The sequence below is a fragment of the Malania oleifera genome, chromosome 4 (genome assembly GCF_029873635.1).
Source record: "Malania oleifera isolate guangnan ecotype guangnan chromosome 4, ASM2987363v1, whole genome shotgun sequence".
Taxonomy (NCBI): Eukaryota; Viridiplantae; Streptophyta; class Magnoliopsida; order Santalales; family Ximeniaceae; genus Malania; species Malania oleifera.
The window spans coordinates 116,617,764-116,761,942 of NC_080420.1; the positions used below are offsets into that span (position 1 = coordinate 116,617,764).

The 144,179-nt window shown below is 38.5% G+C and overlaps 5 protein-coding genes across 6 annotated transcripts; 4 read left to right on the top strand and 1 right to left on the bottom strand.

The window, feature by feature from the left end:
- Nucleotides 1-31,748: 31,748 nt before the first annotated feature.
- LOC131154234 (probable histone H2A.5) lies at nucleotides 31,749-32,932 on the top strand. The gene is made up of 2 exons (XM_058106872.1): nucleotides 31,749-32,044; nucleotides 32,546-32,932. Exons 1-2 carry the CDS (start codon nucleotides 31,829-31,831, stop codon nucleotides 32,783-32,785), a joined length of 456 nt encoding a protein of 151 aa, XP_057962855.1. The 5' UTR covers nucleotides 31,749-31,828; the 3' UTR covers nucleotides 32,786-32,932.
- A 777-nt stretch (nucleotides 32,933-33,709) lies between these two features.
- LOC131154235 (putative protease Do-like 14) lies at nucleotides 33,710-78,718 on the top strand. 2 transcript variants are annotated; one of them, XM_058106873.1, is made up of 11 exons: nucleotides 33,710-33,938; nucleotides 34,141-34,240; nucleotides 36,853-36,945; nucleotides 37,041-37,220; nucleotides 37,314-37,441; nucleotides 38,261-38,472; nucleotides 38,751-38,832; nucleotides 38,981-39,123; nucleotides 40,606-40,726; nucleotides 77,353-77,445; nucleotides 78,353-78,718. In XM_058106873.1, exons 1-11 carry the CDS (start codon nucleotides 33,924-33,926, stop codon nucleotides 78,467-78,469), a joined length of 1,284 nt encoding a protein of 427 aa, XP_057962856.1. In that variant the 5' UTR covers nucleotides 33,710-33,923; the 3' UTR covers nucleotides 78,470-78,718. The 2 variants fall into 2 exon arrangements, with proteins under 2 accessions (XP_057962856.1, XP_057962857.1); XM_058106874.1 differs by adding an exon at nucleotides 36,229-36,453 and having other exon boundaries at nucleotides 33,788-34,240.
- Nucleotides 78,719-81,694: 2,976 nt separating this feature from the next.
- Nucleotides 81,695-95,412, bottom strand: LOC131154236 (autophagy-related protein 18a-like). The gene is made up of 4 exons (XM_058106876.1): nucleotides 94,420-95,412; nucleotides 89,140-89,347; nucleotides 88,086-88,212; nucleotides 81,695-82,022 (listed from the first exon to the last, which is right to left on the bottom strand). Exons 1-4 carry the CDS (start codon nucleotides 95,305-95,307, stop codon nucleotides 81,932-81,934), a joined length of 1,314 nt encoding a protein of 437 aa, XP_057962859.1. The 5' UTR covers nucleotides 95,308-95,412; the 3' UTR covers nucleotides 81,695-81,931.
- Nucleotides 95,413-136,601: 41,189 nt separating this feature from the next.
- Nucleotides 136,602-138,447, top strand: LOC131153951 (uncharacterized). Its single transcript, XM_058106396.1, has 3 exons — nucleotides 136,602-136,942; nucleotides 137,073-137,921; nucleotides 138,009-138,447. Exons 1-3 carry the CDS (start codon nucleotides 136,602-136,604, stop codon nucleotides 138,445-138,447), a joined length of 1,629 nt encoding a protein of 542 aa, XP_057962379.1.
- A 790-nt stretch (nucleotides 138,448-139,237) lies between these two features.
- LOC131153952 (uncharacterized) lies at nucleotides 139,238-141,233 on the top strand. Its single transcript, XM_058106397.1, has 2 exons — nucleotides 139,238-139,556; nucleotides 141,085-141,233. The coding sequence occupies exons 1-2, from the start codon at nucleotides 139,238-139,240 to the stop codon at nucleotides 141,231-141,233; spliced, it is 468 nt and encodes a 155-aa protein (XP_057962380.1).
- Nucleotides 141,234-144,179: the final 2,946 nt, after the last annotated feature.

Here is a 144,179-nt window from a genome sequence, read left to right on the forward strand (position 1 = left end):
ACGGTCAAGCGGCAAACCAAGCAATTCTTCTAGAAAGACATCTAGAAACTCCCTCACTACTGGTATGTCATCGTGTTTCAACTCTTCTTTTGGAAATTATTTTATGTATGTGACATACCCTTGGCAACCGCCCTGCAGCAGTCTCCTCACTTGAATGGCCGACACCAACTGTGGTGTGGCACGTACACGTGAACCCACAAATCTATACTCTTGTTCGTCCGGGGGTCAGAAAATTACTTCTTTCTAGTGACAATCTATACTGGCGTGATGAGTAGCTAGCCAGTCCATGCCCAGTATCACATCAAACCCTTGCATATTTAAGACCACAAAATCGGCTAGCAGCACTCTCTCTTGAATACTCATTGGAAAATTTCGAAACACCTTCTTGCATTTTACCACAGATCCCATCAGCGTACCCACAGATAATTCTACATCTAATAGCTGTGCCTCTACCCCAGTTATTTTGACATACCCCGTCGATATAAAAGAGTGAGTAGCACCTGTATCAAACAAAACAACAATTTTATATGGCAAAGCAGTAAGAGTACCTGTGACCACGTCTCCAACCGTCTTGGCGTCTTCCGGCGTCAATGCATAAACCCTCGCCGGTGCGGTATTTCTCTACTGACCTCCACAGGGCGCCTGGTATCCTCCCCAAAATGGTCTAGGAGTCGGTACATAACTCGGTGGCATCTGACAAGATCGAGCTATATGACCAGGCCTCCCACAGCGATAACAAACATTCTCCCCCAATCGGCACTCACCAGGATGTCTTCGTCAGCATCTAGGACAAATGACAGGAAGCTGTCCACCCTGAAATCCACCATGCTCTACCATCTGTCTCTGGTCTCCGCCAGATCTACCTCCTCTCCAAGGGCCTCGACTGGAACCCACCTGAAAACTCGAGGGCGCAATCCTCTTCCTCTGACTTTATGTCTCAGTCTCCCTGAGTAGACTCTCCTCTGCTATAGTAGCCCTGTCAACCAACTCTGCAAAATCCTGGATCCTCAATACCGCCACCTGCCTATAAATATCCTGCTCAAGTTTCTCTCGAACATTCTGGCTTTCTTCACTTTATCGGGGACAATATATGGGCAGAAACGCGAGAGCTTAATAAATCTCGCTGCATACTGCTGGACTGTCATCGACCCTTAGGACAGACTCAGAAACTCCTATACTCGAGCCTCTCTGACTGAGGCAAGATAGTATCTATCGAAGAACATCTCCCTAAATCGAGTCTAGGTCATCGACATTAGTATAGCCCTCTGCTCCTCCAATAGCCCGGTAGCTGTCCACCATCTCTCGGCCTCCCCCACAAGTCTATATGCAGCATATAAGACCCTCTGCTCATTGGTGCAGTGAAGTACTGTTAGAATCTTCTCTACCTCCTGCACCCAGGGTCAGCCACTCCAGAAAAGGTTGGCGAATTCATCTTCATAAATTTCTCTATAGTACATGAAATTAGGAATAGCTTCCTAGAGGGGGGTGAATTGGCTTTTAAAAAAATTCTTTTAATTCCTTTTTAGAATTTTTAAACCTATTTTATTTCTTTTAACCAATTCGTGACTTGTTTGTTTAATTTGTTAAGCACTCAAGAACTTAGTTTCTTTATTGAATCCTTAACCATACAAACATCCAATCATTCAACCACCTTTTTAGAATTCTTAAACCTATTTTATTTCTTTTAACCAATTCGTGACTTGTTTGTTTAATTTTTTAAGCACTCAAGAACTTAGTTTCTTTATTGAATCCTTAACCATACAAACATCCAATCATTCAACCAAACCAATCAACTATAATTAGAAAGAAAACAACCAAACCAATACACAACACTTATGTAATATAAAAACTCAAGATGGTTGTTTGTTTATATTAGCCAAATTTGAACCAAGCCTTGTATAAATGAATTTGCTTCTTCAATATGATGTGCAATATAAAATTCAATCACTCTTTCCAAATATTTAGAATTCAGATAAACTCTTAGTTAATTTCTCTTTGGGATGTTTAACCAAGTAACGTACTCCCGTATGATTTCTACAAGATATGGTTTAACCAACATACTCCTTTTTGGTTTTTGCAACCCAAATCAAAATTAAACTTTAAGTTGACTTGATTTCCAAATATTTGTAATATATTTGATTTTCAATTTAAACCATCCACGCAATTTAAATATGTACTGAAAATAAAGAGTAGAGAATGAGAGAGTGAGACGAAGATTTTTACGAGGTTCGACTTATACCCAGCCTACGTCCTCGCCTTTGGTAAACCACCAAAGGATTCACTAAACCTATTCCTTTAATGGGCGGAACAAACCTTTACAACACTCATTGGTTAAGGCTAGAGTTCACCTTCTCCAAACGATATCCCCTCGTCCGGTCACTCCTTAATTAGGTTAGAGCCCGCCTCTCTAAGTAATATCCCTTTGCTTAGCCAACGATCCAAACAACCCTTGGAATCATCAATCTACAAGATAAACATTAAATAAATGCGTACAGAGAACTTACTCCTCAAAGAGCTGGTTAGTACACCAATTACAGCACAACTAATATAGTTCAAAGTAAATCACAATATGGAAATTAACTTGAAGCTCAATGAAGTATATCACCAATTAATTCTTTCAACAATTGAAAGATTTAGAATTTGTAGCATAATTTTGGTGGAAGAAGATCAACAAAATCTCAGTTGAATTCGTGCACAATATGTGAGCTTGAGAGCAAGAAAGAGCCTTGAGAATTTGAGAGCATATTGAGAGAGACTTTGAATTTTTTTTTTCAGAATTTGAATTCTTGGTTGTGTTGATTCAATGATCTTTGAGACTTATTTATAGACTTTAAAAAGTGTATAACTTTATCCCCAAGTGAGTTGAAGTATTCCCCAAGTTTCCATAATTTTTGAGCCCCAAACAACCCCATTTAAAAAATTTGACCGTTATGAAAAAATTCATAACAGCCGCGTGATAGATGACTGTCTGATTACGGGTCAAAACTGCGTAATTGAGCGTGTTAACCCGGGCTTTACGGCTTATATTTTTAATTAAAATGTCCAATTAAGTCTAATATTTTAATAAAGTGTCGAATTTAGTATTCTTGAGTTTCATTGCACAATTTATGAATTTTTGATAATTTTTTGTCGCAGGAAAAATCCCAGGAAACAAAACCGACACCTGTTCGTATTTCATGCATAACTTTTCCATCCGAGTTCCGATTGAGACGATTCAAATTTCTGGAGAAAGAGGAAAGGATCATCTACAACTTTCGTGTTTTGAGTTTTGTGAGATACGAGCCCCAGAAGAGCAGAATTTGCGATGAACAGATAGCAAATAAAATGAAAAAAATAAAATATATATATATATATATATATATGAAAGGGAATTTGATGTGACCCGGCCATGCATGGCCGGGTCGGGTTGGCAAAATTTGGGTAGGGTTTTTTTTTTTCTTTTCTTTTTAAACTTCCCCAGCGCTGCTTCTAAGGAAGCTGGACGGCTCCTCTGTTCTCCTCTCCTCTCCTCTCTTCATTCCTCATCTTCTTCTTCTTCTTCTATTATTTTAGTTTTTTTTTCTTGTCTTGCTCTCCCCCTCTTCTCCCCAACCTTTCTTCATGTTTTTTTTTCCAGCCAACCAGCCGTGAGCCAGCAGCCACGACCCCCCCCCCTGCGGCACCATTCTTCTCTTTCCCCTGTTTTATCCTTTCCCGTCCCTTTGGCCTCCTCTCCAGCAGGTACACAGCAGAACACAGTAGCGCTGAAACTCCTCAGGCTCCCTCTGCTGCAACTCCTACCCGCAGCCCCCTCTGCAACTTCATCACTGCCAGCCGAGCACACCCCCTGCCCAGCTCCTCTGCAAGCCCAAAGTCCCTCCTGCACGGCTGTTCACTTCATACCAGCATCTCCAGCGGCAGCAGACTCCACGGCTGTCCACAGAGTTACAAACGGCCAGCTGTGACTCCTCCCTCTGTTTTTCTTTTTTCTCTTTTCCTTCTCTATCTCTCTCTCCCTTTGTTTTTTTCTTTTATGTCTTCTTTTATTATTAAAGTGGTTATGATCAATGTTTTTATTTAGTGAAGTTAATTGAAAAAAAAAATTGATTTTGAATGTTATTGTATTTCAATTATTTATTTGAATTCTCAAGTAATATTAGCAGTGAATTTTATTCATTTTAAATTAATTATTTTTATTCGTAATTTTTGCTAAAGGTTCGGTTTTTATTGTCTACGTATGTGTTTCATTGAGTTTTTATTAGTGCGTGGTTTAATTTCGTGTTCAAAGTTAGTGTCTTTAGTTAGCGTGAATTCTGATACTTACTTGATTAGACGTAGGATTTCCATTTTTTTTATTGCAAGCATGAGTGGCTAAGTTCGGTAACTCGGGGTGTGGGTCGATGTCGTTTGCGTTCCATGGTTTATTAGTTATCCTATGATATCATTGTTAAACTTTTATTTAGTTAAAACCGAAAATTGAAGGGATCGTTGATAAATCGCTAGCTCTTGCTTCTTGTTTTGTTGTTGACGTTAGGCACATCAAAACCTTGATTTAATCTAGGATTTTCATCAACTAATTTACACGACATTCGGTTGGTGCGTAATAAGAGTTTTTTTTTATTTTCTTCCGTTTGGATGTGGCCAATTTACTCCATCTTTAGTGACAAAATTTCATCTTATTAATGCCTTGATTGGATTAACAAGAAGAGGAGTAAGGCCTAGGAAATTAGTAAATGGTGGAAGCAAGCAGACATTGACCCGTAACCCGAGTGTTTGGTAAAACTGTTTTAGTTAATTTGTTTAGTTTTGGTTGCGTTATTAGATTTATATTTTTGCAAAATTGATAAAATTTCAGTTTCATTTTGATAGTTTACTCAAGCATCTCCCACTTTGTTTACTGTTTTCAAAATCATAAAATACCAAAAATATTTTCAAACCCTATTTTTCAGCAACAGGATTTCACTAAACTTGTATAAATACTTTGATACTCAGTGGTCCCTGTGGAATACGATCCTGGACTCATCCTTGATACAACTTGACACTTCTGCACTTGGAAGCATAACTCAGAACGAGTCACTGTCCATTTTGGGCAGTCATCTTTCCAGTTAAAACAAAGGGATAGAAAGGTGGCAGTCATCTGTCCAAATCCACACAGATGTCTCAAAGTGCACTGGCAATCGACTGTCCAGTTCTTGACAGTCGTCTGACAAGTTGTCAACTTCAAGTATCCTTCAATATTTTGGTCATCACTTTTTTTGTATAACTCCAAATTTGACATTATTGGTGTCAAATGAAATATAAGATAAAATAATAAAACTTTCATGTTGAACACATTTTAAAATAAAGAATTTTTTATGGATAAAAATGCACATCAATGCAGATGTAGAAAAATTGACAGCATTTAAGAAATCCTCTTTTTGGTGCTTTTCATTCAAAAACTAATTCTAACCTTTTTAAAAACAAATTTTGACCTTATAAAAATATTTTCCAAGTATGTTCAAAGGTATCTAGGTCCAAGACATTAACTTAAAAGTTTCATGCATCCATATTGAAATTCTTTGAAGTACTTACATGAAATTTCCTAGACTTTTTCAATTCTTGAATTCCTCAGCCTTTATACTTGTTTCATCTTTCTTTGAGCTTTCATCAATTTAATCCTCATGCTCTCATGATCTTCAAGCTTTATCTTTAAATCCATTTTTGAATCCCTGCTTTAAGCTTCATATTGAATTCCTTCTTTGAAGTACAAGCTTTCATCAATTTTTTAACGCTCTATCCTTGAGTCCTGAAAATACAACACTTAAACAAAGCATATTAAGTTCTACTTGGTTGTTAGTATTAAAATAAGATGTTAAGCCTTGTAAGACCAACAGTACATCCCCTGAACTGGAGATGTACCTCCCTGCTCTCTAGAGCTCTGCGCAATCTCAGTTATAACTTGTTGAGCCACATTATGTAGCACAGCATCTGAATCTCCACCTCCTACGCCAAAAGGACCCACTCCATCATCACCATTGGCGTGAGCACTTCTGCCTCCTGAGTCCATCCTGCAAATATAGAGAACACCGTTTCAGAATCCTATTCCCCATACAAACCCAACTTATTCAACTAAAACTCCAAATTCTCTATTAACTATCCCTCCTGATCCTAATCCCAAAATCCAATCCTGCCACCCAAACACATGACTCGTCGATAGTTTACTATGGCTTTCCTGAAATCGTCACTCTAGGAAAAACACAGAACCCACCACCAAATCCTGTATCCAGATCACAGAACAAAACTTCAAATTCTTTTTCCTATATTCCGGTATTGTTTTCTGCTGCACTCTAAAGTCTACAGAACCTAACAACTTAGGCTCTGATACCAAAATGTAATGTCCTCAAAATTTACATCATTTATATATATATATATATATATATATATATAATCATACCTATGCAGCGGAAACATAAGTCATACAACCATATTTACTATACAATACCAGAATTTAGTTTATACAGACTATAGCCATAAAACATTTCCCCCTAGTATCATCTACCCCAAAAATACAAAACTCTGTCACAACTCACCCTACAACCAGGGTAATTAAGAAATCTCTATCTGCGAGCCTGATCTGCTCGCCTAACTGGCTCACCTGAAAAATTGTAACGTAATGGGGTGAGTCGATGCTTAGTAAGTGGAAATATGCTATTGCTAAAGTGTGGTGACTAAGTTAGGTACACTTTAATATAACATCTGAACTGTAATAAAATGATAAATCTGTAAAGCATATCTTACATTTTTCACAGTTTAAGACATAACTATATCATTTGAGTTTTCTACTTTTCATACTACTAATATCATACTGTATACATATACATAACTGTGCTTTATCCTTGAAACTCTGTATGTCATGATTTGACCTCTCATGACAGGGTGGTGCGGCTCGTAAGTGGGATTTAGCCTAGTCGGCCCTCCAGGTAAGTCACTATACTCTACACTATCTTAGCCCAGCCAAACTGCATCCACTCCTAAGCTCGGGACTGACTGCTACCTCGTCAAACTGGCCCCCTCAACCCAACGTACCGGGGAGTTGCATCCTCTCCGAGCACAGTTTGACGATACCCACACACTATCTGAGATATGTGGTTGCACTCTATCTGTATTAGCAATGATACCGTGCTCTGTATTCTATATCTGTATCTATCTGTAATCTTTTCACAGGGATCTGATACTATATATATATACATATATACTCTTTTAATGTTTTCATCATATTTTCAAAGTAACCATAACACTATAACTCTATACTGTAATATATGTATAACTGTAGTATCTTGATGCTTCTCTGTATAATATGTCTATAACATCTGTCTGTATACTCTAAGTGTTATAGCATTTAGGAAAACATGGCATACTGTAAATATTGTATAAACTAATCTATATAACTATAATGTACTGATTCTGAATAAACTATAATATAATAATCTGAATAAACTTCTGTATATGTATATGTTGGCCTTACAAGGCTTAAAATCTTGTTTTCTTGTTTTGATGCGAACAAACAAGTGAAATTTAATATATTTGTGTGAGTAATGATATTTCAGGGCTCATATATGAGAAATTAAGGTCAAAGTGCTCACAAAGATCAAATGAAGTTTAAAAAGAAGAAAGCATGGATTTAAAGATGATATATTAAACCTTGAAGAATATGAGGACATGAATGAGTTGTTGAAAGCCAAGGAATATTAAAGTCAAAAGAGCCAAAGAAAGGTAAAGTGAGAAAGCTCAAAGAATATGGAATCTTGAATAAAAGATGGACTCAATCCCAGGACAAAGCATGAAGACTCAAGAACCTAGAATGTTAATGTCTTAGAAGTCTCATGTAAGTGCTTTAATGTTTAAAATATCGTTTCAAATATTTTGAAACTCTTAGGTTAACTTCTTGGACCTAGATACCTTTTAAAATACCTGGAAAATATTTTTATAAGGTTAAAAATTATTTTAACAAGGTTAGAATCATTTTTGGAATAAAAAGCACCAAAAAGAGTTTTTCCAAATGCTGTCAGTTTTTATACATTCGCATTGAGGTGAATTTTTATCTATCAAAAACTCCTTATTTTAAAATGTGTTCAACATTAAAGTTGTAGGATTTTCTCTTAGTTTTTTTTTTTTTTTTGACACCAAGAACACCTAATTTGGAGTTATACAGAAAAATTTATGGCCAAAACACTGATGCGAGGTCACTGCTGTCAAACATCTGAACACTATTCACGGGAGGCACTTCAGCTGTTTGAACAACACACAGAACCACTTCAGACGTCTAAACTTGACACCTCAGACGTCTAAAGATTTTCTAAAAAAATAAATAGAGAGGCAGTAGCTGTTCGGAGGTCTGAACCCGGCACTTCATACATCTAAACTTGACACCTCAGACGTCTAAACCCTACTTCAGACATCTGACCCTGTGTTTAGGTCATTTTTTAAGGGGCTTCAGGAACTTCAGATGACTGAACTCGAATCTTTAGACATCTGAACACTGTTCAACGAGAAATTTTTTTAAATTCTAATATTTTAAAATATAGTCGTTTGAGCTCCAAACTTTCTAAAAACTTGGGAAACTCTCTAAGGAAACTTTTGCAACATGGAAACAAGTTTGAAAGCCTATAAATACATGGTTTTTCAAATCAAAATACATCCAAGAATTGAAAAATCTATTTGTAAAGCTAAAAGCACTCTTGTTCTTCCAAAGCTCTCTTGTTCACTCATTGCAAAACTCTTTTGCTAAGATATTCTGAAGTGTTGATCCTTCTTCCCTTGAATTCCTACTGCTAATCCTTTTCTAAGAAGAATATTGGTGAATTCTACACTTGAGCTTCATTGTATTTCTTATTGATATTTTACATTGAAGTATATAGTGCTGAAATTGTACTAACTTGTTCTTTAAGATAGTATACTTGTATACAAATCTTATCTTGTTTTCTTGTAGTTCTTTGACATTTCAAGGATTGCTTGGATCGTTGGCTAAGCAAGGGGATATTGCTTAGAGAGGCGGTCCCTATCTTAAAAGAGTGACCGAACGAGGGGACATCATTTGGAGAGGCGGGCTCTAGCCTAGTGAAGGAGTATTTGAGCGTGGGGTATCACTTGTAAAGGTTTTGTTCCACCCGTTAATGGAACAAGTTTAGTGAATCCTTTGGTGGTTTGCCAAAGGCGAGGATGTAGGCTGGGTATAAGTCGAACCTCGTAAAAATCCCCGTCTCACTCTCTCTTTCCCTATTCTTTATTTTCAGTTCATATACAATTGCGTGAATGATTTAAATATCTAAATTATACATACTACACATATTTGGAAATCAAGTAAACTTAAAGTCCAATTTTAATTTGGGTTGCGAAAACCGAAAGAGAGCACATTGGTTACACCATATCTTGCGGAAACCATACGGGAGTACGTTACTTGGTTAACACCCCAAAGATAAATTTACCAAGAGTTTATTTGAATTCTAAATATTTGGAAAGAGTGATTGGATTTATTTATACGGGGCCTTACATCAACAAGCATAAATTATAATTCATCTACAGGGCTTACAAATTCATAATCACAGGGCTTATATAAAGAAACAAACTATCTCAAGATCTTATATTACCAAAGTGTTGAATACTTTATATCTTGGTTTGGTTGTTTGTTGTTTAACTTGTACTTGGAAAATAAATTGATTGTTTGGTTTGAAGATTATGTTTAATTGATTGGATAAAAGAACAAAGTTCTTGATTGATTAAAGAATTAAAAAAACAAGTCAAGAATTGGTTAAAAGAAATAAAAGAAGTTTAAGGAATTCTAAAAAGGAATCAAAAGAAATTTTTAGAATCCGATTCACCCCCTTCTTGGGAAGTTATTCCTAATTTCAGTATATTAATCTGAATAAACATCCATAATAAACTGTTCTGAAATATACTATGATATACATCATTCTTTATCTATAAATATTGTATAGTATAATATGCTGTAAAAAGCTATATAGGTTCTATATCAAATAAATATCTACTCAGGCCACACAAGCTTTGAAAACTCATATTCTATAAATGCTGGATAATAAACTGGTATATATAAAATCTCAGCTAATATTGTAAAACTCCTAACATAGCATATTTCCCTTACCTAGTTTCTAAAAAGCCCTCGCTACACTCTGGCACTACACCCGCAGGGTTCTCCACTCAATACTTTGAGAATGACATCCCTCATAACAAAACTTCAGTATTTTCCTGCATACAACATTTCTTATAACTGCAGGGAAAGCATATTCTGAATAAAACACCTTACCCTGAATTTGGGATGAATTTCAAACCACTTTTACCGATGATCCGCTCCAGTAGACTTGCAAAGAACCTTCCTAGGAGCATCCTGGTGACTTCATATTGTCGATCTGGCAAGAGACGAGGTCAGGATTGAAGAGAGAAGGGGAGAGGAGCGTAGAGAGAGAAATAGAGGTTTCCTACGCAAAATTCGCGTAAAAATCCGGGTTTATAAGTACTTATAGGCTCAGATTCATCAATGAGACACATCATCTCGTTGACGAGTCCTGTAGAAAGTTCGTCGATGAACCTACACCCCTCGTCGATGAGTTTTAGACCACCTAAGAACCCCTCTCGGTATCTTCTCGTATACGAGACGTGACCTCGTCGACGAGGTCCTCTTGAACCTTCGTGGACGAAACCCCTGTGTTTGTCGATGAATTCCTGTTTAATTTCTTGGGTTGTTACAATTATGGTATGATAAGTTTCTAGATTCGGGACCTTTATTTTTCAGAATTTCTAGATGGTGCACATTCACATATTAGATTAAAAGATTTGGTTATTAATAATGTTGACCTCATTGGTCATACCCTGTTTTAATTATGAAAAATACTTTGGTATTTAATGTTTATCAAGTTTGTGTGCAGGCTTATATTAACAAGATCATTTGATGGCACGTAAAGACTTGAAGACTAAAGACCCAAAAATATTTATTTTGTGTTGTAATTCATATCATGTTTAATTTGGGTCTATAATAGTAAAATAGGATTGGTCTGTAATAATTGATGTGTATCATGCATGTAGAAATTACAAGCTCAAAGGCCTTAGAACAACCCTAGGTCCGTACACATCATTGAAAATCAAATGACCTTAGACAAGATTTCGATCGACCGACGTCAGGGTTTTTAGACTAAGATAAAATGCCTAAAACTTTAGATGAACCTTAGGTTCCCACACTTAAGTGCACAAAGTCTTGACATAGTTCTCATATTATCAGGGAAAATTTTAAAGCAAAGAAAAGGACCTTAGGTTAAAATATAAAACCATTCGGGCGACCGAACCTAGCAGTTCAAATTGTCTCGGTCAACCGAACCATGGACGGATCAAAAGTTGACCTGAGTTCGGCACACCGAACCAAAATACATGTATCTTCCACGGACGACCGAACCTGTGTCTGGGTCTTTCCCACCAAATCGGGCACCCGAACCTACAGTATGTTTTACCCTCGAGCGACTAAATATGTGAGTTCGGTAAACCAAACTTGTGACCGGGTGACCAAGCATCGAACGATTAGAAAATCACCTGGGTCGGCCAACCGAACCTTAACTCGGGCACCCGAACTTCGAAAAATAACTTTTTTTCATTGAGTCTATTCAGGCGACCGAACCTTAAGTCGGGCACCCGAAACTCTCGGGTTGGCAAATTTTTAACCGAAATAATTTGGGGTAAAAAGGGGGTTAATTTCTTAAACATAATCAAAACAATTTAATAATTCACCTAGTGTCCCCCAATTGTCATAATTTGTGCCTTGCCTATATATATGAGTTCATTTGCACAAATTATGAGAGATTAGCAAATAGGATTAAGCCAAAACTCTCTCAAATTTCCAAATCCTATTTTGTTCATACTAATCCCACACACTCTCATACACCTATTTCTTTGATCATCCAAGCTTTGTGAGAGTGCCCTGAGTATTCATGCTCCACTTCATTTTACTTAATACTCTCATTTGTGTTGTTTGTTGATTGATTTTGATATTGAGAGTTAAGCATAAGTTTTCCCACTGATTTAATCTAATAAATTTTGTGTGGGGAAAACTTAAGAGCTTGTGGGTCTTTGCATTCATATTGCAAGACACCTAAGACTTTTATTTTGTCGTGCAAAAATATTTTTACAAGCTTTTTCAAGCATCTCTTGTGCTAAGTATTCTGAGAAAATATTTTTGAGATTGTTTGATTACTCTTACTAACATCTTTGAAACCCTAAGTTGATATTGAGATATATTGTTTATACAAAGTTTCAAAGAAAAGCTTGTTGATACTCTTGTGCATGATTGAGCATAAAAATTATATTGAGTGTTGATTGCACACATATACACCCTTGAGCTTATAATTCCTACATTATTGGTGTGCATTGATTAGTGCTTGTATTGAATCGGTACATAGTATGCTTAACTAAGAAGCATTTATGTGTACGTAAATTTTCATACATTTGTTGTATTTCAGGCGTGGACTTGAAGAGAGAGACTAGCCTTGTTGAATAATCCCGGATTGGCTTAGACCCAGTTAGAAAAGCTAGGTGCACCATCTTAGTAAGGTGTAGGTTGAGGTCAACCCCATGAATTGACCTAATTATAACCGGTGTCGTTCCACCCGTTAAGTAAGCATTAGTAGAATCCTCGGGCTTGCGTGCTAGAAGCGGGGATGAAGGCACAGCTAGCCGAACCTCGGTAACATACCGTGTGTGCATTTTATTTTTCCGTAATTTATGTGCCGCACATGTATGTTATATTGTGAATGCTACGCATGATTTAATTTTCGCACGTTTTATTTATCTGTGCATTTGGAACTATATAGATAGACCCTAGGTTGTGGATATACTGTTGGATTAGCTAAACCTATGAATAAATTTTAAATACCCAATTCACCCCACTCTTGGGAATACACCAAGGCTATCAAATAATGTGTGGGATATGAAAAATTTGCAAAGGATTATAGATTTTAATAAAGCGGAAAAAGTGATGGAAAGAGTTGGAAAACTTAGAAACTCTTCGGACATCCTGCTATGGCTCCCAGAAAAGAATGGTTGCTTTAATACAAAGTAGGCATTAGATGTTATCGGAGTTAGAGCTCTAAAGAAAATTGCAATCTGTATGTAGAAGGCTGCTTTTGAGTGCTTAAACGTTGATGAAAAGGTGAGAAGGGTGGGGGTATCACTTGCTTCGGCATGTGATTGTTGTGAGATGAGGCAATTAAAAGATGTGGAGCATGTTTTGAATAAAGGAGATCTTGCTGTTGATGTATGGAGGAAGGTTTTAGTGGAGGTAGGTGCACCTTTTCTTAGGCACCAAAACTGGAAAGAATGAGTCCAAATGTGGTTTAATAGCACTTCCCGATACTCTCAATTGGGAACGTTGATGGGTTTGATTCCTTATTTAGTAGTTTGGAGGTTGTGGAAAAGGAGATGTGTGGCTAGAATGGAGGGAAAATTGGAGAGTAGTACAAATGTGTGGCTGTCCATTAAGAATTGGGCGGGGGTTTTGAGTAAGAACATGATAGTTATAGATCATTTAAATGATGCTGATATTCGGATATTGCAGAATCTAGAAGTGCAAATTGTGAATAAAAAGAATAAAGCTATGCAAGGTGTTATATGGATAAAACTGAGGCAAGGGAAGTTGAAACTAAATTTAGATGGAGTGGCTTGGGGAACCCAAGGCTGGCGGGTGGTGGTGGCATCCTTAGAGACTGTACAGGTTCTTTTATTTTTTATTTTTTAAAATATTTTGGTTCTTATTCTAATAATGAAGCTGAATTGAGAGCAGTGATGGAAGGAATAAAGCTTTGCAAACAATTGGGTCATACCAGTATTGATATTGAATGTGATTTGAATATTGTAATAAATTGGATAAGATCTAGTAAATGCTCTTTATGGTATTTGTGGGATTTTTGGGAGCAGCTTATTGGTTTTTTGGAAGGAGTAGGTTTTTATATAAATCATTTGTATAGAGAAGGGAATAAAGTGGCAGATGCTTTGGCTCAACAAGGTGCCATGGGGAGGAATAGTTTGTTTACAAATAATAGTCAACTTCCTAGAGCTATCAAAAGTTTGTATAGATAGGATAAGATGAGTACAACTTATATGGGGTATGTTTAGTTGGTTTCCTTTTGGTATTGGTATAGGTTTGTTTTCTTCTTTTGTTTGGTTTGATGCATAGGGTGTTTTATTGGTTATTATGTAAGTCTCAAGTGTCGTTTTATTTCCACAGTATTCCTCCGCCATAAGTGAGGATTATTAATAAACTTGGAACAGGGCTGCTATGTGGGTGGCTTTCGGCTCTTTCCCAAAAAAAAAATATTTGCTTTAAAAAGAAAGAACACTTAATATGTAACGCCCTGAACCCTTAAACCCAATCTGCTGCATTATATCCGATAAAATCCTGATAATCCATAAATCAACATCATGTACGCAGCGGAAAACATAAATATAATCTCCACAAATATAATACCAGAGTTCACTATTCCTATCCATAATCCAAATTAACTATTCACCACCTGTAATCACATATCTACATGTCTCCAAAACATAATCCCCAAATACCAGTATTCTCAACCATCCATAACTCAGAAGACTTAAAACATAGAACATAAAACATAAATTTATACATCTCAAAATTAACATAAAAATATACCATTTTCTCTTTCTATTTCCCAAAAATGCTATAAAACCTTGAGCTCTCTAAGCTCGATTTCGAGGAAATCCTTAAAAAGATAAATTCATATTCGGGTGAGACACATCTCAGTAAGGGAAGAAACAATATATTAAAATAGTGTGTGACTAACATGAGTTTATATATTAACGTAATATTTAACATTTGAAAATCATTAACATAATTTCTAAAATCATTTTCTGAACCTAATCAATCACATGCAAAATATTTAACCCGCGAGATTATCCAATGATAGGGGTGATTACCCGCCCATACAAGTAGCACCTATAACGACCCAAAAAATAATGGTATTTAAATAATAAAGAGAGAGAGAAATGGAATCAGTAACAAAAGGAGGCAATAGACTTCATCGACGAACACGGATTGCATTTTGGAGAATATAATTTCAAGAAATTTCTAGGCTTCGTCAACGAGAAAATACCGAGAGACGGATTTAGGCTACTCTGAATTTTATCGACGAAGGGTAAGGTTCGTCGACTACTGAAGGACTCGTCGACGAGGTGACGTGTCTCGTCGACGAATTTGGCCCTATAAATAGTGCAAACTCAGATTTTTATTCCAATTCAACGCAAATTTCTCTCCCCTCTCTCTCTCTCCTACGGTCCCTCTCACTTCTCTCTTTGATTTCGGCCCCATCAATCATCGGATCGACGATCCGAAGCCACCACGACGCTCCTAGCAAAGTTCTCTGCAAGTTTGCTAGGGTGGATCGTTGGTGGGATCGAGTTGGAATTTATTCCAAATCTAGGGTGAGGTCTTTTATTCAGTTTTTGGCTTCTTGTTAGTTGTAAGAAAGGATGTAGGCTAAGAAATATTGATATTTTGTTCTGGGATTTATGATTTTCAGAGTGTTGAGTGGAGAACCCTGCGGGTGTTGGACCTATTATAGTAGGGGATTTTTAGTATGAAACAGGTAAGGGAATATGCTATGCTAGGTTATATGAATATGTTTTCAGTATGAAATTATAAATGTTCCACCAAAGTATTGTTTACAGCAGAGATTTATACAGTTTATCAAATGTGATTAATATGTTCTAAAATTACTGTGTGGCTTGAGAATATAGATATAGTATAGAAACATGTTTTACAGTATTTTTCAGAGATTTGTTTTACAGAATATATAGACAATGAATGTATTTTACAGCAATTACATAAATACCATGATTATATAGCTTTACAGTACCATGACATACAGATTCATAGTTAATTACAAAAACACAGTTGATATAGAGATACAGTTTTTCACTGCATCATGGTTTATAAAATTATTACAGAATCATGGTAAAACAGATAGTTGTATATAGAGGTGTATAATATAGTATCAGACCCTGTTGGACCATACAGTTACAGAGCACGGTACCGTAGCTACATACAGTTTATAGAGTGCAACCACCTATTTAGATAATACGTGGTATAAATGTCGATCGCATAAAGCCCACGAGTGGATAGGCTCCCCATCAGATATGGGTTGAGGAGGGCTGATCATACTATGGAGTATAATGATTTATTCCTGGTTGGCCAGCCAGGGTAAATCCCGCCTACGGGCCGCACAACCCTGTCATGAGGGGTTAAATCATGATACCTAGTTATCCACAGGGAAGTTTACAGTTATTATTATGTTTATAAAGCTTTACAGAAACAGAAAATATATATACATATATTAGCAGTATTTTGAATAGAAACCCAAAGTACAGAAATGTTAAGCAATGGGTAAAAGATGAAGACTATATTTCTAGTATTGTTCTTTATAGATTTAGTGATACATGACTATATAGTAATAGATTTTCTCAGTATTGTAACTCAATTGCCACATACTAGTAATATCATATTTCGTCTTACTGAACTTTGGCTCATCCTAGTGTTGAATTTTTTTTCAGGTGAGCCAGTTGGACGAGCGGACCAGGCTCGCAGATAGAGAGGTCACAGTACTACCCTGTCAGAGAGAGTGAGTATATTTTTGAGAGTATTTTTGTATAGCCCTCACTGGTTGAGGATATTGGGGGGGACAGTCAAATATGTGTATTTTGGGAAACCTATTAGCACTCTAGTACTGTATATAATTATATATGGATATGTTTATTTGATTTCCGCTTCTTACTGCTTAAGTTAATGATTGAGTTCAATCTAGTATGGTATCAGAGCATGTTAAATGCCATAGTATAAAAAATAAAAATAAAAACCCAATTAAATAGTAGGTCGTTACAGCACTCCTCTGCTCTAATACATTTGGCAACCCGAAGGTCACTACTGAAGCATATCAGGGCACTCACCTTACTCAGTAAGTCCTCAAATATTAGATTGATCTCGTACTCACACAGTTCAAACAATGGTTTACCAGCAAAGGTCCCAAGGATAGGGAAATCAACCCGTCCATACAAGTAGGTTCTTTATGTCCTAGTGTGTTATGCAGCCTGCTGCTACATCTGGTACTACTAGCGCACTCGCATTTCTCAACAAGGCCTCGGGCGAAGAGTATGCTCTGCCCTAGTTGTAATATGTTCTATTAGCATAAATACTTCTAATATCATAATACATTATTTTTTCTGTCATTATTCAACCATTCATCTATGTTCATGATCATAACTTTAACATTTCACTTCATTTCACTTTAAGTGACTCTTTTCCATTTTACATTATTCACATTTCACACTTCATTTTCGTTTCATTCATTTCCATTTTCATTTCATTTCATTACATACCTAGCATCTTTCAACTATTTTACCTAGCATCTTTCAGTTATTTTACCCAGCACATTTCAACTGTTTTACTCAGCATTTTTCAATTATTTTACCCAGCATTTTTCAGTTGTTTTACCTAACACCTTTCAGCTGTTTTACTCAGCATTTTTCAGTTGTTTTACCCAACATCTTCTAGTTGTTTTACCCAACATTTTTCAGTTGTCATACATTTACATGGTTGCATTAACATACACAAGCAACATGATTCATATTATATTTCGTTCTTAATGCTTTACTTACTTAGCATACATCTCATACATTTAACATATATTTGCACAGAATTTACATTTACTCATGCCACACAATTTTGCAATAAAATTCATACATTGCTTGTAAAATAATCGAACCAACATTTAATGTTTATATGCTGAAAATACCTTTCATTTGTTACATAATTATCCTGAAAAATATTTTCCACTTACATCAGTTCATTTTCACATATACATATCTAATAAACAACCCTAAACTTGGAAAAACATAATTTAAATGGTTGGCATTTTAAACCCATACCGAAACAAGGACAGGTTAGGTTACTATTTCACCCCTGGGTCCCATTACCGGGTTCAGAGCGTGACAATAGGGACATAAGTTCCAAAATTGTTCCAAGTTTTGTAAATCAACTAGGGGTCGCTAATTATCATACATTGACACCATGTCTTGGCTAATTAACGTGGGCGAGAGTGTCCGACTCTATATCTGAGGGTGTGAAATATCACCTATTCCTTCCTGCTGGTCACCGATGGGTGTGACCTACACTATACTGGCAACGATATTGCTGTGAGGCTTCGATTATTGCAGGGTATTGGGTGCTTTAATGTGACAACACTGACCGTATGTTTGGTATTGTATGTACTGGAATAGATTTGTGAAAAATACTGGAACTGTATTGAACTGTATTGTACTATATTATGTTGTGTTATGTTTTACGCTGAAATAACACTTGTATGCCACACACTGATATAACCTGCTTTCTTCCTTACTGAGAGGTGTCTCACCCCGAATATACAAATGCTTTTCAGGTCTTTTGGGTAGCCAAAACTAACATCCTAGCGTCTGGAAGCGTGAGTGTCGGTTAGCTACGTTTAGTACCTGTGTAGGTACGAGTTTGTAACCAGGTTGGCAGTGTTGGGTTTTGTAGACACCCAAAGTATGTATTGTACTTTGGGATGTATATTTCCAGTTATGTATAAACTTTGGTATGGTATGATGTATAGTATGATGTATGTATGGAAAGAATATTTCTGCTACGTATTTGATGTGTACGGACATGTATGTAATTGTGTATAGGGTGTACATGTACCCCACGGGGTCATACCCTCATTTAGAATAGTATTGTGACGACATTGCACTTGGGGAGAAATAAACAAAGGAAATTTATCAAGTCTTCATCGACGAACACAAGGGATTCGTCGACGAGGGTACAAGAGGGCCTCGTCGATGAAGACGAATTTCGTCAACGAGAAGATACCGAGAGAGGATTTTGGGAAGTCTGAAACTTATCGATGAAGGTGCATGTTCGTCGATGAACTTTCTACAGGACTTGTTGACGAGGTGATGTGTCCCGTCGACGAATCCAGCCCTATAAATAACCCAAAATCTGGATTTAAATGTAAAAATTAAGAAATCTCTCACTCACTCACTCACTCTCTCTCTCTCTCTCTCTTTCTCTCTCTCTCTCTCTCTCTCTATTCAGTTTCTCTCCCTTCTCTCCTTGATTTCGGCTTCATCGCTAGCCGGATCGACTATCTGAGGCCACCACGACGCTCCTAGGTAAGGCTTTTTATGCCAAATTTGGGCTTACTGTAGTTATAGGAAATGATATTCACGTGAAAATACCAAAGTTTAGTTCTGCGAGTTATTGTTTTCAGGGAGTTGAACGGGGAACCCTGCGAGTGCAAGACTAGAAATTTTAGGGGGTTTCTTTTAGTGTCAGGTAAGAGAATAAACTAAAGCAAAGATTTTCCACGCGTATTATTATTATTATTCATCTGTAAATTAATTTTCAAGAAAGCATTCATGATATTTGAATATTATTGAGAAATGTATGTTTTTGGGAAAATACTACTATCATACGGGAAATGTGATTTTAGAATGAAATGTACGAAATTACTCAACTTTGTGTGGTATGAATGTTATTTTTCATGAAAAGTAATGATATGAAAAATTTTATTAATAAAGCATGTTTTTAGGAGTTATGAAAAGATACAGTATATTATGATGATTTTGGTAAGTACGTGATAATTGATTTATTTTCAAAATGATATGAATGAAATGATTTCGGCGCGAGACTGTATATATATGAAATGATTTCGGCGCGAGGTTGTATTTATGAAATGTTCAGCGCGAGGCCCTATATATGGAATGATTTCGGCGCGAGGCAATATTTATGAAATGTTTGGCGCGAGGCCATATTTACGAAATTATGAAAAATGCTATAATATCATGTATTATATGTTATCAAAACCCGGATGTTAGTTTAGTTCAATTTCAGGAGCTCGGTACCGTAACTTATACATCAGATATCTATGTTCAGATTGGTGCTAACCACCCCACGAGAGGGTGACAGATGGATAGTTGATGTGGCTTTTAGTATAGAGTGTAGACGTCCACCTAGCAGTCCGGAGCAAGATGTGATGGGCCTATCGTACTTACAGACATTTTTGACTCGGTAGTGGTCGGTCAGCCATTGTCGGGTCTCACTTTCGGGCTGCATAACTCGTCATGGGGGGTAATACATGACATCAGCTAGCTATTCATCCTGAGTATGTTTTTAGTATTAGTAGCTATACCAGACAATTGTGATTAGTATGATGTACTATAGATATGAAAGTAGTATACGTTTTTTTTGCGATTATTAAATGATGAATGTTTTCTGGTAGGAAGTTTGTACTGTATATTTATATTATCATTAAATGTTCATGTTGTCACACAACTTTATTTAGTTTATTTTCCCTTACCGAGAAGTGTCTCACTCCCGAACATTAAATGATTTTAAGGAATCCCAGAAAGATCGGCAGAGCGTGGCCGCCGTTGAGTTTATTGAGATACCCTACTAGGAGGGTAAGATTTCGTACTAGGATCAGTATTATTTTGTTGTAAGATCCTAGTTGTATTTGGAATGTTATGGGAGATTGGAAATATATATATATATATATATATATATATATGTTATTTTGGTATAAGTAGACTCTAGTATTATGTTTTATGGTTGGATGGTTGTAATTTTATACTTACTGCTACTTAGGTTTCCGCTGTTTATGACTGGTCTATCCCCCCGTTGCCCACGGGTTGGGTTAATCATATATTTAAATATGTTTATTAGTAGATAAGTTAAGCAGGTCGTTACAAATATCATATATGTTGATATAAAGACAGGTTAAGTTACTAAAATCGCACTTGGGACCCATCCGCGAGTTCGAGGCATTACATGTAATGATCTAGAAAATTAATATGCAAGGAAGTGTAAACAAAATTTAAAAATTTATAAAAAAACTTTAAAAATTAATGAAATTAAAAAATAATAATATAATAATAATTAATTAACTAAATTTTAAAATTAAAATTAATTAATTAAAAATTATTAATAATATAATATATATTAAAATTATATATATATATATATATATATATTCACAAGAACTTTTAGGAAGTCTTGCTGAATTAATTAAAATTTAAAATTTAAAATAATTAAATAATTAATAATTATTAATAATATAATATATATATTCACAGGAACTTTCAGGAAGTCCTACTGAATTAATTAAAATCAGGAACCCACCCCCCTTTTACGTCTCTGCGCATCTCTCATGTCTCTCTCTCCCTCATCTCTTCTCTCCCACTTTCCTCAATTTATTCTCCAATATTCTCCTGATCAAAAATTAGAAAATATCATTGGACTCCATTCTCCGCTGCCAACATTTCTACCATAGCAGATTTGTCGTGGGAGCGACATAGGCATATCTCTTGGGGTAAGGTCAATTCTCACTTTTACCTCAATTTTTCTTAAATTTTAAGTCCAATTAACGAATGAAAATGACCAGGAGATTCGTGGGGAGATTCTCTACAATCTAACCGGAATGAGTTTTCGAGTTGGAGCTTTAGGGCACCAATCCTAAATTGGGGTAAGTTTAATAATTTAGGCTTTTATATGCTATTTAGGGTATTCAGAATCTAGGGGGATTTTAGTGAAAGTTACTTTGAGGATTGTGATGAATAATGTGGCAAAGTTTGAATTTTAGGATTTTAGGGGTTTTGAACACCGTGGGGTGTAAGTTGGGGTTTTATCGGGCTTTTCAAAAATCAGGTAAAAGGATTAAGTTAAGTTAGTAATTTTATGGAAATTGAATCAATTTAATTGTTATGTTTGAATATACATATATATATATGTATTTGTTTTTATTTATTTAAGAATTTAAAGGTTATTTTGAAAATCAATTGTTCGAAATGGATTTTACAAACTTAGAATATATGGTATGGTATTTTTGAATAAATGAACGGTGTAAAGCTTGTTTGTTTATATGGTTATGTTAAAATGTGGAAAACGTGTGGCAAATGATTTAATTGGTATGAATTATTGTACATCTGGATTTGAGATTTTGAAATACTAAACTGTTTGTGAAATACTGGAATTGTTTGCAAAATACTGAAAATGCTTGTGAATAATGCAGAAATTTGATATGATGGTCGAGGGCCGGGGTTTTGTTTAAACGGCTGTGAGCTGAATTTTATTTGTGGGCGGGGGCCGGGTTTTTGGAATAACAGGAAATATATGTGAATTGATGTTTTAAATGGTGATTTCTATTATTTGAATTGCATGATATGCTTTAGGAACCCTCAGGACCAGTGTATTGTGAGCACGGTACTATTGCTAGGGATTTGTTATGTGGTCGTGTGTGCCCACACTTGTGCTGAGAGGTGTTGGGTGGCCTTGTTCGATTTGCCTATGCGAGGTGAATGTACCCCCCTAGGTGAGGGCAATCGGACCAATAGTTGGAGGTGCATATACCCGCAGAGTATGTTAGCGGAGAGTACATATGACTTGTAACGACTCGAAGATTAATGGTATTTAAATAATAAAAGAAAGGGAAATGGAAACAGGAACAGAAGGAGATAGTCGACGACATTGCATTTTGGATGGCATAATTCCAAGGAATTTTTCAGCTCCTTGTTGACGAACACAAGGGACTCATCGACGAGGGTATAGGAGGAGCTTGTCGATGAGGACAGGATTCATCGACGAGAAGATACCGAGAGAGAATTTGTGGAAACCCGAAATTTGTCGACGAGGGTTGAAGTTCGTCGACGAACTTTCTACAGGACTCGTCGACGAGATGACGTGGCTCGTCGACGAATCCCGCGGGATTAATAGGGTTAAACGTGATTTTTCAGTCATTTTCCTGCTCCGAATCTCTCTCTCTCTCTCTCCTCGTATGGTTTCTCCTCCTTCTCACTAAGATTTTGGGCCATATTTTCGCTGGTTTGATGATCTGAAGCCACCACGACGCTCCTAGAAAAGTTCTCTGCAAGTCTGCAGGAACGGATCGTCAATGGGGGTGAGTTGGAAACCATTCCAAATCCAAGGTAAGGCTTTCTACTCGGTATTTGGTTATTTGACAGTTGTGGAAATGTTATACGCATAGAAATACTGAACTTTAGTTATGGGGAATGTTGTTTCCAGAGTGTTGAGTTAGGAACTCTGCGGGTGCGGGACAGATTTTCTTAAGGGTTTTTCAAGAATCAGGTAAGGGGATAAACTAAGTTAGTATTTTATAAAAAATATGTATATTGTTATAGCATTTGATTTCAGGAAAATAAATATATTTATATATGATTTATATTTGGGAAAATACTGTTGAAAATGATGGTATGTTGAATATGCGAAAAACCTATTAGTGTGGCATGAGTAAAAATTGTTATGAAATACTGTTTTCTAGGAATGTGTTAATGATACGAATTTTTATGATGGAAAACCAGCATATAGGCCAAGATTTTGATATATTTGCCGGCGTACGGGCCGAGCTATGTGTATGATTTGCCAAGGTACGGGCTGTGCTATGGATATGTTTATCGGTGTACGGGCCGAGCTATGGAAATGATTTGCCAGCATACAAGCTATGCTATGATTTGCCGGCGTACGGGTCGAGCTATGGTAAAATGTGAAATACTGGCGTACGGGCCTATGATTTTCATGATATACATATATATGCAGAATGCTATGATTGATTTGATAATTAATGATATGAAATATCCATGTGTCACTGTTTCAATATATGTTATATGATATCAGAACTTGGTTGGCTTGGTCTAGGCTAGCACTTGCACGGTACCGTTGCTATGTCTCCATGGTCATCATGATCATGATATCTGTGTTAACGCCTCTGTACGGAGTGGTGTGAGATTGGATGATCGATGTGGTTTTTAAGAAGTGTGTGAGCACCCCTGGTGTACGGACCAGTTCTGGCAGACCCATCAAACTTACAGACTGTACTTTTAACTTGGCATTGGTCGGCCAACCAATGTCACGTCCCGTCTTCGGGCCACACAACGCAGTCATGTGGGGGTAATACATGACAACAACTAGCTAACCTACCAGGAATGTTTTTATATTATATTCTATGAGATGAAATATGATTATGAAAATGCAGTATGTTTTGCCATGTTATGATGATATATATGTTTTCCCAGATATGACATAATAGTTGTTAAATATGTTTCTATATGATATATGTATAACACAGAATACTCATGTTGCTACACAATAATATTAGTTTATTTCCCTTACTGAGAGGTGTCTCACCTCAAAATTTTATAAACTTTTCAGGAGCCCCTGATAGGAAAGCGAGAAAAGCCCCGTTGATCTTGAGCTGTTTGTCTGCCCTCTTTGAGGGTAAGTTTTAGTAGGGACAGTTGGATTTTGTGGGAAATGTCCCTAGATTTTGTTTTTGGGATGTATATACTGAAATACAGTGGATATAGTGACTCTGGTATTTATTGTAATGTGATGGATGTTTTCGTATTTATAATATTATGATTGTCTATTTCCTGCTACTTAGGCTTCCGTTATGTGTTCTAATGTATCCCTGGTACCCACGGGTCCAGGTGGATTATGATCTGCTGAATTGAGGGATTGTAATTTTGTAATATGAAAAAAAAAAGTTGTAATTAAGTAGGTAGTCACATGACTATTGTCTGGGTGGATCCCCCAGGACAATAGTCCACCCTTCGGGCCACACAACCCGTGTCATGGGGGAAGTAAATGATGTGTTTGTCACAAGGAATGTCTTATATGCATATCTATTAATTTATGTGAATACAAATAATTAATAAGACAATTTTGAGGACTTGCTGAAAAATGTGAGTGCCCTAATAGCAGTAATGGTATTAGAGTAGAGGGAAGCTACTTGTATGAGCATGTAATCTTCCCTATCTTCGGCTAATTGTGTGAGTGAGTGTAAAATAAGAATGATTTCATAAATATGTTTATCTACTTAGTGAACTGGTTATTTTTTGTACACTAAATGCATGCTGGCCACACACTGACATTAACTTAATCTTTCCCTTACTGGGCTATGTCTCACCCCTACTTTACAAACTATCTTTTCAATAAATCCTAGAGATCGGGTTTAGCAAGCTAAAAGAACTGGGCTAGTGGTTTAAATTTATGTAGGTGTTATGTATGGACAGAGATTTTATTTTTGTAAAGTTTTATGGGATGTAATTATGTGAAAATAGAGATATTTGTATATAAAGATAGTTATAACTCTGGTAATATAATTTAAGGATATTTGTATTTTATTTTTGTTGCATATATATGTGTTTCATATATGAGGAATAAGGTACCAGGTACACAGACGTCGCTAAAGTAGCACCCCGGGCCCACGTGGCTGGTCGGGGCGTTACAACACCAACATATCCCCAACCCAAAACACTTACCCTGAATATCACAATACTAAGATCTCCTCTACTTCATAGCTCGCTTTGCTGATTTGTCTAGATTTCCTGAAATGTTTGAATTCTAGGGTGAGACACCTCTCAGTAAGATGAGATAGATTATTGTCAGTGTGTGGTAACATGAGTTCTGGTGTGTTATAAACATATACTGTGAGTAATTAACTGTAACTAAACTAACTATAACTAATAAATCATGTAAATTTGTACTCATAATTATAAAAATTTGATAGAATTATATTTTTCAATATATGCCTGCTGAGTCATAATAAATTTGTATATACATGTAAATCATTTGCTATATCTACATAATTTTGAAATTTTTCCTTAGATGGAAGGCTAAGTCATGAATTAACCTCGCATGATTCGGGTTGTGCGGCTCAAAAGCTGGACTTAACTCTGGTTGACCTACTAGACTAAGTCAAACTATGTATATATCTGTAGCTGTAACTGTATGCTCGATTGCCTACCTAGCTAGTCCGGACTCCAGGGGGTAACTCTACTCTTCTATGGCTAACCATCCACCTACACCATATCTAATAAGTGGTAGCGGTGGTTCGTTAATAAAAGAATCCAAATAAAATTATCAGTTTATGAATTTCGAGGACGAAATTCTTTTAAGGAGGGAAAGATGTAGTAACCTGGAAAAAAAATTAATTCATTAATTAATTAAATATTATTAAATTAATTAATTAAATAAACAAATAAAATGAATAGTATGGGAAAAAAAAAACTAATTGAATATATATATATATATTAGTTAGTAAAACTTTTTGAAGAAGCTTCTTCATCCAAATTGAATTTGATTTTCTACATGCGCCTCAAAGTCTCTCAGCTTTCTGTGAGCTTTCTCTTTCCTCACGTCTCTCCACTCTATTTCTCTCCTCATTTTCTTGGCAAATACTCGACCGATCGAGAAATGAAAAATACTGTTGGGTTCCATTCTCCGCCATTGTCAATTTAACCGAAGTAGATTTTTCGTAGGAGTGTTGTAGGCACCACTCATGAGATAAGGTAAACCCACTTTTTCTCCTCAATTTCTCTCAAATCTTTAGTCTAATTGACCATCAGACGCCATTTCTAGGGCCTAGCGTCGATCCTCGTCAATTTAATCAGAGCGGATTTTTGAATTGGATTTTCTAGGCACCACTCTAAGGTTAGGGTAAGATTTAGGAAATTAAGCAAATTTGATGATTTTGGTAGTTTAGTTATTTTGGGGCCTAGGAAATATTAAAATAGTATTTTACCCGAGATTGAGTTGATTAAACTAGGATTATGAATTAATGGTTCGTGTGAGTACCGCAGGCATGGTGTTGGGTTCCCTACAGGCGTAACTTCAGGAAATCACGTAAGGGGAATAGATTAAGCCAGTTTTTTTTTTTGTAAATTCTACCAATTAAAATGGAAATTATATGTGTATGTATATGATTATCATGCAAGTTTTGAAAGCCGATCGTTTAAACTGAGGTTTTTGAACCTAGGGTTGTGTTAATAGCTATTATTTTCGAAAATGAACCGATTAAAATAAAAAAAAATGTTACAAGATTTAAGTAATGGATTCTCTGGATAATTTTACTAGTTGAAATGATTGGTCAGAATTGTTTTACATTTTATAAAAATTGGTCAAGGTGAGTATGGTTAATTATCTCCGTTTGGCTTATTAACGCTTATTTTGAGTATATGATAAATTGTGAAGATAATTTAACCAATATTTTCAGTAAAGCAGATAATCAACATGGATTGACTTATTATTTCAGTAATTATATAAATATGTGTATTATTCAAATCGCGTGGCATAAGGAAAAATGAAAATACTGTGTTGAGTTATGAAATATGTATAACATATGGAAATATTGAAATGTGTTGGGATTATACTGTATTTGAAATTGTTTATTCATAGCAGAATATTAATGTTAAATTGCAATGTATGGTTTGAGAACTTCGGTGGGCCATAGTACGCACGGTACTGTTGCGAGAGTTATGAAGGGCTTAGCGCAACCACACGTCTTAGAGAGAGTGTTGGTATTGAATAGTCGATTGAGCTATGAAGAGTAGTGTTCCCCCTGAAGTCTATACTAGCATGGGAAAGCCAATCGAACTAGCAAACTAAAGAGTTGCGAATTAATTTAACTCTAGTGAGCCGACTAGGGTTAAGTCTAGCCTACGGGTCGAACAACCCGTCATGGGGGGAAGCATGTCAGTTTTTATCCATCTAGTAGTGAGTTATAAATTCATATTTGTAGATTTAAGTAGGGTATAATAGAACAATGCATGTAAATACAGAAAGTGTATGTAAATACATAATATATGAAGACAAATGATGCGAAATGCGAAAACATAGTATGTGATAAGAGAACAGAGTAGAGTATATGAAAACAGAGCATATGAAGAGCTGGGTAATATATGAAAGATGGAGATTATGAAGAGTTGGGTTTTACAGAGATAACAACATACAAAGTAAAGTAACAACGTATTAAATGTATTAAATATAGTAGTATTATATGTATTTTGGGTGAAGTAAACTCTCCGCCCGAGGGCTTGTTGAGAAAGGTGAGTACCCTGGTAATTACAGTCTGGTACCAAAGTAGTGAGAAGTTACATGTATGGGCATGTAATATTCCCTATTCTCGGAGACTTCGCTTATAAACATAACCCCAAGAGCTTACTGAGTAAGTTGGGTGCCTTGATAGTTGTAATGGTATTACAGTTGAGGGAAGGTACATGTATAGGTGTGTAATCTTCCCTATCCTCGGGAACTTTCACTTATAAATAATTGCGTGTGTGTGTGTGTGTGAGAGAGAGAGAGAGAGAGAGAGAGAGTATGGGCTAAGAGTGATTTTATAGTTGTGGTTAATTAACAATTAATGATATTTTGTATACACTAAACTCATGATAGCCACACACTGTTATTAATCTATTCCTTCTTACTGAGATGTGTCTCACCCATTATACAATTCATCTTTTTCAAGACCTCCACATGATCAAGCTTAGCAAGCTTGGGGTTGGATTTGTTGGCATAAGATTTTTGTGAGAGGGTACAAATCTTGGATGTATTTTTGGGTTTATGATTTTAGTTTTTCGAGATGTATATATGGATACTAGATGTTGAGAAATTTTTGGGATGTTTATATAGAGCTCTAGTATATTATTGAGGATGTTTATTTATTTTTTTTCGTTACGTGATTGAGGTTATGATATCAAACACAGGTGATAAGATCACATCACATCCCGAGCCCCACTTGGTGGGTTTGGGGTGTGACAAAGGTAAACTCCAGCTTAATTACAGGGTTGAGCCCAACTTGTTTCCCTTACGGGGTAGAAACTCCTCAATTTAATTTTCGGGTTAAACCCAACCGGTCACACTTACGGGCTTGAGACTCCCTAGTTCAATTAACTGGCAGAACCCAACCGGTAAAATAAAAATAAATTTTTTTGTACAAAATACATGCTTCTAAATACAAGCAGAGATGTACAATTTTAAGCTCAATATAAACACTTTAATATGATATGCAATAATACTCATTAGAGAAATAGTGTTTTCTCAAAACAATATTTTCAATATTTGAGAAATAATGTGTATGATAAAATACTCAAAGATATGACCCTATTCAAATTTTATCCCAAAAATATATTTTAATACAAGTATAGGAGAACCTAGGGTTTTGCTCTTCTAATAATTTTTGCACAAATAACATATATATATATATATATAAATGAGAAATATGTTCTCCAACAAAGATTTTTGAAAATAAAAGTGTTTGGAAAATCTGGAGTTTAAGTTCAAGATAATATTTATGCAATAAATAATTTCTCCCAATAATTATCATGAAAATAATCGGGAGAAACCCAAGCAATACTCTCAAAAATTACTACTAAGTGAGAGTATATGCATGCGAGATGATAAAATAAGTGTCCAAATAAAAATACTCTCTTCAAAGATGATTTTTGAAATAAACGAATGAGAGTTGGAGAGATTTAATTGAAAAGAAAAAAATTGCCCCAAAGAAATGATTTTAACAATAAAAATTGGTTTGGGGAAACTTTAGTTAGCAAATGTTTAGAGAGAATTTTAAAGTTAATCAAAATTGTTAATCTATAGTAATGAAGGGGTATATATAGATTTTTCAAGAAAATATGACCATTAGGGACACATTGGGGATTTTATAAATATTTAATTAAATTTTAATCCCCCATTACCACGGTAAAAGCATGACTACCCGAGAGGTTCAATCGCCCGACGCCTAGGGTCGGTCGCCCGAACACTCACAAAGGCACACAAACAAATTTCCCGTTCGGTCGACCGTGGCCAATGACCGTTCGGCTAAGCTAGGCGATTTTCTAGGCTTTTGTGGTTTCGGTTGCCCGGTGAGGTGTTCGGTTTGTCAGTCTTTCAAGTTCGGTCGATCGAGTCATTTTTGAACTATGAGTTCGGTCGCCCAGAGACAATAGAAAAGTCAAGTTCCATGGTTCGGTCGATCGAGAAAGATATGTTCATTTTATGGTCGGTCACCGGTGGCATGGTCAATAAGTTGACTTTTTGTTCAATAGTGGGTTTGGTCGACCGAGGGCTATAACACATAAAACGGTCGGTTGCCTGAGGCTTTTAATTAAGCCTAAAAACCCAATGTCGGTCGACCGAAGTCTGCTCTAAGGTCTGTCTATGGCCTATCAGAGCATTAAGTCATATCATGCAGGATGCATGCATTTATTACAAACCAAAAATATAAAAATTAAATGTAATACAACAAGAAATAAATATCTTATTCTTTTTGCTCTTTTCTTCATGGAATACATCAAATTGTATGTAGGCTTTAAGTTCTGTCTTGACTTCCATTTCTCCTGTATCTTATGTATGTGCTGACATGTAAGCCTGTTCACATACTAAATGCACACATAAGATACAAGTACTTTGTCAGCATCAAAATAGGTATTTGATTCAAAAAGTCAACACTTTATTACATCATCATAAGTTTTTAGACAATATCCTATTACATAGAAGATACTCTATTGAATAGGAACATTAGGATGAAATTCATAACATTTGTAGAAAATTATAAAAGAATGGAGAAAAGAGGGAGGTGATCAGATATATATTAGAAAATGAGAGAAAAAGATAATAGATGATTAAGCAAAGATAAAAGAAGAAATAAAAGAGGGAGAGAGAGTGATAAAATGGTATTGGGCTAACTGTATTAATAAATTTAATTGATTGAAAGGTCCCATTATAACAGAAAGTGTGTATACTTATACTACTTCTAGGTTAAACTTGCATCAATTATAAGATTACAACTCATAAATTCAGTATATCAATTATAATCATAAAAGCGAAAAATTTCTAAATATTAATTATGATAATAAATTTGACTTATTTTTAGATTTTAAAGTGCCTTTTACTACAATTTACAAAACTCTCTTGCCATATGACCATGCTCGATGCTTGATGGCTAGGTGACATTTTTGCCCAAGGACCGAGCAATATTCTTGTCATTGAGTGATTGTGTTTTCATGTCTCGATGATGCACTTATGACCCTTCTAGTGGGGTAAGGCCCTATCTTAGTATTCCATGCGTACGATTATTTGACCCTCACGTTGCATTTGTAAGGGTATACAAGGATTGCACAAAGAATATTCCAACTCCTTAATTATCGTGATAGGAGGTATCTTGTCCCAAAAATTAAAGCGAAACAAATTCTAAAAATGGGTGCAACACGCCGACTTTTCCCAAAGGTCATATATTTTAGTAGTACTCTATCCGAACCCAATTTATTATAACGTTCTAGTAGTATCTAATGCATTATTGTTGGCACTATTTTACTCAAAATTTATTAGTAGGAGAAACACTAAACATTTTTTTTATAGGATTTAAGATAATGTTATCGGCACTCGGAAAAATACTACTAATACTTCACACATTTATTTTTTAATATTTAAATGATAATTTTAGTCCTTAATTTTCGCTTTTATCTCTTAATTTTTTTGTTTGCAAGTGAAAACTGAAAAAATAAAAAAAGGAATATATTTGTCATTTTATTGTACACGTAAAAATAATTAGCCCGATAATTTTTAAAGTGGGAATAACATTTTTCTTCTCATATTCGTATTTGTTTATTTTTAATTAATTTTTTATTTGGAAAACCGAAAACACCGGGCCTTCAAAATTGACGGATACCGCCAGATTTGCGATTCGCAAATTCCTTCCTCTCTGACCTAGAGAGAATCCCATTGGTTCAACCTTCCAGGGGCGGACTGCCAGCGTGTCAATCTCCCACCGTCGGATCGACAGCCCTACTCTCCGGAAAAGCCCTCTCTACGCACACTCTTCGCGCCCACCCTTATGTATAAATTACGCACGCCACCCACTACACCTCAAAGCGCTAAATTTAAACCCAATTCGAAAAGTCTCCCTCCCTCCAAAACGCGAGTTTCGGTGTTTCCTGGCCGATGGAATCTGCAAAGACAACGTCGACAACGGCGAAGGGCGCCGGTGGCAGGAGAGGCGGAAACAGGAAGAAGGCGGTGTCGAAGTCGGTGAAGGCTGGTCTGCAGTTCCCGGTAGGAAGGATCGCTCGGTTCCTCAAAAAGGGTCGCTATGCGCAGAGAACGGGCTCCGGCGCTCCCATCTACCTCGCCGCTGTTCTCGAGTACCTCGCTGCCGAGGTTTGTGGTTGATCCCCGCTGTTTCATCTGTTTTCAAGCTTCATTCTTTTTTCTAGTGCTTTGGATCGCCACATTCTCTTGTTCTTTTCGTCTGCTATATTCGTGCAAATTTTCAGTAAACGCCTTTCTACTAAAAAAAAAAAAAAATTTAAATCTGCTTCTTCGTATCCATTCTCATTGCGTTACAGTGATTATTTTGATGAACATTTATCTCCGATTGTGCTATTCTAGGACGATGAAGTTAGTTTAGGTTTTTTTTTTTTGGTTTGGATATCTCCCTCTGTATCCCTTCCTGACTTATTACATTTTACTAAATTTTTCTACAAATTAGTAGTCTTTGGATCACTCTCTTTCCCCAAAGATTTTGGCACTTGGAGGGCATTATTTCAAAATTTTTGATCATTTTACTCTAGTTTATTGGCTGATTGGATGTCATTTTCTCTCAGTTTGAAGTATTTTACAACTGAGTATTTTGTTTTTTATTTGTCTTGGTTGAAATAGGTGCTGGAGTTGGCCGGAAATGCTGCGAGAGACAACAAGAAGAACCGGATCAACCCAAGGCACGTTCAATTGGCGGTGAGGAATGATGACGAGCTGGGAAAACTCCTTCACGGAGTAACCATCGCCAGTGGCGGTGTCCTTCCCAACATAAACCCTGTTTTGTTGCCCAAGAAATCAGCAGCCGCAGAATCAGCGGCTTCCGAGAAGACCTCTCAATCCAAATCCCCCAAGAAAAAATAAATTTTTTTTTTTTTCCCTTTGTGGGTACTCTCGTTTTACACCGCTGCCCTCTGTTTATGCTTTGTAGGATCTGGTCCCCCCCCCTCCCCTCACTGGGCATAAAAAATGTTGATCCACTAATGTAATAGACTTCTTATTTTCTGTTAATTCTATTTGTTTTTCCGGAACTGTTTTTGATTTGGGTTGTCTGCGTCAAGCAGAGCTGCATGTGTTTAGATACTGTTTCCTCTGCGTCGGGGCCATTGGCTAATTTGCAACCGAGAAAAAAATGGAGATAATCCTACCAGAAAGGGAAAAAAATTGCACTTGCATGGCTGTATCTTTAGTTATGTGCTTATATTAATATTGTAAAGAGGCATAATCAAATGGTTTAGCTTAAAATTTGTGCATTTGGAAACTTGATGCACTTTTAATTTTTAATTTTTTAATTCAACTATATAGATTTTAATCGAGGTTTGCAATTGAAGTTCACAAATGTGGGACAAAATGTAATTTTGAAGATATCTTTTTGTTTTGGGATTGCTGGTTTTCCAACAGAGGCTTTGGCACAGAATTTGTGTGAGGTTGGGCTCTGAGCGGGGGCTAGAGATGCGGGGATGGCAGGGCCATGACAAATTTGAATGTTGGTAATTTAAGAAACTGGTAGGCTTTTGTGGCCATACGTGGAGCCTTCAATGAATTTTTACTTGAACCCCATCACAAAAAAATAAAAAAATAAAATAGATTAATGAATTTATGTGAATTGTGTACGATTTTTTATTGTATCATCAAATAAAAATTATCTTATAATTTTAACATTTGACTGCATATTTTAAAATATTCTTATAATCATATAATTATATTGCGAGAATAGATGGGGTTTTGCCTTTTGTCTCCTTATTAGGTTTAATTTAAGTAATATGTGAAGCTTCATGTAAAAGGCTCGAGTGTTTTGTAGGCGTCTCAGTTATATCTGACTTTTACTGAATAGGCCCTTCTTTAGTACGAGTCCCCAACTTCACCCTCGTCTTCGCGTTTACTGTTTTAGGCTCGAAACTTGCGTTGGGAGCCTAGGGTTTATTGCTGCTGGGGTTTTGGGTCGTCGATAACAGAAAGCTAGTAGAGCCAAGCCAGCGTCGACGCTTTCTAGCTTCTACCCATGAGACATTTCCTGGTAAGGGAACGTTTTTGAGTTTTTGTTCTGCTACCTTTCTCAGATGTCGCCTTCACGGCTGTTGAAGCAAATTGGAAGTACTAAATGCAAATTTTCGTTCCAGAAGCAAGAAAAGTGCTTTTGAACTTGTAGAAGACGATTGCTTTCTTATTTTCCCATCTCGATCAATTGTTTTAGAGATTGATTCGATGTTCCTTGGCAGAGAAAGTTTGGAGTATCTAACGGAGATCCTCTCATTCGGGCTGTAGCTTTGGCTGCTGCTGGATCGGGGGTCTTGTACTTCAAGAGCGACAAGGGTTCTAGTGAGTTCCCAGTGTTCTTCACAGATGGAAATGTCCTTTTCTTTATGCCTTGTTTGGTTTCTGAGATAGTTTTGGAATGAAAAGAAAATAAAGCTTTGAGGGTCTTATGCTTTATTTGGGTAATTTCATGGATGGCCACTCAATTTTGACCTAGTTTCAAATTGGTCTGTGAACTTTAATTAATAACATATTACACATTTGTCATTCAATGTACAACGACCATGAATGGTGACACTGACAGGATGCGCTCTGCTGGTATTCTCAGCCTGATTTTTTTGTCCCACCCACACTCATTTACCACTTCATCAAGTCCACTCTTCCTCCCGGCATCTTACCCTTCTTTTGATTTAGAGACAAAACAACCCTTCATCCGTAATGAATTGAAACAATTGGAAAATCCAAATGAACATTTCCTCTTCATCTGTAACCTCTCGTGTATTTCAGTTGACGCTATTGCCAGCAGCCTTGTGGATTTGTTTAAGAAACGGAGCCAGGACTGAATGCAACAAATTATGCACAATACAGAATATGTTAGACCTGAATGAAAATTATATCCATTTGGATCCTGCACAAATTTTCAATGGTTCTTTGTTCCAAACTCTCCCCGAGCACTGTTCTTCAGGGATTCAACACACTTGGAATTGATGTATTGTATTCTCATGTTTCAGGAATGAATAATTTCTGTTCTGTTGAGAGATGTTGAATCTTTCTAACATATCAACTGCAAAATCAACCCCTTCTAAGATTTCTAGGGTGCCCTGTGAATACCTCCACAAACTGAGGGCACAAACTGTCGGACTAGCAACACCAGCTGAAATCTGCCACAATCAGGAAAGCTATGGTCTTACAGATTTGCAGAAGTTTGGAAATAATTCAAGAACAAGAGTTTAAAATTGATTGTAAAGTTAAAGCATAGCAAGTCAGGGGAAAGTAGGTGGCAATGCTAATAAATTAATTAGAACTCGTACTAATCCCGAATGTTATTAACAACAGCATAAATATTTGTGAGTAATTTGTGAATTTTCACTTGACGAAAATGAAGTTATAATGGACCATTTACGATGTGGAAGAACTTGTTATGATGCAAAAAACAATAGCTAGAAAGATATTGCTGGCACATGTGTTAGATACAAACAATGTCAGGAGGCATGGCTCACCTTTGCACGTCAAACATTCTGTGTAGACCAGAAGAATGACTTCAATAACTTGGAATGGGCTGCAAGAGGCACTAGAATTACTGAAGCATACTGTTTTTGAGAGTATAAGGTAGTATCCTCTTTAATGCCAAATGTGCTGTTATTAGTGTTAAATATTTTTTAACTCTAGAGCGCTCTTCATCTTGAACATACACCAAACAAATAAATAAATACATAAGTTAAAAACAAGGGAGAAGCATACTTTTTCCAAGTGCTTGTATATGATTCTGCTTTCAAAATTTGATCACGGAAATAGCAGCTGACAAAATATGAGAAGGAAGCATAGGGCTTGAGTCCAATCAGTTGCAGCTTTACTGGTAAAGATCACATGTCCATGTTGAGGCGTTTGCTGCATTTCAAAGAAGAAAGACCAAAGAGCTACCTAAGATCATTAAATTGCTGTTGTTCATCAGCTTTCTGTGGTAGTGTCGTGGACATGTATTCTCTCTTTCCTTTTCTGAAATAATTTAACAATCTGTTACCAAGCTTATTTGATCCTTCCATTCTTAACTGGTGTCACCTCCGACATCTCAAACACATACATTTCCAATTTTATCTTTTATATTTTACTGCTTTTCCATGGGATATTAGTTATAGTAGCTGCATTCATTACTCCTTTGGCTTTTGGTTTCTTGTATGACATTTCATAAAAATCATGTTACTTCAGCATGGGTTGATGCCGGGACATTTAGAGCTGATGATGCCTTTTCTAGTTTGCCTGCCTATGCTGCAAGTTCAGCAATAAAAGGTCAATATCACGGCCTAAACAAGGTCCCTTGTCAAAATGGATAGTGTAACAGGTTCATGATACTGGCCGAGGTCCTCTGTAGTGTTCGACAAGTATGGTTTCCAGATGTCAGGTTTCAATATGCAAGATTCCATAATCCTCAGTATAACAAGCTGACGGATTTGGTGAGAACTGAGAAGGGGTTGTGTCTCCAACTAGAGCAAAGAAAGGGTAAGATACTACCTTCATCAGAAAAAAGAGACGGGGAGGGAGGAGGAAGAGATCATTCTGTAAGTCACCATGGCCATTGCATATTGGGTAACATTGAAACAATTTGTAAAGTTTAGTACTTAATATGTTGCAGAGTGAAGCTCAATGACTAATTTAAAACTATGCTAAAGTTGAGGGACCATTCATCAAATTTACGTTGCTTTATGTTCATAATGAAATAGTCCAGTCAATATATTTCAAATTATGTGCCTTTATTATGTGTTGAGCAGAGGATTTTGTCTTCTAAAGTTTGAATCATGACACAAAATTTCTCTTCTCCTCCCCCCCCCCTCCCCCGGGTGAATTTTCATTGTGACTTAATGCCTAATGGTACATGACTATTTTCAATTTCTGAATAGATTTTATAACTATGGATTCAAATTGAATTTTAAAAGTGACATTATCGGTGTCAATTCCAGCACCATTTGAAGATTCATGGATACTACCATGGCGAAGCATGCAAGGGATGATTCCTTTTCCTTCATTTGATTCGTGGAACTGTTCCCTATCGGGTTTGACTTTTTCTTTTCTCCAAATGAGATTTGTCAGTAACATATGATATATTTTATCTCTCATTTATAGATTCAATCCATATTTGTAATTGTAGGAAATCTTCCGTTATTTTTTTCTAGAGTTGCCTCTAGCCCACCAGCCAATATAAAGAAGGAAGCTTCAGGGGAGGTTGGAGATGGTTCAAAATGTTGTTCTGGGTGCTTGGGCAGGAATACTATTGCCACTGCAGCAGCTAGGGTTGGTCCTGCTGTTGTTAATCTATCAGTTCCCCAGGGTAGGTCTGATAAATGTTTTAGTTTGCAAATTTTTTGGGCTATGTTGCTGGAAACTTGAATGTATGGTGGTCCGTAAACTTTGAGTTTTGTAGGTTTTAGTGGATTGACTTTGGGAAAGAGTATAGGCTCTGGAACCATCATTGATTCTGATGGTACCATCCTAACTTGTGCTCATGTTGTGGTTGATTTCCAAGGCATGAATGCTTCATCCAAGGGGAAGGTTAGTGGTTAAAAGCTGATCATTTATCGATTGTCATATTTAAAGAATTGAACCAATGCAAACTGATTCTTCAAATTATATGCAGGTTGACATATGGTATTTCTCTACTATAATGGTTCTCTACTATAATAGTTCCATTCTAAATTTGGCTGCATAAGCAAGTAATTAGATGGTGGTGCAAATTATTGTATTTTAGAAACCTTCAAAATTAAGACAGCTTTTTTTATTAGAAAATGCTTGTAAATAACAGGGCAGACAGTTCCCAATGTGAAGTGTTCTGTACCCTGGGTTGGGCTATGCTATCAATTTTGTTTTGGATGTTAGTGCGGGTGTTAATTGATTTATTGAAGTAAACAACAAGGGATTAAATCCCAAGGTTCTTCTGTAGTGAAGTTATGCTTATGAAGATTGTATATGTGGATGAGATCATGGTTGTTTAATTCTTTTGTCTGTTTGAGAGAGAGAAAAGGGGGTGGGCAGTGTCATGCATTAATATACTCCTTCAATAATGAAAAAAAAATTAAAATAGGTTGTTTATCATTAAAAAAGTTCAATCTCAAGCTTTTAAACAATAATTAACCCCAAGAAATCTTACTTGAGAACGACACATTATTTTTGTTAATAACTTAATGGCATATAGTAATGGTTTAACAATGCATATAGTAATGGTTTAACAATCTTTATTTCATTATTAGGGTTTGTGTGGGCCTGATTCTTTTTAAGAGTTCTAATTGGCGGAGTTTCTATAACTGGACTTATAGACTGAATTTAATGGTTTTGGTAGTTTTAATTTGATTTTCGAATGATTACTTTTTGCAGGTTGATGTGACCCTGCAAGATGGCCGGACATTTGAGGGTACGGTGGTTAATGCTGATCTACAGTCTGATATTGCGATTGTAAAGATCAGATCTAGAACTCCACTTCCAACAGCAAAGTTGGGCTCTTCAAGCAAGCTTCGGCCAGGCGATTGGGTGATAGCTATGGGTTGCCCCCTTTCACTTCAAAATACGATTACAGCGGGTGTTGTTAGGTATACAGAGTAAATTAAGAATACCTAGAATTCGCTCTTAGTTTGAGCTATTTTCTAATGAAATTGAATAAGATTTTCTTGATCATTTTTTTTTATTTTTTATTTTTTATTTAGAGAAAGTTGAGTAAAATTTCAAAATTTAACCATTTCTTGCATTTGTTCAGCAACCTGTTTTCTTATTGTCCTGCCATGGTGGAAATACAGTCAGGCATATTACACATGCTAAGCTAATGAAAGTTTTTGTAATGTTTGTGTTGCTATCCCTGTTGGGATTCTAGTTGTGTTGACCGCAAAAGCAGTGATTTGGGCCTTGGAGGAATGCGGAGGGAGTATTTACAAACAGATTGTGCAATCAATGCGGTAATGTGACTTTTGTTACACTTCCTATTGGGATTTTGAGATGGAAGATTAGCAAGATTGAGACAGCTATTAAGAGTTGTATCCTGCTACTTGTGTGTGTTTTTGTGTGATTTCATCTCACTTTCTCACTTTTGGTTACATTGAGCAGGGGAATTCTGGGGGACCTCTTGCTAATATTGATGGAGAAGTTGTTGGTGTCAACATTATGAAAGTATTGGCTGCTGATGGATTGAGTTTTGCTGTACCAATTGACTCAGTTTCAAAAATTATAGAGCACTTCAGAAAAAATGGGTAGGTTTCTTACTTTTTTTTGCAGCTACTTTTAACTGTTGAATTGATCAGTCATTGAGTTTTGGGTAGTGTGATTGGATCTCTCTTTCTCCCTTATGAAAGTTCTTTTTCATTTCCTCATCAAGCTTTAAATATTCCTGTCTCTCTTAAATTTGTCTCTCATCATAGGTATGAGTTTTAAATGTTGGGAGCTTATGTTTGCTACTCATGTTAGGATTAGTAGTTCCCAGAACCTTGGACTTATTCTTTTTTATTTTCTGGCTTTTATCTTAAACTTTTATTTTTACCCGTATGGCCACTGATAATGCATAGTTACATGAAGTTTGTGTGGGGAAGCGTTCAGATGTAGAACAGTAGAAGAGTCAAAGGTCATAATTTTCTTGGTAGTGTAAATTATACAACAAATTGCAAAAAATAAGAAATGCAATCTAACAGAAAGGGTTTAATCATAAAAACTTCCTAACTTTTCTTCTACAATTATAGACTAACTTTGAGTAGAAACCAAAAGAAAAAAAACCAGCAAACTATTCAAAGGTATGAGTTAAATCCATTCTATTGCTTATACGATCATAATATGCATTAGTGAACATTTTTATAGGTTTTTTTGGTGCGGAAAAACTCAAATATTAAAAATAAAATTTTGTAGCAGAAGTGAGTAATTAGGGGGAAAAAAAAACTAATTATGAACCAGCCTAAACAATAAGTCCTCATGTAATCAAGATTCTCTTCTGGAATGAAATTTGTTGGTTTGAAGCTCAATTTATAATATATGGAAGAACCTTTGATGGAGAGAATGGAAGATTTTTTGAAGGAAAAGTGTGTGTATGCTTTTTAAAAGTGTGTATATATAAGCCCTTAAAATAAAACACGGCTGCGATACTACAAGCAATTTCTCAATAATAGTTGCTATAGCGAAAAGGATAATTGAGGTAGTTTTTGTTAAAAGAAAATCAAGAGTTCACTTCACATAGAACATTTTAGTAATTAATCTTTGTCCAAGTAATAAAATTCATCATATATCAGGTAGGAGGCGCATTGCCAGAAAAACATTGGACTGTTACTTTTTTGAGTTTGGAATATAATTAGACTTTCAATCTAACAATTTTTGGTATTAGTAGTAAATAGACATAATTATTGTTTAATATAGTGAACATGATACGTGGGCTTTTTTACACTGTGTCATACTTAGCTCGTTGAGCTGCAACATGGAATTTTTTTTTATTGATTTTGAAAAAATACCCCATACTGTTATTTGTTTAATTATTTGTTGTAGCAAACATGGCGGAAAGTAGCATTTTGATGTTATGGTTTGTCATGCCAACCACCCTTGAAATAATTCTCAATTGTTAGCTCTTTCCCTCTTCTCTGTTTGGTGTCGTATGGAGTAAAATATTTACATACATGGCAATTTCATTCCCTAAGAAGCATTGTGAAACATTTTTGTATTAAAGAGTACATGTCATGGATTTTAATGGTGTGCAGGAGGGTTGTTCGACCTTGGCTGGGATTGAGAATGATTGATCTTAATGACATGATTATTGCTCAGCTTAAAGAAAGAGATGCCACATTTCCTAATGTCCATAAAGGTGTTGTTGTACCTAAGGTATGAGTCGTATGGCTACTTATTTGGGTCCCCACTCCACCCCCTGGGTCCTCTCTTTTTATCTCTTTTTGCCTTTCTTTTGTTGCCTGGAATCTATCACTTGGCAATGTGTTGGGGAAAATTATATTTACATTGACTATGACTTTGTTGTGATGCTCACTTTTAGAATTTAGGAAATTATGGATCTAAGTGATTTGGTCCTGTGCAGGTGGTAATTTACTGACACATAAAACTATTAATGATTAAAAACACATTCAGAAAGGACTTGTAAGCCATAATGATTAAAAACTATTTTTGGATTAATGTTAGGTTGATAGCCAGGTACCTAACTTATTTATGATCAAGTTGGATTTGGGTCACTTGAAATAAATTTGTCGAGGAAAATGGTAATCAAATTCAATAGATTTGCTGATGATGCGTAACCACAAAATCTGATAGAATCAGATTCCCTTTGAAGTTCATTTCTCAACTCTTCATTAATGCAAAGGTAGGTCTTTTCAAAGCAACAGGCGGCAAAAAAAACACATGCAAATTCATTATTTATTTATCCTGTAATGGATAACACACACAGGGACCTGCTATTCTCATTATATATGGCTAGGGTCTGAATGAATTAGATTAATTTCAAGTAATTTCAAATTTTCAATGCTAAATATAGGACAAGCTAATTGTTATTGAAATCTGAAGAACTAACTCCCATAAGCTACCCAAATATTGATGATCTGCAGATTGATTAGTTTTTTCTTTTTGTTCAATTCAGGTCTAGGTTCAATTATATTGAACTACTATTGGGTGGAAGTCTCTGAATGATGTTCAAGTTTGCAAATTGCCTATAACAGGAGTGATGTAGAATAATTTGGAACACTGCCTTTATGAATGCTACCGGTGTTGCTGTTCCTAGCAAAAATTAGAGTCTTGAGTTACATTTGTAAATAATTTCATGGAAAAAAAAACTATGAAGCTTAGGGGTCAAGCATAGATTGTAGATAATGGGCTTCTACAAGAGCCCCATTGAGGCAAATACAGCACTTCAGAGGCCTTTCAAAGATGAAGAAATGAAAAAAAAGTGTTTGAGATGAGTTGGGTGAAAGCTCCTGGTCCTCATGGTTTATGATGGCTTTCTTACAAGATAGTTGGAGTGACATTTTGAGGTGTTATTTTGAGGAATAGGCTGGTGGGTAATAGCAATGCTTTAAAAGGTGAAGGTGCATAGCAAGGCATTTAGCTTTTATATGAGGCCAGGTGTAAGCCTTAATGCGTTGAGGTATAAGCCCTTTTGAGAATTTTAATTTTTCGATAAAAATATGTAAAAAAAATTACATATATTTTAAAAATGAAGAAAAAAGTAACAAAATTGCAAATAAAATTAACAAACTAAAATATTTGTAGACTTTTGGGCCATTCAAAAGTACTGACTTAAATTCATTAAGTAAATCATGCTGAGAGAGAGTTATGACATTACAAACTTCAAATTACTTTCAAGATCTAAGATGCAGCTCTCAATTACTTTGGAAAGGTTGAGGTTCAAGGCTTCTAGAGATAAACTCATATTAGGACATTCCTTTCATATAAACAATTTTCTAATCAAATCTTAGTTGATATTCACACGCTCAAAATGCAGAAGTGTCAATTTAAAAGGCACAAAAGGCATGCCTTATGCAAATGCTAAAGCCTCATTGTGTAATGCATTCACGTTTTTGGGGTCTGGAATTTTAGACTACGCTTACAAGCAAACCTCGATGAGCCTTTTTAAACACTGGGTAATAGTGTGAAGTCTACTGTTTTAGCTCTAATTCCTGAAAAAGGAGATGTCAATGAGGGCGAGGGACTTCAGACTTATTAGTTTGGTCACTAGTCTCTACAAGATCTTTTCAAAGGTCTTATATATAAATGGAGAGATGTTTTCTGTGATAGATTGTATCATTAAAGACATACAAATCTTAGATGTTGTGTTGGTGGCTAATGTGATGGTTGAGTGTGGTAGGACAGTAATAACATAATCAGAGAGAGAATTGGGTGAGAGAAACAGAAGAATGAAGAAGGGTAAGAAGAATTAAATTATTGCAGGGCAGAACAGGGGGTTTAGAAACAGAATTGGGAGAAAGAGACAGAAGGAAGAGAATAGAACAAATAGGACAAAACAGAGAGCCGAAAGGAAGAAGGAAAGGGAGATGAAGAAGGGAGGAGGAAGAAGAAAATGTGAGGAGATAGAAAGAGAGAATAGACACGAGGGAGAGTGAGAGAGGCTGCTGTGAAAGAGAGATTAATGCGAAAATCAATTAATCATTCTTAAATTTACATCATAAGCCTATATTTATAGGCAAGTAAGAAACCCTAAAGATAAAACTATTAAGAAGTACAAAATAAACCCAAAACAATAAAAAATTACAAACTTACAAGCCTCAACTTCTCACAATCAGATTCAGTTTATTTTCAGTGATGATTGTTGCAGTCCAGAATCTCTCAAGCCTGCAAATGTGAGCATCACATAAGTCTCGGCAACCACTCATTATCATAAAATTTTAATATAGACACCAATGGAAGACAAAAGACATTCTTGCTCAATGATAAAATAAAGACTACTTATATTATTCAAGTAAGAGAACACTACACAAGCCATAACACAAGTAATTTGATATTCATTTACAAATCCCTAGAGAATACATGTAAAGCCATCTCTCTCCCCCATTACATTGTCATCCCCTAACATTATCCCCCACTCATTCTATCGACGACCTCGTTGATTTGTTGTAAGTCTTCAATCTTCAGGTTCTGCTGTTGTTGTCTTGAAGTTAATGAATTCTTGGATCTTCTGTGTGAGATGCTGGAAGTCTTCTGTCTTGCCACCACCGTTCTCCTGACCAAGTGTTGTTATTGATGACCTTCATCATTGCCGACTCTATTTGCAAGGATCTTCACTATGTCTCTGGCTACTACCTTCATTTACGGAAGGGTTGAGCTCCTGCACTTCTCTCTGTGCTGATCTTCTTCGTTGACACGGGGCTCTCCAAGAACCAAGTCTCCAGCTTCAAAATGTCATATAGTCACGTAGGCTTTGTGAGTTTGTAGGCTTTCAAGCAAATGTCCATCCTCACAAATCTGGCTGTTTATCTGTCACCATCTCAACAAGACATGATTAGTTGCAACTTATTTCACAAAAATTACTGCAAAAGTAATACATCTAATAGGAAATATAATTTCACAAAAAGTTGCAAGTATTTTTCCCCCCATTCCACTTGCTACTTGGGCTCTTGAGGACTCCCCAAAAGCCTTCGGGTGCCCACCATACACTTCTTTTCTTCCAAATCAGTGTTCAAGATTTCTGTTCCCTCTTGGAATGTTTTCAAGGCATTCAAGGCCTTCTGCTTAGGGCATTCTGCTACAGGATGGGGCCCCATGCACAGAAAACAAGCAAGTGGCGGTCAATGCACCCCATTCCTTGCATCTTTGTCATTCCACTCTCTCGTTGTTCGGGGTCCCTTATCACTCAAGAAGCTATTAGATCCCTTGTTGCTCCCCCTGCCTGAATTTCTATACACCCGGGAAGATCTTTGTTCATGATTGTTAGATGTTGGGTATTTCCTTTTCTAAGAACTGTTTGAGTAGTCGTTTAATTGTCCACCTGTTGCAAGGGTCCGGCTTGAGAAATCCTCCAATCGTTCAGTTGCTGCGAGAGTTGAGGGAAGGTCACAAATCCCTTGCCTTCGCAGCTCATTCTTCAGCCATGTTTTGAGTCCTTGAAGGAAATGGAAGACTGTCAGAATTTGCCATATCCTTGATGTCGAGCATTAGGGTCTAGAACTCTCATACATAACTCCCTATTGAGCCTGTCTGCTGTAATTCATATACCTTGCAACGCGCGATGTACTCTGTATTTCCTGGGTAAAATTGTTCTTTCAAGGCATGTTTCAACTCTTCCCAAGTATTGACGATATACCGGTTGTTTTGCATGTCTTTACATTTGGTTCTCCACCATAACTTAGCATCCTCAGTAAGATACACCATTGCAATGTTAACTCGGTGTTCCTCTAGGTCAATCCTCGAGCACTTAAAGTAGTGTTCCAGATCGAAGACGAAGTTGTCTAACTCCTTTGCATCTCGGGCGCCCCCAAAACATTTAGGATCTGGCACCTTAATTCGAGTTCCCCCACAAGTATTGGTTATTGGCCTTCGAGATATTTGGGCCACTGCATTTAGCTTAGTACTCACCTCTTGTAAGTCATTCTGAAATTGATCCGTTAGGTTTTGAAGCTTACCCACCTCCTTCAAATCCTCTTTCATGGTGCTAATAGATTCTTTGACATTATTTGCAAGCACATAAAAATCATCAGTTAATTCCCGTAGGGAGGCCTCAAGTTCTATTGGCTCTCCCCCTTGGGATGTAAGGAATGGCATTATGCCCTCAATGTGTTTCAGCCTATTCTTGAAGGCTTCCAATTGTTCAATGTTCCTCTGGAAGACCTCAAGATCTATTGGTCTTTTCTCCAAGGATTTTATACGTGGAATGAATTTCTCAAGTTCCACAATTCTCATCTCAAGCTTAGATACACTATAGAGGTTTCCTTTTGTATTCTCTCAGGCGGCCTCAAGCTCTATTGGCACTCCTCTCCCTTTTTGACAATTCTGTCACGAACGCTTGGAGTTTGAAGAATTGCATCTCCAAGGTTTCAAGATTTGTCACTCTTACCGCTAGCGCCTCAACGCGCTTTGTCTTTGCAGACTACGTAGTTTTCATCTTGCCGTTTATGCTGCTCACACACACCGTGCTCTGATACCAACTGTCACGGACCCCAAATTAAACTCAATTAAGGGGGTCGTGCAGCACTCATCGAGGCTCTCCCCCAACAGAGTCGGCCAATAATCACCCATTCAAGCCTGCAAATGTGAGCATCACATAGGTCTTGACAACCACTCATCGTCATGAAATATTAATATATCAGGAAGGCAAGAGACATTCATGCTCGATGATAAAATAAAGACTACTTATTTTATTCAAGTAAGAGAACACCATACAAGCCATAACACAAGTGATTTGATATTCATTTACAAATCCCTGGAGAATACATGTAAAGCCATCACTCTCCGCCATTAAATCCCCATTACATTGTCACCTCCTAACATCCTGCATTAAAGAGGTAGTTACTCATGCATTATGAGGGGGTTGCAACTTCATGATACCTTATATTAATGGGGAGGTTACTTTTTCATTATAAGACGGAGTTACACCTCCTTAATGTATTATATTGATGGGACATGGCTGTAGTGGATTGTGTTTGTTAAAGCTTGATATACATTGTTGGCCCACAATCTAACAACTTAACTTTTAAGGTAAACTAGTGTAGGCCATGAGCCAAATGAATTGGATAATGCCACCTTTATGTCCAGGCATTCCTTCTTGGAGCCCATGAGCACATTTTTATCCTGATGAAAGTATTTGAGTATAAAAGCCAAATGAACATGTGCCACATGCAATGCATGTGTGCCAACCAAAGCCAATGAATTGGACAATGCCACCTTTATGCCTAGGTGTTCCTTCTTGGAGCCCATGAGCACATTTGTATCTGGATGAAAATATTTGAGCATCAGATATCATCCATACAATATCAAAGATAAGTAGTGTCAAAAGGTCTACCATGTATCTAGTAGAACACCCAATAACAACTAATATAACAATTTTTTTAGGAATATAGATGGAGAATTATAAATATTATCCTGAAATGATGATGTTTATATAAACTCCTTGCGTTGATATCATATTTTTTATCATGTCACAAGAGAAAAAAGCTTACCATGCCCCGGTTTGGGTTTTCAAGATTGACATTTGAATGCACTCATCATGTCTCTATTTTCCACATTTAGGGAGGTAAAAAAAAAAGAAAGAATAAATTGCAATAGAAATATAAATAGGAATTGTTTATGATACAAATAGTAATCATAGATATATTTCCTATTGGGTTTTTTATAAACGTAGCCTGGATGCATATGTCCATAAAAGAAAAGAAAAACTATCAAGTTATGTAATATGTATATGGCAAATTTGTGAACAAAGGAGGCAGTGAGAATGGCAATTATTTGCAAATTTTCATACATAAAAAAGGGTTCTGATAGGAAGGAACATTGTTTATTAAAATCTGATGGTTTATTAAATTTGAAGAGCTCAATTCAACGCACAAACACTATTCATTCGAATTTAATCAAACTTAGAATTCCTTTTACTTAAGAAAAATAGCGAGAAAAAAAAAAAAAAAAAAACAATCTCAACACTCACCATTTAAGGGCATGTAGCCACATTTCTTCAAGAACTATTGTCTAGGCTTGAGATGCAAAGAACTAAGTTCTCCATTGAATTTACACATTAAGCACTATTGAAATTTTTATTAAAATGAATGACCTAACTTGAAGATTGGTTTCTCCTTCTATCAATAATACAATCAAAACTTTCTAATGACCATAATTCCCTTAGCAACTCTCACTAATAACATACTAACACACTTAATAATTATACTAAAAGACTAAAATAACTTGTAACACTCCCCCTTAAGCTAGAGCATGAATATCATATGCTCCTAGCTTACTACAAATAAATTTAACGCGACACAAACACCTCCCAAAATTTTGGTAAACAAATCCGCAAGCTGCATATCAAACTTCATGTTAGTGGTAGTAATGAACTTCGGCACAAATTTCTCTCGAACAAAGTAACAATCAACTTCAATGTGTTTCGTTCGCTTATGAAAGTTTGGGCTAGAGGTAGTATGAAGAGCAGCTTGATTATCATACATCAACTCCATAGACTGAGAATATGGAAAACCCAATTCTTCCAATTGGTTCTTCAACCAAAAAAGTTCACAAGTAGTGTAAGTCATAGCTCTATACTCTGATTTAGCACTGACCACCATAGTTTGTTTGCTCTTCCCAGAAACCAAATTACCACCAATCAAGATATAGTACCTGGTTGTGGATCATCAGTAAGAAGATGACCTGATCCAATCTGCATCTGTATATCCTTGAATGTGAGAGTGAACTTGATCTTGATATAAAAGACCTCTCCTTGATGTGAATTACTGCGCCCTAGTGACTTGTTCTTTGAGAATCTAGAAATTGAGTCACAACACTTGTTGTAAAAGATATGTTCGACTAATTGACTGTGAGATAATTCAACTTTCCAACAAGTCTCCGGTCTTGTCCAAGATTAGGTAACAAATCAATTATATCCAACACTAACTTGCTGTGGGGATCCATGGATGTATCAACCAGTTTGGATCCCAACGGTCCAATTTCATCCAACATATCAAGAACATACTTCTTTTGTGATAAAACAATTTTCATGCAAGACCTAGATACTTCTATAAAACTATTTGAACAGTCCCAAATCTTTGGTTTGAAACTTAGCTTGTAGAAAATGTTTAAGACTCTGAATACCTTTATCATCATCACGTGTAATAACAATATCATCCACATACACAACAAGAAGGATCCTAACTGATGAAGTATGACAATAAAACACAGAGTGATCCATTGCACATTGTTGAAGACCATGCTACAACATTGAATTGACCAAACCATGCTTTGGAAAACTATTAAACCATATGGTGCCTTCATGAGCCGACACATTAAGTCTGACACCCCTTCGAGCAATAAACCTAGGTGGTTGCTCCATATAGACCTCTTCCTCAAGATGACCATGCAAGAAGGCATTTTTTACATGATGCAAGGCCAGTGATAAGTGGTAGCCAAGGAGATGAGCAGATGTACTGATTTAAATTTTCATTCAGAGAAAAGGTATGGCAATAATCCAAACCATACACCTGAGTATACCCTTTAGCAACAAGACATGTCTTCAAACGAGCCATAGAACCATCAGGATTAACTTTCTCAATGTATACCCAGCGACAACCAACCACAGGCTTGTCAGGAGGAAGAGATACCAAGTCCCAAATACCAATGTTCTATAAAGCATCCATCTCTTCAACCATGACATTCCTCCACCTAGAGTGGGCTAAGGCTTCCGAAATAGATTTAGGAAGGGCAATGGATGATAGAATAGTAAAAAACAATAATAGGAGGGTGATAAGAAGTCATTGCAAACATAATTGGAATTGGGATGTTGTGTACATGTGCGTTTACTTTTTCGAATAGCAATGGGAGGATCAACATCGTGGGAAATATGGTCATCAAACGAGGGGAAAAAAAAGCGTGGTAATAGAAGTTAGAGGGGACTCTCTTCCTTGCAGCCGCTATCAAGAATACACCTGCAAATTAGGGTGATTGTGACGATGAAAACCACATGGAAACATTGGTAGTTGATTCGGCAAAGTAAGGGACTCATTGAGATTAGAAGCACTCAGGGTCTGAGTGTAGGAAGGTGTAGACTCAAGAAAGTAACATTTGTAGAAACAAAGAAGCAATGCAATGTAGGACTATAACAACGATATCCCTTTTGAGTATATGAGCAGCCCAGAAAGACACATTTTGTAGCACGAGGATCCAACTTATCCACCTTAGGAGTTAGCTAATTAACAAAGGACACACACTTGAATATACGAGGTAGAGAGAATTGAGGTGAATTAGGAAAGAGAATGGAGCAAGGAATTGTACCACTAAGAATGAAGGATGACATTCTATTGATAAGATAGGAAACAGTAAGTACAACATTATTCCAAAGCACTTTACGTACATGCATTTGATAAAGTAAAGTGCGAGTGATTTCAAGGATATTTCTGTTTTTCCTCTCTGCCACCCCATTTTGTTGAGGAGTGTGGGCATAGGATGATTGATGAACAACATCAAATTAAGTCATATAAGTAGTGAATTGATTGCTGATATACTCTTTAGCATAATCATTCTGAAGTATTCGAACTGGAAAACCAAATTGAGTCTTATATCATAATAAAAGGCACAAAATATATGAAATAACTTAGAGCAATCTTCTATTAAATATAGACAAGTCATCCTTGAATGATGATCCACAAAGGTTACACAGTAAGGACTGGAAATCCAACTTGGACACAAGTTTACCAGGACTCCAAACATCAAAATGGACTAACATGAAAGGGCTTGCAGCTTGTTTATTGACTCGGGAAGAGAAAGGGACACAACGATGCTTTCTCGATTGGCAAGAATCACAATCAAGACCAGACACAATATTCAAACCAGGAACTAGATGTTTCAACTTTTTCAATGAAGGATGACCAAGGGGACAATGAATTTGGAGAGGTGTGGCTACTATAGTGTAGGCAGTAAAAGGAGATAGCGGCTCAAAGTGATAAAGTTTACCAGCTTCAAACCCTCTTCCTCGTCTTCCTTGTCTTTAAATCTTGAATAGCCATATAATTAGGGAAGAATGTTACTGAACAAATTATTACATTTTAATGACAATAATACCCTTACTAACTCTCACTAATTAACACACTATCACTCTCAATAATAATAATACTAAAAGACATATGTAATATCATATGCTTCCAGCTTGTTACAAATGAATTTAACACGAGCACCCCCCAACACTTTGGTAAACAAATCAGCAAGCTGCATGTCCGACTTCACATAAGCGGTTGTAAAGAGCTTCTGCACAAGTTTCTTTCGAACAAAGTGGCAATCAACTTCAATGTGAACCGTGCGCTCAAGAAAGACCGGGTTGGAGGCAATATGAAAAACAACTTGATTATCGCACGTCAACTTCATAGGCTTAAAAACTCCGCCTGTGATGCACTTAATATCCTAATTTTTTCACACACAGTCGGTCCCAAGCCCGGGTAAGGAGGGTTGCGTTAGGTAGCTGACAGCCATCGTAAAATTTGTTAGATAACTATGATATGAATCCTTATCAAAAAATGAGAGAGGGTGGGCTAGGTCGTCGCCTCGAAGCGATGTGTCGTGTTGGCACCCGTGTACGGTGTTAAATATGCTAGGGTTCTTGCATCATTCTGGACGTAGGCAGGTAAAGACGTTAGTTTAAGAAACTAGGATTAGATTAGCAACTTGGAATATAGGGATACTTACCGGTAAAAGTATGGAAATTGTGGACACAATGATCAGAAGAAGAATTAATATAATTTGCCTTCAAGAAACTAAGTGGGTTGGGGAGAAAGCTAGAGAAATTGATAAAGCAGGATTTAAGCTTTGGTACATTGGAAAAGAAAAACATAAGAATGGAGTAAGAATTATTATAGAAAAAAACTTAAAAGATATCGTTGTTGATGTAAAAGAGTAGGGGATAGAATTATAAAAATCAAAATGGTATTAGGACAAGAGATAATAGATATCATTAGTGCTTATACTCCTCAAGTCGGCTTAGCAGAAAATCTTAAGAGACAATTTTGGGAAGATATGGATAGTATTATACAAGGCATACTAGGGATTGAGAAAATATTTATAGGAGGAGATCTGAATGGACACGTTGGAAGGGATAATAAAAATTATGAGAGGATACATAGGATATGAATATGGAGACAAAAATGAGCAAGGGGAGATGATATTAGACTTCGCTCTGTCATATGATTTTAGTATAATGAATACTTGCTTTAAGAAGAGAGAAGAACACTTAATAACCTTTAAAAGTGGACAAAATAGAAGTCAAATAGATTTTTTTTTTTTTTAACTAGGAGGGTAGATTGTTTATCATGCAATGATTGTAAAGTTATTCCAGGTGAAATTCTAACCACACAACATAGAGTCTTAGTGTTAGATATATGTATTAAAAAATGGAAGAAAAAAGATAAAATAAACTAGTGTAAGAGAACTAGGTGGTGGAACCTAAAAGGAGAAAATATAATAAAATTTAATGATAAAATGATCAAAATGGGGATTGGACTATAGAGGATGGGATAGATACAAATACTCTTTGGAGTAGATTAGTTAGCACTATTGAAAAGATAGCGAAAGAGATTTTAGGTGAATCAAGGGGAAGATTCTCGAATAGCAAAGAAAGTTGGTAGTGGGATAAAGATGTACAAAAAGCCGTAAAGACAAAAAAAAAATATGGTATAAAATGTGGCAAAAATGTAGAAACAGGGATAACCTTGAAAAGTATAAGGAGGCGAGAAAAGATGCAAAAAAAGGCCATTAGTGAAGCTAAATACAGACCATTTAATATTTTGTATGATAGATTAGATACAAAAGAAGGGGAAAGAGATATATTTAAACTTGCTAAAGCTAGAGAAAGGAAGAGTTAGGACTTAGGAAATGTAAAATGTGTAAAAAGTGAGGATGATATTGTCTTGGTTAAGGACGAAGACATTAAAGAAAGATGACGAAGTTACTTTAGTAAGTTGTTTAATGAAAACCAAATAGAAAGCTTAAACTTAGAATTGTCAAATGAGGAAAAGATTAAAATATGTGATTTATTCGCAAAATTAGAGTTAACAAAGTTAAGTTTGCACTAAAAAAGATGAAAAATGGGAAAACTATAGGACCAGATAAAATCCCATTTGAAGTTTGGAAATGTTTAGGTGATAATGGAATTATATGGTTAACTAATTTATTTAATACAATTATAAAAACTAAGAAAATACCAGTTGAATGGAGGAAAAGCATTTTAATACTTATATACAAAAATAAAGGAGATATTCAAAATTGGAATAACTATCGTGGAATTAAACTTATGAGTCATACGATGAAATTACGGGAAAGGGTAGTTGAACAAAGATTAAGGTGAGAAACCAAGGTCTCAGAAAATCAATTTGGTTTTATGCCTGGGAGATCTAGCATAGAAGCTATATATCTTTTAAGAAGATTAATGGAAAAGTTTAGGGAAAAGAAGAGGGACTTGCATATGATATTTATTGACCTTGAGAAAGCATATGATAGGATACCTAGGAAAGTTTTATGGTGGATTTTAGAAAAAAGGGTGTATGTAGTAGATATACTGACGTCATTGAGGATATGTACAAAGGAATAATGACTAGTGTAAGGACTATAGATGGAGAAACTAGAGAATTTCCAATCACCATAGGTGTACATCAAGGATCGGCTTTGAGTCATTATCTTTTTTCTTTAGTGATGAACCAATTGACTAAAAAGTGTTCAAAAAGAGGCTCCATGGTGTATGTTGTTTGTAGATGATATTGTATTAATTGACGAAACTAGGAACGGAGTAGAGGCTGAGTTAGAATTATGGAGAATTATGGAGAGAAGCTTTGTAATCTTAGAGGCTTTAGGACAAGTAGAAATAAGACAAAATATATGAAATGTAATTTTAGTAATGATAGGAGGAATATTGGAGACAATGTTAAACTTGATGATGAAGAAATAAATAGCACTTGTAGATTTCGATACCTTGGATCTATTATGTAAGCTGAAGGAGAAATTGAAGATGATGTAATGCATATAGTTAAAGCAGGTTTGGTAAAATGGAGAAGTGCTTCAAGTGTGCTCTGTGATTGTAGAATACCCTTAAATTTAAAAGGGAAGTTTTATAGGACAACTATAAGACCAGATATGCTATATGGATCAGAATGTTGGTTGACGAAGAAACAAAATATCCAAAAAGTAAAAGTTGCCGAGATGGGAATGCTTAGATGGATGAGTGGTATAACATTGAAAGATAAATTAAGGAATGACCATATTCGCGGTAAGTTAGGTGTAGTTCCTTTAGAAGATAAGGGAGGGAAGACTCAGTTGGTATGAACACTTGCAACGTAGGCCACATAGTGCGCTAGTGAGGAATAGTGAGTTAGTTATTGTGGTGGGTAGAAGGAGTAGGGGTAGACCTAAAATATCTTGGGAGGAGATAGTGAGTAAGGATTTAATATCTCTGAATCTGTTAAAAAAAATGGTCCATGATCGCATAAATTAGGGAAAAAGGATTCATATAGCCGACCCTACCTAGTGGGACTTAAGGGTTGGTTTTGTTGTAACTTCATAGGCTTAAAAAAAAGGGGCAGTTGACCTTGCTATGACAGTTTGTTTCTTACTTTTCCAAGAAACCAAATTACCACCATCCAAGATATAATATCTGGTGGTGGATTTCCGATCAGAAGGCGATCCAATCCAATCTACATTTGTATATCCATGGATATAAGTGTGACCCTGATCACGATATAAAAGACCTCTCCTAGGTGCACCTTTGAGATATCTCATGATGTGAATTATTGCGTTCCAATGACTTGTCCTCGGAGAATCTAGAAATTAACTCACAACACTTGTTGCAAAAGATATACCTAGCCGAGTAACTGTGAGATAATTCAACTTTCCAACAAATCTCCGGTATTTTGTAGGATTAGGTAGCAAATTACTCATATCCAACATTAACTTGCTATTAGCATCCATGGGTGTATCAATTGGTTTAGATCCCAACAAGTCAGTTTCATCCAACAGATCAAGAACATACTTCCTCTGTGATACAATAGTTCCGATACGAGATCTAGATACTTCTACACCCAAGAAATGTTTCAATGGTCCCAAATCTTTAGTCTGAAACTTAGTCTATAAAAAAAGTTTGAGACTTTGAATACCTTTATCATCATCACTTGTATTAGCAATATTATCCACATAAACAACAAGAAGGATCCTACGCGATGAAGTATGGTGATAAAACACAAAATGATCCATAGCACACCGTCGAAGACCAAACTTAAGTACTACAACACTGAAACGACCAAATCATGTATTGGGAGACTATTTTAAACCATATAAAGCCTTCTTGAGCTGACACGCTAAGCCTGACTCCCCTTGAGCAACAAACCCAAATGGTTGCTCCATATAAACCTCCTCATCAATGTCACCATGCAAGAAGGAATTTTTCACATCTAGTTGATGCAGAGGCCAGTGATAAGTTGTAGCCAAGGAGATGAAGAGACATATTGATGTAAGTTCGGCAATTAGAGAAAAAGTATCTGAGTAATCCAGACCATACACTTGAGTGTATCCCTTACTAACAAGACGGGCCTTTAGACTAGCCATGGAACCATTAGGGTTGACTTTCACAGTGTAAATCTAGCGACAACCAATCACACACTTGTTAGGAGGAAGAGGTACCAAGTCCTAAGTACCATTGTCATGTAAAGCATTCATCTCTTCAACCATAGCATCCCTTCATCCAGAATGGGCTAAAGCTTCCGAAACAAATTTAAGAAGGGTAATAGATGATAGAGCAGTAGCAAAACAATAATAAGAGGGTGATAAGGAGTCATAAGAAACATAGTTGGAAATGGGGTGTTGAGTACATATGTGTTTACCTTTTTGAACAGCAATATGAGGATCAACATCATGGAAAGTATGATCATCAGATGAGGAAACCGAAGGCGTGGTTGTAGAAGCTAAAGAGGACTCTCCTCCTAGGATGATCAAGACGATGAGAAGGACTCGAAATACATGGAGACTCAGATGCTTGGTTGGGCAAGGACAACAATGTAGAATCTAGAAGATCATGCAAAGGAAGAGACTCATTGGGCTAAAAAATGCTCAGTGACTGGGTGTAGTAAGGTGCGGACTCAAAGAAGGTAACATTGGTAGAAACAAAGAAGCAATGTGGCACAGGACTATAACAACATTATCCCTTTTGAGTAAATGAGTAGCCTAGAAAGACACATTTTATAGCATGAGGATCCAACTTATCCACCTCTAGAGTTAGTTGATGAACGAAGGACACACTCAAATATATGAGGAGGAAGCGAAAATAAAGGTGAATTAGGAAAGAGAATGGAGTAGGAAATTTTGTCACTAAGAATAGAGAATGACATTTTGTTGATCAGATAACAAGAAGTAAGTATAGCAGGACTCCAAAACACTTTAGGTACATGCAGTTGATAAAATAAGGTGAGAATGATTTCAAGATGAAGTTTATTTTTTTGCTTTGCAACCCCATTTTGTTAAGGAGTGTGGGCACAAGATGATTGATGAACAATATCAAACTAAGTCATATAAGTAGTGAATTATGCATTGAAAAACTCTTCAGCATTATCACTTCAAAGTATTCAAACTGGCAAACCAAATTGAGTATTTATTTCAGAATGAACGGCACAAAATACATGAAATTACTTAGAATGATCTTTTATTAAATATAACCAAGTCATTCTTGAATAGTCAACCACAAAGGTTACAAAGTACCGGAAGCCCAACTTGGACATAACCCTACTAGGACCCCAGACATCTAAATGAACTAACATAAAAGGGCTTGCGGCTTGTTTATTGACTTGGTAAGCAAAAGAAACATGATGGTGCTTTCCCAACTGACAAAATTCATAATTGAGACTAGACACAGGAATCAAACTAGGAACATGACATTTCAACTTTTCCAATGAAGGATGACCTAGGTGACAATGAATTTGAAAAGGTGTGGCAGAAGCAGTGCAAGTGGTAGAAGGAGATAGCGGTTCAAAGTGATAAGAGTCCACCAGCTTCACGCTGTTCACCAATCGTCTTCCTTGTTTTCAAATCCTAAATAATCATAGAATTTGGGAAGAATGTCACTGAACAATTCATGGATTTAGTAATTTTTCTAAAGGACATAAGGTTGAAAGGAAATTTAGTAATATATAAAAATGAAAGAAATAGAAGAAGCGGGATTTGAGCAAAAGACTGGTCTAACAGCTTGATAATATAGCCTAAATAAGGAATAAGGGCATGGCAAAGGAAAAAAGAAGAAAAATGTGGCCGGAACTTCACTCACGCGCTGGTGCGTGGGGTTGGCCCTACTGGAATTTGGCAGGTGCATGAGGGCGCGTGGGGTGTCCTCCTACAATGGGGTTTTGTGGGGTGGTTCATCAAAGGGGGGGGGGGGGTTTGTTTATGGGTATATGGTTGGATTTATGAAATAATATGGGATGGAGGGGCATCTAGAAAGAACAATTGCGGGAATGGTGTTTTTCGGCGATGGTTGAGGGGAATAAGGTTTAGGTTGGATCATGCTCTGATACCATGTTATGATTTGATTAAAATGAATGACCTAACTTGAAGATACGTCTCTTCCTCTATTTATACTACAAATTAATACATTCTAATGACAATAATACCCTTAATAACTCTCACTAATTAACATACTAACACACTCAATAATAATAACACTAAAAGACATATATAACCTCTAACAGTAGTCTTGCTAACAGACATAAGATTGAAAGGAAATTTGGGAATATACAAAATTGAAGGAAGAGAAATAGAAGAAGTGGGATTTACAATCCCAATTCCCTTAAAGATAGTGGTGGATCCATCAACAAGAGGAACGCAAGTAAATTTGCAGGATACTGAATAATAGAGAATAAATTAGGTACCGGTGATTTGATTAGTGGCGGCGGAGTTATCACCAATGACTAGGATGAGAAATACTGGATGAGAGGCATGCTGTGGGATTACTTGTTTGGGCAAGAGATGCAATTGGAAGAGAAGCTTGTTGTGACATTTGATATTGCTAGAACTTGGAATACTTTTCCTTTGACATAGATATAGTATGTTGCTCCCCACTTGGCCCCAAAGGTGTGGAGTCAGTGGTGGCTGCATGGGCACGCGTATAGGTCTACCATTGAGATCCCAACACTGCTCAATAGTATGATTACCTCATCCACAATGAGCACACTTGCATGGAGTGACTCTAGCTTATCTATCTTTACCACCACGACCGCTCGAACCACCTCGATAACTTCTGTGGTTGTTTGGTAGAAAACTAGAATTACCATGTGTGGCAAAGGTTGGCCTCTCAAATCCAGATGCAAGAGCATGAGAATGTGTGCTAAAGGAAGCACGAAGGATGTGAGAACAAACATCGACATAGGACCTCTAAAATGTGAAGAATTGTCTTTGCTCCCTCTGCTTCTTTGTCTCATGAACTCTGGTAGTTATAGGTTGCATGACGTTGAGCTCCTCATGAATACGTTTCATCTCTTCAAAACAATTTGCAATGCGCCTATCTCCCTGTTGTGACTGAAAGTACTCTTAGGATAAATCATACATACATGTAATGTTACTATAGTATAGAAGCTTGGCAAAATCCCAAATCTCTTTGCATGTATCTAGATGTGTGCACATCCATGCAATCTAGAGCTTCATAAAATTCCACAAGAGGGAAATAATTAAGGCATCTTCCTATATTAACACTTCTTCTCTCTTCTCATAGGAAGGATTAGATTGGAGCACGTGGTCAAATTTTCCTAATCTTGCTAAATAAATCTGAACAACCTTAGACCATTGAACATGATTATTTCCATCCAACTTTTTAGTTGTTATCTGTGGCAGCGATGAATGAAACATGTTTTTGGGATTCATAGACTCCATCCCAACACCCACAAACCAGCAACCACACCAATGTCAAACAAGAACAATCAAAACTTTTTGGGACAACCACAAATGATGTGAAGCACCAAAACAACCACAAACGAGGTGAATCACCTATAAATTGATATAGCACTGCCTTAATCAACTTATGAACAGTGCCTCTACTCCAAGAAACTCACAAAAAAAAAGTCGTTAGGAGCACTGAACAACAACTAATGGATTACCATGAGTGCATGGTCGAAAAAGGTTGGATCTTTGAACAAAAAACATGCCTAACAACTTGATAATATGCTTAAGAAAGGAGTCATAACACGGTGGAGGAAAAACTTAGAAAAAAGTGGCTAGAATCTCTCTCACACGCTGGTGTGTGGGGTTGGGACTGTCGGCAGTCAGCCAGCACGTGGCAGCGCGTTGGGAGCTCTTTGGCAATGAGATTTTGTAGGGTTCGGTTTTAGAGGGTTCTGTTTTTGGCTATGTGAAATAATGAAGGATTGATGTGGTTCTAAGACAGGCAGTGACGGGAGGATGTTTTTTGGCAATGGCTGAGTGTGATAGGGTTTAGGTTGTGGATCATGCTATGATACGATGTTGAGATTTTGATTAAATGAATGTATCCTTACTTGAAGATAGGTCTCTCCCTCTATTTATTATACAAATCAAATACATTTTAATGACCATAATACCCTTACTAACTCTCGCTAATTAACACACTAACAGTCTAACACACTTGATAATAATACTAAAAGACTAAATAACCTTTAACAAGCATAAACCCCAATTGCATTAGATATACAGTGCAACCATAAGGACTAGCAGATCATTTAGAAATGAACTACTTCAATTCACAGAAAGAAAATGAGAATGTGATATGAGAGATTATAAAAAGGGAATCTAAGAAGCAAGATAAAAAAGAATCACAAAAAAAAAAAAAAAAAAATAGAACAAAACAAACAAAACAAAAACAAAAGAAGGCAAAAGATTAGAAGGAACACCTTGTGTTGTGCCTGCCTTAGGTGGTACATCTGCCAATCTCGAGGACTATGATGGTGAGTGAGTCGATGGCAGCCATTACAATTGGTAGTCAGCAGTGGTAGATGTAGGCTTAGGCGAGGACAATAAGCATGTGACAACTAGGGTTCTGGCGAACAATTTGTGAAGTTACTCACAAAATTTATTCCAATCTCTTGATTTAGATCTAGGTTGAGGGAAGGGTCAATGAAGCTTTGTACAAACCATAAGTTCTATGTTGTAATAGATGATATTGAGGAGAAGAACCGATTAGGTTCTAGGGTAGAGAGAAAGGGAGAGAGGAAGAGAGAGGGATGAGAGAAAGGGAGACGCTCTGTCTCGACGCTTGGGTTGCTTGAGAACAACTTTGGAATTATAATTTAAATGAAAGAGTGTTTTAAGGATATTTTTGTCTACGATGGCAAAATTTCCTTTGCTTTTTTAAGAGTAATTTTAATCAGTTGGTTCTAGTCTCGTTGCCCATGTTTACTTTGTGGTGTTTAAAAAATTGTTGTATTCCTTGTAATGGGAGTTGTTTATCATTTGTTTTTTCTCTTGACATATTATTCAGTTGTATGTGAGTGTTAAAGCTTTTAGGTAAAGTGGTATGTGAGTGTTTAAAAAATTGTTGTATTCCTTGTAATGGGAGTTGTTTATCATTTGTTTTTTCTCTTGACATACATCGTTGGCCTACAACCTAGCAGCTTAAGCTTTTAGGTAAAGTGGTAATGAATGTCTTTTAGTGTCCCTTACTAATTCACAAGACAATGGTTAATTTTGCTTCCCACCCACCTTCCCCCTTTTTTTTTTCCTATGCCTAAAAGAGATTTTGGTTTTAGGAGTGGATTTCTTGGTTTTTCTTGTATAATGTTGTCAAGTTATTCTCTTAGGCTAAGTTGAATTTCTCTTGGACAACCATTTTGTGAAGGTTATAAGGAGAGCTTATCTGGCTTATTGGACTTGGCTTTTTAGCCAAGCTTATTTAGTGTGTTGGACTGGGCCATTCTATTAGGCTTTGTGAGATGGGCTTATTTGGCCTATTAAATTTATTTGCTTTTTAAGCTTTTGTGGGTCAATCTAGCCTGTTGGATTTGGCCCTTTTTCTTAGTTTTGTCAAGTAGGTCTATCTGGCGTATTGGACTTGTTTATTCTCCCAAGATTCGTCAAGTGGGCCTATTTGGACTATAATTATTTTTCATTTGGCCATTCTGCTAAGTTTTGTACATGGGTTGATCTAGCTCATTGGACTTAGCACTTCTACCAAGCTTCCTTAGGTGGGATGATCTAGCCTGTTTGAATTGACAATTTTGCCATGCGGCGCTAGATGGGCCTATCCAACTTGTTGGACTTGACCAATTTGTCAAGTGGGTCTATTGTCTTATTTCACTATGCCATTCTGTCTAGTGGGCTTATTTGGCCTTTATGATTTCTTTGGAACTATCTAGGCCTTATGACTTCTCTAGGTTAGAAGGGTTGTGGAGATAACAACTTAATGCTTTCAATGCTTCCCAAATCACTATATTTAATAATCAAAGTTAGCCTAGTTCCTACCCCAACAAGGAAATCTACCAAAATAAATTTCATCTTGGTAACTAGAGGTGGCTTATTTTCGCTCCCAACAAGGAAATATTTTCAAATTGATTGGTCTAACCACTCTTGGAATCATCCTCACTAATCAAACTATTCGTTTTTATGATCAAATCAATAAGCCTTAAGTGTCATGGACCGCCAATTTCCACTCAATTAACGGGCCGTGTAGCACTTGTCAAGGCTCTCCCTCGACAGAGTCAACCAACAACTACACATTCAATCCGGCTGTCATGAACACTCGAGAGGTTTTCGAAGCCATCATAGGCATGAAATATCAGTTCCAACAATAATGACTTCATGAAGACAAACGACTTTCATACTCAATGACATGTGGAACTAGTTGTTATATTCAATCAACAAGACAACCACACTAGCCATCATCTGAGTTATTGAACATCCAGTATAAAAATCCATGGCGAGGGCAAGTGAAGACATCTCTCCTCCCCATTTAACCGAGGTCACATTGTCAACCCCTAACATTATCCCCCACTCACTCTATCGACGATGTCGTCGATGTATTTGTAAAAAGACTTCACACTCTTGTTGTTGACGACCTTCGTCATTGACTACATGTCTACCAGGTTATACTCTACTTATTTAGTCTTGACTTTATACGACTCATCCACGGTATGAAGGAATAATGAATACTCACTTGCAAAGAGCTGAAAAGGGACACAGACTCATCCACTATGTGAGATTACGACGACTACTAACTTGCAAAGAGTTGAAAAGATAAATGAGTCATCCACTGTGTGAGCTAACTATGACTACTAACTGGTAAAAGAGAGCTAAAAAGGGATTCGACTCCTCGACGATGTGGGATAATGATGACAACTTACAAGTAAGGATCTGAAATAGAATACAACTCATCGACTATGCAAGGTAACTACAACAATTGACAGGTAAAGAACCTAAAAGATATACGACTCATCCATTCCAGTTGGTTGTCTTTTGGGTATTGAAATCTACCGAAACTCTCATTGTTGCATCCTTCAAGTCGTCAGAGGCTTGCAATTATCTATCTTAACTTGGTTAGAGCGTGCAACGTTCACCCTGCCTACCCCTTTTCGCGTGTTTGACGTGTCACCCTGCCTACTTTCCTAGGTACTTGGTGGGAACCATTATCCTATCTCTACCATACCATCCAAAGCATGCATCATTTTACCCTGCCAGCCCTTTTGCGCTTGGTGTGACACCCTACCTACTTACCTAGGCACTTGGTGTGAACCATTACCCTTTCTCTACTATGTTGACTTACAGAGCGTGCAACGTTCACATTGCTTTTCCTTCTGCACTTTTGTGTGGCACCTTGCCTACTTTCCTGGGTACTTGGTGTGAACCATTACCTTCTCTCTGTAGTCTTACTGGAAGTCCTCTGCTCACTTACCCATCAAATTGTCGTGGATTCTTTTCCCATCCTTTGTACGTGCAATATAGCAACGATCTCAATTAACTTCCATTGGGCGGTCTCAAGCTTTATTGGCGCAAACCCATGGGATTCTGGATTGCATCCGACCTCGATGTCTTTTAGCCTATTCAAGGCTTCCGACAACTCAATATTCTCTCTGACAGACCTCAAGCTCTATTGGCTCTACCCTTTGGGACCATGAATGGCATTAGACCCTCGATATGTTTTAGCCTACTCAAGGCTTCCAATAACTCTATTCTCTGGAAAACCTTAAGCTCTATTGGCAATACCCCTTTGGGATCACGGATGGCATCACGCTGGCGATGTAATTCAGCCTATTCACAACGACAACTCAATACTCTGTGCCATACCTCAAGCTTTATTGGTCTGCTTCCCGTTGGGAGGCCTCAAGCTCTATTGGCACTACCCCTTTGGGATCATGGATGGCATCACACCCTCAACGAGTGTCCGATTTGCTCAATCCTCCTTTCTAATACCGCAAGCTCTGTTTGTCTTTCACCTTCACAAGATGGGAGATGGCATCATGCCCTCATTGTATTTCAACCTATTCTCGAGGCTTTCAACTACTCCATACCAGGGATTTTTATACATGGAGTGACTTACTCAAGTTCCACAATTATATTTTCAAAATCAATTTTCACTTTGGCGGCCTCAAATTCTATTGGCACACCTTTCTTTTGAGTCATCCCTCGCTTTACATGCCTCCACATTGTTCTGTTTTACAAAATTTAAATTCTCATTTTGCAACTCATAGTGTTCATGCCCACCGGGCCGGGTTCATGCACACCGTGCTCTGATAGCAACTATCATGGACTGCCAATTTCCACTCAATTGACGGGAGTCTCTCCCTCGACAGAGTCAACCAACAACTACACATTCAATCCGGCTGTCGTGAACACTCGAGAGGTTTTCGAAGCCATCATAGACATGAAATATCAGTTCCAACAATAATAAGTTCATGAAGACAAGCGACCTTCATACTCAATGACATGTGGAACTAGTTGTTATATTCAATCAACAAGACAATCACACAAGCCATCATCCGAGTTATTCAACATTCAGTATAAAAATCCCCAGCGAGGGCAAGTGAAGACATCTCTCCTCCCCATTTAATTGAGGTCACACTGTCAACCCCTAACATTTAGCATCTTTTTTGATCTGTTTGACTTGTTTGCTTTTGGTTACTTTGACATCATGTTGGCCCGTGAGCCTTGACTAGCAACAATGAAACCAAGGTCGTAGTTTGCAAGGAGCAAGATCATAGGCACTCCTGCACATTAGTGGCCTTCTTTTTTGGATATAAGAAGACAATATTATTTAAACCAAGAACCAGAGTGCATAACTTAGGGGACCAGGGTCCTCCCTAGAAAACAAGAACAGTAGAAAATCTATAATACAACAAATAAAAACAAAATGAGCACTACCCTCCAGTCTTTTATGAGATTGGACAGCGATAGTCCCCAAAAGAAACCTAAGGAGTGCACCCAAAAGGAGGTGAGAAATTTCATCTCTCCCATATTGAAGTCATGAGCTAGTTGACCAATCTTTAAAAATCCTAGTATTCCTCTCAATTCCCAAGGTCCAAAGGATAGCGAAAACGGCCACACTTCAAAGAGTTCTACCATTTCTATTGTTTCCAATAACCCCTAAAATTAACCAAAAGTTACAGTCCCACCTTTCTTGGAGCCGCCCACTCTTCCCCTGCCAATGAAAAAAGGACATTTGGAAGATGTAATGTCGCCTTGCAATGCATGAAGAGATGGGCATTTGTTTCGTTGTTTATCACAACGCATAATGCACATATTAGGACTGAGAGCCTTCTTGTGCCTTCTCCTCTGAAGCAAATTATGCATGCTAATCTCTTCTAGAATCACGATTTGGACAAAACCCAAATCTTCCTAGGCACTTTAACCCTCCAAAGAATGTGTGGTTCCAAGGAAAAAAGGTTAGGAGTTTCAAAAGTTGAGAGAAAAGATTAGAGGTTAGGGCCTTTCCTCGTGGACCCCCCCCCCCCCCCCAAAAAAAAAAAAGAAATTTAGCTTAGTTGAAGAGATCAACAACATTTTTTTTTTTTTTTTGCAAAGTACACACCTCTATTGTTCTATTGACATAAAAAATTGACCATTTGATCCTCTTGTCCACAACTCGTTGTCAATTACTTGCAATCAATGGGAAAAAAAGGCTTGGGAGACTCCCATGGCCTCCAAGGGGCCTTCTCTGATGCTTAAGTCAGTGTAAGAAATGAGCAAATAGAATGAGTATGACCATGATCAATATTGCTTACCTTTCTTCCCCATGTGCTACTCTTTTATAGGCTTACTTGAAGGGGTTAAATGCCCTACATTAATAGGAGAGTTACCGATAATGAGGAGGTTACACCTTAATGCCTTATATTTATGGAGAGATTACTCATCCATAATGGATTTTATTAAATTATATTTATGAGTTTAGGGATGCCCTTTGGGATCCCTTATGCAAAATGGTCCATGGCCTTGAAAATTCACAAGGGATCCCAAATGGCATCCCCAAACTCAAACAAAATTTACCAGAGCCCATTATGGAGGTGTAACTCCCTTATAATGCATGGGTAAACCCTTATTAGTATAGGACATTTAACCCCTTGGAGTAAGCCTATAAAAGGTAGTGCAGGGAGAAAGGAAGGTAGCAATATTGATCATGGCCATACTCATCCAATTCCTTCATTTTTTTGCATTGATTTAAGAATCAAAAAAGGCCATTGGGGTCTCCCAAGCTTTCTTTTCCCCTAGTTGCAAGTGATAGCCAACGAGCCTTGAATGTGAGGATCGAGGGGCTAGTTTTGATGTCAGCTTAATGGTGTGTTAGGTTGATGTGCTTCCCGTAGAAATCGTGGTGATCTTTCAACTGAATTGGATTTAAAAATTTGGGGGGGGGGGTGTTAGTCAATACCTAAAGGGCCATTATTGTTCTTGCTTATGGAATCATGATTACATTCGTTCAAGATTGGTGCAATGGTTTCGTGAAGAAAGTTCCATCCTCTTCATACATCTTTGAAAAGATGCAAAGATGGAACTCCTATCCATTTGCAACAATGGAAAAAGAAATGTTTATTAAGAGCTTTAGGGTGGAGATCGAAATGTTAACTACATAGTAAGTTGAAATCTAGTCCATGTACAATTATGGGATTGTGAAGCATGTCCATGAGGACGAGAACGAAATATAGAGAAGGTTCAACAAGCTAGATAAGGCAAACAACCAAGTGAAACAAACTAGATAAAAATGGCCAAGTTGAACATACTAGATAAGTTCACTTGGCTGATGGCCAAGTCCAATAGGGCCATATAGGCCCATTCTGTGAAGCTTAGAAGAATGGTCAAGTCAAATAAGCCAAATAGGCCAACCTAGCTAAGCTTGGTAGACTGGCGAAGTCAACAAATTAGATTGGCCCACTTGAGGAAGCTTGTTAGAATGGCCAATTCTAAAAGACTAGATAGACTTACATGGTCTACTTGATGAAACTTGACCGAATTGCCAAGTCAAAAGGCTAGATAGGTCGACCTTGTGAGTGATGAGGCTAAATAGAATGGCCAAGTCTAACAAGCTAGATAGGCTCACTTAACAAGGCTTGGCAGAATGACCAATTTCAATAGGCTAGGTGTTAGGGAGTGACAATGTAATGGGGAAAAGGGGAGAGAGATACTGCTATAATTGTATTCTCCAGGGATTTGGAATGAATATATGATTATCTATGTTATCGTTTGTATGATTATTCTCTTGTAGTTGAATAATACAAGTAGTCCTTTTCATTGAGGTGTTTTGTTGCCTTGGATTGTGATGTCTATGATTGTTATAGTCTTATTCGGTGTATAAGAATATATTGCTCGTGTCATATCCTATTGTTCCTTGGTTTTCTTGAGTATTGAGACTCACCAGGTGCTCGTGATTGCAGGCTTGAACATGTGAGACTTGGCTAACTTGTCGAGGGAGATCTCTCAACGAGTGCCACACAACCCTTACTTGAGTCCCATTTTGGGGGTTTGTGACAGTTGGTATCAGAGCACAATGTGTGCGAGAACCATGAGTGGTAATATGAGAAACAAATCAAAAAAAGTGGAGCGCATTGAGGTGCTTGAGACGAAACTTGTAACCCTGGAGAAAACGTGCGGTGAACTCCAAGGGTTGGTGGCAACATTGATAAAAGAGAAAAGCGTGCCAACAGAGCTTGAGGCCGCTGAAGAAAACCCTAGAGAAAATCTCTATGGGGTATCAAAAGTTGTAGAGAGACTTGAGGAACTTGAAAAATTCATTCCACGTGTGAAATCCCTGGAGAAACGGCCAATAGAGCTTGAGGCCTTCCAGAAGAGTATCGAGCAGTTGGAAGCCTTTGAGAGTAGGCTGGAACATATTGAGGGCATATTGCCATCTCTTTCGTCCCAACGGGGAGAGCCAATAGAGCTTGAGGCCTCCTTACGGGAGCTAACGGATAATTTTGATTTCCTTGCAGAAGATGTTAAGGAGTCCATTACTACTTTGAAAGAAGATTTGAAGGAGATGGGTAATGTCCAAAGTGCGGTGGTCCAAGTCCAGAGGGATTCAAAAGAGATCACTGTGAAAGTGAATGCAGTGGCACAGATAGCCCGAAGGCCGGTTGCAGATCCCATTGAGAGTTTTCGATTGAAGGTACCGGAACCTAAAAGTTTTGGGGGTACGGGAGATGCCAAGGAGCTGGATAATTTCTTCTTTGATATGGAGCACTACTTCACGTGCTCAGGAGTGGATCTAGAAGTGGACCGGGTAAATCTGGCAACGATATACCTGGTAGGGGATGCAAAAGTGTGGTGGAGAACTAAATGGAATGATATTCAGCACAATAGATGTGTTATCAACACATGGGAGGGGTTGAAACAGGCGTTGAAGACTCAATTCTATCCCGAAAATGTGGAGTACATAGCAAAGTGCAAAGTAATGGGATTGCAACAGACTGGTTCAATAAGGAGCTATGTAGGAGAATACCAAGCCTTGATGTTGGACATTATAGACATGACTGAATCAGACAAACTAATTCATTTTCTTCGGGGTTTGAAGACATGGCCAAGGAATGAATTGCGTCGACAGGGTGCCGGTGATCTCTCTTTTGCCCTCGCTGCTGCCGAACGGTTGGATGATTTTTCAGATAATTCTGGGAAGTGAAATTTCCCTACGTCTGCCAATAATGATTCCAGGCCCAGTAAAGTGTATAAACCCACAAATGAGAGAAGGGATAGGGAGACAAATAGTTTTTGGAAAGATAAAAGAGCGTCCATGGTTAAGGAGTGGAGGGGTGGACGAACGGGGGGTGGAGAGCGTCGACCGATCTCTTGTTTTCTTTGCATGGGACCACATCGAGTGGCGGAGTGCCCTGATCGTAAGGCTTTGAATGCTATAAAGGCCCTTCGAGGGGAAATTGAAACCCCGACAACAACCCTAGAAGAACAACCGAATATGGTGGGAGCATTGAGATTTTTGGGGGCATTAGAGCGTCAAGTAATTAACAAGTTTCAAGAGAAGGGACTAATGTATGTTGATCTACTTTTGAATGGAAAGAAAATCAAGGCCATGATTGATACAGGGGCCATCCATAATTTCATTGCTGATTCTGAAGCTTAACGGTTAGAATTGCAAGTAGATAAGGATGTGGGCAAGTTGAAAGCAGTGAATTCTCAAGCGTTAACCACGGTGGGGGTGGCACCTAAAGTGGCATGCCAAATGGGATCATGGTCTGGGACAATTGATTTCACTGTGGCACCCCCTGACGACTTTGATGTGGTATTGGGGATGGATTTTCTTAAAGTGACGCGCTCAATGCTGATCCCAGTTGCGGATTGTCTTGTGATAATGGGAAGTGCACTTTGTGCGGTCCCCGCAGCCTAGAACAATTTTGATGAGAGGAAGTTGCTTTTAGCCCTCCAATTCAAAAAAGGAGTAAAGAGGGGAGAATCTTCTTTCATGGTTCTACCGATAGTCTCAGAAGATGCAGAGGTAGGGAAATACCCACTTGAGATTAAGGAAGTTTTAGAAGAGTTTAAGGAGGTGATCTCGGAACAACTACTGAGGATTTTACCATCTCGACGACAGATTGACCACGAAATTGAACTTTTTCTAGGAGTAAAGCCACCAGCACGTGCCCCTTATCGAATGGCGCCGCTGGAGTTAGCTCAACTTAGAAGGCAATTGAATGATCTTATTGCAGCAGGGTTCATCCGTCCTTCAAAAGCACCTTTTGGGACCCCAGTGTTATTTCAGAAGAAACAAGATGTTAGTTTGCGCTTGTGTGTAGATTATCGAACTCTTAATAAGGTGACGGTGCGCAACAAGTATCCCATTCCACTGATTGCTGATATTTTTGACTAGTTAAGTACAGTTAGATATTTCACGAAACTGGACTTGAGGTCGGGATATCATCAAGTGTGCATTGTTGAGGGAGATGAACCGAAGACCACTTGTGTCACTCGGTATGGAGCATTTGAATTCCTTGTCATGCCTTTTGGACTAATAAATGCACCCGCTACCTTTTGTTCTCTAATGAATCAGGTTTTTCGGGACTACCTTGATCAGTTTGTGGTTGTTTACCTTGATGACATAATGGTTTTCAGCGCATTCTTAGAAGAACATAAAGATCATCTTCGGAAGGTTTTTCAAAAACTCAAAGAAAATAAGTTATATGTAAAAGGGGAGAAGTGTGCCTTCGCTCAAAAGCGTATTAAGTTCTTGGGGCATATTATTGAGGAGGGCCATATATGGATGGATTCAGCTAAAGTACGAACCATCAATGAGTGGCGAGCACCTTCATCTGTTAGAGAACTGCGATCTTTCTTGGGTCTAGCCAACTACTATCGAAAGTTTATAGAGGGGTATTCCAGAAGAGTTGTATTGTTAACAAATTTACTGAAGAAGGGGGTACCATGGGGGTGGACAGAAGAGTGCCAATTAGCATTTGTTGAATTAAAGGAAAAGATTGTAGGAGATCCTGTGCTAATCCTTCCTGATGTGACAAAGCCGTTTCAAGTACAAGCAGATGCCTCAGACTTTGCATTAGGGGGAGTTCTCTTACAGGAAGGGCATCTAGTTGCTTTTGAAAGTAGAAAATTATCGGGTGCCGAACGGAACTATACAGCACAGGAAAAGGAGCTTCTCGCGGTGGTACACTGTCTTCGGGTGTGGAGGCACTATCTCTTGGGGTCCAAATTTGTGGTAAAAATCGATAATGTGGCAGTTACTCACTTTTTGTCACAGCCTGGACTAACGTCAAAACAAGCCTGTTGGCAGGAGAAGCTAGCTGAATTTAATTTTGATTTGGAATATAAAGTAGGGAAGATGAATGAAGTGGCCGATGCTTTAAGTAGAAAAACCGAATTGGCAGCATTGAAACTCATCAGTCATCTATCAATTAGTAGGGTGGCGTTATCTTTGAAGAATCTTATCAGGGAACATTTAAGTACAGAACAGCAGGCGCAGTCCCTGAGCACACTAATAGAAGAAGGGAAGACTCGACAATTTTGGGTAGAAGATGGACTGATTATGACTAAAAACAGGAGAGTCTATGTGCCCAAAGCTGGAAACTTAAGGAAAACCTTACTAAAAGAGTGCCATGATACGTTGTGGGCTGGTCATCTAGGATGGCGAAGAACTCAGGCATTGATTACATAGGGGTACTATTGGCCGAATATGCAAGATGATGTGATGAGTTATACCAAAACTTGCTTGATCTGTTAACAAGACAAGGTAGAAAGAAAGAAGACCTCAGGTTTATTAGAGCCATTGCTAGTTCCTGCCAGGCCATGAGAGAGTGTCTCTTTGGACTTCGTTTCCTTGTTGTCAAAAGTAGAGGAGTATGACACAATTTTGGTGATGATTGATCAGTTCTCAAAGTATGCTACTTTCGTACCAGTCTCGAAGCCATGTTCAGCAGAGAAGACAGCTTAACTATTCTTCAAGCATGTGGTGAAATATTGGGGTGTTCCAGAAAGCCTAATCAGTGATAGGGATGCTAGATTCACGGGGAGATTTTGGGATGAACTCTTTCGCTTGATGGGTTCAAACCTTAATCTGTCCACCAGCTATCACCCACAGCCAGATGGTCAGACCGAGTGTTTTAATGGGATGCTGGAAGAATACTTGCAACATTTCATTAACTCCAATCAGAAGAATTGGGTTACTTTACTGGATACGGCACAATTTTGTTTTAACTCCATGAAATCTTCTGCGACTAATAAAAGCCCTTTTGAGATCGTGACAGGTCAACAACCGACTCTCCCGCACACTCTAGGTGGTCCATACAAAAGAAATTGCCCAAAAGCATACCAATTCACAAAAAATTGGTTGCAAAACATCGAAGTCACTCGAGCTTAGTTAGAAAAAGCATCGAAGCGTATGAAGAAATGGGCTGACAAAGGGAGACGACCACAACAATTTGAAGCTGGAGATCTGGTTCTTGTAGAAGTGCCGCCGGAGAGATTTGGCTTCCTTCGCGGCAAGGATAAAAGGCTGTTACGCCGTTACGAGGGTCCAATTAGAGTGATCGAGAAGGTGGGACATGCATCTTATCGGCTTGAGCAACCCGAGTGGATGAAAAGCCACAGACATCCCGTCCATCCAGTATTTCATGTCAGCAATTTAAAGCCATTCCACATAGATGAAGCAGATCCGCACCGACAAAACAATTTCCAGAAGGCAGCCTGTCAACAAAGAAGTCCAGGAGATCATTGCAGACAGAGTCGTCAATGCGGAAGGTCGTCAACAATAGCAATTTCTGGTTCAGTGGTTGGGGCTGGGGGAAGAAGAGAATAGTTGGGAAAATGCAGAAAACCTTCAGCATGCCATACAGAAGATTGAAGATTTCAGAAATTTGAAGACAATGACATCAACTTTGACATCAGAAGAGTAAGATGGCCTTCTATAACACATCGACGAGGATGTTGATAAAATGAGTGGGGGAGGATGTTAGGGAGTGACAATGTAATGGGGAAAAGGGGAGAGAGATACTGCTATAATTGTATTCTCCAGGGATTTGGAATGAATATATGATCATCTATGTTATCTTTTGTATGATTATTCTCTTGTAGTTGAATAATACAAGTAGTCCTTTTCATTGTGGTGTTTTGTTGCCTTGGATTGTGATGTCTCTGATTGTTATAGCCTTATTCAGTGTATAAGAATATATTGCTCGTGTGATATCCTATTGTTCCTTGGTTTTCTTGAGTATTGAGACTCACCAGGTGCTCGTGATTGCAGGCTTGAACGTGTGAGACTTGGCTGACTTGTCGAGGGAGATCTCTCAACGAGTGCCACACGGCCTTTACTTGAGTCCCATTTTGGGGGTCCGTGACACTAGGCAGAATGGCCAAGTCAAGCAAGGCTAGGCCTACTTGATGAAGCTTGGCTGAATGGCAAAATCTAATCGGCCAAATAGGTCCACTATTTAACCTTGGGAGGATGGCCAAGAAAGAGAAATTCAGGTCAGCCTAAGAGACTGGCCTTACAGCATGATGAAAAAAAGACAACCAAGAAATCTATTCTTGAAACTTAAAGTCCCTTTAGGTTGAGGATTTTTTTTTGGGGGGTGGGGGGGGGGGGGGGGGGGGGGTGTTGGGGCATGTGATGAGGAGGGAAAAATGGACCATTGTCTTGCAAATTAGTGCACAATTTACTCATAGTAGTCGCCGCCGGGGGGGGTGGGGGGGGGGGGGTGTTGTTTGTTGGGGCATGTGATGAGGGAAAAATTGACCATTGTCTTGCAAATTCCACAATTTACTCATAGTAGTCAAAAGCACTGCTGAAGCGCGCCTAGGCACAGTGGGGCGACGAGGCCTAGAGCCTCATTCCTGTTGAGGCGAGGCAACATTGAAGAGGCGCAGGCAGGCGTGCTGAAGCACACTGATGCGCCAGGCGCAGTGAGTCGCGCCTTGAAATTTTTGAAGTTAATAAAGAAAATGTAGCCATAACGAGCCCTATCCCTCTTCCAGCAATCCAGCCTTTGACTTGAACCTACCCTACTGCTCTAGCCCTTCGTCTTTGAGCCTTCAATTTGAACCAGCAGGATTCATCTTCAACCCTTCGAACCCGCACGAAACCAGCCAGAACCCTTCTTCTTTGACCTTTTGAAGCTGCACGACACCAGCAGAAGCCCTTCGTTCTGTTTGTCTTCGAGCCTTCAAACCAGCACAAGCCCTTCGTCTTTGAGGCTGCACGACACCAGCAGAAGCCCTTCGTCAGTTTGTCTTCGAGCCTTCAAACCAGCAGGAGCCCTTCGTCTTTGAGGTTTGAGCCTTAGTGAGTCGTCAGTTCATCTGCTTCAAAGTTCAAACTAGCAAGTCATCTTCTTCTTCTTCAGTTCTTCTTCTTCTTCTTCTTCTTCCTTCAGTTCTTCTTCAGTTCTTCTGCTGCCTGCTGCTTCTTCTTATAATAATATATGTAATTAGTTATGTATGCAAGTTTATAACTAATATAGAACATTTTTTACTGAATTTGGCAGCTGTTTTTTAATTTTTTTGAAATCTTTTATTGTACTCTTTTCTTTTAATGTTGAATTATGTTGATGCTTTTGGGCCTTTGGCCTGGCAATTTCATTAAATTTCCAATTCTGATATTGAATATTTTGGCATTTTAAATTCTAATATTACTATTAATGTGTTCAGATATCAATTACTCACCAAATAGCCATTGTACACAATTTTAATAATTGATGAGGCACACTCCTTTGTCTTGCACCTCGGCTCCAAGTACCCTTTGCACTTCGGTGCGCCTGGTGCCTTTGACTACTATGAAGTTATTGCTCCCCCCTTTAAATTGTGATTTAGCTCATACAAGGCGTTATGGAAGTGTAACCCCTTCATATTGCACGCATAACTCCGCTATTAATCTAAGGCTTCTAACTCGTTGGATTAAGCCTATTGAAGGGTATTGTGGGGGCACAGAAAGGTAATGATCATAGCCATACTCATCATATTTCCTCATTTATTTCTTTGGCTTAAGCATTGGAGAAGGTTCCTACTTCCTAGAGGTCACTAGAGCTGTCCTAAGCTTTCTTTACTCTCGGTTGCTGGTGACCATCAACGAGCTGTGAACGTGAGGATTGAGGGTCGATTCTTGATGTCAACTTTGACTAGTGAAATCAAGATAACATTCAATAATGTTTCTATATTTATTATGTAGAGCGATCAAGCTGAACTATAAGAATCATCTAAAACATCTGCAATATTTTGGGGTCAGAATATGTGAATTTATATGTTTTTAACTAGTACCTAATGAAAAAAAACCTCATGATCTATTGCAGGCTATGTAATGTTTGCTACAGCGGTGATTCTTAGACCATGTGTAGTACCTGCATGTGAATATGAATTCATGTTTTTGCGTAAAACCATCAAAATTATATTTTTAACAGCTAAATTATTAGTTAGCAAAGTTTTGATACATTATTTAATGATAGTAATAATACGGTATTGCAATGAATACATTAACAAATAAAATAAATAAATTCATGTGTGCATGCAGGTTTACACCACGAACTTTACCATTAAAACCATAGAGTTAGTGAATTTAAGTCTTTAAGGGACAATGACACAGGGATGCAAATTAATTTTCAGCACTAACAGGGGAATGCTATCCCTTGCAAGGCCATTTAGAAGATGAGGGACCCCTTGGTGCCCTTCGATTCTTGCTTGTCATAAAAAAGGACTCCTGCTAAAGGTTGCCTTTTTATTTTTTTCTCTTTTTCCTTTCTTGGTTCTTCTTGGGGAAGGATTTTAACACTTGATAAATTATAGAAGAGAGGTATAATGGTGGTGAACGGGATATTCTCTTTGTAAAACTGAGATTTTAGCACTACGTTGTCTTTTTGTTTGCTGCAAGGGCAAGTTGTCAGGCCTTTGGGATACTGCTCTATCTTTGATGAGTTGTCACTGGGTGGCGGCAGGTTCTGTTTTGGAAGAATTGTGGGCCTGGATGGGCATTAAAACAGAGAAGGAAAGAAAGAAGATTTTTGTCTTTTAGGATTGATCCTTATAATTATTTGTTGGATGATTTGGAGGGAAAGTAATCATAGAGATTTTGAAAGAATAGAAATATATCTTATTATTATTGTTGATGGATGAAAGCTATCTATTTTTGGTTTAATGGGCAACATGTTTTTGCCCACGCTGCCATTGATTTGTTGACAATATTTCTTTGTAATTTGGCTTCTGGATTTGAGTTGCCCTTGTCCACTTGGTTGCCTTAGGTTTTACTTGGCCGTTTCTTATCAAGGAAAAGTATGTGTATCTATTCCCACATCTCTTAAAAAAATAACATGACATTTTTCAGTTTAAATTTAAATTTGTTGTTTGTCAGTTGTTTTACTGACATATTGATTCAAAATCAATAAAATAAAAAGGTAGAGGTTGCAGCTATAGGATGTTATTTGTATTTTAGACACTTGTCAAGTGCCAAGTATCGAATGCTTTAATATTTAAATCTATCTATTAAAATATTTGTATTTGAGGGTGTGAACCTTGACTTCATGGTTAGGGTGTTTCACTCAAACCTGAAAGTGAGACTCTGCCCCCTTGCTCTTCCTGACTTCTGATGGCATGGGAGCCTTGTTCCTTGGTGTTACATTTAGTGAAGCTTTTGTATTTCCTTTCGCTCCCATTTGAATTTGTACTGCTTGTTTACCGATATAAAACCTCTATTTAATATTTCAAAATTTTTACATGCAGGACAAATAGTTTTATGTGAACGTAGATGACAACACTCTTGTACACAACATCATATAACTGATAGCTTCATGCATGCAAGAACATCTTTCAATTCAAAACTATTAGAATCAGAAATATAACACGCTGACAGACATGACTATCCAGCTTCAGTGAGAAGCTCACTGAAATTTTAGCATGATTTCAGCCTTATGCGACTTCTTGTTTACATAACCATTATTTATCCTTTGTACTGTAACAATTAATACTAGTTTTCTAGGGATAATCTCTTCCTAGTAACTTCTTTAGCCATTAATCCTTTTAAGTAGTGATAACACTTGGGTATGGTTTGATTCCTTTATTGAATGGTTCTGCTGAGTTATTCTTGGCCTAACGTGCAGGAAGATAATCATATGATCAGAAATCAACTGTTCGACACATTCATGCTTCAATCTATTGTATTTAGAACTGTTCTAGCGTATGTTATACTTTGATGAGCCATGATTTTTTTCCAAGCTCTATAACCAACAATTGCTTTGCTGGTCTGCTATGTTCTACACAAGTATTGAGTTGATTACAAATTGAGCTTGATATTAAGGAAATTTTGAGATGAGAATGTGATATGAAAAGTATAAAAGTTGTGATATGTGCATTATTTGAACAATTTTCTAGGACATAAAAAACAACAACAAAAAAACTAAGCCTTAGTCTCACTAGGTGGGGTCAGCTATATGAATCATTTTCCGCCAATTTATGCAATCATGGACCATTTCTTTTGGTAGATTCAAGGATATTAAATCCTTACTCACTATCTCCTTCCAAGTTATTTTAGGTCTATCCTGACCCCTTCTATTGTCCTCCGCAGTAACTAAGTCACTCTTCTTCATAGGTGCACTATATGGCTTACGTTGCAAGTGTCCATACCATTTGAGTCGTCCCTCCCTTATCTTATCTTCTATAGGAGTTACACCTAACTTACCACGAATATGTTCATTCCTTAATTTATCTTTTAATGTTATACCACTCATCCATCTAAGCATTCTCATCTCAATAATTTTTACTTTTTGGATATTATGTTTCATCATCTCCTAACATTCCGATCCATATAGCATAGCTGGTCTAATAGCTGTCCTATAAAACTTTCCTTTCAATTTTAAAGGTATTCTATGATCGCAAAGCACACTTGAAGCATTTCTCCATTTTACCCAACCTGCTTTAACTCTATACATTACATCATCTTGAATTTCTCCTTCAGCGTGCATAATAGATCCAAGGTATTGAAATCTACAAGTGCTATTTATTTCTTCATCATCAAGTTTAACTTTGTCTCCAATATTCCTCCTATCATTATTAAATAACATTTCATATATTCTGTCTTATTTCTACTTATCCTAAAGCCGCTAAGATTCCAAAGTTTGTCTCCATAATTCTAACTCAACCTCTACTCCGTCCCTAGTTTCGTCAATTAATACAATATCATTTGCAAACAACATAAACCATGGAACCTCTTTTTGAACACTCTTAGTCAATTGGTCCATCACTAAAGCAAAAAGATAAGGACTCAAAGTCGATCCTTGATGTACTAGTTTCTCCATCTATAGTCCTTACACTAGTCATTACTCCATCGTACATATCCTTAATGACATCGGTATACCTACTACATATACCATTTTTTTCTAAAACCCACCATAGAACTTCCCTAGATATCCTATCATATGATTTCTCAAGGGTCAATAAATATTATATGCAAGTCTCTCTTCTTTTCCCTAAACTTTTCCATTAATCTTCTTAAAAGATAAATAGCTTCTGCAGTAGATCTCCTAGGCATAAAACCAAATTGATTTTCTGAGACCTTCGTTTCTAACCTTAATCCTTGTTCAACTACCCTTTTCCATAGTTTCATTGTATGACTCGTAAGTTTAATTCCACTATAGTTATTACAATTTTGAATATGTCCTTTATTTTTGTATATAGGTATTAAAGTGTTTTTCCTCCATTCATCGAGCATTTTCTTAGTTTTTACATTTGTATTAAATAAATTAGTTAACCATATAATTCCGTTATCACCTAAGCATTTCCAAGCTTCAATTGGGATGTTATCTGGTCCCATAGCTTTCCCATTTTTCATTATTTTTAGTGCAAACTTAACTTCGTTAACTCTAATTTTGATATTAAGGGATTTTGGACATAACCTGACATTTAGTCTATGTTTCTTGTTCATTAATCCAATGACTTAACTGTACTGAAGCTGCTACAAGGAGGTTTCTAGTGGGTTATTTAAAGAGAGAGTATATATATATATATATATATATATATATGCACATATATATTAATTGGTGTGCTAGTATTTTTACAGTATGTGTGACAGTACTAGAAAAGAATTGCTTGGGCAAGAGCTTATGTTTCAAGGGATGAAGTGCTCCTGTGATGTCTTTTCCCCCTTGAATTTTGGTGTTCACGTTTTGTTATTTTAATATTGTGTAGGGTTGCCTTGGCTATGAGCCTATGACATGGTTATCTAATATGGGGATTTTTTTGTTATTTAATCCTCGTTTGTGTGCACGTGTGCACATGCACACCAACTTGATAGATACGCATATGCCTGTATTTCCTGCCACACTGTGTAATGTCTAATGAGTGGTTACTGATGATAATAAATCTGCATTTTCCTAGTGTTTTGATATTTTCCCCAAATTTTAATACAGGTAACTCCAGGGTCCCCTGCTGATCGTGCTGGATTTCATCCTGGCGATGTTGTCATTGAATTTGAGGGAAAGCCTGTTGGGGGCATAAAGGAGGTATTTAAATCCCTGTTTCATTCATTTGCATCCGTGCCCAACAGCCCCACCACCCCCCAAAGAGACAGAACTTGAGTATGGCAGTGCGGGGATCTCCTCTTTCTTCTTTAGTTTGATGAAGCTATATGGCTTATTTGGAGATCATCTAGTGCATAAATTTGGAATCTCACAAAATTGCAATTTGATGAACCATCTGAAATGCTGGTTAGAAGATCTACCGAGGGAATTTGATTGCATTAACTGCATTTTTGGTGCATAGGAATGGAAAGGTAGCATGAGTGATGGAATAAAATTTATCACTTGATTTCATAATGTTTTGTATTTAAATTTTCATTTCATTCCTTTCCTACACCATTCATTCCGCAAACCAAACATGAGTCAGTCTGCAGGTCCCATGAAACAACTTTGATTGCATGGACCAAATCTGTTGGGATGAGTTTGATTCATGGACTGTGGGCTGGCCATGTGTGGTGCAGCAATAATAAAAGAAAAGGTCAGGCTAAGAGAAGGATTCTCAGCAGCACGCCAAAAATGGATAGGATAATTATTATAGCCAATTCCAGTCCAATACCATTCAGTCTAGTCTAGTCCAGTATTGCAAAATCTTGGCCTATGAAACAAGCTTGCCTTGCAGAATATCACTTAGGGTAAGACTAACGAAATAAGTACTGGGGTCAAACTTTGGTATGAGTAAGAGAGGGATTTGACCACCCCACTTACTCTTCTCTTTCCCCTTTTATGAACCTCCATAAAACAGATATGCTGGGTGAGTAAGATATCGATTAATTGGTGGGATCTAGATCGTAGGCGGCCTAGTTCACCTTCCAAACTTTGGATCTGAACCATTTTCATTTGATTACCATTTGTCTGACAATACTTTGATGCCTGATTTCATGGATTGTGACAGATCATTGATATAATGGGGGACAAGGTTGGGATACCCTTGAAGGTATTAGTGAAAAGAGCCAATGATATTTCGGTGACTTTAACAGTAGTTCCGGAGGAGGCAAATCCAGATATGTGAAGAGTCATTCTTCTACAATCTTTCCTTCACTATTTGTTATTTGTTTTGTTACTTCGGGTAATATTGATGTCCACACATAAACTACAATGGATTATGATACAAAAGAAAAGTACCTGCATTGATTTTCTTTTTCCCCCAATCTTTTCCTCTATTATTTTTCCTTCCCTTGTATTGAAACTGTTCAGCGCTAGTTGGCTGTTTATGAATAACAGAATGGAAGTTATTTTTTGCTCGTATTATTGTAGAAAATAATTGTTTAGTTTGCTGAAAAGGAAGTTCCTTTGTGAAATGGAAGTATAACCTGTTGATAAAAACATGATGCTGGTTCATTGCAAATTCTTTTGAGGTTCCTTGACATTGTGATTGTATGAGGGCATGGTGAAAGTGGATTTTCGTTTTGCATATCCATGCTGCTGAGATTGCTGACAAGGAAATATTCACAGCAGCACAAGTTTTCATTGAAACATAAAATTTGTACTGTCACACTTCTTTGCACTGCATAAACTAAACCTTGTGTGATTGGATTTTTACATATGGTGTTATGTAGTTTTAAAATTAATACTAGTTGAGGACAACGCCAGGGCTTCTGGCAAACATGATGTCCTATGGATTAATGGGGGAGTCCAGCACTATTAAAAACAAATTTTTCTTGACTATAATATCATCATGGAGAGAGAGAATTGTTTTTTTTCTTTTCTCTTTTTCGCACTTCTGAGGAGAGTAGATGGTTGGCTGTGGCACGTTCTTTATCTTTTGGGTTTGAAGATGAGTGTGACTCACGATCCTTGTACAATTTGAAAGTGGGACTTGTGATGTTTGGGGGAATGCTTGGACTGGTATGGATGCTAAAGGTCTAATATTATAGGCTTCGATATTTGACGGTCGTTGTTAATTGACCAATGCATAGACAGGCAATGGCACATGTGAAACTCAGATCGTAGGAGGACTTGGCCAAAAATCTGTTGAGGCCGAATTGTGTTGTTCTAAGAGAACATTCTACTATTCATAATTCCCTTATACGCAAGGAAACAAGGGACCTTGCAAATGATAAGGGGAATTTTCGTGTCCTTCTTCGTACCCTTTTAGGGACGAGAGAGATGTTTGGATTGTATCAAATATGTACTTAAAATATAGCTTCGTCTTCTTCTTCTTCTTCTTCTTTTTGGATATAAACACTTGTTCTTGCCAATGGCTTGACTGATCCATGCTCCTTCCTTCTCTTAGCCATGAGAGAGATCACAATGAGATCTATTGGGAACTATAATTTTTTTATTCCTTGGGCTCATTCATTTTTCATGGTAATTAGGGATATTGCACCATGGGAGCAACTTTGAATTTCTATCCCTCCTACGTTGCTCTTTTAAAATTTTTTTTTATTGATTTATTAGATGTTGCGCTTATTTTCCTCAAATTTGGAGTCGTGATGAAGGCAATGCAATCGTGAATGGCGGAGCTCATTATGCATGACCCTCTTTGATTTTTATTTTTTATTTTGCTTTTATTTTCTTACGTGAACTCCTCCTAAATAAATGGACAGGAGTTAGGGAGTTAGGGTAAAGTTGCCCATCAAAACATAAACAAGGGAATTAAATGAGCTGATGCAACATCTTTATTAGTAGAAACACAATGCTAAAGAAAGAGTGAAATACTTTTAAAATTAGAACAACTACAATGGCTTGTTTTGGAAAAAAAAGAAATAAAGAGAAGCTTATTTTTCATTATATTTTCCTTATATATGAATTAAAAATGAAAGTTTGTTTTAGTAAGATTAAAAAATTAAGAAAAATTAAATATTAATGATTTGTAAAATCAAGATTTTTTTCATGGATTTCGTATATTTTTATTTTTTCTTTCTTATTTTTTTTATAATCAAATATAAAAAATATGAATTCTTTACTATTTTTATTTATTTTTTAAAAAAATATTTTTTAAATTTCAAAGTCTTAAAAGAAGTAAAAATGTTGGAAAAATAAAATGGTGTCTACCTATTCTACCTATGCAGTTGTGCAGTGGTAGGATTGAATGGGCATAGCAGTGAGGGTGATTAGACAATGGCTGTGTCCTAAATAGTGATTTGTGGGCAATGTCTAGTAGTTATGAGGTGATTGTGAGTTACATTTTCTTTCTTTCTATGTTGTTTTTTTTTTTAAACAAATACATTTCAATGCTTACTTTTAAAATTTAGATACCAAGTTGGTAGCATTATGATCTGAGCTCTTCTGAATTTTTTTTTTTTTTTAAAGTGCTTATTAATTATGGCATCCAAACAAATCTTTTATTGTAAAAAACACTTGAACATCATATGTTTTATGCAAAACCACTAATGTTACGAAGTGATTCTCAAATAACCAAGCATTGCCAAATGCAAAATCACGATTAGCAATTTAGGAATGCCATGATTATAGAAATACAGTCATCCTGTCTTTAGGAGAGATTAGATTTAGATTTTGTTTGAATTTAAATAAAATATATATTAATTTTTATTCAAATTCGCACAAATTCAAATTCAAAACTTAAAATCCTTATTGCAATTAGTATCTTAAAAAGTCTTCAGATAATAAATCCTCCTCTCAAGAAATATAAAATAACTTGTCCCCAAGTACACCAAGTTTTTCACAATTGCTTGTGCTTAAAAATGCACATCAATACACACACAAATATTGATAGAAACATCTTATTTCTTAACAAAAATTAAGTTAACAAATTATAGCATAAATTATACATGTCCCTAAATTTTGACTGAATTGCACTTACTAGAATTTTAAATTGCAATAATTAATCAAAGACTTCAAATAATTGATATTTTCTCACTATTTAAACTTGTAATAGCCAATCAAATGTCAAGGGCTCATAATTTAACCTGAATTTTAGCAACAAAACTATGCAATGGATATCAAAGAGGAAACCTACTGCTCTGAGGCAAAAGGCTCAAAACCAGGCAAGCCATTAATAACCAAAGGCCTCAAGGTATAAAACAAAATTTACAAGAGGATAGGATACTCTTGTTTATTTTTAGTGAGTATAGAACTCTACGAATGCACACTGGTATATAAGAATGACATAGGATGCAGGGTGTCCTTACAATTCACTATGCGTAGAATATCACACAAAAGCCAGATATGTTTTCTTGCGGATCGCAACCGCATGGTTTCTACACCACTTTAATATGTTCAGATCCAAACATCGCCACAAGACAGTGAAATCCCTAGCAAAGGGGCAGTCCTTCCTAAATATTTCTGCTAACATATATGCATGGTATATACATGGTAATAGATTTATATACAGCCCAGGACATAATGCAGGCTTTAGGCCTATTTACACCTTCAATATATTTACAAGTCATTCAGTCCCTCCAAATAAATCTAAGAAAAATATAAACATATAATGGTAATGACTTGGCCAAAATATATATATATATATATATATATATATATATATATATATATATATATAGATACACTTTCAGAAAGTTCCTTCTTGCTCCAGGAAATTGTAGTATTCTAACTGCGTCATATCTCCACCAGCCACTGGGTCAAATTGGCATCGATAGAAGCTGCATTTACAACACAACTGCTTAATAACACTCCAGAAATTTTGAAAATGACCTAGACAGAACACAGTTGAGCAGTGCAGCATTAACAATCTTAAGCAGCATATCTCAACCTAAAACAATAACTGCAAACTTGATGTAGACAAAGCTATCGACGCATTTTCAGCTCAAACTTTTTCATAGTTGTCATTCAATGTCATATTTAATATATTCAAATATAGTATTATATATTTACTAATTAGTATTTTGGTGTGGCAGCTGCATCTTATATTTTTAGGACTTCCAGGTTCCCATATTGTACTATGTCGACCCACAACTTGCCTTGGTATCCATGCTTCATATCAGAGCACATACATTGAAATAAGAGCTTTTCTCCGCATTTTAGCTACACTAGAGACCAAATTCCAGAGACGAGTCACAATTCCACCTATTACCAGCCATACTAGTCCCCTTCCTTTGCCAGCATCACTCAGACAAAAAAAAAACAAGTGTTTGGAAGGCAAATAAAGTGGAATTCATTTAACTTGCAAATGAACTCGTCTCTTTGGCATAGTGCATGTTAAACCATTGAATTCTGAACACATTTGGAATAAATGAAACTAGAATTTAATTTTTTATTTTTCTAAAATTCCCCTAGCTGGCTAGTAACAAACACATGAGAAAGAAGATCCCCTGTTCATATTTTGATTGTTCCTCATATCATCTATTTTAAATTACAACATTCACAATCAAAGTTATAAAATGTAAATATGGCATATAAGATAATAGTTGGCATGGCTAAATTGGATTAGAAAATCTTCAGAGGGCCCTTGGAGCTGGAGGTTCATTTCATAGGTTTTCCTCTTGTTTCCTCCTCTAACATTTGGGTAGAGGTAAATCATATTAGGTTTTGGGAAGATGATTTGGTTTTTTTTTTTGGGTGGGGGAGGGGGCTTGTATTGTCTTTCATTTCATGACAATGATTTGACTTCCTTACTCTCATTTTCAGGAGGGATTTAGTTTAAAAACGCACCCTAAGGTTGTGCACACATGTAGCAAATTGAAAGAACACAGGAAAATAAGAACATAAGGATTTACGTGGCTTGGTAGTATGCTTAAGATAGAGCCTCAATGCACTTTCCATAATATTGTCAATGAAAGCTGCCTTAGGATTTCAACCTCGGGCTACAAGCATGTATATATAGCGCCAGTGAAAACTCTAAAACACCCTTACACAACAATAGAATGCCACTATGCCCTGGCTCAAAATATTGTACCATACCACGGGGCAGTGAAACAAATCCCTGCTGGTTTAAATGGAATAGGTAGCTTTTGCACATGGAGGGCGAGAGGGCTTAAAGCGCAACCCTCCAACTTATAATAGGATTTAAGTGGATGGCCCTTCTAAATATGAGCCACAACACAACAGGTTCCCTTTCTTGGGACTTGCACTTTAAAAGGGTATCAAGTGATAAAGAGGTGGAGCAGTTGTCTTCTTTGCTCATTGCAATGGAGGGTTGTCATATCTCCAGGAGTGATGGCAGAGTTTGACTTTTGGATTCATTGGGGGATTATTCTTGTAAATCTTTCTTTCCTCACCTTATTAAGGCTAATCAGGTCTTCCCTCTATATCAAGGTACATGGGAGGCTAAAGTTCCTTCTGAGATGAAGGCTATTATTTGGCTGGTGGTAATTAACAAACTGCTACAAAGTAGGAGGCCTTCTAAAGCTTTCTTCCCTGATTTGTGTCTTATGTTTAAGAATAGCTTTGAGGATGTGTCTCATATGTTTCTAGCCTTCTTCATTTGCTTGGGGCTTGTGGAATGCACTTGCGAAGTTCTAGGTAAAGAGTAGAGTCATCCAACCTCAGTGGAGGAGTTCTTGCTTATTGCTGTGCTGGTTTTGGCAAGGGTACGGATGTTAAGAAGTTGTGGAGTGTGCTATATGAGCTGTGTTCCAGGAAATCAGACTGTAAAGGACTGCTAGAATTGTTTTTGGTAAGAGATTATCGATGGGGCTTCTTAGAGACAAGGTGCAGTATTTGTCTTCACTCTGGGCTTATAGCACAGGCTGTTTCAAAAAATGCCTGCTTTCAGGATGCCGTCCAGGATTGAGGGGGCTTTATTAAGCTGATGTATTTTTTTATTTTTCCAATGAGTGAGGACTTCTTCTCTCTGCTATTGTATCTATTTGTTGCAAGTGTCGATAAAGCTTCTTTTTCTTTCCAAAAATAAATAAATAAATAAAACTAAACTCTCAATTACAAGAATCAACGACAATGATAAGAAAAGGAAGACTGATTGCAAATGCAAGTCAGCGGCAATTGGTTTCAACATCTTTCAACATTCACAAGAATGTGATGTCCATGGCATCTCATTCCCATGCTTTTTTTATAGGTCTGGAAACCAACATGACAATAATCTCCCACTCCTTGGATTCCAACAAAACATGGAAATCCATTCCCTCACTATTTTAGATGGTTGGACATTAATGCGGCCAAACCCCCCCCCCCCCCCCAAAAAAAAATATAGTATTATTACACACTAATATTATGTTTAAATTAGTAAAATTATCATAACATAGAATTTAATAAAATGAAAGTAATATTGTTGCCATGAGAAATGAGCATCAGAAAAGACGGGGATGCATCGCTCATCGCGAGACTTACCACATGACAAGCTCTCCTCAGCCTGCTTTAGAAATCATATATGATATAGATAATGGTTGAAACTTTTGACACCATAACTGTCCCCTAGTCATTTCAATTAAGGACAAAATACACTGATCTCCTTGAGGTTTGGCAAAACAACAAAAATACCTCCCTGGAGGTTTCAAAAATCCCATAGACCTTCTGGTTTTGGCAAAAATATGCAAACTTATTCAAGAATCCCAAATACCCCCTTGACATTTATTTTTGGGTCACTCATACCCCTCCCCGATCTTGTCTTTATGCCAAATATAAAGGGAAGTTTACGCCTTCTTAGCAAACCTCAGCAGACATCCGTAGAATTTTTGAAACTCAGGTTACATTTAGTTTGCGGAATGTCTATTCCTAGGAATAGATTAATTTTAGTAAATTATTTACAATTATTTATACAAGAAATTATATTGTTATTATAAAGCAAGTAACAATGTGAAACATTTTATGAGTCCATAATAAGGAATAGACAAAGAATAACTATTCCCAAATTTCATCATAAGGATGTCTATTTATTTTTTATTACATGTTGAATGAAATAATGAGGAATATATGAGGAATAAATATTCCCTTGATTCCCAAAATTTAAATTATATTCCATCTTATTCCAATGAATAGCTATTCCACCAAACCAAACAAATCATCAGGGGAAGTCCTGCGATTCTTAAATGTCATGTCTGCTTTGTGTCAAGAAACCTGAAGGGAGGTCAAAGTCTTTTACCCTTAAATTAATTGGATTATTAAGTCTTACATGTTTATTTTTGGTTTGTCTCAGTTTTTCTCGAGAGATGTCTCATTCTTCTAACGTGTTTTTTTCCCCCTTTTAATAATAAAATGAAGATGACCTCTTGTGTACTGCTCATGAGAATCTTACGTGAACTGAAAAATAAGAAAAAAAAAAATATTCCCATGAGACAAGCATCCCATCTCCCCTCCCACACCCAGGCTGAAAATCCTAATTTCAAAAATATTACTGAGAATTTTAGTTTGGAATTGAAATTGAAGCCCAGATTTGATTTTACCCCTTGTATAGGATGTGGTGTCCTTGTCACCCCTACTCTTATTCTTTCTCCCTCAACTGCTCAACATCAAATTGGTACCAAAGCGAGTTCCATTTTTTTGTCCCATTCATGGTTACAGTTAAAGAGTCACTATTCATCTCTAATGTTGGCAATAACAATTCATATATACTGTTCACAGCCACTGTTCCTCATTCCTATTAATTGCTGAAACCAGAATGCCACTCCTAATCAGCCATGAAAGCAAGTTGAATGTTTTCCCACGGGTAACTGTTTTAATACTATGCAGTGCTCACATTCTTATCCAAAAGTCAGATGCTCATAAAATTGTAGTTGACCATTGGTGCTCCAAGGATCTAGTTTCTGAATCTACCATTACTAAGCTGAATTGCAGAAGGAACTTCACCCTACTCCTTTATAATTTCTTTCCATGAACAATATTACTTTATCAGTCATACATAACTCCTTGGTTCCTATATATATGGGTTCTTATTTGGCAAAAATTTGGCACGACATACTGCCATGAAAAGTAATTCAAGTATTGCTTGGCTGTCCATGGATCATAGAATGGGGAATTTGATGCTATACGAATGAAAACAACTTCATCTGTAGAAAAAAAAAAAAAAGGAATCAAAATTGTACGCTAAAATCTCCACAAGAGTATAAAAGCTCTCCCCAAGCCAGAGAGCCGAAGTTCATGAACACGATTTTTGACCTTGTGTTGGACGTGGAGTCCTTGGTATCCCCCCCCCCCCCAACCTCTCCTTATTCTCCGTTCCCCAATTGTTCTACATCACTACATCCATTGGAGGCCTCCAAGTGGCTCACTGCAACTAATGTTCCAGCTAAATGTGTGACTCCATGGTTCTCACTGGCTCAGTCCCTGCCCAAAAATCCTAATTTAGATTGATCGCATTTATCACAGGGTTAGTTGAGCCTTTGGTTAACAGTACAACTCTAATCAAAAGTAGTGCTCTGGTTTGGTTTGCCAATCATCCAAGCCCAGTTGTGATTAGGCTCAGTTTGCCATTGATAGGTTTATTTACAAAAGCCAACTGCCGGAATAGGCTAAATAAAACAATGATTTAAGAGGCCCAATGGAGGCTCACCTCAAGACAGGGCATGCTCAAAATGCCTTCAGGCTTACTCTAGAACATTAAATCTCAAAAAGGCCAATGCATTATACATTGAGACTTGTGCATTAGTACAAAAGGCATGCCTTTTGCACCTTCTTGGTTGAGGCTTATGCATTTTGGGCGTATCTCAAGCTAGATTTAGCTAGAAAATTTTAACCATGTATTTATATGAAAAGGAAAATACCCTACAAGTTGATTTATAAAACTTTTGAACTCCAAAAAAATTGAGAGTTGTCTGCTAGATCATGAAAATAATTAAACTTTGTAATGATATAACCATCTCTTGACATGATTTACTTAAGAGTTTAAGCTAGTATTTTTTGAATGGCTAACAAGGAATTTGCAAAATATACATGATTTTTAAATAAGGAATTTACAAAATATATATGATTTTTAAAATTTCATAAGTAATTTTATTAATTTTTATTTATTTTAAAAAATATATGTGAATTATTTACATGTTTTTATCTAAAAATTAAATCCTCAAAAGGCTTATGCTTCAAAGCTATGTTTTGAATGACTAACAAGGAATTTACAAAAATATATGTTTTATAAAATTTTATAAGTAATTATCTTAATTTTATTTATTTTTAAAAATATATGTGAATTATTTACATGTTTTTATCTAAAAATTAAATCCTCAAAAGGCTTATGCCTCAAAGGCTTCAGGCTTACATCTAGCTTCATAAGGGTTAAAATGCTCCACCTTCCACCATCTTTCAAACATTAAAATAAAATAAAATACAAAATATAGTAAATAAGATCAATTCATGGTACTCCTATTTGTTAGCTTATGGGAACCTTTGGAAAGTACAAATATTTCAATTGAAAGTGATGCCTTAGTTATGGTGGATGGTGTTCTACAATGGAGAACTGGACCTTGTTGATTTCTTGTCAGTGAAGCCTAATTTAGCATACAATCAATTGAAGCTTTGTCCAACTCAAGCTATGTTTTGATTTAGTTCATCATTAAAGGGTTTATTCAGCATACCCAAACATATCTTGAGGCTAAGTGACCCTTTGGTTGATGGTCCAACCAAAGTTGTTTTCTGATTCAGTTCAAAGGGTTTATTCTACAAAACTGAAAAGGCTGTGTTCTGATTTAGTTCAACACCAAGGAGTTTATTCTGCAAAACCCAACTGCTAGAATACAATGAATAAAATAATTACGATAACAGCATAATTTCTAACAAAAATAATAAAGCAACTAAAACAAAATCTGATTTTTGGTTACCTGCCATCCTTGCCAAGAATCATAACAGTGTTCCTTTGGTGACCAAAGGCAACAATGTAGTGGACGCCTTCATGCAGTCGAAACTGAGCCACTGACCACTCTGAGCTGAAGTACTTCGGTAGAACACCTGGAAAATACAAGCCCAGAATAGGTTTTAGGGAACCAAAAACTAAATCCTCTCTCATTATAAGCTCATTCATTATGCTATATCCTACCTAAACAGCTTTGACAACAAATGTTTGCATTCTTTCTTTACAACCCTTGTTTGCTTCAGAAGGCTCTATATATTTATGCAACCCGTTGAGTAAGACTGAAGTTCCATGACCCATTGACCAATCCAGTAACCCTAGTTTCCAGTAATGTTGTTTGTTGACCTGGCTCAAAGTATTCAGATTTTTTGGGCTCCTTTATGTGGATTTTTCTTATACACTCTATTACTCTTCTCAAGGACAAGCTGTGGCTCATAAATTAGAGCACCACAACAAAACAGCCTTGCGTACATTGTGCCCTCCCAAAACCTCCAAACTGGCATGGATGCCTTATGCATTGTGTGTTGCGTTTTAATTGTATCATTCTTCTTTTGCCCCTTCTCCCAAAGTGGCTTAAGAGAGCGTGTATTTGGGGCTTAGGGTTCTGTGAGGCTGCCCTTTCTTTGTACTTCAATCTTTGATTATGATGGAAACTCAGCTCAATCTTTGCCCAGGGCTGTACGTTAATGACTGAACCACATAAATTTGTGTGTGCCTTGTTTTCTTCTCCCTATCTTCTTGAATCTTTGTTTTGTTTTGTCCTCTAAGAACTCTTCCTAAATCTCAGCTCAGTAATGATTAGACACATTTAGATCATGGGGGCTGTAATTTGTACAAAAAGGTGGTGGATCAAAATTCTATCACATTTTTTCACAGGAAATCTGTGTACGTAAATCTATTACAACATGGAAGGCAGTGTTTTTTATGAACAACCATTTATAGTACAAATTATCTCCATAGACATTTATAGCCATATCAATACCATTTAATAAAAAAAAAAAATGAAAAACCGAGAAATACTCTACCTCTGATGAAGGGAAGAGATGAAATAGCAGATGATGTCGAAGGACTTGGTTCAGATGTGTTGCGTGATCTGTCATTCCCTAGTAAACCAGATTCAACCTTGAGGCTGAAGACGTGGACAGTTCCCTTTTCACTAGATGCAGCTAACCATTGAGCAGTGGAGGAGAACACAAGACTATAAATCTCTGCTCTATCTGCACCTCTTCTTACCTACATTGATTGCTTAAAAGTTATAACTAAGCCTTAATCTTCCAGAACAGCCACATGTATCAGTAACCATTAATAATGTTGGTGGTGACATGCCAATAAATATGGTAGAAAACTTTTCTTTTAAAAGAAGGATAAAAAGCTCCACATAATTTTATTTGACACATGACAGTTGTTAATCAAGAGGTTTTATTTTTAGTGACTATTTTTTATATCTTTTGTATAAACATCTGAATCATTCTTTGAAGAATAATACAGAACCAGTCCCACACATCTGCAAAGATTAAAACATCTCTAAGAAAAACGCCCAAAGACATCCAGTTATCCTTTTGTTGTATCAGGATCATCAAAAAATCAAGCAAGCAAAGTAAAATATCTTTGTGATCTTAGGTATCAGGTAGTAGACAGATCACCACCCAAGCAAATATACTTCTCATTAATGGATTAGTTTCCAATCTCTAAACATTGATTCATTTAAAAAAAAAGGATACATTCCCAACTTCCCACTCATGACCAAAAAATGTCCATCTAACAAGTGCTTAAAAAACCAGAGACTGCATGGGAGAGTCACAAAAATGAGAGAATTATTCAATAATAGAATGCACAAACATACCACTAATGACCACTTATCATTAGCTAAGGTGAATATGGGCTTGCAATAATTGTGTTTAACACAATATCATCTGCAAACAATATACACCAAGGCATCTCATTTTGGATACTCCTAGTAAGTTCATCAATTACTAAAGTAAAAAGATGGACTCAAAGTAGAACCTTGATGTACACCTATTGTGATTGAGAACTCTCTAGAATCTCATCCTACAATCCTAATGCTAGTTGCTACTCTATCATACATATCCAAAAGAAACATGCCTGGGTCAGCTTAAAGTGTCGAGACTCACACCCATGTGGCAGCAAGACTACACCAAGTCCAGCCCAACCGTACTCATCCTTATCCAAGGAGGTAATCAAATGTCTAACCCCGAGCCCAAGTCTCAAGGCTCGAAAGCCTTTGATCCAACAGAGGCCATCATTGAGTAACCCAAACTTGAACAGCAAGTGAGTTAAACTCAATTTCACTAATACTGAGGGTAATTATCATCCCCACAGCACAATCCTTGTGTCAGAGTACCATCACTTACCCACCACTAGCTAGAACTAGGAGAAGTGACACCATACACTACTCAAGCAAGACATATGAAGGATTAACACCCCTCGATAGTCTAATGAGGTTCTTGGATGACACTGCCCAACTGTATAGCCAACAACCAAGAAAGGCAAACATCGCAACCTCCAAGGCGAGAGTACCACACGACCTCATACTCAAATGGATCGTCTATGGGGCTCCCAATCCCACATGATAGCCCAAGACATCCCGAGGATGTCAAAAGTCTATCCTTAAGCTCTCCTTAGGGTGCTCACTTAGTACCTAATAGGATACCGAGCAAGATAGGTCACTCACCTAGTGTTCCCCCAAAAGTAAAGTCTCCGAAGGATTCCCATTCACATATGAGTAACTAATAGGGATCTAATGATCATACATCTTGGTCCATGAACACCACCATAAAAACAATTTGAATCCACCACAACGTCACAATGACAAATCGAACCATCCTCACAACAACAACATAGTCAAATCCATGTTAACCAAACTTCCCTCCGTCTGAATCCTACACCCAAAACCATGTGTCACATTCACAAGACTCAAAGATCGTGGCATCTTCCCCCACTCCATCTTATTAACATCCTCATTGATGAACATGCTGATCTATCTTCCAATAACCCACTCAGGAACCCCAAAGTAGGAGGTTTTAGAACCACAGTCCAAAGATCCAGCATCTAGACTTGTCTTTGATCCCACTATGTGCCTGAACCCCATTCTAATCCGAGGGTGCTTGTGGAACACATCTCTAAACACAAGGTCTTCATCCCAAACTCAGATCAAAGCCAAAAGCAGCTACCTTTAAAAACCATATACTTTAATCTTTGATTCTTCCTAGGACTTCACATATCCAAGACTGTAGCTCACCCAAAAGTTGATGGCTAGCAAATATACCGCCAGCTCCGAAGATTAGAAACATTCTTCCCAAAACTCAAACTCACAAATCATTGATACGAATCTATATTTCCATCTTGTCTCTCAAAATTCAAACTCTCACTAGAGGGATGAAGAGTCATTAGCAGAACCATTAAGGCAAGATCCTTCCCAAAGCCAAACTCATTATGAAATCTACTAAGAATCATCTCAATTCATCCCAAGGAGCAACCAACACAAAAACCCAAATCGGATACTCCGATCTAATATCGTCTTCTGGTGGTCGATGCAACTTCCTTCTAACAGCAAGAGGGTCATATTTGGAAACCCTTATCTATTCACAAATCATACCGATGAATTCTTTGATTCTCAAAAAAACTAAAGAGGAGATTTTAACACCCTAATGTACCAAGGTTCAGCTCCAACCTGGCCCTTTAAGGATAGTCTCCACCTCAAAGGCTCTACAAGTATGACCGTCCCATAACTTTGTAGTTAACCAACCTAGTAAAACATCAAAGCTTGATAACAACATTCTGTTTCCAAACTGAGTTCCCAACCAAGAGTCCTACAACCATGTTCCCTCCAAAACTAAAATTATAAGAATATCTTAGAGTTCCAGCAAAGTCCATTAAGCAATGTTCTTGGTTCCATTCAAGTCCAACCCCATTTGATATATGTCACCACCACTGTGACTAACATAGAGCCTCACTTGTGTGGCTTGAGGACAATCTGTCCAAGTTATTCACGACTCATTCTTCCCAATAGACCTAAGAATGTCACTTCTCCCTATGGTTTCGAACTTCCCAAGTTGCCTGAAAGACACCCTTGGCCAAACTCCTACAATCATACACTTCCATCAAATCCAAGAGTATCACCTCTAGCTATGGAATGAGGACACCACAAAGTATTGATGAATAAACATCCAAGCTCCAATGCTCCCACAATAGGGCAATTCCCAAATAGAGGCCACAATACTCGCCTTAAGGGCACAAGGAATTCTTATCTTAGTTCCCCTTAATCAACCCTCATCCCTCGTCAAGGGATAGGCCTACAAGGAAGAATCAAGCATCCTAATATTTTACAAGACAATCAATTGAAGGCCAACTTCGCTTTATTAATTGCAACAAGTCACATGACAAAAGGGGAGTGAGAGATGAGAACCTACTCAAAGGTAACTTGATCCTTCCCCCACTTAATGTTACACACTGAATCCCCACAATAAAGTTGATGCTCACAGTATCAATCTCATTTTAGTTCACAAATTAGAGATCTACTCTGATACCAATTATCATACATGTATATACTTCCAATGTCAAAAAGGATTCACCCTTGTCTAAATTTGTGTAAAGTGTCAAGAAGTCACGCTTGAGCGGCGGCAAGACTATACTTATCCCAGCCTAGCTGTACTCATCCGAGGAAACACTCAAATGTCTAACCTTGTGGTCAACTCTCACGAGAAGCCCTTGATCCAACTAAGGTCATTACTGAGGAACACAAACTCAAAACTATAAGGAAATTAAACTCTCATTCCACTAACATTGAGGGTAACTCCCATCCCCACAACACAATCCTCGTGTTAGGAGTATCCATCACTTACCACCCACTAGCCAAAACTAGGGGTAGTGACACTATACACTATCCAAGCAAGATATGCAAAGGATTAACACCCCTCAATAGTCCAAAATAGGGTCTTGGACGACGTTACCAACTATATGGTCGACGACCAAGAAGTACAAACAATGCAACTTTCAAGACGAGAGTACCACACAACCTCATTCTCAAATGGATCATCCATAAGGCTCCCAATCCCATACAGAAGCCCAAGGCACCCATCATGGATGTCAAGAGTTTGTCCCTGAACTCTCCTTAGGGTGCTTACTTAATACCCAATAGGATACCGAGGAAGGTAGGTTGCTCACTTGCTGCTCCCCCAAAAGTAAAGTTTGTGAAGGATTCCTGTTCACATATGAGTAAGTAACCAACAAGGATCTAATGATCATACATCTTGGTTCGAAACCACCACCATAAGAACTATCTCGATCCACCATAACTTCACATTGACATACTGAAACCATCCTCATTACAATTGCATAGTCAAATCCATGTTAACCAAACTTCACTCCAAGTCTAAATCATACACCAAAACCATGTGTCATGATCACAAGACTCTTAAGACCGTGACACCCAACATAGCTCATTTTTCAGGTTCAAAAGAAACTAGAAAGGCAATATTTTAAAGGTTACGTGTACTAGATAAACTCTTTAAACGCTAGTGTGTTCATTGAGTTGCAATTTAATATCATAACAGGAATAAAAAAAAAATGGCATGAAGTAAAAAGCCCTTCGTGGGCTGCCTAAGAAGTACGAAGTTTATGAATAAGGGGTTGGTCTCTACTCCCAGTAAATCATTAAAAGTCTACTCATTAAGATTTGCACGAGGCAAAGGAAAAGGACAAAAAGCCCCGCTCAGCTGCAGCAAAGACCATGTTCTCTGGTTTTCACTCCTGTGAACAAGCCAAATTATTTCCTGCCCTATTTAATTTTGATCAAATGCATAGGCTTTGCAAGACAATAGATGTATATCATCTTAATCTGCACAAAACTCATTGGAAACCATATTAAGCCAATGGTTATGAACCAAACCAAATTAAGTGGTGAACCATTTAGAACTAGGTAATAAAGTCTCAAATAGCATCAACTTAAGTTTTTTTTTCTTAAATTAAGTGATTGAAAAGATTTGTGACTAACATTAATCATGGTCTCAAATAAAATAAAAAAAAGGTAAAATACTGTTTATGTCATTAAAATATAATCATTAAGCAATTTTTAGACTTCAATCATACAAGGATTAATCCACCAAAAATACATAATCATCACTTATTGAACCTCTGAACCTAGCACAAGTGCGCATCAAAGATAAATGCACAAAGTACCAAACGACTCTAATATTAATCAAAAACAGCAAAAACTCCACTAAACTGTCCACGATATAAGAAAATTTCATCAGAGTGATGAAAACCCAAAATTACAATTCACATACCTCTTGAAGCAACGACCCATCAAGCGTATTGAAAATCCTAATCAAAGTCCCTTTGCTACTCGCTGTGGCGAGCAATCCGCCATCTTGTGTAAGCGCAAAGCAAGCAATCCTGGAATCATGTGCTGTAATAAACTTGGTTCGCTTCGACCCATAGTGCTCCACCCTCACCTGACCCTTGTGCAGTCCTGGGCACGCCAAAACAAGCGACCCCGAAACCTGAGAAACCTCGCACAACCCCTTTGGGTTCCCGAAGGTCTCAATTTGATGAAGCAATTTCAGGTCCGCAAAATTGTAGACTAACAGTTTCTGGAGGAGAATCACAACAATGCGGTCGCGGCGGAGCCGCACACCCTTGACCTCGGAGCGGAACGACAGTTCACCAATGCACCGCGACTGGTGGTCGTCCCAGATCATGACCTTGTTCTTGGGGTACTGCGGGGCAGGGCCGCCACCAACGAGAGCAAAAATAATGCACCGGAAGAGCATCGCGACGATGCCAATGCCTCCAACGCCGCCGCCGCTGTCGTCGAAGAAGTTCCGGCGGAAGATTTCCCGAAACGGGTCGGAGTTGTAGATCCGGAACCCGTGGGTCGTGCCCACGGAGAAGAAAGAAGAGTCTTGGTTGAAGGAGAGGTGAAGCAGGGCGGGAACCGTGTTGAACCGAGGGGCGTTAGGGGATGGGTTTTGGATGAAATTTGAGACTGTAGATGGGTCCCGGAGGTCGGAGAGGGGTTGTGGGTCTGAGTCGTCATCTTCAACCGGAGGGTTTAGGGCTTGGGGGGAGTGGGAGCTTAGGGGCATTTTGGGGCGACAGAGAAGCTCAGGGTTTAAATTAGTGTTAGGGTTTTGCAGACGCCAGGAAGAAGAGGGCGGGGAGAGTGTGGCCATGGAAGGGAAGTTTAGGATGGAGGGTTTTGTTCCCAGAGGAGAAGGCAGAAAGTGGAGCTTCCGGAGAAGACGAGCTTGCCACCAGGAAGGAGACTTTCCAGCGAAATTGCAGAATTATTTTTGAGCTCTTATCACCAGTTGTAATTTTGCCACGTGTATGATGGTAAAAATAAAAATAAAAACTCTATTTTCCTCCGCCCTTCTAAGTTCTAACTAGGGTTACACATAATTTATGAGTTTTTTTCCCATTTTATTATTAAAAATAAATAAAATATTAAATAATACACTGATTGGAAAAAATTTTCTCAAACTAATGCTCACGTGATCTCGCAACTTGATGCTGCGAGATTTAAACTTATGGACCGCTGGAAAGACAACGCGTGACAAGAAGAGAAGCAAATCTCGCAGCCAGCGAGAAGTTGACGCATGGCACAGAGTGGAACAAATCTCGCAGCTCCAAATTGCAAGATTTAAATGGACCAGGCATCGAGAAGGTGACACGTGGCACAAATCTCGCAGCACCAAGCTGCGAGATTTGTCTATAATAAAAAATACTAAAATTCAGCCAAAAAAAATTATTTTATGAATCAGTTGTATCATATTTATATGTTGTTTGTAGTTTTATTCTGAATTATTTGATATGCATTTTTATATTACATCAATTTTATTATGCAAGTAATATTTATGTAACAATATGATAATAATAAAAAATGAACGCTAAAGTAAAAGAACTTGAACATTTTTAAAAATTGAAAATATTTTTTTTAATTTAGTGGTAGTTGAGCAAACGCATATATAATATATTTTTTCATTAAATTAATTAATTATTTTTGAATTATTTATTTTCATAACTTACTTTAATTTATTTTATATAACAATATAAATTAAGAAGTGATCTAGAAATTGAAGATTTTTTTTAAAGTTAAATTCCAGCTAGTCGGTGGGTTCAAAAATAAATTTTATGAAAGTTAAAAAAAATCCAACCCGAGTTTTGTCTGTAATAATGATACAACTTTTTTAATGAATACTATATATATATATATATATATATATATATATATATATATATATATATATTTATATTTCTCAATATAATATATGGATTAATTTAAGGTATTCTTTAAAAATCCATGGTTGCTTCATCAATTTAAAATCTAATTGAAATTAGGAGTTTAAGCTATTGGACCCTTTTCCTGTTTTAAGTAAATTAAGAGTTATGGTCTAAAATTAGTTTCATTTAAAAAAAAAAACTGATCTATTGAAAAAAAAAATTATACCAGGAACTTGAACGTGCATAAGTCAAAATAAAATTATTTGAAGGAGAGTCAAAATTAAAATAGTTTAAGTTCAGGCCACTTGACGTATTGTTCCCAATCTTTTGTTCAAAAACCCATAAAACTTCTAATAGCTCAAAAATTCAACCTATAATCTCACTCTCATTGCATATTTCTAATTTTTTTTTTAATACACAAGTAATCTTGCTTTGACTGCCCACGACAGTAAATATATCGCCAAGAGTAAAATTCATTAATCAAATACCATACAAATTTTAGCGATACAAATTTTGCAGTAAAAGATAATTCAATTTCAAGAATGAACTTAACTAGGCATGCAAATTTTAGCGATACGAATTATGTGTCATTTTTTATATTTGACAGTATTTAATTCTTTGGAGCAAAGATCGAATCTTTCACTGTTTAGTTAAATAAAAGTTATTTTATTTATCTCAATTTAATTTGAAAAATTATATAAATAAACTTCAAGAGTATGAAATGTGCACAAGACACATGACTATACAAATAAAATTAAAATGATCAAATATTATACAAGTGCAATAAAAATAATCAATGACATATATAAAAGAATAAAAAAATAATCAATACTATACAAATGAAATCAAAACAATCAATGATATACATACAAATCAAATGCAATGAAAATAACGCTAAACTACTCCGTGCCGCAGCGAGGTCGTCTCCGGGGTCGTGGTGGCTGCCGTATGCGTCTACCCTCTCCCTGCTGGTCAGTAGCATCAGGTGTCCTGTCCTGTCATCCTGGATGTGGATCCTCTCCACCAAGAGGTACTGCATAATCATCATCATCCATGCAGAGCGCACGCAGTGAGAACTGATACGATGTCTTGGGACGAGAATAAGGTGGCATAGGGGGTGCATCGACCTCCACCCCATCGAAAAGATCGTCCAATAAAAATGACATCAATGGGGTAACAGTAGAGTCAGATGGGGCATCAGCCGGTCAACTCGACGGTCCGGCAATATCGGCTACAATGGAAGGCGCTGACAGGCCGAACACGTACTCTGCCTGTACGACCGGTGGTGAGGACATGGGAGTCACTGAATGACTAGAGGAGGCTTGTCGTCCTCCTTGTACTGGAGCTAGTCGACCTCCTCGTGCTGGTACATCAGGTCAACCTCCTCGTCCTGGGATCCGTCGACCATCCTCATGGACGAGGTCCAGTGCAGCACTCATCAATCGGTGGATTGCATGATCGGACGAGATCTGATCTACCTCAATGACTATGTTAGCCTGCAGGATATGAAAATATTTGATTAACGCATTCAAATCGTAACGTATATATAACAAAATGAGTTGTGGGTTAAAGTCTTCTTACGAGGCTCAAATATACAGCAACAGTCTTGTCGACGAAGCGGCGTGTGATAGACTTATACCAAGTGAAGTATGGGTCATCTAGACGCATCAGACCATGCTCCGCCACTTCTGCTATGATGTAGTCTCGCTGATGCTCCCACGCAGTGACGAATATCTCGTGCGTAGTTGTAACAACCCGAATTTAGAATGGTATTTAAATAATAAGGAGAGGGAAATGGAGACCGGAAATAGAAGGAGGCCGTCGACTTCATCGACAACATTGAACTTTGGGAGGAAAAACGGAAAAAAGGGGGTTAGCAGGACTTCGTCAACGAATACAGGGGATTCGTCGACAAAGGCTTAAGAGAATTCGTCGAAGAACACAGGGGGCTCATCAACGAGAAAATACCGAGAGGGGTTTTTTAGCTGACTGAATTTCGTTGACAAGGGGTGGATTTCGTCGACGAAATTTGTGAAGGACTCGTTGACAAAGGACGGGCTCATCGACAAATTCCAATGTTTATAAATATGGAAAATCCAGGAATTTCTTCATTTTTAAGAAATCTCTCTCTCTCTCTCTCTCTCTCTCTCTCTCTCTACGACTCTCTCTCCCTTCTCTCTTCGTTTTCAGCCCCACCAGTCGCCGGATCAACGATCCGAAGCTACCATGACGATCCTGGCGGAGTTCTCTACAAGTCTGCTGGGGTGGATTGTCAAGGAAACAAAGTTGGATTCCATTCCAAATCTAGGGTAAGGCCTTCTACTCAATATTTGGAGTTGTGACAGTTGAGAAAAGTGTTACACACGTTGAAATATTAAAGTTTAATACTGGGAGTTTTCGTTTCCAGGGGTGTTGTTTGGAAACGTTGGAAATCATCCCTAATTTGAGGTAAGGCTTTTAAGCCAAAGTTGACTTAATGATAGTTATAAGAAGTGTTATACGCTTAAAAATACTGAAATTTAATTCTGGAATTTTTCATTTTCAGGGTGTTGAGTTAGGAACCCTGCGGGTGCGGGGCAGTTTTATTAGGGGCTTTCTAGGAATCAAGTAAGGGGATAAACTAAGCTAGTTTTGTTTTGAAAAATGCTTGTATATATATATTTAGCATCTAATTTACGAAAAATGTATATATATTTATATATATGTTTTATATTTGCAAAATACTGAGAAAATGATCGTATGATTGAATATGTGAAAATCCGTTTGTGTGGCATGAGTAAAAAATGTTGTGAAATACTGTTTTTTGGGAATGTGGATGATATGAATTTTTATGATGGAAAATCGGCGTACGGGCTAAGATTTTTATATATTTTACCGGCGTAAGGGCTGTGCTATGTGGGTATGATTTGTCGGCATATGAGCCGTGCTATGATGTAATTTGCCAGCGTACGAGTTGTGCTATGTGTTGCCGGCGTACAAGCCGATGATTTTCATGATACACGTATATATGCAAAATGATATGATTGATGTGAAAATAAATGATATGAGATATCTATGTATCACAGTTTTAGTATATGTTATATGATATCAGAACCTGGTTGGCTTGATTTAGGCTAGCACTTGCGCGGTACCGTTGCTATGTGTCCATGGTCTTCGTGATCATGATATTTATGTTAACGCCACTGTACGGAGTGATGTGAGATTGGATGGTCGATGTGGTTATTTTCAAGAAGTGTGCTATTATCGCCCTTAGTGTATGGACCAGGTCTGGTAGACCCATCGGACCTACAAACTAGACTATTGACTTGGCAGTGGTTGGCCAACCATTATCAGGTCCCGCCTTCGGGCCACACAACCCAGTCATATGGGGGTAATACATGACAACAGCCAGCTAACCTACCAGGATTGTTTTATGTTATTATTATTATATGAGATTGAAATATGATTATGAAAATGCAATATGTTTTACCATGTTTTGATGATATATATATGATTTCCCAGATTTGATAAACAGTATTGAATATGTTATGTATGGTATATGTAGAACACAGAATACTCATGTTGTCACACACTGGTATTAGTTTATTTCCCTTGCCGAGAGGTGTCTCACCCCTAAATCTTATGAAAATTTTCAGGAGCCCCAGATAGGAGAGCGGGAAAAGCTCCGCTGATCTAGAACAGTTGTTTGCCCTTTTGAAGGGTAAATTTTTGGTAGGGACCGTTAGGTTTTGTGGGAATTGTCCCTAGTTTTCATTTTTGGGATGTATATATGAGAGTACAGCGATTGTAGTAACTCTGGTATATTGTGATATATGAAATGAGAAGATGCATGTGATTGTATATTTCCTACTGCTAATGCTTCTGCTATATATATTCTGATGTATCCTTGGTACCCACGGGTCCAGGTGGATGGTGACCTGCTGAGCTGGAATGTATGATGTTGATATTATTATTATATAAAAAAAAAACTGTGGAAAATGAGCAAGTCGTGACAGTTTGGTATCAGAGCCTAGGTTGTTAGGTTCTGTAGACTTTAGAAAGCAGTAGAAACAATACTAGAGTTTAGGAAAAGATTTGAGGATTTGTTCTACAGTCTAGAGGCAGGACTTCCGTAGTAGTTTATGTGTTTTTCCTGGGGTGACGATTTCAGGAAAACCATAGTAAGCTATTGTTGGGTTGTATTCCTAGAATGTAGGACTGAGGATTAGAAATGAGTTGGAAATGTTGAGATAAGTGGTGAGGATAGGTGGGTAAAATATAAGGATAGGATTTCTGAGTTGCGTCTATTGTTTCAAGATGGATTCGGAAGGAAATAATGCCTATGCCAGTAGCAGTGATAGAGCAGGACCATCAGGCGTAGCTGGGACCAACTCTGACGCAGTATTACGTAGCGTGGCTCAACAGGTTATGGCTGAGATCGCTAGGAGTTCGAGGGAGCAGAGTGGTCCATCTGTAGGCCATGGGTGCACCATAAAGAAGTTCACGAAGATGAATCCTCCAACGTTCTCAGGCGGAGTTGATCTTGTAGGCGCTGAGAATTGGATGCTGGAGATTGAGAAGATCTTGGCTGTACTACAGTGTACTGAGGAACAGAGGGTCCTCCTCTTTGCTACCTATAGACTAACATGAGAGGCTGAGAGGTGGTGGACTGCAGTGGGACTGTTGGAGCAGCAGAGGGTGACTCCGATAGCTATGACATGAGATCGGTTTAAAGATTTGTTCTTTGACAGATATTTTCCAAGTACCGTTAAGGAAGCTAAGGTAGAAGAGTTCCTGAGTCTAAAGCAGGGACAACTATCCGTCTAGCAATATGCAGCACGTTTTATCGTGCTCTCTTGTTTCGCCTATACATTGTTCCTGAAGAGGTGAAGAAGGTGAGGCAATTTGAGATAGGCTTGAGGCGGAGTATATTCAAGCAGGTAGTGGTGCTGCGGATCCAAAACTTTGTTGAGTTAGTCGATAGGGCGGCCTTAGCAGAAATTGGTGAGCGTCTTAATGTAGAGGAGCAGGGACAAAGAAAGAGATCTGCATCTACGGGCTACCAGCAAGGTCATAGACCAGGCCAGTGGAGGAGAGGAAACCACTGCAGAGGACGGAGACAAGAGATGGGAGGACGCGAGGTGCAGACAGGGTAGGGTCCTCCAGTCTGTCAGACTTGTGGTAGGAGGCACTAGGGAGAGTGTTAAGCTGGTGGAGTAGTGTGCTATTGCTGCGATAGATCGGGGTATGTGGTGCGAGATTGTCCTACCCCACCCGATACAGTTTTGGTATGCTATCGCTGCGGTAAATCGGGGCATATGGTACGAGACTGTCCTACCCCACCAGATGTAGTTCCAGCTCCTAGACTATATCGAGGAGGTTATCAGGCGCTACGTAGGGGCGAGCAGAAGAATACGGCTCCATCTAGGGTGTTTACTCTATCGCCGAGTGAGGCTGAGACGTTAGGTGACGTGGTGACAGGTATGGTCATTATGCTTTCTTTTAAAGTTATTGCATTATTTGATTTAAGAGCTACACACTCGTTCGTGTCCTCGAGGTGTGTTAAATTATGTGGGGCTGAAACACGGTCATTAGATGTTAAATTGTTGGTATCTACACCGACTGGGACGATAGTGAGAGGTAGTAGGGTTCTCCGAGATTGTCCAGTTGATATTCAAGGAAAGACCTTGTCTGTTGATCTGATAGGGCTAGACATGCATGGGTTCGATGTTATATTTGGCATGGATTGGCTAGCAGCTAATTTTGCCAGCATAGATTGTCTTGCACAAGAAGTGATATTCAGACCCCTGGGGAAAGCAGAGTTCAAGTTTCGTAGGGTCGCGAGTACAATCCTCGCTTCAGTTAGTTTAAGCTATTCAGGCTAGGAGACTATTACTGAGTGGTTGTCAGGAGTTTGTGGCTATGGTGAAAGAGATGTCAGAAAATGAATTGAAACTTGACAGCACACCTATAGTAAAGGAGTTTATAGATGTTTTCCCAGACGAATTATCAGGCTTGCCACCCGACCGTGAGGTAGATTTCTCTATTGATCTACCTTCCGGTACGATGCCAATTTCTAACGTGCCTTTTCAGATGGCGCCAGTAGAATTGGCAGAATTGAAGAATCAGTTACAGGATCTGCTTGATAAAGGCTTCATACAACCCACTGTATCTCCGTGGGGAGCTCCAGTTTTATTTGTGAAGAAGAAAGATAGGATTATGAGGATGTGTATAGACTATAGAGAAATTTAATAAAGTGACAATCAAGAACAAGTATCCTTTACCCCGTATTGATGATTTGTTTGACCAGCTCCAGGGTACACGAGTGTATTCGAAGATTGACCTTAGATTTGGTTATCATTAGGTAAAAGTGAAAGAGGAAGACGTCTCGAAGACAGCTTTCAGGACCAAGTACGGGCATTACGAGTTTCTTGTTATGTCGTTTGGTCTGACGAATGCTCCTGCGGTATTTATGGACTTGATGAATAGAGTTTTCCACCAATACCTAGATCAGTTTGTTGTTGTGTTTATTGATGATGTACTGGTCTACTCGAGGAGTTATGAGGAGCATGAGACGCACTTGAGGCAAGTTTTGCAGATACTTCGGGAAAAGAAGTTGTACGCCAAGTTCAGTAAATGTGAATTTTGGCTGGAGAAGGTCGTGTTCTTGGGGCATGTTATTTCTAGAGATGGTATTTCTGTGGATCCTAGCAAGATTGAGGTGGTGGTGAACTAGGTTAGATCAAGGAATGTCCAGGAGATTAGGAGTTTCTTGGGGTTTGCCGGTTATTATCGTCATTTTGTCGAGGGGTTCTCAGCTTTGTCAGGACCATTGACACGACTAACTAGAAAGAATGCTAAATTTGAATGGGATGACAGTCGTGAGCAGAGTTTTTAGGAGCTGAAACAGAGGCTAGTCACAGCGCCAATATTGATCATCCCGTCTGGGGGTGAGGGCTACACTATCTACAGTGATGCGTCCTTGAAGGGACTTGGCTGTGTGTTGATGCAGCATGACAGAGTAGTGGCATATGCGTTGAAACAGTTGAAAGAATAAGAAAATAACTACCCTACCCACGATATTGAATTGGCTGCAGTAGTACACGCATTGAAAATTTGGAGGCATTACCTATACGGTGAGCAGTGCGAGATTTTCTTTGACCATAAGAGTTTAAAATATTTCTTCATCTAGAAGGAATTGAATATGAGACAGAGGAGGTGGTTAGAGTTGATTAAATATTTTGATTGTACTATCAGTTACCACCCAAGGAAAGCAAACGTGGTAGCTGATGCACTGAGCAGGAAGTCTAGAGTATCAGTGTTAGCAGCTATGAAGATCCAGCGTCTGATCATGATGGATCTGGAGAGACTTGGTATTGAATTGATAGAGAGTAATACCCCCAGTATGTATCGCCAACCTAGTGGTACAGCCTACTCTGCAGGAAAGAATTAAAACCGCCCAAAAAGAAGATCCAGAATTGATAGAGGTAATGGACAGAGTGCAGAGTGGTTAGGGAGATGAATTCTGCATTTCATATGACGGAGCTTTATGGTTCCGTTCCAGACTGTGTGTTCCAGTTGATGCTGATGTTAGGAGGACTATTTTGGATGAGGCTCACAGATCTTTGTATACGATTCATCCCAGTAGTACGAAGATGTACAGAGATCTGCGAGAGTCATATTGGTGGAGTGATATGAAGAGAGAGATCGCCGAGTATGTAGCCTAGTGTTTGACGTGCCAGCAGGTAAAGGCTGAGCACCAGAGACCAGCAGGTCAATTGCAGCCGTTATTTATCCCAGAGTGGAAGTGGGATCATATATCTATGGACTTCGTGTTAGGACTGCCGACGACATTACATGGTTAGAATGCCATCTGGGTGATAGTAGATCGGTTGACTAAGTCTATCCATTTTCACCCTATCAAGATCAGATATTCCCTCAGCCGTTTAGCGGAGATTTACATTCAGGAGATAGTTCGTTCTCATGGGGTGCCTGTATCCATTGTGTCAGATCGAGACTCACGATTCACGTCACGATTTTGGAAGAGCTTGCAGGAGGCTCTGGGGTCCTAGTTATTGTTTAGTACAACATTCCATCCTCAGTCAGACGGTTAGACTGAGAGGACGATACAGACACTAGAAGATATGCTCCGTGCATGTGTTCTAGATTTGTAGGGGTAGCTGGACTCAATTCATGCCACTGGTAGAGTTCGCGTACAACAACAGTTACCAGTCCAGTATTGGCATGGCACCATTTGAGGCACTGTACGATAGGAGATGTCGATCTCCTTTATATTGGGACAAGATAGGTGAGCGGCGAGTTGTGGGGCCCGAGCTGATATAGTAGGCATACGATAAGGTTCAGCTTATCAAGGATAGAATCAGTGCAACTCAAAGCCGACAAAAGAGTTATGCCGATCATCGCCGTAGGAATCCAGAGTTTGACGTGGGTGATCATGTGTTTTTGAAGATAGCTCCGTTAAAAGGAGTCATGAGATTTGGTAAGAAAAGTAAACTTAGTCCTAGGTTTATCAGTCCATTTGAGATTCTAGATAAAGTGGGACCGGTAGCCTACAGGCTAGCTTTACCACCTGTGTTGTCCAGGATCCACAACGTATTCCATGTTGCTATGTTGAGGAAGTACGTCCTAGATCCTTCTCATATCATCAGTTACGATGAGTTGGAGCTTAGTGATTCACTGGGGTATGAGGAGATACCAGTACAGATTCTGGATAGGAAAGTACAGGAGTTACGTAACAAGAGAATTCCTCAAGTAAAGGTTCTGTGGAGGAATCATGCAGTAGAAGAGACTTCTTGGTAATCCGAGGAGCAGATGAGACAAAGGTATCCGCATCTATTTCAAGAAAGTTGATGGGATAAAAAGCAATTAGATAGGTATTTTCTTTTGTAGGTACATGTAATGATTAATTAGAGTAGTATTTTAGTTTTAGGAGAATTTTTTTCTTATGTATATGTAATCTCTCAAGACTCGGAATGTAACCACGGTATTCCTCCGCCATAAGTGAGGGTAGGTAATAAAATGAGTAGACCCTTTTTCCTTTTTAAGGGATGATGAGTTATGTGAACGGCAAATTTCGAGGACGAATTTTTTATAAGGAGGGAGGATGTAAGGACCCGAATTTAAAATGGTATTTAAATAATAAAGAGAGGAAAATGGAGACCGGAAACAGAAGGAGGCCGTCGACGACATTGAACTTTAGGAGGAAAAACAGAAAAAGGGGGGGTCAGCAGGACTTCATCGACGAATACAGGGGATTTGTCAACGAAGGCTTAAGAGAATTCAACGACGAACACAGGGGGCTCGTCAACGAGAAAATACCGAGAGGGGTTTTTGAGTCGACTGAATTTCATCGACGAGGGGTGGACTTCGTCGACGAAATTTGTGAAGGACTCCTTGACGAAGGACGGGCTCGTCGACGAATTCCGCTATTTATAAATATGGAAAATCCGAGAATTTCTTCATTTTTAAGAAATCTCTCTCCTCTCTCTCTCTCTCTCTCTACGACTCTCTCTCCATTCTCTCTTCGTTTTTGGCCCCACCAGTCGCCGGATCGACGATCCGAAGCTACCACGACGATCCTAGTGGAGTTCTCTACAATTCTGTCGGGGTGGATCATCAGGGAAACGAAGTTGGATTCCATTCCAAATTCAGGGTAAGGCCTTCTACTTAATATTTGGAGTTGTGACAGTTGAGAAAAGTGTTATACACGTTGAAATATTAAAGTTTAATACTGGGAGTTTTCGTTTCCAGGGGTGTTGTTTGGGAACGTTGGGAATCATCCCTAAGTTGAGGTAAGGCTTTTAAGCCAAAGTTGACTTAATGATAGTTATAAGAAGTGTTATACACTTAGAAATACTGAAGTTTAATTCTGGAATTTTTCATTTTCAGGGTGTTGAGTTAGGAACCCTGTGGGTGCAGGGCAGTTTTATTTGGAGCTTTCTAGGAATCAAGTAAGGGGATAAACTAAGCTAGTTTTGTTTTGGAAAATGCTTGTATATATATATTTAGCATCTGATTTACAGAAAATGTATATATATTTATATATATGTTTTATATTTGCAAAATATTGAGAAAATGATCGTATGATTGAATATGTGAAAATCCGTTTGTGTGGCATGAGTAAAAAATGTTGTGAAATATTGTTTTCTAGGAATGTGGATGATATGAATTTTTATGATGGAAAACCGGCGTACGGGCCGAGATTTTTATATATTTTGCCAGCGTAAGGGCCGTGCTATGTGGGTATGATTTGCCGACGTACGGGCCGTATTATGTGGATGTGATTTGCCAGCGTACGGGTTGTGTTATGATATGTTTGTCGGCGTACGAGCCATGCTATGATGTGATTTGCCAGCGTACGGGCTGTGCTATGTATTGCCGGCGTACGGGCCTAACTTTGATAAAATGTGTACTATCGGCGTACAGGCCGATGATTTTCATGATACATGTATATATGCAAAATGATATGATTGATGTGAAAATAAATGATATGAGATATCTATGTATTACAGTTTTAGTATATGTTATATGATATCAGAACCTGGTTGGCTTAGTATAGGCTAGCATTTGCATGGTACCGTTGCTATGTGTCCATGGTCTTCGTGATCATGATATCTGTGTTAACGCCACTGTACGGAGTGGTGTGAGATTGGATGGTCGATGTGGTTATTTTCAAGAAGTGTGCTGTTATCACCCCTAGTGTATGGACCAGGTCTGGCAGACCCTTCGGACCTACAGATTAGACTATTGACTTGGCAGTGGTCGGCCAACCATTGTTAGGTTCCGCCTTCGGGCCACACAACCCAGTTATGTGGGGGTAATACATGACAACAGCCAGCTAACCTACCAGGATTGTTTTATGTTATTATTATTATATGAGATTGAAATATGATTATGAAAATGTAGTATGTTTTGCCATGTTTTGATGATATATATATGATTTCCCAGATTTGATAAATAGTATTGAATATGTTATGTATGGTATATGTAGAACACAGAATACTCATGTTGTCACACACTGGTATTAGTTTATTTCCCTTACTGAGAGGTGTCTCACCCCTAAATCTTATGAAAATTTTCAGGAACCCTAGATAGGTGAGCGGGAAAAGCCCCGTTGATCTAGAACAGTTGTTTGCCCTTTTGAAGGGTAAGTTTTTGGTAGGGACCGTTAGGTTTTGTGGGAATGTCCCTAGTTTTCCTTTTTGGAATTTATATATGAGAGTACATCGATTGTAGTAACTCTGGTATATTGTGATATATGAAATGAGAAGATGTATGTGATTGTATATTTCCTGCTACTTAGGCTCTTGCTATACATATTCTAATGTATCCTTGGTACCCACGGGTCCAGGTGGATGGTGACCTGGAATGTATGATGTTGATATTATTATTATATAAAAAAAAAAACTGTGGAAAATGAGCAGGTCGTGACAGTAGTCGACCAGTCTGTGACCCCTCGACCGCGCCCATCCATGTCGTGGAGGTCATCCCCAACAATATCTACCCCCGACGTAAGAAATCGGGTGGGAATGACCTGTCGATACCCAAACTGTCACATGACTAGATCGGGAAGATACCACTCAATAATATGAAAGCATATGAGTGGCACTCGGGCTACCCACATGTCACTCCCGTCTGCATAGTCAGGCGGCGGGTTGGCTAGAATCTCTGCCGTGTGGGGCATCCATAGGAACTGCACTTAGACGTAACCAAAAGTTAAGCGAACTATAAACAACTAAAAGAAAGAAAGAATATCATATGCTATACTTTAATTGGTTTATACCTCATGCTCCTGGTGCATGTCCAACTCGAACCTGTACTAGGGCAATGTGTGAAGCGCAACCATCGGTGCCTTCAAGTCGTCCCTCCATTTGTATAAGATGAAACGTAAGTTTCCGAATGCAATGACTAGTACGTATTACGAATTAGTATTCGTAATACTTATAAAGTGAATGAGGAGGGATAGATGAAATTGGTACTAATTGGTATGCGAGTGGGAGAGGATCAACCGGACGACCGTCCTAACCTCTCTCAATCTGCAGGAAACCTCGCTGCGTAGGCGCAAAGGAAGGAAATCTCTCCAAGCGCAAACCTGGAGTAGGTGAAGGGGGCCCGCAATCTGTGTCTTCGAGTGGTGCGTGGCGCAACACATCTCCTTGTACAGCCACGCCAAAGTAGCGGACCCCCAACTGTACGAGTGACACACTCTGAAGTCCTCAAGGAGTGGAAGGAACATCAGATGCGCATAGCTGCCTGAAACATCAGAAAAGATCACCCCACAAATCAAACGCAATAAGTGGGCTCGTGCATGGCATGCTATCGTTCGTGCATCTGCATCTGCCGGGAACTGACGAAACGCATCCCCCTCGAGGAATTGCATATGGATGCATGCACCAACCAACTCGCTGTCAGGTGGAGTGACACCTAACAAACACTTACACATAGTACGTAGGGCGAGTCGAACTTGACGGTCTGTAGGTCCCTCCACTGGTCCGGCAGTGCGACCGGTCACGGCTCGCCCATCAATCGGCAACCTGAACAAAACAGTGACATCCTGTAGTGTGACGGTCACCTCGGCATGACATAGGTGGAACATGTGCATCTCGGGTCTCCATCGCTCCACCAATGCTGTGACAAGATGCCAATCGAGTTGGATATGAGCAATCCAATAAATGCCATAAAACCCCACATCGCGTATCACCTGGATGATGCGGGGGTCTGCCTCTAACCAACGCTTCGCAAACTGCGTGCCCCCTCGGTAGAATAGGGGATCCGCGTGCCCATCAGCCCACGCTTGGCTGGCCCGATGATCATCGCCCATCGTCAAAATGCTCGGATCAGACGACCCTAGATCAATCCTGTAAAATGCATTATCGCATCAGAATAAGTATATACAAAAAAAGAAGGGTCTGAATGATTCCCAAACTACATACGAAATAAATGCGACGGTCCAGCTGCATCGCCGGGTTGGTTCCTTCTCAGACACCTTGTGCGATTATGTCCTTTTTTATGACATATACGGCACGTGCTCCTTTTCCTACCTTCCCTTGCATCCATCTCATTGTGTATACGGGAGCTCCTAGGACGACCTTTATGTCGAGCATACGTTGGATTTTCCTGTATAGTCAGCAATGAGGATGCTGGCCAGTACCCCTTGTGCATAATTAGATGAAAATCCACCGCATATGTCGCATAGTATTCGGCGGTGCTCCAATATGACTCAACGTACTGCATAGCATTCAGTCATGTCTCCGCACATGCAGTGAGAAGGTAGGAGCATGGAAAGTGTAACGCTTGCCACTTCCCACACGAGCATTTGTGCGTATCCTAAATGCATAGGGTTTGCATGTTGTTTCCTTTATGAGGTCCCAACTGCGTAGTTGTGATGCTAAAAGTACCCCTAGACCGGTTGAACGTCGTCACGCGATGTCTGGTCGCCTTCAACTTCCTTCTGTCCATTGCTAGCAATATATGAGGAGTGAATGCATTTCCTCTCGATATTGTGTTACGAGCAGCCTCCTGTCGGCTATTGAAATAATGTGCAACGCGATAAAATGTCAGTTGCACAAGGGCAGTAATTGGGAGGCTATGAGCGCCCTTCAAGACGGCGTTGAAACATTCGACGAGGTTAGTTGTCATGTTCCCATACCTTCTGCCACCGTCATGGCACTGAGTCCACATATGAGGAGGGATGTGATCAAAGAACGTCTTCGCGGGTTCCCCACTCTCATCGAATATCCTCTCCATCCACATGTTAAACTTTCTTACTTGATGCTCCCTTCTCGCTTGCTCAGCCATTCGCTTAAGATTGACACTGTGCACTTTCGTGCTGAAGTTGCTAACCACGTGTCGAAGGCAGAATCGGTGGTGGGCATGCGGTGGTTGCCAATCGGGATTACAATGCACTGCAGCAAGGATCCCTGGATGCCTATCTGTTATAAGGCAAATGTCGTCCCTGTCGATAATGGAACGAAGACAACACAGAAACCAATTCCATGTGTCCAAACTTTCCTTTTGCACAATAGCGAATGCAAGGGGAAATATTTGCCTATTTGCATCCGAGCACATCGCAATAAGGAGTTTTCCCTTATACTTACCATACAAGTGTGTCTCATCTACACATATAACAGGAGAGCAGTGGGGAAAACCCTGAATAGATGCGGCGAACGCCCAAAATACTGATACAAATGTTACAGTCTGATCGCTACCTAGTATAGGATTCCACCTCCACTTGACAACAGTACCAGGATTATACGTGCACATTGCTTCCATCCACCTAGGCAAAGTCTGATAAGACATCTCTCAATCGCCGAACACTTGGGCAATTGCCTTCTGTTTGCCCAACCAAATCTTCTTATATGAGATGGAATAACCGAAACGACGATTTATGAATTCTTTCAATGTAGCGATTGAGGTCGATGCATCACCCCTTATCATATTCACGATCTCCCTAACAATGAGGGACGACGTGATTTGGTTATGGTCTTGCGAAAGAAGTTCATTCAAGCATGTGTGCGGACCACCGTATTGAGTGATTTCAAAAAATCGGTGTTTTTGACGATACATCGCACGCAATCTCCAACTGCAATCAGAGTTTTTACACCTAACAACCCATAACAGTGGGGTCGACTGCACGACGTGGAAGTCATGGTGTGTTCAAGTGTGGTATATTCGCACAGTAGCTATCAACTGATCTTTCAACCCGAATAGCATCCCTTTACTCAACTTTGACGATTCATCCCAACGAGTTACCCGTATAGGAAGCTCCTTACAACGTGACAAATTTGCAGCATCTACGTCAGTTACACCATACATAGGAGGTTCGTCCATGAACTCGACGTTATATGTGGCATCATTCGTTTCATGGGGGGGTGGGTTGACATCATCGGGGAGCTCGTTCGTCCCTTCACCAATTTCCTGCTCATATGTGTCATCTTGTAAATGAACATCATTCGTGATGTTCATCCCCTCGTCTAACACGTTGTTCGCAATGGCGAACAATGACCCTGGTTGTTCTGTTGGAACTTTTTCACAAACACCATGATCATCTGTGTCAATAATAGGTCCTTCATATGTCTGCGGCTCGAACGACGATCCCGGACATTCATTCATATCCACAACAAGCATCCCACCAACATCTATACTCGTGTATGGCTCTGGATCTTCTTCCTCCGCTTCAACCACATGCTCAATAGACGTTCCCGGCTGCCCATCCGCGGCGACACCCATGTAAGGAATGTTTTCAACATATAATTGCACAGTCAAATATGTCATCCCTATGTAGTGTGCATCCAACACAATGCGCAGACCGTAATCATTAGTTACGGGAATAGCCTCATAAAGGACTGTATCATGATGCCCTTGAACCGGGTATCTTGCGGTTACCCGCAATGCATATTGATTTGGATTAATATGCAAATACTTGTATATCTTCATATACAATTTAGTTAATTTACACCTATGGCCAATTTGAATAGGTTGAACTGGCGGAATACTATAACTAACACCGGTTTGTTTGGTTATAATGTGACCCTTATGTACAACAATACCGTGACCGGAATACTGCTTGAACTTCCTGCCATTTAGGTCGACGATTGGGAAAGATAAAAGACCTACGCAAAACAACAATTGTATGTATAAGTGATATGCTAAGTCAATAGTAATCAAGAATTATTTTCACTATGTTCACGTGCACGCAATCTTCCCTAAATGTTTCACTCGTCACTTCAAAATTATTTTTGCATGCATTTATGACTTTTCTGGGAAAATTCCTACCGAAATTTCGGCAGCATGCCGTTTGTAATTTGAATATTTACCTATTTTTACAATGATCCTGAAACATTTGCAAGCAATGTAATAACATAGTTTGAGCATGTGAGAACCTGTAATATCTACTAGCATGTAATTCACATAACTGCATCAGCCATGCAGAAGGCATTCAGATCAATATGTCACTCAATTTACAATTATTTGGACACATAACATACAATTATTTTGGTTATTGGACACATAACATACAATTATTTTGGTTATTGGACACATAACATACAATTATTTTGGTTATTGTAAACTAAATAACTAATTTTCACCCCTTCACTTTATCACCTAAGTACCAACAATGTTCATACGTAACTTAATATTGTGTCATAAGATAGAATATCCAAGCAATTTGTTTTGGTTATTTCTTAAATTGTTTTCTCACCCTACTACTATAAAATCTCAAAATGTTCTAATATTTGCCTAATTTTATGATGACTTATTTAAATTCTTTTAAATTTAAATTTAAAGTTTACAAATTTGAATCAAGGAAGCTAATAAGGAAATAGAGAATTGTGATCATGAAGTTAATGATAACAAGTTCCAATTCATTTATATGCACATTATGCCTACTAGTTCTTTACTATAATTAAATTTTCCCTCGATTAGAAACAAACCTTTGTTTTATAATGAACTTGTATTATTTGGCATGTCAAGCACATCCTTATTTAATACTTTAGAACTCTCCCAATAGTATGTTATGCACCTATTGCCTCATTCTTCTATTATTTACTTGAACTCAAAGCTACTCAAAGAGTAGGTATGAAATATCGAACTCAAATCAAGCTATGCGTGTTCAAAATTAAATTATTCAATTAAATTAATCATTTTACTTGCTACATGATGAGGCATCTTATTTGCTGCAATTCAATCACAAATATACTCTACTAATTGACCCTCTGCAAACCCTAGTTAATCATAAACTTTCTTTCCCCAAATGAACCAAATGTGAAAGCTTAAGAAAAATGAACAAGTCTCCTTGATCATTTATTGTAGGGCCCATCTCTTTAATATAAGCACCCAATGCTAATGCCTTAAATGACCTTAATCAAGAGTCACCATAACACTTAAATCTATACTAATGATTCATTGCAAAATGAAAAATTATTTTTTTTTTTCAGCTGTTAAATTGCAATAAATTGTACCTGCTGTGAAAATTTACCCAGTAAAAATATTTTTATTCAAACAATATTAATTCTCTCATGACATGCTATTGGATGGTAGCATTGAGTTTTCCAAAGAAAGGATGTATTTTTAGTCTTTAGTTAATTAAAATTTTAAACTTTTAGTTTACAAAGGTTTCTTTAGAGTTTGAATGGCAAAAATTTTTTAAAAGTATAAGTCTGGACTTTTGATGAAATACAATTTTATTTGATTCCGAGAAATCAGTATACATTACGTAATAATATCAGACTATGGCAAATGTGCATATAAATGAATTGGAACTAGTTATCATTAGCATAATGTGCATATAAATGAATTGGAACGATCGTCGATTTAAAACTATATAAATATTTTAAAACTATATGACTATAGAAACATTTATTTTCTATTTTCAATTTTTGAAATAATCGGAAAAATATAACTTTTTTCATTTTTCTAATTTACATGGAAAACAGTTTTAATTCAAATGTTACATGTCTGTATTAATAATCAAAATTGTATTAAATTTCTTCCCAATCCATACATGTCTAGATTTATGATCCCAAATATTATCTTATACATATTTTTAAAATTTCTTTTGCAACCAATAATGAAGCCATTAAAATTCACTTGCAGTAATTTAGTTAATATTGCAAAATTAAAACAAATTAGAAACTTAATTTAACGGGCAGAACATGAAATAAAAAATATAAAAAAGCATACGGATGAAAACTAACCTTCGTCCAGATGCAGCTATGAACCCAAAATATCCAAACCCAACTTATGAAACAAATCCAACTCAATGCAACAAATTCAAATCAGTAAGTAAAAAGCTCAATGATTCACGTTTTTGCTAAATTAAAAAGACCTACCCTATTTTCTCCCTTAAATAGCATTACCTTCGAACGGTCACCTGCAAGCTCCAAATGGTCACCTGCACTCTCCCGTCCCCCTTTGCACTCTCTGCAATCTCCCGTCCTCTCTGCAATCACTTTGCAAACACGGTTCTGAGAGCTCGGGAGGAAATGGCCGGACAAAGCAAATCTCGCAAGTCTATCCTGTGAGATTATCCACGTGTCACAAAGCTGCTGGATTTTAGAGACAAATCTCGCAGCTTGGTGTTGCGAGATTTGTGCCACGCGTCACCTTCCCACGGCCGCTCGCTTTAAATCTCGCAACTCCAATCTGCGAGATTTGCTCCAGCCCTTGCCACGCGTCACCTTCCTATTCGCTGCAAGATTTGCTTCTCTCTATGCCACGTGTCCTCCTTCCAGCGGCCCATCAGTTTAAATCTCGTAGCATCAAACTGCGAGATTACGTGAGTATTAGTTTAGGAAATTTTTTCCCAATCAGAGTATTATTTAATATTTTATTTATTTTTAATAATAAAACAGGAAAAAACTCCATAATTTATAGTTACTTGAGCTATAGGCATATCCACAGGCACTATGGAAACAGATATTGTGCTTAAACATTTCGATACAATTATCAGGAGTAAAGAAATTAGTTATCCAAATGAAATGATAAAGGAATTTGAGAAACAAATTTAATCATATCGTTTCAAATAGTTAATTGAAATTTAGTTAATTTATTTTGAAGTCAATATGTAATGGTTAACTGAATGAGCTGTTAAACCTAAGTGAGATTTTTTTCTATGTAAATTTTAAAATACAAGCATCAATAAGAAGTGATATAATTTATAAACTTCAAATTAGCTTCCAATATAAATTTAAAAATATCTACCCATGAATTGAATATAAGAAATTCATAATCCAAGTTCTAATTCTTGAAAAACAACAAAAAGGTAACCAACTCGATTTCTAAATTGTTGAAAAAATATATAAATAATTAAATATTAATATACAATTGCATAACATGTATATTGTTATATATTTATAATATAGTACTTTGATTTGGTTAACCGTGATTATTGAATGAACCAAAACGAAACTAAATTATTGATCAAAAAAATTTAAATATCAATCCAAAGCCAAACTAAAAAATGATTAATTGATTTTTTGTTTCGATTTTGCAGTCTGAACTAGTTTTTTGATATTTATTGTCCTTCCCTACTTTCTCACTCTTTTTCTATCGCTCACATAATATGAATCATCCTCTATCTAAATTAGGTTTTTTTTTATTTTTTTATTGGTTGCCCTTAGCCGTCAAGTGGACTATCATACTAGCCTTGAGATGCTTAACCAATTAGCCTTCCCATGTTTCTTATGCTCTCCCATGTTTCTTACCCCCCCCCTTTAACCCCTTACATTACCTTCTATTACTCGTTTTGTTGATGCACAATAAACAAATCTCTCCAAGATGGGAAATTTTTCTCAAAAAAATTACTTCAAAATTTTTTATTTTTTATATTACTAGCTTCCTCTTTTTTGGTCCAAAGTTTGCCTTTCTCTAGTGTTGCTTTCGAATCATCGCTCTTCAATAAGTCATCAGCATAATGCTGGAGCTCCATCCGACCTGCTTCGATCTCATTCACATTATGAACCAGGATCATATAATGTTACTCCACCTCAACCACGACTCTCCAGGAATAATAGTTGCAATATTGCTCCATTGATTCAACGTTTCTTTTGGGAACTGCTCAAATCCTCTTTCAAATACATTATTCTCAAGCCATGTCCAAGATGGCTCACCCACAAAACGATTTATTTCCACTATTTATAGCCAAGATTGCTATTGTCAATGTCAAATTTTGTCCGTGGTGCCATGAAGAAGGAATGACAGTGCCAAAATGAAAACAAGTTTGAAGAAAAGGGGAATAAAATAGTTGAAAACATATGGTATGGAGTTGCAATCTTATTTTTTCAAAAATATAGGAAATATAAAGAAAAATCCTGAAAAATTCTACGAAAACCAATTTAAGAGTTTGGAAGTACATATGTGTGTATGAAAGATGATTAGCCAATTATCATAGTGATGATCAACATTTCAACACCCCTAATGACACACCTTTTCACAAAATAGTTACCGAATAATGTATTTGTTGCCTTTGAAAATAAAAAGGAAAAATGAAAGAAAAAAAAAATCTCTTTTGGTCCTCTAGTGATTAAATCATTGTCCAAATACTACCACATGGCTTCAAGGCCTAGAGTATTACTCTAAAAATGGTTGACCTTAAAACCTTAATTTTGATGAAAATATGATGGTGATGGATAATGAAACAATTTGTTTGAAAATATCGCGCTTTGTATTACCAACCTAAAAAATCAAAAGTCTTAAAAAAGGTGGTCGGACTTATATTATCGGCATTTGAAAATGGTTTGCAAGTAGTGATTTTGAAAATGGAAGACAGAGTTGAAAAGTATGGTGAAATACATGAGTTATATAAAAAAGTTGGAATTTCATCATCGGTCTAAAAAGTCAAGAAAAATACTAAAAAATACATATTTTTTTGAATTTTTAAAAAATACTTTAAAAAAAAATAATACTTTGATATTAAACAAACAAAACATGGTTTGTTTGGTCTAATTATGTCAGTCGAAGTCATAATCCTTCTAAAATCATATGATTTTGAAAGGTTAATAGCTCATCTCATGCCTATAAATAAGAGAAATAAATCACAATACAGTTGAATTCCTCCTTGTACTCCAACATTAGCCAGAAACAAAATATATGAACCAATAGGCAAAATTCATATTTTTTAAATTTTTCATATTTTTTTTTATAGAATTTTTAATGAAGATCAAATGAAATGCACACTAATGCACACATTAAAATACCAACACATATACCCACACTATACATATACATATACCACATGCATACTTACACACATATATATATTGACATACTTATGTATATATTAAGTACATACACTTATACATACATATATAATATACCTAGTATACACAGGCTAACAAACACACACACATACTAATATATACGTAGATATAAATGTACAAATATACATATAAACATACATACACACACACACATATTATAAATATATTATCTACATAAAACAAATAATTAATATATACATACATATATATATATATATAAATATAATATTAGATATAATATATGTTAAAAAAAATATTTATTTATTTATTTATTATGGCTTTTATCACAGCCGTTGGGTCGTCTCTAAATCCAACGGTTGTACGGTGTCATATATATGTTTGTAAGTCATGAGAAAAAGAGTGTATTGTTTCATTTTGTGCAAGGAAAGCTAGAGGGGGCTTTCTCTCTAGGAAAGATTTTTTCTTCACTGATTGGTGAGGTGAAGGGGTGTATAGGGGATCTGGGATCGAGGAGAGTTTGATCAGATCTTGTACTGCCATCGTTTCATAGTGAATTTTTCTCCAGGTGCACGCTCCGTGGACGTAGGCAATCTTACCGAACCATGTAAAATATGTCGTCTACATTTTTTTTGTGAATGTTCTTTGTGCTATTTATTTTGTTGATCAGAAGCTTATAATCGTTGCGCATGAACAAGTGGTATCAAAGCAAAGTTTTGATTGGGTTCAGATCTGATAGATCATATCAAATCGAAAGAAATTTTTTTTAGATCTGAAGTTTTTTTGTGAGAGTGCTCAAGATCGGAGCGGTTCGTTTAGATCGGATTGAGGTATGAGAAGATTCAGATGAGGTGCCGAAAAATTATTCTGAAAATTTTCAATTAAAGGAGGATTATTTTTCAATTGAAGGTGTGAATGTGAAAAAAAATTAGAAGGAAAAAAAAATTCACGGATGAAAAACATGATGAATAGTGCCAGAATTAGGTGATAGACCCGGATTCAGAATAGGGTTGTGTACAAAACGCAACGGGTTGACACGCGAGTCAAGAGGCTGGGTTGCTGGTTGGATCCAAGCGGAATCCGCTAGGTCAAGGCGCGAGTCAGCATCTGGGTCGACTAGAACATGTGCGGGTCGCACGTGCAGTGGATTAGGGATTCGGGTCGAGCGAAATAGGTTGGGTCGAAGCGCGGATCCTCCCCGTGGAGCTCTAACGTCACGCTAACGTCATCTTGATAGGTGCTGATGTTAGAGGAGAGAGAAAAAAAAAATTAAATGGCGAGTACTTTGATGACCAAGTTTGAGGTGAAGCCCTTTAATAGAAAAAAAAAATTTCAGTTTTTGGTAGAGCACTATGAAAGATGTGTTGGTCCAACAGGGACTGATTAAGGCACTATATGGGAAAGACAAGAAGCCAGAGACCATGCTAGATGATCAGTGGGAGGAGCTGGAAATGAAAGCGGTAAGTACCATTCGCTTAAGTTTAGCTGTAGAAATTAAATACAATGTGTTGAATGAAACATCACTAGATGAGCTTTGGAAAAAATTGGAGAATATTTATATATTCAAGTCCTTAGTTAATAGACTGTATTTGAAGAAACAGTTGTATCAGTTGAGGATGAATGAGGGCACAAAAGTCCGAGACCACCTTAATTATTTCAATAAAATAATCACGCAGTTGTTGAGTATTGAGGTAAAAACTGAGGAGGAAGATAAAACACTAATTCTATTGTATTCGTTTCCTAGTTCACTTGATACTTTGAAAACCACACTATTGCTAGGTAAGGAGACTCTTACTGTAGAGACCTAGTGAACTATATTAATTAAATAATAGGAGGAGGAGAGGAAAAGAAATCAGAATAGATATTCAGTAGGGTCTCGTCGACGAACAAGCTTACTGGGCTTGTCGACGGGGACACATGTCTCATTATCGAGGAGATACCAAGAAGACTTTTTTAGGGTCTGAAATTCATCTACGAAGGTTATGAGTTCATCGACGAGCTCCCTTCTTGACCTCGTCGACGAAGTGACGTGTCTCATCGATGAAGTGACGTGTCTCATCGACGAAGGCCAGTGTATAAGTATGCTAAACCGGATTTTTTAGTAGAAATCATGCGAGGAAATTCTTTCTCTCTCTATGTTTTCATCCCTTCCCCCTTTTCTTTAAGATTTCAGGTCGATTTCTCGCCGGTTCGATGATCTGAGGCCACCACGATACTCTTGGGAAAGTTCTCTTCAAGTCTACTGGAGTGGATCGTTGGTGGGGCGATCTTGAATTTCATCCCAAATTCAGGGTAAGACTTTTAATTCAGTATTTGGCTTACTTACAGTTATAGAAAATGTAGTAGTCAAAGAACTATTGAAGTTTTGTTTTGGGGGATGTTGTTTTCAGGGTATTGATCAGGGAACCCTGCGGGTGTAGGACCAGTCATATTAGGGGCTTTCTAGTGATCAGGTAAGGGAAATATGTTATGCTAGTAAATCAGTTATTTTCACTAGAAAAAATAGTATTTGTTTATGGGTCTTCTAGAATAAGAATTATACAGTTTTATTGTTTATGGATAATGAGTATTATTTACTTGTGTGGAATGAGAAATACTGGTATAGTACAGTGTTCTACACAACTTTTACAGAATTATGAGTATATAGATTTATAGAATTATTTTTCATAGAATAAATAGTTTTAAATTACATAATTATAGCTATTCAGATATACAGTTTTATACAGATATTCAGTTTATACAGATATACAGTTTTATTTAGAAATACAGTTTCTATAGTTTCATGATTTACAATATATACAGACAGGAAGATGTTTTTACAGTTTTCATAGTACCATGATTATACAGTTTTACAGAACCATGACATACAGATCATAGAACCATGACATATAGAAATACAGTTGATATAGGAATACAGTTTATTACAGCGTCATGGTTATTACAGTTGATACAGAATCATGGTAAAACAAATAGATTATATATATAGAATGTATTATATGGTATCAGACTCTGATGGACCATTACAGATCAACTTACAGAGTACGGTACCATAGCTATTTACAGTTCAGAGTGCAACAACATAACTTAGATAGTATGTGGATTTACAGCAGTCAATCGTGCCTATGTAGTGGACAAGCTCCCCGTCAGTTAGGGTTGAGGAGGCTGATTAGACTTTCGGAGCATAGTGACTTATCCTGGTAGGCCAGCCAGTGATAGGTCCTGCCTACGGACTGCACAACCCTGTCATGAGGGGTTAAATCATGACATACAGTTATCCATCCAGGGAAGTTTTCTCAATTATTATACGTATACTAAAATTTGCAGAAACAGTAGATGTAACTATGAATATTAGAAGTATTGAAAATAGAAAATTTATAAGAACAGTTATGTTAAGTAACATAGGTATAATCTATATTGTGCATTATTCATACATGTTTTCTCATATTCAGTTATCTATGGTATTTCTAATCAGACTTTATAAATATGTAACTCATTCGCCACATACTAGCGATAACATATTTCATCTTACTGAGCGTTGTCTCATCTCAATGATTTAATATTTTTTTTTCAGGTGATCCAATTAGGTGAGCAGATTAGGCTCGCAGATAGAGGGGGCTACAGTACTGCCTTATCTATAGGGTGAGTATTTTGGGAGTTTATTTTTGTATAGCCCTAGTTTCAGTTGAGGGCACTTTTGGGAATAGTTGAGTATGTATATTTTGAGAAATATTCTGACACTCTGGTATTGTATATATATGGTTATGGTTTTTATAAATTAGCTTCTCATTGCTTAGGTTGTTTGTTGTGTCTCAGATTCCACTGGTCCTATCTGGACCGTGATGAGGGTTTTATTTATAGTAAAAGGTATCAGAGTAGTGAAATTTCACAGTATATATGTAAGGAAAAAAATATTTATTAAATCAGGTTGTTACATTTATAGTTGATGAGGTGACTACTGCCATTCTAGAGAGTGAGAATTTTCACAAACCGTATTATCCAGGACATGGAGAAGGGTTGGTGGCTAAGGGTGAGTCTAGCCAACAACAGGGCAGGAGTTCTAGTAGGGGTAATTGGAATCGAGGGAAATCTCAATCCAAGTTCAGGGGTAAGAATGGGAACTCGAGGTTTTTGTGGAAAAGAAAGGCATATGAAGAAGGACTGTCTAAAGAGGAAAAGAGATTTAGAGAAAAATAATGGGAAGAAGACTAAGCAGACTACTGTGGTGGAGAGCAGTTTATCAGTTTTTGATGGGGATCTTTTGGATGTTACTACATGTTCCAGTTACTTAGCCGATACCTAGACTTTGGATTCAGTGTGCTCATATCATATGTGCCCATATAGGGACTAGTTTGACTCCTATGAACCAATCTCTAGAGGGATGGTGTTGATAGGTAATGATGCTTCCTGTGGTATTTTTGATATTGAAATGGTCAGAATCAGGATGTTTGATGGTGTGGTTAGAACCATTAGGGATGTGAGGCATGTTCTAGATCTGAAAAAGAATATGATTTCCTTAGGCTTTTTGGACGATAATGGTTTCTCTTTTTCAACTAGGGATGGTGTGCTGAAAGTGGCTAGAGGTTCACTGGTAGTAATGAAGGGTTATCTAAGGAACAATTTGTACACTCTGGTGGGTAGCACAGTGACAGGTGGAGCTACAGCTAGTACCTCTTCAAATACAAATGATACTACTCTATGGCATATGAGGTTGGGTCACATGAGTGAGCGTTGTTTGCAGGAGCTGTACAGGAGAAACTTACTGGGAGGTAATTCTTGTTGTAAGCTTAAGTTCTGTAAATACTATTTGTTTGATAAACAACGCAGGGTGAGTTTCAGAATAGGAAAGCATAAGAGCAAGGAGGTGTTGGAGTACATTCATTCAGATGTATAGGGTCTAGTACAGGTACAGTATCACAGTGGTGCTATTTATTTTGTCTCATTTATTGAGGCCTTTTCCAGGAAAGTCTGGGTGTATTTTCTGAAGCATAGGAGTGAGATATTTAGTAAGTTTAGGGAATGGAAAACTCAGGTAGAGAAACAAACATGGAAATAGTTGAAGTTTCAGAGATCTGACAATGGAATGAAGTACAAAAACAACCAGTTAATTGACTTTTGTAAGGAAGAGGGGATCACTAGGCACTATACAGTTCCACATGGGCCATAGCAGAATGGGGTGGCTGAAAGGATGAACAGAACATTACTAAATAGGGCAAGATTTTATGAGGATTCAGGCTAATATGCCCAAGTCATTCTGGGTCGAAGTAGTGAGTATGGCATGTTACTTGGCAAACAGGTCTTCTTCTGCAGCTATTGACGCAAAGATTCTTAAGGAGGTATGGACAGGTAAGCCAGTAGATTACTTTGTGTTGAGAATATTTGGTTGACCATCGTATGTGCATGTGCAGGAATAGGAAAGATCAAAATCGGACTCTAAGTCCAAATAGTGCGTATTTTTTAGTTTCCAGGGAGTGAAGGGATACCAATTGTGGGACCCTATAACACGGAAGGTGGTTATTAGCAGGGATGTGGTCTTCGATGAAGAAGCCATGTTGAAGGAGAATGCTCATAAGAAGGTGGAGTCTGATAAAGCGGGAGTACCTATTTAGGTGGAGCTGGACAGTATTCAGAATTTAGGTATGAGTAATACTCAAACTACTGTTGTTGATTCTATTGCACAAGATACAGTGAGACATGCTACAATTCCTTAAGAAATTTCTTAGATAAGTGATAGATATGAGCCTACAGGGCTAATCACCGGCAGAGAAAGGAGGTATGGGTTTGGGGCTTAGTTGCATTTGCTCTAATTACTAGTAGTGGAGATCCTTCTAATTTTCAGGAAGCAATTCAGAGTTCTGAACGAGATAGTTGGCTTGGAGCCATGGTTGAGGAGATGGAGTCTCTTCATAAGAATAACACTTGGGTGTTGGTTCAAAAGCTTAAGGACAGGAAGCTGATTGGTTGTAAGTGGGTTTTCAGAAAGAAAGAACCTACTTCAGAATGAAAAAGGATAAAATATAAGGCCAGGTTAGTAGCAAAAGGATACAAACAGAAAGAAGGTATAGATTATAATGAAATTTTTTCTCTTGTTGTTAAGCATGCTTCTATTATGTAACAACCTGGGACACAGGGCCTCGTTGACGAATACAGGGAATTCGTCAACGAGCGCATAAGGGAACCTCGTCGGCGAAGACAAGTTTAGTCGATGAGAAGATACCGAGAAGGGTTTTTGGGATAGTCTGAAATTCGTCGACGAGGGAGGAAGTTCGTCGACGAAATTATTGATGGACTCGTCGACAAGGTGACGTGTCTCGTCGATGAATCCAATCCTATAAATAGCTGAAACTCAGAATTTTAACCAAAATATTAGTGTAGAACCCTTCTCTCTCTCTCTCTCTCTCTCTCTCTCTCTCTCTCTCTCTCTCTCCTACGACCCCCTCCCCTTCTCTCTTCGATCTTGGCCCCATTTCTCGCCAGATTGAAGATCTGAGGCCATCACGACGCTCCTGGCGAAGTTCTTCGCAAGTCTGTCGGAGAAAATCGTGGGAAAAGTTGATTTGAAATTCATCCCAAATCCAGGGTAAGGTATTTTGTTCAGATTATGCCTTCCTTGTAGTTATGAGAAATGTTGTAGGTAAGAAAATACTGATATTTTGTTCTTGAGGATATTATGTTCAAGATATTGAGTTAGGAACCCTGCGGGTATAGGGTCAGAATTTAGTAGGGGCTTTTCAGAGTTAAGATAAGGGAAATATGTCATACTAGGAGATTTACTTATGTTATCAGAAATTTTATATATATATGCATGTATACCAGATATTATACAGGATATAAGTTTTTAAAGCATGTGTGGCCTGAGTATATGATATTGATATGGAGTTTTATGTAGTTTTTTTTTTTTTTTTTCAGTATTTCAAGTTATACAGATATAGTTAGATAATTGCAGATTTTATAGAGACATAATTTGTATACATATACAGTTTATTTCAGATGATTACATAGACAGTTTTATATATATATATATATATATATATATATATATAGTATACATATATATATAGTATACATATATTTATTCAAAACAGTATATACAATGTATATATAAAGTTATGTTTTCCTAAATGCCATAACACTTAGATTATACAAAAAGGAAGTACAGACAGATTATATAGAAAGAAAGTATAGACAGATTACATAGTTATAGCATCAAGATGCTACAGATATTACAGTATTTACAGTACAACAATATAGTGTTGTGGTTATTTTAGAAATATAATGAAAACAGTATAAAGAGTATTGTATGTATATATATATAGTATCAGATCGTTGTGGAAAGATTACAGATAGATACAATACAGATATAGAATACAGAGCATGGTACCGTTGCTAGATATAGATAAAGTGCAACCACATATCTCAGATAGTGTGTGGGTACCGTTTGCTGTGCTCGGAGAGTATGCAGCTCCCCAGTTCGTTGGGTTGAGGGGGCCAATTTAACGAGGTAGCAGCCAATCCTGTGCCTAAGAGAGTATGCAGTTTGGCCAGGCTGAGGTAGTGTAGAGTATAGTGACTTACCTGAAGGGCCGACCAGGTTAAGTCCCGCCTACGGGCCGCACAACCCTGTCATGAGGGGTCAAATCATGACATACGGAATCGCAGGGAAAGAACACAATTATGTATATGTATACAATTTTACAGCTTTTATTATATATAATATTATGTAGCACTATGAATGATAGAAAATTCAGAGGATACAAATGTTGTAAGTTATTATACAGGTGTTGTACAGAATTTCCAGATTACGTAGTTTTTAAATACTATTATTATGATTTTATGACTTGGTCGCCACACACTAGTAATAAAATATTTCCACTTACTGAGCGTCGACTCACCCCATTACTTTACCATTTTTTAGGTGAGACAACTAGGCGAGCAGATTAGGCTCGCGGATAGGAAGTTTACTTGATTATCTTGGTTGTAGGGTGAGTTATGACAGAGTTTTGTATTTTTGAGGTAGATGATGCTGGACGGGTTTATTTTTGTATGGTTATGGCTTGTATATACTGGATTCTGGTATTGTATAACATATATGTAAATGGTTATATGATTTGTGTTCCGCTGCTTAGGTATGGATGTAGATATACATATAAAAAAAATGGTAAGAATTTTGAGGATGTTACATTTTGATATCAGAGCCTAGGTTGTTAGGTTCTGTAGACTCTAGAGTGCAGCGAAAAACAATACCAGAATATAGGGAGAAGATTTGAGGTTTTGTTCTATGATCTGGATATGAGATTTCATGACTGTTTCTGTGTTTTTCCTGGGGTGACGATTTCAGGAAAACCATAGTAAACTATCGACGAGTCATGTGTTTAAGTTATAGGATTGGATTATGGGATAGGATCAAGGGGAAAAGTTAATGTGTAGGAAATAGGATTCTGAAAATGGTGTTCTATATGTTTGCAGGATGGACCTAGGAGGTAGTAGCGCTCACGCCAGTGGGGATGATGGAGCAGGTCCTTCTGGCGTAGGAGGTGGAGATTCAAATGTTGTGCTTCATAGTGTGGCTCAGCAAGTTATGGCTGAGATAGCACGGAGCTCTAGGGAGCAGGAAGATCCATCTCCATTTTAGGGATGTACCATAGAGAAATTCATGAAGATGAATCCGCCAGCTTTTTCTGGAGCGACTGATCCTGCAGTTGCTGAGAATTGGATGCAGGAGATAGAGAAGATTCTGGCAGTACTTCACTGCACCGACGAGTAAAGAGTTATGTACGCTACGTATAGGCTGGCAGGGGAGACCAAGAGATGGTGGTCAGCCACCAGACTGTTAGAGGAGCAGAGGGCGTTACTAGTGCAGATGACCTGGGCTCGATTCAGGGACATGTTCTTTGATAGATATTATCCTGCTTTAGTCAGAGATGCTCGAGTACAGGAGTTTCTGAGTCTTTCCCAGGGGTCGTTGACTATTCAGAAGTACGCTGCGAGATTTATTGAGCTATCGCGTTTCTGCCCCTATATTGTCCCAGATGAAGCAAAGAAGGCTAGAATGTTTGAGACAAACTTGAGGAGTGATATTTACAGGTAGGTGGGAGTACTGAGGATCTAGGACTTCTCAGAGTTGGTTGTCAGGGCTATTATAGCAGAGGAAAGTTTGCCTAGGGAGACTGAGACGCAGAGTCAGAGAAAGAGGACTGTGCCCTCGAGTTTTCAGGCGGGTCCTAGCCGAGGCCCTTGGAGAAAGGGTAGATTTGGTGGAGGCCAGAGATAGATGGTAGAGCATGGTGGATTTCAGGGTGGACAGCTTCTTGCCATTTGTCCAAGATGCGGACGGAGACATCCTAGTGAGTGCCGACTAGGGGAGAATGCTTGTTATTGATGCGAGAGGCCTGATCATATGGCTTGATTGTGTCAGATGCCGTCAAATTATGCACAGGCTCCCAGACCATTTCGAGGTGGATATCAGGCGCCCCGCGGTGGTCAGTAGAGGAACACCGCGCCAACGAGGGTCTACGGGTTGACACCAAGAGATGCTGAGACGACTAGAGACGTGGTTGTAGACACCCCAATTTTAACCAGGCCTTTCTGAGGAGACCTCATGTCAAAACCTTCCCACACTGGCTGTGGACCACACACATTCTTGTAGGTCCCACACTCGTTGGGGACCCCACACATCCTTGTAGGTCCCACACTACTTGTGGACCCCACACATCCTTGTAGGTCCCACACTGCTTGTGGACCCCACACATCCTTGTAGGTCCCACACTGCTTGTGGACCCCACACATCTTTGTAGGTCCCACATTGCTTGTGGGCCCCACATATATCCATTGGGCCCCACACGATTTGTGGGCCCCACTCCCCCTGGTACGCTAGTTCGGATTCCTACATCCGATGCACGTTACCCTATCTGGTACGCTAACTCGGATTCTTACATCCGATGCACGTTACCCCCTAGTACGCTAGCTCGGATTCCTACATCCGATGCACGTTACCTTTTGGTACGCTAGCTTGGATTCTTGCATCCGATGCAAGTTACCCCATCTGGTACGCTAGCTCGGATTCCTACATCCGATGCATGTTACTTCCTGGTACGCTAGCTCAGATTCCTACATCCAATGCACGTTACCCCTGGTACACTAGCTCGGATTCCTACATCCAATGCATGTTACCCCACCTAGTACGCTAGTTCGGATTCCTACATCCGATGCACGTTATCCCATCTGGTACGCTAGCTCGGATTCCTACATCCGATGCACGTTACCCCCTGGTACGCTAGCTCGGATTCCTACATCCGATGCACGTTACCCTATCTGGTACGCTAGCTCGGATTCCTACATCCGATGCACATTACCCCATCTGGTACCTTAGCTCGGATTCCTACATCCGATGCACGTTACTCCCTGGTACGCTAGCTCAAATTCCTACATCCAATGCATGTTACCCCCCTTTGGTACGCTATCTCGGATTCCTACATCTGATGCACGTTACCCCCCTTTGGTACGCTAGCTCGGGTTCCTATATCCAGTGCACGTTACCCGCTCTGGTACGCTAGCTCGAATTCCTACATCCGATGCACATTACCTCCTTTGGCATGCTTGTGCCTGCTGGCTCGGGTTCCTATAACCCTTAAATGGCTCGTGGACCCCACATTGCTTGTGGGCCCCGCATATCTCAATTGGGCCTCACACGGTTTGTGGGCCCCACTTCTCCTGGTACGCTAGCTCAGATTTCTACATCCGGTGCACGTTACCCCCTCTGGTATGCTAGCTCGGATCCATATATCTGGTACCTTGCTGGCTCGGGTTCTTGTAACCCTCAAATGGCTTGTGGACCCCACATGGCGCGTGAGCCCCACACATCTCCAATGGGCTCCGCACAGCTTCTGGAACCCTCATATTTTTATTATTATTATTATTATTTATTTATTTATTTTAATTTGTCAAATGCAAGCATACTTTGTTCCCTCCATCATCACTCACCACATGTCATGTTTCCTCCCTTTATCAATCTTCCCATGCTATATTTCCTTCATCATTCTTCATACCATACTTTGTTCCCTCCATCATCACTCACCACATGTCATGTTTCCTCCCTTTATCAATCTTCCCATGCTATATTCCCTTCATCATTCTTCATCCCATACTTTGTTCCCCCCATCATCACTCACCACATGTCATGTTTCCTCCCTTTATCAATCTTCCCATGCTATATTTCCTTCATCATTCTTCATACCATACTTTGTTCCCTCCATCATCACTCACCACATGTCATGTTTCCTCCCTTTATCAATCTTCCCATGCTATATTCCCTTCATCATTCTTCATCCCATACTTTGTTCCCTCCATCATCACTCACCACATGTCATGTTTCCTCCCTTTATCAATCTTCCCATGCTATATTCCCTTCATCATTCTTCATCCCATACTTGGTTCCCCCCATCATGACTCCCCTATGTCTTCTTTCATATGCTTGCCCCAAGCTAAGTCTATAAATAGCCCTCTCATTCCAAGCACAAAAGGGGGAGAGCTCTTAGTGGTGGTAAGGAGAAGATTTCAAATATTGAAGTTTTCTATCATGAGTTTGTGAAGCTAGTTTTTTTTTTAGTAAAGATCAAGAGGTCGACTGATCCCGTTTCCTATCGGTGGTGAGTCACCCCATTTGAAGAAGGCTCCCCGTAGTGCCTCAAATCAGAGCTCAAGAACAACTCTGGGGAAGACGTTGTAGAGCGGCCATAGTAGACTCATCAACAGGAAAAGAAGACTGGAGCAGAGGAAAACAAAAGAAGATCAAGCGATTGATTGATCCCTTTTCCTACCGGTGCCGGGTCACTCCATTTGAAGAAGGTACTCCCTAGTGCCTCGAGTTGGAGCTCAAGAACAACCCTTGGGAAGGCGCTGTAGACTAACCCCCGCGGATTCACAGACAGGAGAAGAAGACCGGAGGAGAAAAAGACGATAGGTAAAACCAATGAACTTTCTCTTCCTATGTTACATCTCCGCCCCCCTTTCCCGAACCGACCTCTACTGGTTTATTTGATTCTATTTCATTTCTTATTTTATTTTAAATGGCTTCTTTTTAACTCATAAAAAAATAAAAAAAAGAAATTTCATAAAAGACACAAAAATTCAAAAAAAAAAATTGTCAAAGAAAATTCAAAAATTTTTTAAGGCTTTGAAACTTATTTACATTTGAAAATTTTTGAAGAAAATCTAAGAAAGTTTCCAACATGTTTGGCAAAGGTTAGATATGTTTCTTAATATTGAAAATTTTCAAAAATACATTCTAAAGTCATGTCTTTAAAACTATGACTTTCATGATTGTTGTCTAAAATTTTGTTGTATTCGGAAGAACATTGGAAAACCCCGAAAAATCAATGTTCTCGACCAAGACCTTAAACTGGTTTTCCCCAAGCTGGTCAACGTTTGATCGGCTCACCATTCCCGAACTGGTTCACCCCGGTTTTCTCCATTTCGCTTGTATATTATTGTTGTATCCATAAAATTCACAAAAATCATGAAATTTTCAAAAATTCCAAAAATATTTTCTCATTTTGATTTCAACTGATTTCATTTATGTTATTTTGAAAGTTCGGGAAAAATCACAAAAATCATTTTCACACTTAGGAAAAATCACAAAAATATCTTTTTAGGCACAAGAAAAAAATCATTTCAATCCCGAATAAATTTCAAAAACCTCCCGAAATAGTATTTTTGATACTTTTAAAAAAAAAAAACCTATAGATTTCAAAATCCCTGGGAGCGTATTTTGTATCCTATTTTCGATTTTCCTTCCCGATGATTGCGACCAAGAGCATTGGCTCTTTAGGGTATTGGATTGCCCCGGTTTTGAGGGAATACCTATGTAGTATTTTCATTTTTTTGACTTTTGAAAGGGAGTAATCTTTAAAGGCTTATTACATTTATTTCGGGAAAACTCTTTATTAATCTGGTACCGTTCGTAAGAACGGGCGTGTAGGGGGTGCTAATACCTTCCCCTTGCGTAACCATACTCCCGAGCCCAACTTTGGTGACGCAGACCGATTCTACCCATAACGGGGTAGCAATCAAGTGTTCTAACCACACTTCAAAAGGTTAGTAGCGACTCCACCACACATCGTTTTCCACGAAAATTCACATTTTCAAAATACACATTCATTTTTCCTAGTTCGCAATCCGAACCCATTTTTAACCAGAGATTGGTTCTATGGGCCGGGTCCGAGACGTCGCGACAGCTTGGCGACTCCGCTGGGGACATTGAGAGTTGAGCCAGTGATTGATTAAGAATTATCTCGATCTCAAATCTAAATAAACCTTTTTGATTACTCCCTTTCATTTTTGTACAAATTTGATTGCATATACATAAATAATTGTGAATGCCTTGCTTGCTTTGAATTGTGAATAAGCATGTCTTTGGTTCTGTTTATTTTTGCTAAGCATGTGATTAGCAGTACCTTGGATAAGCATGATGTTTTGTTTCCCTTGCTATTTTATTAAGCATGTGTTCTGAATAATGGATGGATGTGGGGTAGGGGGTGTAGGTTGAAATGGTTAAACTCACACACTCTCATAGCTCTACACCCGGGCTTTCCTAGCTAGGATTAGAAAGGAGTGTGATAGTGCCAGTTCCCATGTGGCATGGCCTATGGGGACCCGCGAACCACTCCGCTCAGTACGAGCTTTTTTCCGGACCTCTGTGAGGGAGGATGAAGTTTTGATCTGGGGACCTTTTTCAATAGGGTTAGAGCTTAACCACACGTGATTGTCCATAATCCCTTGCCTAAGGTAGAGCCTCAAAGGACCTTATGTACATAATTACCCCGGGGTTGGGACAGAGGCTCCATCCTTCTTCTTGTGACCTTATATGATTATAACTTGAGATTTAAAAACATGTTGCATCCCGCATTCATGCTAAGCATTCCCATCAGCTTAGCCAAGGTTCTGTTTAAAATCCGACTCATGAAGAGCACAGTAGTCCATCATGAAATTGAACCAGTGGTGCAATTGTACTCCGAAAGTCAACAAAAGAAGAGGGGTGACAGCACAAGTAAGGAATCGGTGCTTGAGATACCAGATAGGGTTGACATCAACGCTCGATCTAATTCCTTAAAGGAGCTAAGAGACATTTGGAAGGGGTGGATGCCTCAGGGACGATTGAGTTTTTCTCAAACGTACGGGCACATCAGTTTTCTGTTGCATGTTTCCGTAGACTCCCACATGATTGAAGCATTGGCGGAATTCTGGAATCCGTCGTATTGCTGCTTTACTCTGGATGGGGTAGACCTTGCGCCCACCATAGAGGAATACACTTCACTATTGCATCTGGCCAAACTACCGACGCCCTACAAAACGTACGCGCCCGCTCGAACATCGGTCATCAAGGATTTGTTCAGGGTCACCGAGGTTAAGGTCCAGAATCTGAGAGACTCGAAGGTCATTTGGGAACACCTGAGAGAGTTGATGAAGAAGGAAGGAAAGGAAGAAGTCCAACTGCATCTGCTAGCATTAGCCATCTACGGCCTACTTATCTTCCCGAAGGAACTAGAAATCATCGATCATGCCACCATTGCCTTCGTAGCATAAGTAAAGGAAGGGGTGAACCCAGTCTACAGTATTCTTGCTGAAACGTTCCGATCTCTTAATAGATGCCGGATGAGGAGACATGCTCATTTGACCTGTTGTGTGCCATTGCTTTATGTGTGGATGATGAGCCATTTGCCATGCATCTAGGGATTCTTTTGCGCTTCTTTCTCAACAATCAGAATACCTTTAGCAGAGTTCGAAGTAGCTCGTTGGGACGAACACGCCGGCAGGACCGAATGGAAAGACAGGCTACAGAATCTAGTCAGCAAGGGGATTGTATGGCAGACACCATGGATTGACCAGCCCAAAGTGATATATAGATGTGGAAAGCTTCCTTGGGTCCCACTGCTAGGTCCCTAGGGTGGAATATCCTACGCACCACTTATGTTCCAAAGGCAATTAGGCGTAATACAGTTCGTACCCATGACCCATGGACTGGCAGACGCTTGGTTCACATATGAGGATGATGATAGCCAAAGGAAGATCCAGGAATTTTTTGTATCATGGAGGCATGTGTACATAGTCGAAGCAACCGGTCAGAACTTGGGAGTCTAGGAGAGTTACGAGCTATGGAAACGTGACAGGGTGGACCCTCGGTTCCTGTGCGAGGGAAAAACTCTGACAGACGAGAAACGGCTGAGAGAAACTGTGTCCGTCTAAAAGAATGACCTCTAGAGAGCAGTTTCCAAAACGGGGTCCAGTAGATCCTCAACTTGAACCAAGCAAGCGACCGAAGATTCAGGGCTCATCGTCAAAGAAAGAGTCGGCAGTTTTGAGAAAAGAGAAGCAGAGACTTCAAAAGATGCTTGATCAAAAAGTCCAACAATTGAGGGAGTCAAAAGCAGAAATTAAGGAAAATCTCAGTACATACAAGACCTAGAGAAGCAGTATGAAAAACAGAGATACTATTTCAACAAAGTACTTGAAAAGATGGAGCCTTGTGTAAGCAAGGCCAACTACTGGGAGGTCCAGTACAAAGAACTGAAACAGAAGGTGGACAGTGCGGCTCTCACAAAGTCAGAACCAACCCCAGAAGATTCAAGCTGCCTTGTCAGGAGCGGACCAGGAAATCAGGATCTGACACCTGTGTAGATTAGTTGGAAATTTTCTATGTTTCTCACTAAAAATTGTATGAAAATTTGAAAGAAATGATAAGGATTTTTTTTCAGAACCTTGGCTAAAGCACATAGGACTGCATCATTGCACCTTTTTCATACATACTCATAAACATCCATTACATGCATTTGTTATGAAGGATGTGGGTTTTCATGAATAGGGAGGCGAAAACAAGTCGGACGTAACTGAGATCTAGCAAGATTGAGGCAAGTACGCACCCGTACAACACCCGCGGAAAAGCTAAGGCCATGGCAGAACAGTTAGAAAGCCGTGTTCTGGGGACCGAGTAGGGGCAGGAAGAGTTGAACAATCAACTGAAGAAGATATTGGACCTACTGCTGAACAAAGGGAAGACAGTCCAAGATCAGGATCATGAAGAAGAAAATGATCCTATCCACCCGCCCGGTTTTACGCCAATTCATGGGCAATCTTCTGGTCCGCCCCCATTCACCTCGAAGAAACCGCCGCATGGCACGCCACCTTTCATCCCGACAGTGACAGGAATAAGGATGCCCTCATCAGCAGTTGCGGGTGTAGGGACAAGCAAGACTGCGACGGAATACCATTGTGACGAGCTGGAAGAACGGCTAAGGACCATAGAGGGGACTCGGACCGCCAATACCGCCAGACCCTCAGATTACTGCCAAGTGCCTAATGTAGTCCCTCCAAAGTTTAAGATGCCAGACTTTGAGAAGTTTGACGGGACCACATGACCTCAGACCCACCTCCGGATGTATTGTCAGTCGATGGCCGCCTATACCGATAATGAGAAGTTGATGATGCATTGCTTCCAAAGCAGTCTTACCGGGACAGCGGCTAGATGGTATGTCCAGCAGAATAAGGCCCAGATCCGCACGTGGGGTGACTTGGCCGATGCCTTCGAAGCGCAATATCGTCATATCTTGGAAATGGCTCCAGACAGGATGTCTCTTTCTGAAATGGAAAAAAAGCCAACAGAAACTTTCAGGGAGTATGCATACCGTTGAAGAGACGCGACCACTCAAGTGGACCCTCTGGTCAGCGACCGTGAGGCAATATCGATGTTCGTAGGGACGTTAAAAGATCCCTACCGTTCACATCTGGTAGGGTCCACCCCTCATAACTTCATGGACATTGTGGTGGCAGGGGCCAGAGTGGAAGCCGATGTCAAAGCTGGACGAATAAAGATTGGCACTACCGATAACGGCCCAAGTAAGAAGTGGGTCAAAGGTAAAAAGGAAGAAGAGACCCAAATGATATAGAGGTCTATTAGGAGCCTAAGGCAGAGAAGCCGAAGTCAACAACCTAGGGAAAATTTCTACATGGAACCAGTAGTAAACCAAACACTACATATGGGCCCCAGTCCCCAGTTTGTGGCCTCCGCGCTTGTGCCAGCCCAGCCGAACATAACAACTCGCCCGAGCCAGTAGACACACACGAGGAATACACCCAAGAGTTTTCGGAGAGTGGAACCGATTCCCATGTGATACGCAGACTTATTCCCCCAGCTTCTAGAACAAAGGATGATATCTACCATCCCCGAGATTCCTCTCACCAATCCTCCCCCGCATTGGCATAATCTCGAGGTCCGATGCGCGTACCATGCCAATTCTCCAGGGCACCCTATTGACCAGTGTTGGGCTTTCAAACACAAGGTGCAAGATTTGAGGGATGCGGGTTGGTTGTCATTCGATGGGAAGCCGGTGGGTATTAAAGAAAATCCTTTCCCTGACCATGGAAAGGATAATGTTGGAATGATCGAAGAACAAGATGGGGAAAAATTCGAAAGAAGATGGGAGCAAATGAGGCTAGACTGGGTGTATAGTGAACTGACAAAGGCAGACCTAGCAGGACTAAAGGCTATTTGCCCTAAAGGCGCCCCATGCGCATGCCAAAGTACTATGAAAAGATTAGTACAACAATGTGAGACTTTCCGGATTTTTCTAAGTAGTTTGATTGACATCAAATGAGTAGAAGTTAGCCGCATTCAGAAAACGAATGAAGTTTCAGTCATAGGGGAATCTGACTATCCCCAATTCACCAACAGACCATTTATCCCCATCATAGGAAAAACCCCACAAGTCCTAAAGGCCCCAATTCGGGTAGTGATCTCAGCCCCTCGCCCTTTCGCATACCGCAGTGATCGAGCAGTGCCGTGGAGGTACAGTTGTGAAGTACGCACCGAAGGAGAAACTAGCAGTGCTGCTGAAGTAAGAGGGATAACCAGAAGTGGAAGGGTTTATACGCCAGAGGTCTTGGAGAAAGTGCAACCTATCCAAGAACAGAATAAGAACTTGAAGAAGCCAGTTCAATCTCAGGAAGCCGAAGAATTCTTGAAAATAATTAAACACAGTGAATACAACATCATTGACCAACTGAAGAAGATGCCAGCTCATATCTCTATCTTGTCACTGTTGTTGAGCTCGGAAGCCCATCGGGAAGCCCTATTAAAGGCTCTTAATCAAGCCTATATTCCCCAAGACATTAGCATCGATAATTTAACCACGTGATTGGTGGTCTTATGACTACCAACTACATTACATTCGCTGATGAGGAGATCCCCGTGGAAGGACAGGGGCACAATCAGGCATTGCACGTTTCCGCTAAATGTTGAGATCACATGATTGCACGAGTGTTGATTGATAATGGGTCATCTCTGAATGTCATGCCCATGAAGACCCTACAAAAACTGCCTGTTGACCCGTCATACAAAAGGCAAAACAATTTGACTGTGCGGGCTTTCGACGACACCCGCAGGGAATCGGTGGGATCTATTGAAATTCCTGTGCAAATTGGACCGGTCACCTTCGACATTACATTCCAAGTCATGGCCATAACCCCATCTTATAGCTGCTTATTGGGGAGGCTGTGGATATATAACACTGGGGTAGTTCTGTCTTCTTTGCACCAATGGGTCAAATTTGTAGTGGATGGGAAATTGGTTTGTGTATATGGTGAAATCGATGTTATGATAACAAAGCCCACTTCCACTCCTTATGTGGAAGTCACGGAAGAGGCATTGGAGGACTCGTTCTGAGCCTTCAAGATCATAAATGTCACAACTATAGCAGAAGGATCTCCAATCCCACACCCTCAGATCTCCGCCGCAGTGCATATGATGGCGTCCGAAATGATCAGACAGGGGTACCATCCAGAAAAAGGGCTCGAAAAACACCTACAGGGGATTCAAAAGCCGTTAATGCTTAAGAAAGTGAAAGACTTGGCTACATACCTATGGCGGCAGACCGAAGGAAGAAAGCTGAAGAGAAGAAGATGCGGAGGGTGGAAAGAATCACCGGTGAAACAAGCTCCAAGGAAGGACTATACGTCCCGTCCATCAGCCAGACCTTCGTAAAAAGCAGTCAATCCAACCTGGAGGCAGAATTGCGGCAATTAAGTATATCAGTATTGGATGTTGAAGTCCCCTCGAACACTTCTACAGAGTGGATCCGTCATCTCCAACCAGGAGTACAGCTTCAGAACTAGAGTTCTTTTGATTTACCAGATATCATCATGTAATGATCTTTTTTTTCAGGATTTGTTTAGTTTTGCTTTTCTTTTGTATTCCCCCAGCCACTAAAAAATCGGGGAAGCTCCTTAATGAAAATGAATCATGCATTCCTTGTTATTTATGTGCACTTTCGAAATCAACTGTCAAAATTTGTTTGTTAATTTCATGCAGGAATAAAGAAAATAACAACACCAGAATCCTTCGCCAAGTAATTGACATTAACTTTGAAAATCTAATCCATGAAACCGAAGTTGAAGATCAAGAAATAAACTTGTCCCCTGAAATGGAAAGAATGTTAAAGTCCGATGAAAAACCAACCTTGACCAGTAGCGATCCCACCGTCATGATTAATCTTGGAACTGAGGAAGAACCCAAGCAGGTGAAAATCGGGGCACTATTAAAGGGTGAAGAAAAAGACAAAATGATTGAATTACTAAGGGAATGCCGAGACGTGTTTGCTTGGTCGTACCAAGACATGCCAGGTTTAGACACGGAGTTAGTAACCCACAAGATCCCGCATCACCCGGATTCAAAGCCAGTAAAGCAGAAACCGAGGAGCATGCGGCCAGAGATGTTACTCAAGATAAAGGAGGAGGTACAGAAACAGCTTGAGGCAGGATTCTTGGAGGTAGCCCAGTACCCTGAATGGATGGCCAAACGTTGTCCCAATAATCAAGAAAAACGGTAAAGTACGAGTTTGTGTCGACTACCAGGATCTAAATAAAGCAAACCCTAAGGACAATTTCCCTCTCCCGCACATTGATGTGCTGGTGGACAATACTGCAGGGCATGCTTTATTTTCATTCATGGACAGATTCTCGGGATACAACCAGATCAGGATGGCACCTGAGGACAAGGAAAAAACGACTTTCATCACATTATGGGGGACTTTCTATTATAAAGTCATGCCATTCGGACTAAAAAACGCCGGAGCCACTTACCAGAGGGCTATGGTAACCCTTTTTCATGACTTAATGCACAAAGAGGTTGAGGTTTATGTCGACAACATGATCGTTAAGTCACGAAATGAGAAAGACCATGTGTTAAACTTGGAAAAATTGTTCGAAAGGCTTCAGAAGTGCCAATTGAAGTTAAATCCCGAAAAATGTACCTTTGGTGCTACGTCCGGGAAGCTATTGGGATTTATAGTGAGTGAGAAAGGGATTGAGGTAGATCCTGACAAGGTCAAAGCCATTCGAGAGATGCCTAGCCCAAAGTCTGAAAAGGAAGTGCGAAGCTTCTTGGGTAGGCTCAACTACATTGCTCGGTTCATATCTCAATTAACCACCACCTGCGAACCCATCTTCAAGCTGCTGAGAAAGAACAACCCAAAAAAGTGGAACCAAGAGTGCCAATTGGCCTTTGAAAAAATAAAGGAGTACCTTTTGAATCCCCCAGTACTAGTGCCACTAGTACCCGGAAGGCCTTTAATCTTGTACTTGGCGATTTCAGAAAACTCCATGGGTTGCGTATTGGGCCAGCATGATGAAACTGGGAGGAAAGAAAGGGCCATTTATTACCTTAGTAAGAAGTTCACAGATTATGAGTCTAAGTACTCTGATCTAGAAAAAACATGTTGCGCTTTGGTATGGACGGTCAGTAGGCTGAGGCAATACACCTTGTATTACTCCACCTGGCAGATCTCCAAAATGGACCCAATCAAGTACGTGTTTGAAAAGCCCGTAGTAACTGGACGAGTAGCACGATGGTAGATGTTGTTGACAGAATATGATATTTCTTATGTCACTAGGAAAGCTATCAAAGGTAGTGTCATTGCCGAATACCTAGCTGAAAGAGCCGTGGAGGATTACCAACCTATGGAGCTCGAATTCCTAGACCAAGATATAAACTCCCTAACCCAAGAGGAAGAAGACTTCGAAGAATGGAGGATGTTGTTCGATGGGGTAGTCAATGTTTGGGGACGTGGGATAGGCGCAGTGCTCATATCACCAGATGGGAAACATTATTCGGTGGTAGCTAAGCTCATCTTCCCATGTACTAACAACATAGCCGAATACGAGGCATGTATATTGGGTTTGCAGACTGCTTTAGATCGGGGTGTCAAGCGACTAATAATAAGAGGAGACTCGGCCTTAGTCATCCACCAGCTAACCGGAGAATGGGAAACCCGCGATTCCAAGCTAGTACCAGTATCGAGAGTACATTCAAAAGATGATAGAAGGGTTTGACAGTATCAGTTTCTCTCACACGCCAAGAGAAAACAATGTAATGTCTGATGCGCTAGCCACACTGGCAGCTTTATTCAAGGTAGAAGAAGGGGTGAAGATCGAAACTATTCAGATCAGAGTACAACCCGAACCTGCCCACTACAAAGTGATAGAGGAGGCCGACGGAAAACCGTGGTTTTATGATATCAAAACCTACATCCAGAAAAATGAGTATCCCGAAGGGGCATCCAGTAATGATCGGAGGACTATTAGAAGATTGGCCATAGGTTTCTTCTTAGATTTTGAAGTTTTGTACAAAAGAAATTATGACATGACCCTCTTACGGTGTGTAAAGGCATAGGAAGCCTGACAAATCACGCGTGAGGTTCACGAGGGAGTCTGCGGTACCCATGCTGGAGGCCACTCATTGGCCTGAAAAATACTTAGGAGTGGGTATTATTGGATGACCATGGAGAGAGATTGTATTGACTACGCCCGAAAGTGCCATAAGTGCCAAGTTTATGGTGATCGGATCCAAGTCCCACCAGCCCCACTTCATGCTCTCTCCGCACCTTGGCCCTTTTCAGTCTGGTGCATGGATGTAATCGGGCCAATAAGCCCAAAAGCCAGTAACGGACACCGTTTCATCTTTGTGGCAATCAATTATTTCATTAAATGGGTAAAAGCTGCCTTGTATTCCAGTATCACACAGAATGTAGTAAGTCGTTTCGTCAAAAGAGAGTTGATCTGCCGGTACGGAATCCCTGAGAGAATAATCATGGATAATTCCAAGAACCTAAACAACGCAGTAATGACTAAGCTATGCAATCAATTCAAGGTTAAGCATCAAAATTCAACACCTTATAGACCACAGATGAATGGCGCGATGGAAGCAGCCAACAAAAACATTAAGAACATTTTGGAGAAGATGACAGAAACTTACAGAGATTGGCATGACAAGCTTCCCTTCACCCTAATGGCTTACAAGACTACGACCAGAACCTCCACGGGTGCTACTCCCTTCTCTTTGGTGTACGGAATGGAGGCAGTGGTCCCTGTAGAAGTTGAGATCCCATCTCTTAGAGTTCTAAAAGAAGTAGAGTGGCTGAGGCAGAGTGGGTACAATCCCGGTATGACCAGTTAAACTAAAAGGATGGCCGCCATGGCCCATGGACCACTGTACCAAAGAACGATGATGAGAGCGTTTAACCGCAAAGTGCGTCCCCGCCAGTTTCAGGAGGAGGACCTAGTGCTGAAAAGATTTTACCGATTCGTACAAACCCTCGTGGCAAGTGGACACCAAACTATGAAGGGCCTTACGTTGTAAAGAAGGCATTCTCAGGAGGCGCCCTACTGTTAGCAAACATGGAACGGAACCGACCTATTGCACCCTGTTAACTCTGATGCTGTAAAGAAATATTATGCCTAATGGTTGTATACATCTCCAAAAGAAATTAATGAAAGGATCACAGTGTTATTTCATATGTTCCCTCTTTGCTCATTGTTTCGATTAGATGACGGATGGCCATTTTTGGACCACCAGTTCCCTTAAAGAACCCAATGTTTTAATCACTTGATGAACCTTTTTGAACTTTAAAATCGAAACAATCTTCTTCGAAAAAGTCATTTCCCAAATTTAAACCGGGTTCGGATTTTCAAAGGTCAGACAAATCATGCGAGACAATAATGCAGGTGCCAAAATGACAGCAGACCATTTTTTTCTGCTACCCAAAAGTTAGAGAAAGAAAACACCCCTTGATACCCTCTATTGTGCCTAAAAATGTTTAATCTTTCGTTTAAACCCGCCAAAGGATCACAACCCCCACTGGGGCAATTTTGGAAAGAACGATCTCGAACAAAGCCTAATAAATAAATAGAGGCACGATTCCCCATTAAAAAAAAAAAGGAAAATGATGCAAAAGAACAAAGGGAAAAATCAAAGCACAAGAAGGGCAGGAGGATATGCATCGTTTGTGATTTTTGCCAATTCACCTTTGTTAAAATTCAAAGTTTCCAGCCTCACTCAGGCACGCCTTTCGCTTTAAACCAATACCATCAACCTACATTACACCCCGAATGAAAAGACTTGACCAGATTAGCATATTTGTTGCCTCAAATGATTTGTCAGACCTCTATTTTGAGTCTGAACTACGTAATGACCTGATCTGAAAGGACGTAGCAGCTTGTTCAAAAGACGAGTTCGGTCAAAACCTTGCACAAATGTCTCACAAACACCCCAAACTGGGTAGAATTTGTGCCATGGGACGGGTTTTTGAGCCTTGGGTTTCCCTTCTTCTCTGAAAACCTAAATCCCCCCGAGCCTACATTTCATCCCGAGTCTTAAATACCATCCAAGAATCTAAACATGAATCAAAGCACCCAAAATAGTCTTGAGCAAAGCACGACCTAAGGCACTATTCAGACTTCAGTACCAAAGGGTCAGTCCTCCTTCTAGTTGAAATTGGGCAGTTAGCGCAAGACAAGAGATTTTAGTTTTCAAAAATTAATGTCGATACCCTTTAAAAAAGTGAATGTTGCTGTGAAACTATCTTTTTCCTGAATAAATTTTGAATGTACCAAGAACAACGATTTCGTCACAACTGGACGTCTTGATTCAGCACATTACTGACATAAATGCACTATTATTCTCATTGTTAGGAATTCCCCGTTCTGGTCAAAAATCAGGAACCCAATACATCAGGAGGGTGTTCAGGCACGCAATGGGAATCCTGAAGCTGTCAAACATCGGTAATGAAGAATGGTTGATTCAGATTCGGCTTACTCCTTCGAGTTTTCGGAATCTCTAGAAGCGTTAGTGATTTACTGCAAGGTTAGATTTGAACATCCCTGAATTTTGGAAGATCATGGAATACTGCACCAGACACTGGGGCGAGATTTTGAGTATCTTGGAATCTGAAGTGCCGGACAGCCAATAAAAACGCTGGGGCAGAAATTTGAGCATCTTTTGGATTTTTGAGGAAAGTGCTGACATTCCAGACACTATAATAATATTGAGTTCTTCTGGAAAATACCCTACAGTCAAACACTGGGAAGAGTTTGAGTTTCTATAAAATTTGAAAATGGTTAGGTCGTGACAGAAAACACTAGTGGTCGATTCCGAGACCCCTTTTGGTATCTGAAACACAGTAAAGACTAATATTCAACGAACAAACCGCGGTGCAGTTGTTGGGTTCCATTAAGAGGCGCATTTGGTATCCGGCCGTGCCAGACGATAACTTAAAAGTCTGGCCAATATCTGGGATCAGAAAAATGCATGTATCCCTACATTTCCATGCTACATACCGCAACCCTCATACCAAAGGCGTCAATTATAGGTCGCTCATCACACATATCATGTAAGGGGCATCATGTATATATCACAACCTGCCCTGCATTCAATCATCGCAATTTATAACATGCATACATATAGCAGTAGAGCACACATTCATTCGTATCTTGACTGGTTGCATAAATTTTTGATTAATCCTGTCGCATCCATAGCCACCATCGTAGGGGTTTTGTCCTTGTAACCCCCATGGCCGAAATTTTTACATCCATAGGCAGCCCTTCAGAGGATATTATAAACCCGATTCGGTGGTACCACATACTATTGTCCTTAGTAATAAAAAAAAAACAAAAGAGGGAAAGAGAAAACACCCCAATTTTATGATTTCCCCACTTATGGGAGGAGAATACCGTGGTTACTGTCACCGTCCTGGGGATTACAACCAAACTCTCCCAAAACCCAAAAAAAGAAAAAAAAAAAGAGTCAGACCTTTCTAGTCACGTACAGACGGATTTTCATTTCACAGCTGAAGAAGCGAGAATCGGACCTTTTCCTGCGCCATGGTTTGAGCCTTTTTTGCCCCCGCTGGATGTCCTCAATCGCTTTTCTCTAACTCAACTATTTAGGCCTGAGGTCAATCGGAGTAAACTGCCATCCATTTTTTCTCAATCATCCGATCTCTCTTTTAACAGCATATTTCTTGCCTTACGGGTTCTCACTTTTCGCGTCCTGCTTGGTAATTTTGTTCGTAAACCGTAGGTTTCATTCCCAATTAGGGTCCACGGTCCTCGTTCTGTCTCTGCAAGCGACGGACAAGGGAGATTGTTGAAGACATTTCCTGGGCCTATGATAGAGTGCCTATTGACTATGCCTACATCAAACCTCGTGACCAGTATGGCCTCATTCCTTACATGATCTTTTAGAACGAGGAGAGGCTGGAAGGAACTGAGAACAAGTATAACAGGTGGCACCCTCTGGTGCCACCTTCAAAACTCAGGAACCTGCTTAGAAGATGAATCCCCAGCCATGAGATACAGTTCAGAGTGTTGAGAGATTTGAGATGGTTATGGTACGGTTTCTCGTACGAAGATGCCAAAGATAGGTTACAAGTCACAGCTTGGAGTTGCGTGTGGTGTTTAAGTGTGAGAGGAAGTCTGCTTAAATAGAATAAAAAGTATTGCCTGCTGAGTGGGTGTCTGATAGGAGGGCGCAGAGAGGCGACGTGCATCGAGAAGCCCCAAAGGGTGTGAGCGAGGTACGCTATGGGAGTTTTGTTGTAGTCCCCTCAGTGGAGGATTATATTCACAATACGCGGAAAATATCCCGAGGACGGATTTTTGAATGGAAAAAAGCCAACAGAAACTTTCATTGAGTATGCATACCGTTGAAGAGACGCACCACTCAAGTGGACCCTCGGTCCAAGCGACCGTGATGCACTATCGATTTTTCGTAGGGACGATTAAAAGATCCCACGGCGTTTCACTCTGTAGGGTCCACACCCCTCATAACTTTCATGGACATTGTGGTGGCAGGTGCCAAAAAGACAACGTGGAAGCCGATTTCAAAGGCTGGAACGAAGTAAAGAATGGCACAATACCGATAAGTAACGCCGCAAAGTAAGAAGTTGGTCAAAGGTAAAAAGGAAGAACAGACACCAAGGATAAGACAGGTCTTTAGTGAGCCTAAGCAGAGAAGCCGAAGTCAACACCTAGGAAAAATTTCTAATGGAACCAAGTTAGTAAACCAAAACGACTACATTTAGGCCCCAGTCGCCAGTTTGTGGGTCATCCTCGGCTTGTGCCAGCCCAGCCGAACTAACAACTGCCCGATCCAGTAGGACACCACGAGGAATACCCCCAAGAAGTTTTCGAGAGTGGAAAACCATTCCATAGATGCTACTACACAGACTTAGTCGCCCAGCTTCTCTAACAAAGATGATATCTTACCATCCTCCGAGATCCTTCTCACCAATCCTCCCCCGCATTGGCATAATCTCGTGAGGGAAAAAAAATCCGATGCGCGTACCATGGCGCATTCGCCAGGCACACCTATTGACCATTGTTGGGCTTGTCAAAACACAAGGTGTCAGAAGATTTGTAGGATGACGGTTGGTTGTCTTTCGACTGGGAAGCCGGTGGTGTCTAAAGAAAACTTTCCCTGACCATGGAAGATAATGTTGGAAATGATCGAAAACAAGATGGGGAAAATCGAAGAAGATGGAGGAATCAATAGAGGCTAGACTGGGTGTATAGGGTGAACTGACAAAGGAGACTAGCATGACTAAAGCAACAAGTGTTGGCCCTGAAGCGCCCAATGCACGCAATGCAAAGTACTATGAAAAGATAGTCAGAACACATGTGAGACTTCGCGGATTTTTCTAGTATTTGATTGACATCAAATGAGTAGAAGTGTCAGCCACGCGATGTCAGAACGAATGGAAGTTTCAGTGCCTAGGGGGAAAAAAGAG

Excerpts from the sequence above, each read along its gene's own strand:
- LOC131154235 (XM_058106873.1), top strand. Across the intron at positions 34,241-36,852 it reads CAAGAGCGACAAGGGTTCTA|CACCATTTGAAGATTCATGG; the intron begins GTGAGTTCCCAG and ends TGTCAATTCCAG. Across the intron at positions 38,473-38,750 it reads ATTACAGCGGGTGTTGTTAG|TTGTGTTGACCGCAAAAGCA; the intron begins GTATACAGAGTA and ends TTGGGATTCTAG.
- LOC131153951 (XM_058106396.1), top strand. The coding sequence starts at position 136,602 with ATGATTAATCTTGGAACTGAGGAAGAACCCAAGCAGGTGAAAATCGGG. Across the intron at positions 136,943-137,072 it reads CCCAATAATCAAGAAAAACG|ATTCTCGGGATACAACCAGA; the intron begins GTAAAGTACGAG and ends ATTCATGGACAG. Across the intron at positions 137,922-138,008 it reads TCCAAAATGGACCCAATCAA|GAAAGCTATCAAAGGTAGTG; the intron begins GTACGTGTTTGA and ends TTATGTCACTAG.
- LOC131153952 (XM_058106397.1), top strand. The coding sequence starts at position 139,238 with ATGACTAAGCTATGCAATCAATTCAAGGTTAAGCATCAAAATTCAACA. Across the intron at positions 139,557-141,084 it reads GCAGAGTGGGTACAATCCCG|GAATTCCCCGTTCTGGTCAA; the intron begins GTATGACCAGTT and ends TCTCATTGTTAG.
- LOC131154236 (XM_058106876.1), bottom strand. The coding sequence starts at position 95,307 with ATGGCCACACTCTCCCCGCCCTCTTCTTCCTGGCGTCTGCAAAACCCT. Across the intron at positions 88,213-89,139 it reads ATCTCTTCCCTTCATCAGAG|GTGTTCTACCGAAGTACTTC; the intron begins GTAGAGTATTTC and ends TGTATTTTCCAG. Across the intron at positions 82,023-88,085 it reads ATTCTTGGCAAGGATGGCAG|CTTCTATCGATGCCAATTTG; the intron begins GTAACCAAAAAT and ends TTGTAAATGCAG.
- LOC131154234 (XM_058106872.1), top strand. The coding sequence starts at position 31,829 with ATGGAATCTGCAAAGACAACGTCGACAACGGCGAAGGGCGCCGGTGGC. Across the intron at positions 32,045-32,545 it reads TCGAGTACCTCGCTGCCGAG|GTGCTGGAGTTGGCCGGAAA; the intron begins GTTTGTGGTTGA and ends TGGTTGAAATAG.